General features: G+C 45.8%; 1 protein-coding gene across 1 annotated transcript; it reads left to right on the plus strand.

Moving 5' to 3' along the window:
• Window positions 1-12,337: 12,337 nt before the first annotated feature.
• On the plus strand, window positions 12,338-110,443 carry ZFAND3 (zinc finger AN1-type containing 3). Its single transcript, XM_069954289.1, has 6 exons — window positions 12,338-12,614; window positions 56,157-56,197; window positions 83,391-83,570; window positions 90,924-90,989; window positions 101,922-102,086; window positions 109,857-110,443. Exons 1-6 carry the CDS (start codon window positions 12,544-12,546, stop codon window positions 110,009-110,011), a joined length of 678 nt encoding a protein of 225 aa, XP_069810390.1. The 5' UTR covers window positions 12,338-12,543; the 3' UTR covers window positions 110,012-110,443.
• The last annotated feature ends 13,714 nt before the right edge of the window (window positions 110,444-124,157 follow it).

A 124,157-nucleotide genomic window follows, 5' to 3' on the forward strand; every position in this document is an offset into this window, starting at 1 on the left:
GGAGTACAGTCTTGCCGACTAGGTAGTGTGTTAAGAGCTACAAAAACCAGAGCAGCAGAGAGGAGGATGCCTTAAGAGTCTCAACCCAAGTAGTACTGTGCTCTGCCAGGATGTTGGAGGATAAGGTAGAAGAATACTTAGAAGAAGAGAATACTTGAGCCCGTGTATTGAACTTTGGGTCTTCACACCACCTAATGCCAACTAGATTTGGCTGAACCGTCCTAGAGGGTGACACAGGGCCCAGACCTTGTTACCTGGGGTGAGCGAAATGCTGAGGATTTCCTGCTGACAACCACTCTGCGAGAGTTCCTAGACTTATTGCAACTTGGCTCTGTCCACATCCGTTCCTAGCTTACTGCTGTCTGTGGATGCTGTCTTGCTCTGTAACTCTCCTAGTCCACGGAGTGGGTTGAGCTTGTCTCTGACTTATCCTCTCTTGAAAGAGGTTTAACACTGCATAGTGTAGTGTAATGTTACTGAGAAGAAAACTGTTAGCTGTGTCCTGTCTGACATCCTACCCATGCAGGGTTCTGACTAAGACTGATCTACTCTTCCTGTCTCCCATATGACTTCCTTCCTCAGCGTATCTAAAGTGCGCTGTGAGTGGGTGAAGAGTGCAAAAAGAAAAGGTAAAGAGAGAGATGATAGGAGAGAAGGAGAACAGATTCCCATGCATTCGCAGATCCATGTGACACACAAACAAACAATAACCCTTTACATACTTCAGCTGTGCAGCATCTGAATACACATATCTAATACAGCGACATCTAGTGGCGAAACTTTATCACTACTTTCATCATCACCTTTACACAATAAGTACAGGCTTTTTCAAAGGGTGTAACCAAAAGTAACACCCGTGGTAGGACACCACATACACACACCCTGTGCCGGTATTTTGAGCTCCTCTCTTCATAGATCTGGTAGGTGACTCCTACAATAACCATCAAACCTTCTGCTCCGGTGACCAGGACTCTAATGGTGCGATGAGCAGCTGTCACTTCTCTCGGGAGACATTATATTGCTGGTATAATAATGTGAGAATGTTGTCTCCAGTGTGTATAGAGCGGTGAGGATGATGAGCGTTACCTGCTGTCATCTCCACTCTCAGTCAAGAGTCCTGGAGCTGTCACACCTGAAGAGCATCAGATGGAGCGTGTCACACACACTCGTCCTCTTGTCTTTTCCGACTCCACTATGGGAGATGAGAGGCAATCTATAAGAAGGGGCTCTTCACCTGATTGGACTAATTACTTCTGGCGGTGGCAGGATCCCAAGTCGGTGCTAGTGCTCAGTAATCACGTTCTGGAAGGTTCCCAGATCCATCCTGTTTACCTGTAATAAGAACTGACAGATAGCGGAGATCCGAGAGAGCAAAGAGCGAGAACAACAGATCACAAAGTTTACTCAGCAAAGTCCTTACCTGACGACAGTGATCATCACCGTCCTGTACCCCAAGAATCAGCATGTCATTATCCTGTACCCCAAGTGTTATTATCCTGTACCCCAAATGCCAGTGTGTTATTATCCTCTACCCCAAGTGTCATTATCCTGTACCCCAAGTATCAGTGTGTCATTATACTGTACCCCAAGTGTTAATATCCTGTACCCCAAGTGTTATTATCCTGTACTCCAAGTGTCATTATACTGTACCCCAAGTGTCAGTATCCTGTACCCCAAGTGTCACTATCCTGTACCCCAAGTGTTATTATCCTGTACCCCAAGTATCATCGTGTCATTATCCTGCACCCCAATTATCATTATCCTGTACCCCAAATGCCAGTGTGTCATTATCCTGCACCCCAAGTGTTATTATCCTGTACCCCAAATGCCAGTGTGTCATTATCCTGTACCCCAAGTGTCAGTATTCTGTACCCCAAGTGTCATTATCCTGTACCCCAAGTGTTATTATCCTGTACCCCAAGTATCAGCGTGTCATTATCCTGCACCCCAAGTGTCATTATCCTGTACCCCAAGTGTTATTATCCTGTACCCCAAGTGTTATTATCCAGTACCCCAAGTGTCAGTGTCATTATCTTGTACCCCAAGTGTCATTATCCTGTACCCCAAGTGTCATTATCCTGTACCCCAAGTGTCAGTGTCACTATCCTGTACCCCAAGTGTCATTATCCTGTACCCCAAGTGTCAGTGTTGTTATCCTGAACCCCAAGTGTCATTATCCTGTACCCTAAGTTTCAGTGTCATTCTCCTGTACCCCAAGAGTCACTATCCTATACCCTAAGTGTCAGTGTGTCCTTATCCTGTACCCCAAGTGTCATTATCCTGTACACCAAGTGTCATTACCCTGTCCCCCGGGTCAGTGTATCATTATCCTGTACCCCAAGTGTCATTATCCTGTGCCCCAAGTGTCAGTGTCTCATTATCCTGTACCCCAAGTATCATTATCCTGTACCCCAAGTATCAGCATGGCATTATCCTGTACCCAAATGTCAGTGTGTCATTATCCTGTAACCCAAGTGTTATTATCCTGTGCCCCAAGTGTCATTTACTGTACCCCAAGTATCAGCATATCTTTATCCTGTACCCAAGTGTTATTATCCTGTACCCTAAGTGTCAGTGTGTCATTATCCTGTACCCAAAGTGTCAGTGTGTCATTACCCTGTACCCCAAGTATCAGTGTGTCATTACCCTGTACCCCAAGTGTCATTATCCTGTACCCCGGGTCAGTGTATCATTATCCTGTACCCCAAGTGTCATTATCCTGTACCCCAAGTGTCATCATCCTGTACCCCGTGTCAGCGTATCATTGTCCTGTACCCCGTGTCAGCGTATCATTGTCCTGTACCCCGTGTCAGCGTATCATTGTCCTGTACCCCGTGTCAGCGTATCATTGTCCTGTACCCCGTGTCAGCGTATCATTATCCTGTACCCCGTGTCAGCGTATCATTGTCCTGTACCCCGTGTCAGCGTATCATTATCCTGTACCCCGTGTCAGCGTATCATTATCCTGTACCCCGTGTCAGCGTATCATTATCCTGTACCCCGTGTCAGCGTATCATTATCCTGTACCCCGTGTCAGCGTATCATTGTCCTGTACCCCATGTCAGCGTATCATTGTCCTGTACCCCGTGTCAGCGTATTATTGTTCTGTATACCAAATGTCAGCGTATCATTGTCCTGTACCCCTAGTCAGCGTATCATTGTCCTGTACCCCGTGTCAGCGTATCATTGTCCTGTACCCCGTGTCAGCGTATCATTGTCCTGTACCCCGTGTCAGCGTATCATTATCCTGTACCCCATGTCAGCGTATCATTGTCCTGTACCCCGTGTCAGCGTATCATTGTCCTGTACCCCGTGTCAGCGTATCATTGTCCTGTACCCCTAGTCAGCGTATCATTGTCCTGTACCCCGTGTCAGCGTATCATTGTCCTGTACCCCGTGTCAGCGTATCATTGTCCTGTACCCCGTGTCAGCGTATCATTATCCTGTACCCCGTGTCAGCGTATCATTGTCCTGTACCCCGTGTCAGCGTATCATTATCCTGTACCCCGTGTCAGCGTATCATTGTCCTGTACCCCGTGTCAGCGTATCATTGTCCTGTACCCCGTGTCAGCGTATCATTGTCCTGTACCCCGTGTCAGCGTATCATTGTCCTGTACCCCGTGTCAGCGTATCATTGTCCTGTACCCCGTGTCAGCGTATCATTGTCCTGTATACCAAATGTCAGCGTATCATTGTCCTGTACCCCGTGTCAGCGTATCATTGTCCTGTATACCAAATGTCAGCGTATCATTGTCCTGTACCCCGTGTCAGCGTATCATTGTCCTGTACCCCGTGTCAGCGTATCATTGTCCTGTATACCAAATGTCAGCATGTCAATAGAAGAACATTCCTGATTCCCACATGTGGTCACCACAAAAGCGAACAGCACCCCCTTAATTGAGCTGCGCATGCTTATCCACGTTTCCATGGAGATGGTTTATATACAGGAAGATATATCATTAGAGAACATACGTTCTCTCATCCTCAGTACAATGTATGTCTTTATATCGGGTCACACAGGTGACATCCCATCAGGCCCGCACCTCCTCAGCGCTGTGTCTACATACAGACCAGAGTATAAACCTCTGATATAATCAGCTCCATTCTTCTCTGTTTCTTCTTCTTACCTTGAACTTACACAGAGTAATAGAATACATCCGCATAAGATCCTCTTCTGCTCTTGTCTTTCTATCTCTGAATACATGAAGGACTTTTCTCTGGTCCCGGCTCCAGCCTCCATTGGCTATAGTTCCATTATGATAGGGAACATCCAGCACCAAACCTGGACATTCGGCATCAGGATGCAGCAATGAGCGAGTAATGAAATATTAGAATTTTCGAATATCGAGTCGAGTAGACCCCGATACTTGACTATTCGATCGAATATTGAATCCCATTAAAGTCTATAGGAGAAAAATGCTTGAATCTTGGAACTCAAAATTCGACCACTTGGAGGTCACCAAGTCCACAATGACATTAGCAAATGATGCCAGCACCACTGGAATGCAACTGGGACAGCAGGGGAAGCATGCGTGGCTGCATCTAATGCAACAAAGTCGCAGTATTACACCACTATCACAGCCTCTCAACTATACACTCCAAATACAATATAACCTCTATGTAAAGAAAAATACATGGAAACCTTCTTTCCTCTACATTGCCATGGGCAGAAAGGCAAATTTTAAGAAAAAAAAAAAATGACCTATGTGCTGCTAGCCGGTTTAATATCAGTATTTCTTTAGATAAATATGTTCTTTCTATAGCTTTAGCCATAAAAATGGCTTTTGGGGGGTCTTTCCTGCCTAAAATCAATACTGACTCACTCTGCTACACACTGTCTCCCTCTCCAGCTCCAAGTCTCATCTGATAACGAATATAAGATCCACTATTCTATGACTGTCAAGGTCACATGGTTTAGCCAGCCAATGAATGCAGATGCTTTTCTATCACTTCCTGTGTGCCCCTAGTGTCTGTCCTACCCCCTGCATAGTTATTAATTTTAAAAAAAGCCAGGGTAGGTGGGAGGGGATTAAAATTTTAGGGCTGGGTTCACACTACGTATATTTCAGTCAGTATTGTGGTCCTCATATTGCAACCAAAACCAGGAGTGGATTGAAAACACAGAAAGGCTCTGTCCACACAGTGTTGAAATTGAGTGGATGGCCGCCATATAACAGTAAATAACGGCCATTATTTCAATATAACAGCCGTTGTTTTAAAATAACAGCAAATATTTGCCATTAAATGGCGGCCATCCACTCAATTTCAACATTGTGTGAACAGAGCCTTTCTGTGTTTTCAATTCACTCCTGGTTTTGTTTGCAATATGAGGACCACAATACTGACTGAAATATACGCAGTGTGAACACAGCCTTACTGGGGTTTTGATTGAATACTTGATCGAATTCGAGTATTTCGAATATTGTACTATTCGATACATACTCGATGGAGTAGTACTTGCTCACCTCTAATGGCGACATCTGAATTCTATAGTTGTAGAGACCCCCCCCCCCTTGTGTCCGCTACAAGGATACGTCTGTGCTGACTTCCTGTCATATCCTCGGAGGAGGGGCACATCACTCATCCATCTGCACTTTCATCATTTCTGTGAGGTTAATAAGCAGAGAGCTGGAGGCCGGCATGTACGGCCAAAAGGAAGAGGGATAGAGCAGATGTGTACGGCCGGCGGAGGGCAATAGCTGCTCCAGTCTCCCTGTACTACTTTAAGATCATTTGGAAAAATATCAAGTTTTTAGGAGAATTTAAAGAGAACTAAAATGTAGTTGCCCATATAGCAGGCGAGCAGCAGCCACATTGTGTTACACATATAGCGATGGCCATCTATCTGTCCAGATGAAGGCTATGTTCCCAAAATGTAAAAATAAGGGCAAATAATGGCCATTATTATAGGGGTACTCCACTTAAGAATCCCCACCCATAATCTATGTTTGTGTGCAACAGGTTTCTATTATAGGATTTTGGCCGTTTGTCTGCGGCACACCCTGACTCACACCCTAAAGCAGCAGAAAATCCTCACTTCCTGGTCCACTCTGTCTCCACTCTTCTGTCCTACCCCTCCTTTCTGAGACCAAAGTCACATGATCTCTGGCTGTTCTGTTGCCAGGCAATCTGTTACACCTGGCTAGCAGCAGGTTAGATTTGTCAGTCGTTAGTTTGTCTTTAACTACCGTACATGCCCCTGGATGATGTTACCCATTAGAACCAGTGCGTAACTACCAGGGTCGCAGTGGTCGCCGCTGCAACCCGGCCCGCCACAAGGAGGGCCCCAATCAACCACTCTTGTGACCACAAGCATTGTTTTGATTGCGGTCACAAGAAGCAGACTCTGTCTGTTCCCTGCTGATGTGCGACTACCGGGGATGTCCCGTCCTATCCCCAGCAGCGTGCGCATCAGAGAGCTCCCCATGCGCCTGTGACTTCCGGCACAGGGAGCGCACGTTAGAGATGTTCCCTGTGCCGGAAGTCACAGGCGCACAGGAAGCTCTATGATGCCCGCGCTGCCGGGGATAGGACGGGATGCCCCCGGCAGCCGCACATCAGCCGGGGACAGACGGAGGCTGAAGGAGAAGATCAACGGGAGAGCGCGTTGTTAGGTGAGTTGTGTTTTTTTTTTTTTTTTTTAATTTGCTTGAGGAAAGAGGGTGCCATCTATAGTAGGGGGAGTCATCTATAGGAGGGGGGGAGAGGGCCATCTATAGGAGGGAGGGGGAGAGGGGGTCATCTATAGCAGGGGGGGAGAGGGGGCCATCTATAGTAGGGAGGGGGAGAGGGAGTCATCTATAGCAGGGGGGGAGAGGGGGCCATCTATAGTAGGGGGGCATCTATAGAAGGGGGGGAGAGGGCCATCTATAGGAGGGAGGGGGAGAGGGGGTCATCTATAGCAGGGGGGGAGGGGGCCATCTAAAGGAGGGGAGAAAGGGGGCCATCTATAGGAGGGAAGGGGGAGAGGGGGCCATCTATAGGAGGGAAGGGGGGAGAGGGGGCCATCTATAGGAGGGAAGGGGGGAGAGGGGGTCATCTATAGGAGGGAAAGGGGGTCACCTATAGCAGGGGGGGAGAGGGCCATCTATAGGAGGGAAAGGGGGAGAGGGGGCTATCTATAGGAGGGGGGAGAGGGGGCCATCTATAAGTGGGGGAGAAGCGGGGGCCATCTATAAGGGGGGGAGAGCGGGCCATCTATAAGGGGGGAGGGGGCTATCTATAAGGGGGGGAGGGGGGCCATCTATAGGAGGGGGGAGAAGGGGGCCATCTATAAGGAGGGCAACATAGGGGGAGAGGGGGCCATCTATAAGAGGGACAACACAGTCGGCCATCTATAAGTGGGGATACACAGAGGGGGCATCTATAAGGAGGCTACATAGTGGGGGCATATACTATAAGGGGTAACACATACAATCAGCCTATCCACTAAATGAGGGCACAAAGGAGCCAATCCAGATGTGCAGTTTGTATAGAGATGAGGATAGTGAGTGAGGAGCCTAATATGTTAGTTTGGCAGATTCTGTGGATTCGTGGCTTGGAAAAGTTCTCATAATGGCCGAGGGCAGATGGAGAAGAAGATGAAAAAAGAAAAACTCTGATCAGAGAAGACGTCCCCAGTGAGTCACCTGATATAACTGCACTGTAATGTAGATGGTGTACAGAGCCTGTGAAGAGGTGCGTCTACCTCTATATGACTGTATGAGGTGATAGTGATCTGTGTACAGTGGATGTTATTCAGTAGCAGCGGTGGTATAAGTTAGTATGCGGTGGTATTAGTCAGTAGCAGCGGTGGTGTTAGTCAGTATGTGGTGGTGTTAGTCAGTAGCCGCGTTGGTGTTAGTCAGTATGTGACGGTGTTAGTATGTGGTTGTGTTAGTCAGTGTGTGTTGGTGTTATTCAGTAGCAGCGGTGGTGTTAGTGAGTATGTGGTGATATTAGTCAGTAGCAGTGGTGATGGTGTTAGTCAGTATGTGGTGGAATTATTTGGTTCAGGGAAGAAAAAGAGTGCTGCACCTCACACCTATGGCTGATACTAGTACTTCTCGGCTGCATAAAAAACATCAGAATTCTGTATGTGAATTGATCAAGCCACACTGCCCCATGTACCGCGTGCAGGTATCTGATACACATGGGTCCCTACACTAAGTCCACATTGTGCCGGTCAGCGACCACCACCCCTGCAGGCGTGCACAGTCAGGGAAGGGAGGCCATGGAACGGCCCTGCAACCCCCATGCCACAGGACCAGACCCAAAAACACCACACCAGAACCCGGCCAGCACCGCCGGCGGAGAAGGTCGCCCCCAAACAGCACAAGTCTGGATGAGGTATTGCGCTCACCATAGCTGCTGCAGACAGAATGGGAAAAGACAGGAGGGATTAAAACCATGTGCACTCAGGTGTCTTTTGCTAATTGCGGTCATGTGGGTCTCACCAGGAGGAGTGCAATACACGGAGAAAAGAGAGAAACAAAATGTGGCTCAGGGAAGAAACAGAGCGCTGCACCTCACACCTATGGCTGATACTAGTACCTCTCGGCTGCATAAAAAACATCAGAATTCTGTATGTGAATGGGCGGGTTCTGGTGTGGTGTTTTTGGGTCTGGTCCTGTGGCATGGGGGTCGCAGGGCCGTCCCATGGCCCCCGTTCCCTGGCTGTGCACGCCTGCGGGGTTGGTGGCCACTGACTGGCACGGTGTGGACTTAGTGTAGGGACCCATGTGTATCAGATACCTGCACGATGGTACATGGGGCAGTATGGCTTGATCGATTCATACACAAAATTCTGATGTGTTTTTTATTTAGCCTAGGGGCACTAGTGTCAGCCATAGGTGTGAGGTGCAGCACTCTGTTTCTTCCCTGAACCGCATGGTGGAATTATTTGTTACTTGTTATCTGGTACTGTGTTTTATTGGTCTCATTATACAGGATTTGATCAGTAACAATATGGTGGTGATGGTAGTGGTTGTGGTGTGGCGGTAATATTTTCTTCCTATATACTGGTAATATTGGTCTGAGTATACAGGATTTGGTCAGTAACAGTATGGCGGTAATATGTATGGTGATAATATTTCCTCTTCCTATATGCTGGGGTTATTGGTAATATTTGTCTTGGTGTGTGTGTCTTCTGTCTTCATTTTATATTTCTGGGACCCTGTGTGATCTGTACTGGACCCTGAAGACGCTCCCATCTACTACATAGAAAGTCATTTACAGCTTCCAGTAGCTCTTTCTGGCTGTTGTATGTAAGGACTTGCTTTATCCATATTAGTTAAATGCTTATTTTCCTTAAAATTTCCTTTTGTTTCTCTCATTTTTCGATGACATTTCCAATTTTTCATAGAGTTTGGGTCTCAACATACAATGGTCGTCCTGAAACCAATTAACATTGTATGTTGAGGGACCGCAGAGGTGAAGCTACTCCAGGATTTATTTTTCTCCTGAGCTGATGGGTAGAGGTTGTGACAGGGAGTAACCAGTGGGCATTGCTAGAACCCTCAGGGGCCCTGGATGTTTGGTCTAGTGTTCCACATCCCCAGGCAATTGAAACATTATATCATGTAGTGTCCTGTACTGATATAAAACATATATCTGATGTATTGGGGGGTGTAGTGATGATACATTGTATTATGTAGTGTCCTGTACTGATAAATAACATATAGGTGATGTATAAGGGGTGTACAGTGATGATACATTTTATCCTGTAGTGATATGATATATAATACATAGATACTGTATATGGGGTATATAGTGGTGGACACATTATTGTTATATAACAATATTATTAATATCGATATATAACATATATGATGTATAGGGGAAGTATTGTAATAATACATTTTATGATGTCGTGTCATGTACAGATGGGGGCTACGTTCACACTACGTAAGTTTCCGGCCGTAGCGCGTTCCGTGAATAAGCGGCCGGAAACTTACGTAGTTTGCTTACAATGGAAAGTATACGATCTACGGCTGCACAGCTCACACTACGTACGAACTTACGCCCGGATCGTATGCGGCGCCGTAAAAAATGAACCAGACCATTATTTCCGGACGGAAATGCCATAACTTACGCCCGTAGCGTAACATGCGGTCCCGTACGTAGTGGTGATTTCTTCATTTTGCCAGCTTTTTGTTCCAATCCAAAAGGTTCTGTGGGGTGTCCGGGGCTAGGCGAAGATTTCCAAGTAAAAGACCGCTGTTAGATCGCTACGAAGAGCGCTCGGGAAGCGTAAGTACGCTACGGGCGTAAGTTCTCGGTCCGTACGTATCCGGCCGCAACTTGCGTAAAGTCCCGGCCGGAGTTTCATACGTATATGTCCGGCCGCGGAAAATATGCGGCCGGACATATACGTAGTGTGAACCTAGCCTCAGGCTGGGTTCACACACAGTATATTTCAGTCAGTATTGTGGTCCTCATAGCAACCAAAACCAGGAGTGGATTTAAAACACAGAAAGGCTCTGTTCACACAATGTTGATATTGAGTGGATGGCCGCCATATAACGGTAAATAACTGCCATTATTTCAATACAACGGCCGTTGTTTTAAAATAACAGCAAATATTTGCCATTAAATGACGGCCATCCACTCAATTTCAACATTGTGTGATCATAGCCTTTCTGTGATTTTAATCCACTCCTGGTTTTGGTCGCCATGAGGACCACAATACTGACTGAAATGTACTGTGTGTGAACCCAGCCATATAATGGATATGGGATGTATAGGTGGTATATAATGATGATACATTATATCATGTAGTGTCCTGTACTGATATACGCTGTATAATACATAGGTAATGAATAGGGGGTATGTAGTGATGATAAATTGTATCATTCTGTATTGATATATAACATATATGATGTACTGTATAGGGGAAGTATAGTAATAATACATTGTATCATGTGGTGTCTTGTACTGATATATAACATATGTGATGTTTAGGGGATATATACAGCGGTGCCTTGGATTACGAGCATATTTCGTTCCGGGGCTGCGTTTGTAATCCAAATTCACTCTTAAACCAAAGCAATTTTTTCCATAAGAAATCATAGAAATGCAGACAATTGGTTCCACGCCCCAAAAATAATGATTTATTATTCTGAATAACATGTAAAACAGATGAAACAAACATTCAGAAACAGCAGAATATGTGATATTATAAGTTACTGTACAGTAATGGAGATGATGGGAAACATTAGGACTGACAGAGACTGCAGGGAGCATGAAGGAATGAGCAGGGCAGATGTGGGCACATACATGCAGCACTCTCTGTCAGGGGAGAGAGGGGTTACAGCTATGGAGAGATTACCTCCACAGTCCTGTCCTCTGATGTAAGCCCCAGCCTGAAGTGGAAGACTTCCTGGGTCAGAGTACAGTGCTGTAGACCCCGCTATGCAGACCATGTCTCTCCCCCACTCCCCCTCCCACCCAGTACAGGGAGCTCTTACACCAAAGCAATGCTCTTAAACCAAGTTACCACTTGTACTAATAATAATTTATATCATGTAGTGTTCTGTACTGATCTATAACTTATAGGTTATGTATATGGGTTTATAGTGATGATACCTTGTATCATGTAGTGTTCAGTACTGATATATAACATATAGGTGATGTATAGGGGGATGTATAGTGATGATATATTATATCACGTGGTGTCCTGTACTGATATGTAACCTATATGTGATGTATAGTGATGATACCTTGTATCATGTAGTGTCTTGTACTCATATAGTGGATGTATAGTGATGATATATTGTATGTAATGTAACCTATATGTGACGTATAGAGTGATGATACATTGTATCATGTTGTGTTCTCTGTATTTCCTCTTCTTTTTTGGCTTAGGTCCAACTTAAACCAAACAGCACCCTCTCCCGACTATACCAAGAGCTTCCATAGGGGGGTTCTGTGTATATCGCTATAAATATTATTATACTTTTGGATACAACTACTTAACATATATGATATTTTTATTTTTCTCACCTTTTGTCTCAGGTTTCTGCCTAGATCATTTACAACATGAACACTAGTTTTTAACAGAGCACCTAATGGTATCATCCTGCTCCCCCAGAAGCTGAGTGGTTTCATCCTTTTCCAGCTGATTTCAGGTCTGTGCCTCTTCGCCTGAACCAAGACTCCAGAGAGGAATGTACCATTAAGTAAAAAGGGGTGGTTAGACGTATGATGGATTTGTGAGAGGCGCTATCAAAGCAGATGAGCTAGAAATACGCATGGATTCTATAGATATAATTATGTATCGTATTATCATAGCTGCAGACCCGGTTCGTCGCAGACATCGTCGCCTTGTAGGTCGATATGGGGCGGTCACTCCCCCGTTTTGGAGTTGGTACGCTCCGCCTCCAGCTGACCGGCCTGGATCACGGTTTGGAGCCTCGGACTGGTCGCCCCGGAGTCGCCGTGTTCCCTCGGCCTGTACCGCGGCCTCATCCCGGGAGGGTCCCGACAGCTCGGGGGCAGCAGGGAGTGTGAGCGGCGCGGAGGCCTCGGCCCTGGTGTAGAGAGAACGGCCCCGGCCTGTCAGCCATGGGAGACACCGGCAGCGAGCGTAGCAAACCGCCCAGCCTCCCCCCGCGCTGCCCCTGCGGATTCTGGGGGTAAGAGAGCCGGGCCCCGCGCCCCGATACCGCGCTGCGGGCTGGGGGGGCCCCGGGGACAGCCGAGACCCCTGTGCCAACCCGGAGCTATGGAGAGCCCCATGGTGTACCAGCCCCCATACTGTGCCACCCTATCATATATACCCCTGTACTGTGCCACCCTATCATATATACCCCTGTACTGTACCACCCTGATCATATATACCCCTGTACTGTGCCACCCTGACAGTATATACCCCTGTACTGTGCCACCCTGACAGTATATACCCCTGTACTGTGCCACCCTGACAGTATATACCCCTGTACTGTGCCACCCTGACTGTATATACCCCTGTACTGTGCCACCCTGACTGTATATACCCCTGTACTGTGCCACCCTGACAGTATATACCCCCGTACTGTGCCACCCTGACAGTATATACCCCCGTACTGTGCCACCCTGACAGTATATACCCCTGTACTGTGCCACCCTGACAGTATATACCCCTGTACTGTGCCACCCTGACAGTATATACCCCTGTACTGTGCCACCCTGACAATATATACCCCTGTACTGTGCCACCCTATCATATATACCCCTGTACTGTGCCACCCTGACAGTATATACCCCTGTACTGTGCCACCCTGACAGTATATACCCCTGTACTGTGCCACCCTGACAGTATATACCCCTGTACTGTGCCACCCTGACTGTATATACCCCTGTACTGTGCCACCCTATCATATATACCCCTGTACTGTACCACCCTGATCATATATACCCCTGTACTGTGCCACCCTGACAGTATATACCCCTGTACTGTGCCACCCTGACAGTATATACCCCTGTACTGTGCCACCCTGACAGTATATACCCCCGTACTGTGCCATCCTGACAGTATATACCCCTGTACTGTGCCACCCTGACAGTATATACCCCTGTACTGTGCCACCCTGACAGTATATACCCCTGTACTGTGCCACCCTGATCATATATACCCTTGTACTGTGCCACCCTATCATATATACCCCTGTACTGTGCCACCCTATCATATATACCCCTGTACTGTGCCACCCTGACAGTATATACCCCTGTACTGTGCCACCCTATCATATATACCCCTGTACTGTGCCACCCTGACAGTATATACCCCTGTACTGTGCCACCCTATCATATATACCCCTGTACTGTGCCACCCTGTCAGTATATACCCCTGTACTGTGCCACCCTGACAGTATATACCCCTGTACTGTGCCACCCTGACAGTATATACCCCTGTACTGTGCCACCCTGACAGTATATACCCCTGTACTGTGCCACCCTGACAGTATATACCCCTGTACTGTGCCACCCTGACAGTATATACCCCCGTACTGTGCCACCCTGACAGTATATACCCCCGTACTGTGCCACCCTGACAGTATATACCCCTGTACTGTGCCACCCTGACAGTATATACCCCTGTACTGTGCCACCCTGACAGTATATACCCCTGTACTGTGCCACCCTATCATATATACCCCTGTACTGTGCCACCCTGACTCTACAGAGCCTCATACTGTGCCACCCAATCCTACATAGCATCATACTTTACCAACATTGCTCAATGCCAACCTAATAGTACATAGCCCCATACTCTGTTACCTTGACCCTACATAACACCATATTTTGCCACCCATGTCCTTCATACCCCCATACTGTGACAGCCTGATGCTACATGGCCCCGTTTAGTGCCACGTTTACCCTGCACGTCCATATACTGGTATCCAGTACACACAGGAGCTGTGCCCAGAAAACCTACCATAGCTCCACAGTCCTAAACCAACCAACAACCCCCAAATCTGATTGGTTGCTAGGGGCAACTGAGCCAGTCTCACTTTACACCATGTTTGATAAATCTCCCCCTATATTTTTTATTGCTGTGATGTATTACTATGTGTGATGTGATGTATGATGCTTTACTAGTGAGGCCCTGGCAGGCTGAGATGTAATAGTGCCCAGTCTGTGACCTCAGGCCTAGATCTATATTACATGCGGATCGGTGCCAAGTGGTGCTCGCCATATAGGTGCCCGCGACATACTGCAGTAAGATGTGGCTATGATAAGCCGATGCAGTGTCTGCCCCCAAGTGACAATGGCATGTACATCGGGACTGTGTGCTGCCCGCTGATGAGCCCAGGGGCCTTCCATCGTACCCAACCAGTATACATGGGGACTCGCTGCTGTACCCCACCGCTGTGCCACCACTGATCACTGCGGCATCATGTATATTTTCAGATAATGTAACATGATCATCTTTTTATCACTGGGCGCTGAATGTCAATGTAATGTGTGTGACCAGATCCTGTAATAGTAGTGAGTGCAGCTCTGGAGTATAATACAGGATATAACACCGAATCAGTAATGTATGTACACAGTAACCCCACCAGCAGAATAGTGAGTGCAGCTCTGGAGTATAATACAACATATGTAATGTGTGCACTGTCTAGAGTATATCTATATTTGTTGATTATTGATATGTGACACACGTGACCGGACATGTCGGTGGACTATGGAGTTCCTATAATATATATGTGTGTGTATGTATAATATATATATATATATATATATATATAATATATATATATATATATACACACACAGTGGTAACTTGGTTTAAGAGCGTTTTGGTTTAAGAGCTCTCAGTTTTTCAAAATTGTGACTTGGTTTAAGAGCATTGCTTTGGTTTAAGAGCTCCCTGTACTGGATGGGAATGCGAGTGGAGGAGGGGCATGGTCTGCATAGCGGGGTCTACAGCCCTGTACTCTGACCCAGGAAGTCTCACTCACCTTCCAAATCATAGCAGATCCACTTCAGGCTGGGGCTTACATCAGGGGACAGGACTGTGGAGGTAATCTCTCCATAGCTGTAACCCCTCTCTCCCCGGACAGAGAGCGCTGCATGTATGTGCCCACATCTGCCCTGCTCATTCCTTCATGCTCCCTGCAGTCTCTGTCCGCCCTTGTCTCCATTCCTGTACAGTAACTTATAATATCACATATTCTGCTGTTACTGAATGTTTGTTTCATTGGTTTTACATGTTGTTCAGAATAATAAATATTGTTTTTGGGGTGTGGAACCAATTGTCTGCATTTCTTTGATTTCTTATTGGAAAATTTGCTTTGGTTTAAGAGTGGATTTGGATTACAAGTACTGTACCGGAACGAACTATGCTCATAATTCAAGTCACCACTGTATATATATATCCTCAGATAGGATGGGAGAATGCAGTTTTGTGTATACAGCTTCTGTGCACACCAATGTGTCTCCTTCTGTTCTAGTTATTCTGGTTAGGAAAGGAAATGTGCCACCTCTGTTTGTTGTTACTGATTAGATACTGGAACATTTTTTTTGTAATCTGTTTTTAGATCTTAATGTAGTTTATAAAAATTGTATTTGTAGTACTGTACCTTATTTATGGGGGGCAGCCATCTTGCCTAAGCTGCTGATAACTGCATTTAGTGACTTGCTGGACGGCAAGCCTCATAGACATAGACCCAATAAACGCCTTTAGACGCTTCTTCTTATGGGACACATTTGTGAGCATGCTCTGTGACCATTTTACTAAGGTCGTTTAAAAGGGGTGGGAGGCTGAGTTGTGAGCAGCAGCTATCTACCTCTGTTATCTATATACAGTTGTCACCTTGCATTGTACTCCTGTCTGTGATGATAAGGAGGACACTGTTGGGAAGTGATCAGAGTAGAACAGGAAATTTCAGCTTCTCAGATACTTTCACATTACCTGATCTTTAGCTGTCCGCTGATCGGCGCTAAATAAACAAGCCTTTACGTGGCACAATTGATCACACATCTGGTGTCACTGGTTCGCCATTAACATTCATTAAAGGCCACATAGTTGTGCGGCCAATAACGTTAAAGGGTACCAATCAGCTCGATTGTGCTGATATGGTTCCCTGCAGCACAGTATAGCTCTACTATACAGCTACCAGCCGCGTCTGCAGCTTTACAGCAGGGGGAAAAGATGTTTTATCACGCCACACAAAGCCGGGAGATGGGTGGCAACTAGTCATCTGGGCCTCCTTTGACTAGTCACGGCTCTCTGCCTTTCAGCACGCTCTGCGGGAATGATTAACATGCAGAGAGACCCATTAGTGGCCTCTCAGTCTGTCTGTCAGTCATCCACTCACTCTGCGCTGACAGGCAGAAAGCCACGACTAGTCACAGACTGCTCCCTCCCCGAATGACTAGTTGCTGCCCCTCTCCTCTCGTGCAGCATAATAAAACATCTCTTGAGGTGCGTTTACACGTACAGGATCCGCAGCAGATTTGATGGCCCAGGTTTGATTTGCTTTGAATCTGCGCCATCAAATCTGCTGCGGATCCTGTACATGTGAACGCATCCTTAAAGCTACAGCTGCAGACTTCAGTGGAAATGCCTTAACACAAGGAAATGAGGCTGAGTATTGTGTGTGGGCTCCACGTGTCTGTATGACCTCCCTACAATGCCTGGGCATGCTCCTGATGAGGTGGCGGATGGTCTCCTAAAGGTCTGGGGAACAAGCGGCCAGTCCATAGCTTCAATGCCTTCATGTTGTAGGAGCTGCTGACACACTCCGGCCACGTGAGGTCTAGCATTGTCCTGCATTAGGAGGAGCCCAGGGCAAACCGCACCAGCATATGGTCTCACAAGGGGTCATCTCGGTACCTAATGGCAGTCAGACTACCTCTGGCAAGCACATAGAGGGCTGTGCGGCCCTCCAAAGAAATGCCACCCCACACCATTACTAACCCACTGCCGGAGGATGTTGCAGGCAGCAGAACTTTCTCCATTGTTGTCGCCAATGTTTAATCTGTCAATCTTGGTGTTCTTTGGCTCATGCCATTCGCCCTGCATGGTGGTAGGCTGGAAGCACTACAGCAACCTGTGGACGTTAGACCCTCATCCCTTCCATGGAGTCTGTTTCTGACAGTTTGGTCATTCTCCAGGACTCTGGCCCTTTTCCTTCTTGCACAACGGAGGAGATAGCTGTCCTGCTGCTGGCTTGTTGTCTCCACATCTCCTGGTATGTGCTCCATGCTCTGGACACTACGCTGACAGACACAGCACCTTCTTGGAACAGCTCCCATTGATGTGCCATCCTGGATGAGCTGCACTACCTGAGCCACTTGTATGGGTTGTAGACACCACCTCATGCTATTTCTAGGGATGAGAGCAAGGACAAAATGCAAAGTGACCAAGTGCTCCTTTATACGGGTTGTCTTCCGTATTGACGATCATGTGTATGAAGAGCTGGTCAGTGGAATGTATTGCCTATCATTTCTACCTTTTGTCTTTTTCATTTTCACAACAGCATGAGACTTTGATACTCTGCCAGGGCTCCTTCATAACCGGACAGAATGATTTCACTGTGTGATTGAGTTTAAAAAAAAAAAAAGCCAAAAATTCATACAAAATTATGGTTAACATATAAACCTGATTTATTCAATAGGTCATATCCTGATGTCAGCTGGAGGGTCAGACTATAGCTCTGTACACACATAGGGCTGTATACGAAGGTGGGAGGTCTTTCATTGTTCCTATGTGCATTCTATCCTTTATAGATATACTTTGATAACCGGTTTTTATGTGACAGTATGTGTAGCCTGTGTGGGTTCCCTTTTGGTGATATTTTGGCTTTCTTGAGCCCTATTTTTTTGCGTATCAGACAGACTTTCCTTCCCATTTGGTGCTGGTTTGAGTGTTCCCATAAATCGCTGTCCTATATTAGCCATGAAATGCGTTGTGTGTGCTACTGACATATCCTTAAAACCCAGAGATGCATATAAAATGTTGATAGAAATCGGAGCTGTCAGCTGTTACTGTGTCTGCATGCTCTTCATGTTCTCCTATGGACACGTTTCTGAACATTGTTTACCCTGTGAATTGCTTTTATGCAAAAGTTATGTTTGCTCTCCCACTGATCAGAATTACTGCACACAAGGGGGTGGGGGGTCTCTGCCTCATTTCACGTTGGTGGAGAAAAGGCTAAAGAAGATTTCTCTTTGACCTGACTGTGCGCTCTAACTTTTACTGCCTTCTGGCGGGTTCTTTTAGGGCCGTTTACACAGGCCGATTATTCAACAAAAATGGCTAAATTGTTTGAAATCAAGCGATAATATTCTGATGTAACGCGGCAATGGTCAAACTACGAATGAAATCTCAATCTTAGGGGGTTTTGCGCATCTTTTCAGCTCAAAATCATTGTTAACTGTTCTCAAATCTTTCAGTGTAAGAATTCATTGTTCACAGTATATGCCAATGGCTGTATCCCAGTTTTCTAGGCGTTCCTAGGCTGTATCCACCCGCTGCACGGAGGCGGCAGACAGCGGGAGTCAGATGCCGATAGTTCAGGTTCATACGAACCCGAACTTCGGGAAATCCGCTCATCTCTAGACCTGGCTCTTGAGCACACTTCATAGCACTGCCAGACCCACTGGTCTACAGGTACGTCATGGGTCTTTAAGTGACAGGCTACCATAATGTACCTGTATCTCATGGGTCCTTAGGGGGTTAAAGGGGTGCTCCAGCGAATTATTATTATTTTTTCCAATCAACTGGTGTCAGAAAGTTATATAGATTTGTAATTTACTTTTATTTAAAAATCTCTAGTCTTCAAGTACTTATCAGCTGTTGTATGTCCTGCAGGATAGTGGTGTATTCTTTTGAGGCTGCCACCTCTTTCTGTGACTAAACTGCCCTTAGAAAACCTCTGCTGCTCTGGACAGTTCCTGACATGGACAGAGGTGGCACCAGAGAACACTGTTCCATACCGGAAAGAATTCACCACTTCCGGCTAAAGTACTGGAAGACTGGAGATTTTTAATTAAAAGTAATTTAGGAATGTTTACAAATTTCTGATTTTAGTTAATTAAAAAAAAAAAAAAACTTTTCGCCAGAGTACCCATTTAACTTCTTGGAGAGGAAGTAGTATGATCTGGTATCGGTGACCAGAGATCCATCAGTAATGTCTGGAAAACTGGGTGTTGTAGGTAAATGGTGGCATCCACAAAGGAGGAAGTACAGTAGCTAAGCAGTTTTCAGCAGTAGAATGAATAGTTTCAGATTTTGACTAGTATAGGAGATCTGGGTTTATAAGACGTATAGCGGTCTTCTTCGGGGACACTCGTGTAGCAGTATTATTATTCTTCTGGGACATCCGTGTAGCAGTATTATAATTATAATGGGACATACGCGTAGCAGTATTAATCTTCTTCCGGGATATACATGTAGCAGTATTATTCTCCTTCTGGGACATACGTGTAGCAGTATTATTATATATATATTTTTTTTTTGGGACGTACGTTTAGCAGTATTATTATTCATCAGGGACATCCGTGTATAATCAGTATTATTCTTTAAGGACATCTGAGCAGCAGTATTATTCTTCTTCTGGGATATACGTGTAGCAGTATCCTTCTTCTTCTTCTGGGACGTACGTGTAGCAGTATTATTCTTCTGGGACGTACGTGTAGCAGAATTATTCTTCTGGGATGTACGTGTAGCAGTATTATTCTTCTGGGACATACGTGTAGCACATACGTGTAGCAGTATTATTCTTCTGGGACGTACGTGTAGCAGTATTATTATTATTCTTCTGGGACATACGTGTAGCAGTATTATTATTAGTATTCTGGGACATACGTGTAGCAGTATTATTATTCTGGGACATACGTGTAGCAGTATTATTCTTCTGGGATGTACAGTTTTATATGGATTGTTAATACGGTACAGGATGACCAGTTATACAGGGTGCAGGGATGCGGAGTTCCCGTAGCTTTAGCTCTCAGGCGCAGGGTAACGCAGGAAGTTTTAAATCCACTGCAAACAAGCGCAGAGAATTAGAATAAAGCCCAGCGGCACAGGAAGCGATTTCACAGATGTGAGGGATTGACGCCTCCTGAAATTATCCGACCTCCAGACTTTCAAGTGCACAGCGGCCGCGAGTTTAAGCTCCAATTATTTTTCTGAGAAAATGTGAAACGCAGAAAGCCTGATATCCTGCGAGATACCTGCTCTAATCATCGCGGACGGTAAATTACATCCACTCTAAATGGCGGCTTTATTATTCACATAACCGCGGGGGCACCGCCAGGGCCGCCGCTCTATACACCAGGCAGCCAGGACTCGTCTTTATGTCTTTATTTTAAGCGGGAGATGACGGTCACAAGCCACGCCGCGTCGATAATGTCTGATCTCTATGCCCCAAGTGTTGTACCTTGTGTCAGGCATTGATGAGATCTGTGTCAGTAGGAGGGTTGTCACAGTGTGCCAGCGAGGACACTCATCCGGACAGCCATGTTTATTTGGATCACCCATTCATTTTAACAGGTGCTATATCACGCTCTTTGCAGAACGGCCATATATATGAAGGTCTTAGCAGGCCTACCACTCACATCACACACATCACCTGCTGTTGGTCAGTTGTCTCATTTTATTGAAGAGATGTCCGTTCTAAATAAAACCTTTTAATCTATTTGCTGTGCTGCTTGGAGAGGGAATAAGGAGGAGCAACCCCTATATTCTCTTTATTCTCCCACGGCATCAACTTTCCTAAAGCTAATACAGAATAAGGGTGTTAATACACGTCCTGATGGGGGCCCGATAATAACTGCTAGATCGGCGCTCGTTTACTGGGCCTATTACACGGCCTGATAATTGTTTACCACGGGCTGCATGGACATCGTTACCGATATCCTTGCAGCCCTTGCTTTAGACAGCATTTATTACTTATCCATGGTCCTGGGCTCCTCTTGCGGTCCGCTTCTCACCGGGTCCCGCACGCTGTAGTTTCAGAGCGGCCTGTCTTTGCTGACAGGCCGCTCAGCCAATCACTGACCACGGCGGTCCCAGCCTGTGATTGGCTGAGCGGCAATCTGCTGGAAGTTATCCGCGCTGATTCCGTAGTGTGCACATACCCTAATAATAAGTGTTAGTCAATTCCACAGATTTCAGTGAGATTGGTGGTCCCTCTACTTTGCAGTGCATTCGCCCTGCTTTCTGCTTACAGTGGATGTTGGGGGCAGAGAAGGATCAGGCATGTTTGATTTCATCTGCCCTATCCTTATACTCAATAGGTCTGGAGAAGGGGACAGAGGAGTCTGGAGAAGGGAGCAGAGCAGCCCTGGGAAAGGGGTAGATGGGTCTGCAGCTGAAGGCAGAGGAGTTTAGGGCTATGGACATAGGAGTCTGGATGAGAGAACAGAGGAGTCTGGAGTTATAAAATAGATTAGTCTGGTAGCAGCACCCCCCTCATTCAGATCCCATGCAGACACGGCTAAACTAAGTGACAGAGTGGGATCGGCTGTCGGCCATGTTATCTCTACAGTCAGCTTTGGGGCATCGTAGTTTGGTGCCGTTTTACTTAACGTATATTGACCTGTCCTTGTATTATATAAAATTACCAGTAATAATAATAGCAAATAGTAATCCACCAATCTAAACTAGCTCTAAATATAATCACCATATTACTCTGAAAAAGCCTAAAATAGAACTTTATTATTCCTTTTTAAAAAGCAGAAAATGACACATCAAGAATACCCGCAATAAATAGAACCAAAAAATAATCCCTTTTCTTACCGTTGAGGGTAGAAAGCAGACAGACACACCATGGGGATGGATACAGGCCGAGCTCTCCTGGTTCCCAAGACATTGCTGGTATGTAACATTTGTAGGAAGAACCTTCATATTATGTGTGAGTGGCAGATATAGTTTTACATACTGTAGGGGAACACCATACACGTGTGTGGCACCATATGCTCCATTGACCCTAAGGTTTACCTATGTATGTTAATTTGCGGCACTTGGATGTATGTCCCTTCGGGATTGAAATGCGTATGGATTTGTAAAATGTTTTCGCAGCCACTGTTGCTTTCGTAGGGAAATACAGGGTATAGGTGACAGCTTGTAGGGCGGAAGCTTCGTCTGCAGGGAGAGCTATACAGAGGATAGTGTGGGGCTGTAATAGGGCACAGCAGCCTACATCTCGTATGTATACACTTCCCTTCTCTCTTGAGCTATAATATCATCCGCTGACACATTTTTTTGTGCAAATGTTGAATACCAGTGATGTCTTGGGACACGGGAGAGCTTGGCCTGCATCCATCCCTGTGGTTTATTTGTAATAGTAATACCTTATATATGGCAGCACATTCAGCTGCCGCCTGAACCGAGGCTACACAAAGCGATTCCAGTAGAGATGAGCGAACCGAGTTTGGGTTCGAGTCGATCCTTGGATAAAGCTCCAAGGTTGTCTGGAAAACATGGATACAGCCAATGACTATATCCATGTTTTCCACATAGCCTTAGGGCTTTATCCAACTTCAGCAGCCACTGCTAATCAAATGCCGAAAGTTCGGGTTCAGATGGACTCGAGCATGCTCCAGGTTTGCTCATCTCTAGATTTCAGCCAATTGATAGTGAATTCTGATTAGTTATACTGTTCCCTCTTCATGGTGATTTTCAGCACAGCTATAGGATTACTGTGTCCTCGGATGTAGCAGGGTTGGTCTTGAAGAGTTGCAGTAAACTTCTCAAAATGACGTCTGTGGATCGGTAACTTTGTTGCCCCTGGGCCGGTTCATACATACAGTATAAGGGCCAGTTCACGGAGCAAAAGTGGTGGAATATTAGCGCTGAAAATTCCACCCGTAAAATTGCTGCAGAGCCAATTTCCATTCCTCTCTGCAGTTCACACAGCGGAATTTCCGCAGCAGATCGGCTTTCCGCCAGAAGAATGGACATGTTTGTTGATCCGCTGGCAGAATCCTATAGAGATCAATGGGGCTTTGATTTTCCTCTGCAAGATTTTTCAGCGCCAAATTTCCTTGCGGATTCGGCACAGAATTGTCAAAACAAGACTTCTAAAAACGACTTTGCAAAACATTGTCTGTGTCTCCTTCCCACAATTCTGCACGAAAAAGTCTGCTTGCACTTTGCACAGAATACGTGAGAATTCCTTGCAGAATTACAAAAGTGCTGATTCGGGGGGAAGGACCCTTTCCTCGATGATTCTGCCGTTTTTGCTCCTTGTGAACTGGCTCTTGCAGTGGATTGAGACGAAAATGATTAGGTGTCCTTTGACTCTTGCTGGTTACGCCATCTTTGTAGACCACAGTCATGCTGTGTTGAGATCCGACCTATACAGTGTCTCTTTGATTAGCCGTGCACAAAACATTGTCTGTGTCTCCTTCCCACAATTCTGCACGAAAAAGTCTGCTTGCACTTTGCACAGAATATAGTCCTTCACATGTTTCAGTCCTCTGTGTGTCTTTCCTATAGCAATGAATGGTGGAAGCATCAATCTAGTGACATGCTTCATCGTAGATTTTCTGTATCAACACCAGTCTGCCCTGCAGTAAACATTCACGTCCTGGCGGACCAGACGTCTGTGGCGTGCGGCTTTTATGCTGAGATTCCTGATTGAATGGCTCACACGTTCCGCTCTGATCCCTTCCCGCGTGGTGATTTCTAGGCCATAGCGGGAATGTTATGGACTCATCTTATTTTACAGGGAGTATTGCGGCCCGGAGGGGGCGTTTTACATGTTACTGCTTTTTATCACCCTGCCATTTCCTAGTGATGGGTAATTATGCAAATATTACCTTATCCTTTACGAGAGCCACAAAGTGCGCTGCGTCCGTGAATCAAAGGAGCTTGGTGTAGAATGGGTTGTAGGCTTAATGTGGTGGAGACGGTGATCATGTGAGATGAGCCTAAAGTCCATTAACTGTCGGACATGTTTTCATCGAAGACCTTATACTGCAGAGATTCTCCTCCTTGTATGAATGGCAGCCACGGTCCTCCTTTCCTCTAGGACCTGTTCACACTGCAGTGTCAATGGGCTCATACTCTATATACTATAGACTGTGTGTAGAATATACAGGAAATAAACCTAAACCCTGACATAGATCACCAATGTGATGATACATGGAGGGTCCTGACGGAAGGTTCCACCTGAGACATTAATGGATCTCCATGTTACTGAGCGCTCCATCAATGGGGATGGGGATGGGTGGGATAAGTTAATGTTGCCATAGATGAAGCTTTTAAATCCATTCTCGTTGCAAAGGAAAAGAAAGCCATTAGTATAAATTGTTGGCGGCGTCCCGTCTCTGTAGTCACGTCTGAGAGGCATAAACACGTCTCTGCGGTATTTAGTTATTCATACGCTTGACCACCATAAAACTTTCCTGCAAATTAGCTGCTGCCTCTAACACGTCTGCGCCGGCGAGAAGATTGCTGCGTAAATCAAAGCGAGGGCGAATTAATTGCGGTGGAAATAGGAATCTTGGAGACGGATGGTGATGCGGAGCCGGGAGTATGCTGATCATAACCGCCATCGTAAAAGGGATTTATGTCCGGGAGGAGTAATCGGAGGAGACCACAGTCAGTCAGGACACCCTAGCGGAGGCGGGGAACTGGGGAACAGTGACTACGGACCACACAAGCAGAAATCAGGGGAGCCAGGTCAGCTGCCGGAGGTCACAACCCAAGGAACGGTGGAGGCCTCAATCCAGTACTCCCGAACCTGTGCCTTCCCGATTCATCTACTAGATGCGTGTGTGTGTGTGTGTGTGTGTGTGTGTGTATATGATGTGCGTGAGATGTGGATAGGTTTGTGTATGATGTGTGTCTATATGTATGACGTGTTGATGCACATATGATGTGTGTGAGATGTGGATGTGTGTATCATATGTGTCTCTATGTAGGACTTGTTTGTGCATGTATGATGTGTGTGTATGAATGATGTGTGTATGACATGTGTGCATGAATGTTGCATGTGTATGTAGGAATGATTTGTGTATGATGTGGATGTGAGTATATATGATGCGAATATGTGTAATGTGTGTATGATATGGATGATTGTGTATGTGTCAGGTACCAATGACTGTTTACATGATGGGCCTGGTCACCTGTCAGTATTAAGAAGGGTTGACCACATTGTGCACTTATATGAAACCTATATATAACAAACATAGACAAACTTATATGTGAAACGTGTGCGTGATGTTAACCATATTGTTGAATGCTTCTATACGTTTTTCCTGTAGTCTTTCCCTAGTAATCCCCGGCACAATGGATAAGAATAATCTTTATTTCTTCAGTTTAAAAAAAAAACAAACAGATGTACAAAATGTGCAGTAAGTGAGTGCATAAGAAACACCAACGCGTTTCAGACTTTAATAGCAGTCCAGGCCGGGCTTCTCCTTGTAAATAAAGTTGTAGAATTCAATTTCAATTTCCTGGAACTGCGCATGCCTGAACATATAAATCGATACGTTAGACATATAGACTTAAGGTATATGTGAGGTTATTCACGAAGGACGGGAAGGCGTGGAATACTACATTGTTGCATCTCACAAAAAGAAACGAGAATCCAGAGGGAGAAACTTCTGTACCACGTTTCACCAATGTCTGTGGGTATATGAGAGACATACCCATAGACATACACTGCATTTGGGCTCCACGTCCAGGATGTTACAGGTTCCTGACTGTCCTGGTATCCCAGCGGAGTTTTGGTCTCGTGCCGGATTACCGGATCATCAGGGAGCGGGCAGTAGATCCTTGGTCATAGAGAGAATAGAACAGGATTCTGCATTAATGGTAGCAGCTCCAGCAGCAGGCAGTGAAAGGGTTAAAGCTATAACCGGGCTGCACACCCGCTACCACCTTGTAGTCAACGATCTGTTTTATTAGGGATTGGTGTGTAACGCTGCGGCCGTTCTGTAATGATGGGATTTAATAGCGCTTTGCTGAGCATTCTCTATGCAGATGGGGACGGCCATATTTATGGGTTCACATCTGGCCTGCGTGTAGGGGGCAAGGTTGTGGCCGCTGCATTGGGTCTTACCTCCAGAGATGACAACTGCAATGTGATCAGGGCCGAATATTCTAAAATCTGCTAATTGTAATAGATCCGGCCCAGAAGGTGGCTGTGCGGCTAAGTCACATGACTGGATGAGGTCATCAAATAGGTCCAACCTGGTGTTTGGGTCCCTGGAGCAGAGCAACAGAAAATTCCCATAGAAAACCTCTCCTGCTCTGGACAGAGGTGGCAGCAGAGAGCACTATGTCTGGCGAGAATACACCACTTCCTGCAGGGCATACAGCAGCTGATAAGTACTGAAAGACTTGAGGTTTTTAAATAGAAGAAAATTACAAATCTATATAACGTTCTGACACCAGATAATTTGGAAACATATTTTTTTTTTCCCCCGGAGTGCCCCTTTAAAGGGAATCTGTCAGCACTTTTTCTGGTTCTGAGGTGCGGACATTGTGAGGAAGGTTTGCGTCTGCTAGTGTGTGTGTGTTACCTTCCTTTTTCCACTCGCTGCTGTACTTTGTCCCCAATCTGGTCCGTAACTTTCTGCACAAGTGTCAGAGGAGTAATGGTGCCGCATTCGCATCATCTGTTGCTGCGCATGCGCTGTTGATGGCAAGGGCGCCCTTGTTAGTTCGCGCATGCACCCTGGGTTTGTGCGACGTGCGTGCTCCTGCAGAGCAATTTGCGCATGGTCCGTAGTGCGTAGGAGCAGCGCAGGTGCACTGTGTGAAACAGCTGAGGGCATAGGCCACCAGCCCTCACTGCGCCTGGGCCACTACTATGTTACAGACAAGATTGGGGACACAGTACAGCAGCGAGCGGAAAAAGGAAGGTAACACACACACTAAGAGTAGTATTACACGGGCCGATGGGGGCCCGATATTAACTATAAACGAGCCCTTGCAGCCTTTGCTAAATTGGCATTCATTACCTATTCATGGTCCAGGGCCCCTCTTGTGGTCTGCTTCTCCCCTTAGCTGGCAGGCCGCTCAGCCAATCACTGGCCGTGGCGGTCCCGACCTGTCATTAGCTGAGCGACCTGCCAGCTAAGACAGGCCGCTCTGAAATTGCAGCGCGTGGAAGCCGGGGAGAATTACAGCGCAGGACAATTATAGGTCCAAACCTGTTGTGTTTATTACACGGAACGATAATTGGCCGGATGTGGCCGATTCAGCCGATTATCGTTCCGTGTAATAGTACCCTAACAGACACACCTTCCTCACAATGTCAGCACCTCAGAACCAGAAAAAGTAGTGACAGATTGCCTTTCAGGGACACTACATAGGAGTAGTCACCCTACTGCATCCCCTGGGGGCCACTGTCCTAAGGTGACCTGCATATAGTGCAGCCTGGGATCCACTCTCCCAGACCCTTGTCTAATGTAGATGTGTAACATGAGGGACCCCACCTACCATGTCTGTTGTATAATGCTGGGGTTCCATGTAAATACTGTCCTTGGTGAAATTATATATTATAGTATATTTAATAGAGGTGGATTTAAAGGGGTTATCCAGAGAAAATCTTCTTTTCTTTCAAATCAACTGGTTTTAAAAAGTTATGAAGATTTGTAAATTACTTCTACTTAAAAATCTCAAGTCTTTCTATACTTATCAGCTGCAGTATGCCCTGCAGGAAGTGGTGTATTCTTTCCAGTCTGACACAGTGCTCTCTGCTGCCACCTCTGTCCATGTCAGGAACTGTCCAGAGTAGCAGCAAATCTCCATAGAAAACGTTTCCTGCGTAGATATGTGCCAGTTTCGTGGTTGTGTAGTACCATTGCAAGATGGTTTTTATAGCAGATTCTATATGGGTGCTACATGTGAAGGTTTTATGTATAACAGAGAAGGCTGCTTGCCAATCTTTGTATGTTACCACAATTTTATATCTATTTAATATACCGAATGTTATTACTGTTTCTATATTCTTTGTTAACCCATATGTTAGCTTGTTGTACAAACATGTTAACTTTACTGTTGGCACTAAAGTCAGTGCTTATAGATTTTCTCTTTTCTAATATGGTCTTAAAAAACCTAATAAAAACATTGAACCAGAAAACGTTTCCTGCTCTGGACAGTTCCTGACATGGACAGAGGTGGCAGCAAAGAGCACTGTGTCAGGCTAAAAAGAATACACCACTTCCTGCAGGGCATACTGCAGCTCATAAGTACTGGAAGTCTTAAGGTTAAGTAGAAGTAAATTACAAATCTATACAACTTTCTAAAAGCAGTTGATTTGAAAAAAAAAAAGCATGTCTCCCCTGAAATACTCTGTGCTGCGAAGCACATCTTTATTCACTGTGTAACCTACCACAAGATCAGCACACTTTTCCCCTGAAATGCTCTGTGCTGCTGTTGTAGTTGAATGCCGCCCGGGGTTGTTGTCAGGCAGGATCAGGCATGAGTGACAGCCGGCAGCGCTCCTCACACGCCTCTCCCTTCTGGGCCGGTGAAGCGGTTCGCAGCATGCTAGGGGCCGCGCCGGCTCTATTGCTGACTTTTAGCAGCTGGTTAACTTTATTCTTCTGCGCTGATTTTTCAGCTTCACACTCCATTTATTGTCAAAAGCAACCAGGAATTACAAATAGCGTCCCAAAATATCCCGCCATCTGTCACCCTGGCGATGCATTATTAATGGCGCGCGTGGCACAAGCGTCGGGCATGCGCCTCACTGCTCCCGTACCGCACAGTGTATGCAGGATGTGTCATGACCTTGTGACAGCCGCTCCACCTCAGACCCCTCAAGCCAGCATTGCCCCTCTGTGCTGCCTGTGTGTATCCTGAACTTGTGACAGACCCTCTGTAGCCAGTATTGCCCCCCTGTGCTGCCTGTCTGTGTCCTTAACTTGTGAAGGACCCATGTAGCCAGCATTGCCCCCCCTCCCCCTGTGCTTACCTTTTGACGGACCCCTGTAGCCAGCATTGCCCCCCTGTCCTGACCTTGTGACAGACCCCTGTAGCCAGCATAACCCCTCTGTCCTGACCTTGTGATGGACCCCTGTAGCCAGCATGGCCCCCCTTGTGCTGACCTTGTGACAGACCCCTGGTAGCCAGCATTGCCCCCCTGTCCTGACCCTGTGAAGGACCTCTGTAGCCAGCATTATCCCCCTGTCCTGACCCTGTGATGGACCCCTGTAACCAGCTTTGCCCCCCCCCTTTCCTGACCTTGTGACGGACCCCTGTAGCCAGCATGGCCCCCCCTGTGCTGACCTTGTGACAGACCCCTGGTAGCCAGCAATGCCCCCCTGTCCTAACCCTGTGAAGGACCTCTGTAGCCAGCATTATCCCCCTGTCCTGACCCTGTGATGGACCCCTGTAACCAGCATTGCCCCCCCTTTCCTGACCTTGTGAAAGACCCCTGTAGCCAGCATTGCCCCCCCCTGTCCTGACCTTGTGACGGACCCCTGTAGCCAGCATTGCCCCCCCTGTCCTGACCTTGTGACGGACCCCTGTAACCAGCATTGCCCCCCCCCGTCCTGACCTTGTGACGTACCCCTGTAACCAGCATTGCCCCCCCGTCCTGACCTTGTGACGGACCCCTGTAGCCAGCATTGCCCCCCCCCTGTCCTGACCTTGTGATGGACCCCTGTAGCCAGCATTGCCCCCCTGTCCTGACCTTGTGACGGACCCCTGTAGCCAGCATTGCCCCCGTCCTGACCTTGTGACGGACCCCTGTAGCCAGCATTGCCCCCCCCCCCGTCCTGACCTTGTGATGGACCCCTGTAGCCAGCATTGCCCCCCCCCCCCCGTCCTGACCTTGTGATGGACCCCTGTAGCCAGCATTGCCCCCCCCCCCCCGTCCTGACCTTGTGATGGACCCCTGTAGCCAGCATTGCCCCCCTGTCCTGACCTTGTGATGGACCCCTGTAGCCAGCATTGCCCCCCCCGTCCTGACCTTGTGACGGACCCCTGTAGCCAGCATTGTCCCTCTTTGTCCACAATGTGCGGTGTGTACAACTCGTTGTGACACCACATTGATGGAGATGTAATTCCAGTTGGGGCAGCCCATAAGAAGGGGCGGGCCAGTGGTGCAGTAGTAGGCTCCAGTGCCGCACGATGGCCTCTGCTTTACGTTGCTCTTAATATTACCATTATCATCCTGCACAGTTTTACCATCTCTCATTTACAGGGCCGTAAAACCTCCGGCTGCTCCACTTGAGATGTGACGACGCATTCACTGCTGTTTATTCCTCAATACAATTCGTTTTACAGCCCCAATACAAAATAATTAAGTATCAGCGAGCGGTGAGTCGCGGTTACTCAGCACTGCGCCGCGGCCAGGGTCACTCGTCTGGAATATGTCAGCACTTTACTGCTGCTAGTATTTATAGACGAGTCATCGAGGTACAGAGAGTCACAGATTACATGATCTACTGATGGCTCACGTGAGGCGAAAAGGCTGTGCGCAGAACATAAACCCGCCAGACAACACACAGAGATGTACTGTAAGATGACAACACTCCAAGCAGCTGCCACTAATGTGAATGAACCACCACAAGTTGTGTCAGAATCTACAAGCAGTGTAGGGGTGGTATTATAGTAGTTATATTCTTGTATATAGGAGCAGTATTATAGTAGTTATATTCCTGTATATAGGAGCAGTATTATAGTATTTATATTCTTGTATATAGGAGCAGTATTATAGTAGTTATATCCTTGTATATAGGTAGCAGTATTATAGTAGTTATATTCTTGTATATAGGAGCAGTATTATAGTAGTTATATTCTTGTATATAGGGGCAGTATTATAGTAGTTATATTCTTGTATATAGGAGCAGTATTATAGTAGTTATATTCCTGTATATAGGAGCAGTATTATAGTAGTTATATTCTTGTATATAGGAGCAGTATTATAGTAGTTATATTCCTGTATATAGGGGGCAGTATTATAGTAGTTTATACTCTTGTATATTGGAGCAGTATTATAGTAGTTATATTCTTGTATATAGGAGCAGTATTATAGTAGTTACATTCTTGTATATAGGAGCAGTATTATAGTAGTTATACTCTTGTATATAGGAGCAGTATTATAGTAGTTATATTCCTGTATATAGCGGGCAGTATTATAGTAGTTATATACTTGTATATTGGAGCAGTATTATAGTAGTTATATTCTTGTATATAGGGGGCAGTATTATAGTAGTTATATTCTTGTATATAGGGGGCAGTATTATAGTAGTTATATTCTTGTATATAGGGGGCAGTAGTATAGTAGTTATATTCTTGTATATAGGGGGCACTATTATAGTTGTTACATTCTTGTATATAGGGGCAGTATTATAGTAGTTATATTCTTGTATATAGAAGCAGTATTATAGTAGTTATATACAGGGGCAGTATTATAGCAATTATAGTCTTGTACCTAGGGGGAATTATTATAGTAGTTATATATAGAAGTTAGGGCTGGGCGGTATACCGCAAAAATACCGATACCGTCACTGGCGTCGGTTAACCGACTTCAACTTAGCCAGGACGGTAATTGCGGTATTTTTGTATTTTTATGTCCCCGCACCCGTCCTCTCAGAGCCCCCCGCACACACGAGCGGCCCGGCACGAGCGCTGCACGTCATGTGCAGGAACGCCAGTATCGGAGCGGGAGCTGGAGGAGCAACAGGGCTCAGGTGACAATGCCGCCCGCCCCTGTCTGCTCCAAGCGACCCCCCCCCCCCCCCCCCCCCCGTGCGCGCACCTCTCCGCCCTCTCCTCCCGTCCGGTCAGAGGCCCCGTCCTGCCGCATCTGTCCCGTCCATGTGCCCACCACCCGGCGTCCCAGCACACTGAGGGGAGTACAGGTCAGCTGCTCCCAAGTGCTGCTCCTCCACCTTCAGCTCTGACATGGCCGCCTCCCTGCACACACAGGACAACGTGTGCAGCGCTCGCCGGCCGGGGGGGGGGGGGCGCTCGGACAGGACTGTGCTGGTCCCCCCTCCCGGACCAGTCTCGTCCACCCGGCCGGCGAGCGCTGCACACGTTGTCCTGTGTGTGCAGGGAGGCGGCCATGTCAGAGCTGAAGGTGGAGGAGCAGCACTTGGGAGCAGCTGACCTGTCCTCTCATCCCCTCAGTACCAGTACAGGAGTGTAACATAGGAGGAATAATGGGCTGCAGCAGGCAGGATAACTTATAGCTGTGTGTGGTATCCTGCCTGCTGCAGCACATCCATTCCTCCTATGTTACTCTCCTGTACTGTTACTGAGGGGACTACAGTCATACACTTCTATTCCCCCCCCCCCCCCGTATAGTCATACACCCCTGTCCTCCTCCCCATACAGTCATACACTTCTATTCCCCCCCCCCCCCCCGTATAGTCATACACCCCTGTCCTCCTCCCCATACAGTCATACACTTCTATTCCCCCCCCCCCCCCGTATAGTCATACACCCCTGTCCTCCTCCCCATACAGTCATACACCCCTGTCCTCCTCCCCATACAGTCATACACCCCTGTCCGCCCCCTATACAGTCATACACCCATGTCCGCCCCCCTGTATAGTCATACACCCCTGTCCTCCCCATACAGTCATACACCCCTGTCCGCCCCCCTATACAGTCATACACCCCTGTCCTCCCCATACAGTCATACACCCCTGTCCACCCCCCTATACAGTCATACACCCCTGTCCGCCCCCTATACAGTCATACACCCCTGTCCTCCCCATACAGTCATACACCCCTGTCCACCCCCCTATACAGTCATACACCCCTGTCCGCCCCCCCATACAGTCATACACCCCTGTCCACCCCCCCATACAGTCATACACCCCTGTCCACCCCCCTATACAGTCATACACCCCTGTCCACCCCCCCATACAGTCATACACCCCTGTCCGCCCCCCTATACAGTCATACACCCATGTCCGCCCCCCTGTATAGTCATACACCCCTGTCCTCCCCATACAGTCATACACCCATGTCCGCCCCCCTGTATAGTCATACACCCCTGTCCTCCCCATGCAGTCATACACCCCTGTCCACCCCCCTATACAGTCATACACCCCTGTCCGCCCCCCCATACAGTCATACACCCCTGTCCGCCCCCTATACAGTCATACACCCATGTCCGCCCCCCTGTATAGTCATACACCCCTGTCCTCCCCATACAGTCATACACCCCTGTCCGCCCCCTATACAGTCATACACCCCTGTCCTCCCCATACAGTCATACACCCCTGTCCACCCCCCTATACAGTCATACACCCATGTCGGCCCCCCTGTATAGTCATACACCCCTGTCTGCCCCCCTATACAGTCATACACCCATGTCCGCCCCCCTGTATAGTCATACACCCCTGTCCTCCCCATACAGTCATACACCCCTGTCCGCCCCCCTATACAGTCATACACCCATGTCCGCCCCCCTATACAGTCATACACCCATGTCCACCCCCCTGTATAGTCATACACCCCTGTCCACCCCCCTATACAGTCATACACCCCTGTCCGCCCCCCCATACAGTCATACACCCCTGTCCGCCCCCCTATACAGTCATACACCCATGTCCGCCCCCCTGTATAGTCATACACCCCTGTCCGCCCCCCTATACAGTCATACACCCCTGTCCGCCCCCCTATACAGTCATACACCCATGTCGGCCCCCCTGTTTAGTCATACACCCCTGTCCTCCCCATACAGTCATACACCCCTGTCCGCCCCCCTATACAGTCATACACCCCTGTCCTCCCCATACAGTCATACACCCCTGTCCGCCCCCCTATACAGTCATACACCCATGTCCACCCCCCTGTATAGTCATACACCCCTGTCCTCCCCATACAGTCATACACCCCTGTCCGCCCCCCTATACAGTCATGCACCCCTGTCCGCCCCCCTATACAGTCATACACCCATGTCCGCCCCCCTATACAGTCATACACCCATGTCCGCCCCCCTATACAGTCATACACCCCTGTCCTCCCCATACAGTCATGCACCCCTGTGTGCCCCCCCGTATAGTCATACACCCCTGTCCGCCCCCCCTGTATAGTCATACACCCCTGTCTGCCCCCCCCCGTATAGTCATGCACTTCTATCCCTATGTACCTCCTGTATAGTAATACATCCCAATCCATCCCCCCCCCCCATATAGTCATATGCACCTATCCCCCCTCCCCCCCCCATATAGTTATACACATGTATTCCTATATGACCCCCTGTGTATACACATCCTGTAGAGGCTGTATACCTGTATATACACATCCAGGTCTCTGCTGAGACCCCCTAATAATGACAAATAGTAATAATGATAATTGACTAACCATGGATTGCTGTTCAGTTCTTTTTTTACTTTTTCTAATCAAAATATCGCCAGTTTGACATGGAAAGTGGGTGTGGTTTGCAAAAAAGGGGCGTGTCATAATTATCGTTGAATTATCGTTACCGCGGCTACATGTGCGATAAACCGCGATATTGATTTAGGCCCATATCGCCCAGCCCTAATAGAAGTAGTATTATATGTTATATTTGGCTCCTGTAATCATTGGTTAGGGTGGAGCAGTGTTATTACGCACAGTCTCATCCTGTATATTCAGTTCGTCCCTCCTCAGCAGGTCGGCAGTGCCGGCCGCGGTCTCTTATTGATTGTACACAGAGACTGTAGTATCTTCTCTATTAGAAGTGACAATCTCATTTGAAGTTCTAGTGAAACTCTTTTCTGCTCCTTCTCTTTATTACAAAGACTTTTTCGGCGGTGAAGCTTTGTTTCCAGCAGAGAACTTTCTTTCTGTCCACAGTTTGAGCTGGGAGTGCAGAGTTGAGGAGCTGATCAGTGTCTTGCAGACGTCTCTCATTTATCCGATCAGAGTAAATTAGCGGCATTGTATGCAGTGACAGAACCCACCGCCGGCTCACAAGCTGCCAGCAATCTCCTCTTCACTCCGCTCTCCTCACCCTGATCACGTCTTACAATGCCGCTTTGGTTCCTTTGAAAGGGCGAACCTTCCGCCCACTCCTTCAGGGTCTCAGGCCTAGCTTGAAGTCCCGGCTGTCAGCGTAAAGTTGTGTTAAGAAGGAAGTGGGAAGTGTATGTGATGAATAGGACCGTAATAAAGAAAAAACATATTTACGAGATAAAACAAGATGAGAAGATGAATGCTGATGACGCAGCGGCGGAGACGTCTTAAAAGCTTCTCGGCGGTGTAAGCTGCAGCGGCAAATAGAATGTTCCTGACCCAGGGGCAGAAGAATACAGCGGCTGCCGTCTAGAGATTTACCAGTTATATCCCTGGTGTCTAGTGGGATTATAGGGAGTATGATCCTTGTATAATGGGATTACATGTATAATATCTGTCTAGTGAGTATAATACTAATACCTCCACTTATGTCTGATGGTAGGTAACACTGCTGTCTGGAGGAGCCAATAATAATGTCCCTGGTGTGCTGTGGTATCATTATCCTTTATACACCAGACATGATGGGGTTTCCGTTGTCTGCAGTCATATGGGATCGTAATAACAAAAAATTATAATAGAAATATTTTCCCTGGTATCTAGTGATAATAAAATAAATAAACAAATAAAAGTAATAGCCCCTGTATCATGCCCGGTGTCCAGTGCTTATAATGGTTGTACTCCTAGGGATGATATATATATATTTTTTTTATGCGACGCCAGGGATGATATCAGTAGTAGCTAGGGATAAATCCTCTAGAGACCAGGGACAATGCACCAGTAATAATATAACCACTAGACATCAGGGACAATGTTATCAATAGCATTTATTAATAACATCGTTCCTAGTGTCTAGTGGCTTAGGGCCCTATTACACGGGACTATTATTGTGTAAAAAATCGCTATATCATTCGAATTTAAACCATAATCGTTCTGTGTAATTGCAGGCAACGATTGGAAAATCGTTTGTGTGTCGTTGATCACTGATTTAGATCTGAACCTAAAATCCTTGTTAATTGTTCGCTGTAATTCCACATTCGCTCGCTGTAGTTCCGCGTTTTTTCACTAATCTTTCAGTGTATTTGCACATTGTTCATTGTTTTGCTGAGATCAGATGAAGTAAACGACCATAGTAACAATCGCAATAATGACCATCGTTCTATGTAATATGAACAATTTCAGGTTAAGGATAAACAATCTTGTTTGCGATCGTTAATCGTTAAAAATCGCTTAATCGTATAATAGGACCCTTAGTACCTACCACTGATAATGCTGTGTCTGTTGAATATATCAGTAGTAATATATCCATTAGATAAAACGAACAATGTTATCAGTATAATTTACTAATAATGTCGTCCCTGGTGTCTTGTGGTTTAGTAACTACGCTGTCCCTGGTGTCTATTGAATATATCAGTTGTAGTAATATCCCCACTAGGCAGCAACAACGTTATTAGGAAGAGTTACTAATAACGTTGCCCCTGGTGGATTAGCAACTACCACTGATAATACTGGTGTCCCTGGTGCCTTGGAGATATATATCTGCCACTGATAATACCGTCCCTGTTGTCAGGTGGAGATATAGATCTGCCACTGATAATACTGTCCCTGGTGTGTAGGGGAAATAAGTATTTGATACGCTGCTGATTTTGTACGTTTTCTTTACGACAAAGAATGGAGAGGTGTGTTATGTTTGTTAGGTAACTTAAAGGGGTAGTGCGGCGTTGAACTTTTTAGTATCACACATTACAAAGTTATACAACTTTGTAATGTGTGTTATTTAAGTGAATGGCCCCCTTCCCCGTGTTCCTCCCCACCCCAGAAGTGTTAGTGCATTATACTTCTGTGTTAGCTGTCGACCCCGGCCGCCATCTTGTGTCGACGACGTCATCTTCGGGAGGCCGGCTGAACCGCTCCAGCCATCCCTCATGCCGGCCCCCCTCTGTCGCGTCATCAACTTTGTAATGTGCGTTATTTAGTGAATAAAAGTTAAACGCCGCTCTACCCCTTTAACCTGTGTGAGACCGAGAGATCTGTGAGATAGAGCTATAAAAGAATGACCTGATGATGGATGAAATTACGGAAATGTCATTAAAGGGGGACAGTGCAGTTATGGGGGACTTCAACATGCCGGATGTGGATTGGAATATTACATGTAAAAGCAGCTTGTGAGGTCACCAACCAGAGGAGAGAACATTCTAGATTTAATATTTACTAATGGGGATCAGGTATTTGCTAAAGCCTCAAAAGAGTAAGAAATGGCAAAATCTGTTAAAGAAAGCAAATACTAATAGGGCAGACTAGATGGACCAAGTTGTCTTTTCCTACCGACAGTCTTCTATGTTTTTGTGTTCTCTTCTTCCCCATCCGGTGTCAGTGCTTTGTGCAAAGTTTATTTACAGCTGATGTTTACTAGGTTGAACTTGATGAACAAGTGTCAGCTCCAGCTCCATTAGAATCATAGAGGGCAGGGGTTTCCTCCCAATGGACGCGCCGGTCTATTCATGGCAAAAACAGAAAAGCAATGTATCGCTGGTACATTCTCTTTAACCATACTGTGTAACTATGTCTCTGGTCACTACTGACCCCATGAGAGCTTTGGTCAGATATGTATGAACAGGGCCTTACATGTGGTGCGATGGGATGGTGGGCTCCCAGTATCTCTTGACTGGTTTACTTTGCCTCATTTTAAACATTTCAGTCCAACTTTTTTTGCTTTTTTACATTTCCTGTATTGATGGAAACTGACTTTATTATTCTTTAATGCGTCTTTTACCTTTGTAGTGTTCAGTAATTACAATGAACCTATTAGTATTGTATTTTAATGGATTCTCTTCCTGCCCTTGTCCACTTTGTATTAATAGCAGAGTAGAGCGGATTATACGTTGCGGTCGGACCCTCTTTGTGTATGGGGATGGTTGGCCTCTGTCATTTGCGCCCCCCCACCACACCCCCATGTCGCTCCCTCTCATAATATTTTCTCCTACCCAAACTGTGCTGCAGATTCCATTTGGGTTTTTCTCATTGTAATTGTATCCGCTCAGCAGGGGGAGGGTTCTTGATTTGCTGATTTGCCGGGCGCTAAAAGCTTTGATTTTTGCTTGTTTTTCATTATGCATTTTTTTTTCCGAAAGCGGTTTTATGGATTTATTCCAGACGACCTCGGGGCCGGTTCAATGGTCTCTGCAGAGAGGCTGAATTATCGCTTTTACCTTTTAAGCTATTACCTGTAGCTGTGCGTCACCATTGTTCTGTTCTGCACTCTCAGCGGAGGTTGAAAAGAGTGCAGAACCGGAGTGCGGGCGGCCCAGTCAGAACCGCCATTATTGCAGGACTAAGGAAACGAGACATTTATGTAGCATCGAACTCTGTCATCATGGGGATAAGTGAATTTTCATAGCCTCTCACCTCATGTCCTCACTTTACAAACCTGTATAATGTTGAGCTGATCTCCTGCCCATGTTTACTCCTCAGTGTATCCACGTCTGATCCAGCCTGGTCAATTAGATATGTGATCCGGCCCGGTTCATCAGATATGTGATCCGGCCCGGTTCATCAGATATGTGATCCGGCCCGGTTCATCAGATATGTGATTCGGCCCGGTCTGGCCTGGTCCATCAGATATGTGATCCGGCCTCGTCCTCCAGACACCGAACCACAAGCACAACCACTGCGGTTGGTAAATGATGAGGGCAGAGCAGGACGCGTTGCGGGATGGGGCACCCCCATCCTTATGGCTTTACAGTTACCGTTGATTATCAATGTGAACAAAGAAACATGGTGGAGAACTCTTAAGAGAAGCTCATCCCACCATTGGAAAATTACCTGTTCTTTATATCAAGATCCTTATGAAAAGCTATTCTTTAAGCTTGCTGTTCCCCAGGAAGCTTATTGTCACAAGAGCGTGAGGTTACACTGAAAGAGAACACATCTGTTATAAAGCTGGAGGAATATAATCCATTAGTAATTATATGTGATATTAGATCACAGGTCATCTCCTCCCTCTCCCTGAACTGTGGCCTCTACACAGGTCCCAGAGCATGCCCACTACACTCTTCTATAGTAGAGAAAAGGTGATTTCTCACCTTCTCGATACAATCAGATACTTTTGGTTTTTCCTTATTCTGATGTCTGGACCAGTTTTGGGTGGCGGATGGTGTCCAGACGGACTCATAAAACACGGGAACAGAACTACTTAGCACAGAACAAAGTGCAAGGAACAGGAGTAGAACCTTTATCATCCCAACATATAAAAATAATTTGATGAGAGCAGAGAAACAGAAAGGTCACTTGATAAATCGTCAGCGGTAATGTCTCTAAAAATATAAGACTCTGAATTATTCTCCAGGACTTTATCACTCCGGGCATTGAAAATCAGCTGCAGAAAATGGAAAGTACATAAATTAGATTCTCTGCATGGCTGAATGGTGCAATAAAGTCCGGGACCATCCAGGAGACCCACAAAGTCAAATGTAAAGCACGTTAGCAATAACTTTATTCAGTGCATAAAAAGATCTCAGACCTAAGCTGACCTCTCTGCCAACCCCAGGAGGAAAGGGAGTGGTACAATTGTAATTACTCTGTTTTACATAGGGGGCAGTATTATAGTAGTTATGATGATATGAAGAAAAAGACTGTGCACTCAGCACTTGATGTAGCTACTAGAGTGCGCGCCCCAGTGCACCATCCATCCTCCCTTCCAAGCCATTCACCGCATATGAAGCAATAAAGTAGCTATAGCAAGTGGTGAGTGCACCGTTTTTTTCTTTATATCATTGTTCCATGGTCTGCCCTCACGGTAGCACCCCGCGTACGCTCGCACCTCCACCTGTCCTTCCTTCCCTGATGTTCATTGTGCCTTAATAAAGATTCCAGAAGATCGGTGAGTGCCCGGACCTTTGTCTTCATTGTTTACATTATAGTAGTTATATTCTTGCATACAGGGATCAGTATTATAGCAGTTATATTCCTGTATATAGGAGCAATATTATAGTAGTTATATTCTTGTATATAGGAGCAGTATTATAGTAGTTATATTCTTGTATATAGGAGCAGTATTATAGTAGTTATGGTTCAGGGAAGAAAAAGAGTGCTGCACCTCACACCTATGGCTGATACTAGTACCTCTCGGCTGCATAAAAAACATCAGAATTCTGTATGTGAATTGATCAAGCCACACTGCCCCATGTACCGCGTGCAGGTATCTGATACACATGGGTCCCTACACTAAGTCCACACTGTGCCAGTCAGCGACCACCACCCCCGCAGGCGTGCACAGTCAGGGAAGGGAGGCCATGTATATAGGAGCAGTATTATAGTAGTTATATTCTTGTATATAGGAGCAGTATTATAGTAGTTATAAATGTAAATGTAAAAGTCTGGTGGCCGGCACTACTGTTAACACAGCAACGTGGAGTGTATTGGACGGCAGATCACAAAGACCCGTGTACCGTGGTATAATCGGCTAGTGGAGGTGCTCAGCGCCAGGTAAAGAGTCCAACATGGGTAGCAATTAGAAAAATAGAGGGGGTCACTCACCACAAAGTTGCCGTGAATTCGCTTTATTGGTCTGGCTAGTGAACACTGCAGGGAAGGGGAAAGGTGGAAGAGCGGGTGCAATCAGACAAACGTTTTCACGCGGTCACGCGCTTCGTCAGGTCTGCCATGATAGTTATATTCTTGTATATAGGAACAGTATTATAGTAGTTATATTCTTGTATATAGGGAGCAGTATTATAGTAGTTATATTCTTGTATATAGGGGCAGTATTATAGTAGTTATACTGCTCTATATAGTAGCAGTATTATAGTAGTTATATTCCTGTATATAGGAGCAGTATTATAGCAGTTATATTCTTGTATATAGGAGCAGTATTATAGTAGTTATATTCTTGTATATTGGAGCAGTATTATAGTAGTTATGTGGCTCAGGGAAGAAACAGAGTGCTGCACATCACACCCATGGCTGATACTAGTGCCGCTTGGCTAAATAAAAAACACATCAGAATTTTGTGTATGAATTGATCAAGCCATACTGCCCCATGTACCTCGTGCCGGTATCTGATACACATGGGTCCCTACACTAAGTCCACACCGTGCCAGTCAGTGGCCACCAACCACTGTATATGTGTATCAGATACCGGCACGAGGTACATGGGGCAGTATGGCTTGATCAATTCATACACAAAATTCTGATGTGTTTTTTATTTAGCCAAGCGGCACTAGTATCAGCCATAGGTGTGAGGTGCAGCACTCTGTTTCTTCCCTGAGCCACATTTTGTTTCTCTCTTTTCTCCGTGTATTGCACTCCTCCTGGTGAGACCCACATGACCGCAATTAGCAGGAGACACCTGAGTGCACATGGTTTTAATCCCTCCTGTTTTTTTCCCATTCTGTTTGCTGCAGCTATGGTGAGCGCAATACCTTATCCAGACTTGTGCTGCTTGGGGGCGACCTTCTCCGCCGGCGGTGCTGGCCGGGTTCTGGTGTGGTGTTTTTGGGTCTGGTCCTGTGGCATGGGGGTCGCAGGGCCGTCCCATGGCCCCCGTTCCCTGGCTGTGCACGCCTGCGGGGTTGGTGGCCACTGACTGGCACGGTGTGGACTTAGTGTAGGGACCCATGTGTATCAGATACCGTCACGAGGTACATGGGGCAGTATGGCTTGATCAATTCATACACAAAATTCTGATGTGTTTTTTATTTAGCCAAGCGGCACTAGTATCAGCCATAGGTGTGAGGTGCAGCACTCTGTTTCTTCCCTGAGCCACATTATAGTAGTTATATTCCTGTATATAGGGAGCAGTATTATAGTAGTTATATTCCTGTATATAGGGGGCAGTATTATAGTAGTTATATTCTTGTATATAGGAGCAGTATTATAGTAGTTATATACTTGTATATAGAGAGCAGTATTATAGTAGTTATATTCTTGTATATAAAAGGCAGTATTATAGTAGTTATATACTTGTATATAGAGAGCAGTATTATAGTAGTTATATTCTTGTATATAGAAGGCAGTATTATAGTAGTTATATTCTTGTATATAGGAGCAGTATTATAGTAGTTATATTCCTGTATATAGGAGCAGTATTATAGTAGTTATATTCTTGTATATAGGAGCAGTATTATAGTAGTTATATTCCTGTATATAGGAGCAGTATTATAGTAGTTATATGCACAAGCCAAAAAGACAGAAATGGCTGCACATCGCACCCATGGCTGACCGGCACAGTGATGTTTTTTGGTTAGGGACTCATGTGTATCAGAAGACCTGCACGCTGTACATGAGGCAATATGGTTTGGCCAAATTATATACTAACTTCTGATGTTGGTTTTAAATGTAGCTGAATAAGCTTTCGTGTCAGCCATGGGTGCGATGTGCAGCCATTTCTGTCTTTTTGGCTTGTGCATATTATAGTAGTTATATTCTTGTATATAGGAGCAGTATTATAGTAGTTATATTCCTGTATATAGGAGCAGTTTTATAGTAGTTATATTCTTGTATATAGGAGCAGTATTATAGTAGTTATATTTCTGTATATAGGGGCAGTTTTATAGTAGTTATATTCTTGTATATAGGGGACATTATCTCTTAGTTGAATTATTACAGATTATATGACCTCTGATTTATAGATTTCATACACTGCGGTTTTCTTCACATTTTCCAATCTCATATTAGAAATTACTTTTAGAATCTCCTTTGGAGACATCAGCGCTCAGAGATTTCCTTCTATTGACTGTAGCATCTTATGGCCTCATTCACACAGCGGACTCCGCAGCCTTTCCACACAAACATATCGACAGGACCTTTTGTGAGCAGCTGAATGAGCGCAGACCCCGGTCCTTGGTCCAGCAGAGCTGCCCTGTCCCTCCCCGACGCTGCCTCCTATTGTTCAGTAAAGGTTAGCACTTCTCTGAATTCTGCCCGGTCTGTGTGTAAATGGGGGGGAAGCCTCTTGGGCTCTTTACTGAAGAATGCCTGAACAATATGGTGGCATTTAAAGCGTTTCTTTCTATACATAGAATATCTGACATTGATCTCCTTATAAGACAGGAGTTGCTGTGTAAAGTGGGAGATAAAGGCTTCCGAGAACCATGGCTTCATACATCCTGGTTACTTCACTGCTATTAAAGGGACACACCACCTTATTCTCTGATGTTATATACTTTATTCCTCTTTCCTTTGGAGAAGTGTTCCTATCCTTAGACCTTCAGCAATCAGTGCATGCTGGGAGTTGTGGTTCTTCCATAGTTTGGGGACCACTGTAAAGGAAGGTGCAGATAGTAAACTTCTAATGGTGTTTAGATGAGGAGAAAGTAGCAGACTCTCCATCCTGTGATCGTTGCTGGAGGACTGTATACTTCCTCCACCACCCGCCGTAGTCTTAGAATTGTACCCAGTCCCTTAAAAGTTTTCAATCGTGCAGTTTAAGTAATGTGTCTCGCCGTCCTTTGTTTACCTATCGACTGCGTTTTGTCCGGTAACGTACAGCCCCACAGGGGCCCATCCAGCATCCCGCCGCTTCATCTGCTTTGTAATTAGATTCTTTTATAGAGTCGTATAAATCAGGAGCTTGTAATCAGCAAGAAGCTATGACAGGCCGGGAAGTAAATATAAATGTATGGTCCCAGGCTGATCCCTTCTTAAAGGGGACGTTCTTCTCTTATACTGCACCCAAGCTCAGAAAGTGATATCTCTAAATCACTATATATAGTTGTTTCCAGGTGTCAACTACAGAATGTCACTCATAGTTTGAGATACCCCCTAAATGTTTGTTTTCTCCTTGTCTCAAAGTTGCTCTGGTTCATTGCAATATGGGTAATGTAATTGCGGTCTTTTTATAATGCCAGCTAGGGGTGCACCTTATATTACTGTACTACTGTGTCTGTACAAATATGACAGGGTCTTATATTATTTTTTTTGTCAGAAAAAAGGGCTAGGTCTTCTTTTCGGGATAGGTCTCAGTGTGAACGATGTTGTCATGTGACTATTACTACGGTTATTTTTGGAACTGGGCTTATATGTCAAGTCTTCTCCCCAAAAAAACTGCAAACTGAGAAATCTGGGGTCCAACATTTTTTTGAAAACAGCTGGGGAGGAGGTGGCTGAACATAACAGCTCCAGCGCTGGGGTCAAGTGTCCTCTACTCCTGTTCCCGAACCTTTGGCCGCTCCCTGGTCTGAGCAGGGACCCGAGATGTGATGGGTCAGGCCCCCTTGGCCAGTTAGTGGCTGAGGCGGAACCCCGTCTCGTCCCAGGTCCTCTCTCAGTCCAGGGAGTGTCCGGGAACCAGGAACTGGAGCGGAGTTCAGTGGATCCCATCTCTTGAGGTAAGGAGGTAAGTGCCTATTGTTATGTTAAGCATCCTTTTTTTTTTTTTTTTTAAATGTCGGACTTCTCCTTTAAGCTTCTCCTTTAAGCTAGGTCTTATTTTCAGGGTGGGTCTTATTTTCATTTCATATGTACAATAATGTATGGGACATCACTGAACATCTGTGACCTGTATTTCAATATCCTTTTTCTTATCTTTGCACCTCATTCTGGACAGGGAATTCAGGGCCTTCATTTTTGGCCAGGAAGGGGTCATAGAGGTCATGACCTAAAGGCCCCCTGAAATGTAAGGCGTGCTGGTCAAAGCCACTGATTTTGCTAGGACCTCATCATCATCTTATGTATATGGAGGCCTCCTGACTCCTCTGACAGGGGAAATAGGGCCTCATGAATTATTTCTGCTCAATTTCATTGTTCATAAGCTGCTTAAAGGGAGAGGAACAGAGGAGTCTGGAGGGAGGAGCAGTCTGTAGGATAGGAGAGAGGAGTAGGAGTCTGGAGGGAGGAGCGGTCTGTAGCATAGGATAGAGGAGTAGGAGTCTGGAGGAAGAAGCGGTCTGTGGCATAGGTGAGTAGGAGTCTGGAGGGATGAGCGGTCTGTAGGATACGGGAGTAGGAGTCTGTGGGGAGGAGCGGTCTGTAGGATAGTGGGGTAGGAGTCTGGAGGGTGGGATAGAGGAGACAAGTAAAGGGACTGTGCACTCTGGCAGAAGCTTACTACCCCAGTCTCCTTTCCAGATGCTCAAATGTTTAGCTGAGCCAACAGCTTATGTGTTTTGCTACATTAAAAAGAAATTGTCAGCTGTAGATCACGCTCAGAGCTAAAGGGTCAAGGAGGTTGTGTTGAGCCTCAGGATGCAGCCTCCATTTCCTCCACCCCTCCCTAACTTCATTGACATACAGAGCTCGTCTTCTATCACTTCAATTATTCAAAGTGGGGAGGGGTGGAAGGAGGCTGCATCCTGAGGCTCAACACAACCACCTTGACCTTTTACATCTGAGCGTGATCTAGAGCTCACAGTTTCCCTGTGTGTATGGCGATGCACTGACTTTTTGTCCAGCAACAGCTTACTCCTCTCTCCTTATTGAAATCTCATGCATATATAGGAAGGTCGGGAGGTCATATGGGTGACTCGTAAAATATAAATTAAACATGGTGGGATTGTGAGAGTATCCACTGTAATAAAGGTAATGTTAATAAAAAGTTTCAAAAGTTTCAAAAGTCTTCTAGACCTCTATATATTTAGAATCTTCATAATGGTAACAGCCCACACAAAACCAACAGCACACATTCCCACAATGTCTGTTCCATAAGGAGTTAATAAAGTTGTCTAATCCTTGGTGTGTCCGGATCTCTCCTCTTTGTCCTTCCTATTAAGCCCGGACGCCTCGCTCTCCGCTCTATTCCCATTGAGGAAATATAAAATTCTCCATCAAATTATTATAACACAGCTGGATGTTTTGTAATCAACGCGCAGGATATGCAAATGTCGCCGAGAGCGTCCACGGAGCGCTGACTGGAATATTAAGCTGCTGATTCGTGATGTGAAGGTCCCTCCTGGCCCTTTCCATGTCTCCATCCTGTTATTAGAATGGGGGGGGGGGCGACGTCCTTGTCAGACAGGAGAGCGTTGTAGAAAATGGGGCACTTCTAAGATGTTTTAAACTTGCACCCTGATTCCTGTAGCTGGGGCGCTCTTCCTGATGCCGCATCAACACCTTCATGTCCTCCGCTGTTCCTTCTGCCAGATTCCTCCTCTACTGTACCTTCCTCTGGACCTCTCCTCCGCTGTTCCTTCTGCCAGATTCCTCCTCTACTGTACCTTCCTCTGGACCCCTCCTCCACTGTCCTTTTTGCCAGATTCCTCTTCTGCTATCCTTTCCTCTTGACCTCTCAATCGCTGTACCTTCTGCCAGATTCCTCCTCTGCTGTACCTTCCTCTCGACCTCTCCTCCACTGTCCTTTCTGCCAGATTCATCTTCTGCTATCCTTTCCTCTGGACCTCTCCTCCGCTGTTCCTTCTGCCAGATTCTTCCTCTGCTGTCCCTTCCTCTTGATCTCTTGTCCGCTGTTCTTTCTTCCAAATTCCTCCTCTGCTGTTCCTTCTGCCAGATTCTTCCTCTCCTGTGCTGTCCTCTGGACCTTTCCTCCACTGTCTCTTCTGCCAGATTTCTCCTCTGCTGTCCCCTCCTCCAGACTGCTCGTCCACTGACCCTTCCTCCATACTTACGCTCCTCTGCTGTCTCTGCGGGGCTCCTCTGGCATTGGCCCTATCTCCTGTGAGAACATCTGATTGGCATGTTGACATAAAATGCCTTATTCTTTTTTTCTCATGACATGAGATGGTTAGTCAGTTCTGCCAAAATAAGTGGGTTTCTAATATATACTGGAACCTTAAACCCTGTATGAATCCTGACCGTGTGAGCATAGCCTTAGTGTAAACATAGGGTCACATTCAACTTTGTAATGGCTATAGCTGCCGTCTGCAGAGTTGTGTCACTTATTGCCTTGTGTGGTGTGACTGTCTGCTTCTTCTATCCATACACAGGTGGATTTCTTGTGTGGTGGCCCTATTTTGTGTTAGACTCTGCCAATGATGGGTCCTTTGGGCTCTTGTTACAGTAGTCCTGAGTGGCATTTGACCCACTTGGACTATCGGTACTGCCACCCACAGAAAGGGGAAGAATAGCCTAAGGTCTGTGGCTATTGTGTATAGGTGCTGGTGCTGAGAAAAGGATGACTGAGTCCCAGTGATAGAAAAATATAAAAGCTTTACTGTACAGTCTCTTTTATGGTACAATACACTTTGGCAGCAAATAGATAAATCTCCACACAGACTGTAGTGCTTGAGCTCGTTTTGCAGAGGAGATGCTTGGGGGAAGGAGAAGAGAAGAGTTAGTTGTAGCAGTGCTGGTGAAGTTGAAAATAGAGCAGAGCAGAAGAGAGGAGTTTGGGGAGGAATCCATTGTATCAATGTACTCTAACAAAACTTGTAGAGAATACTTTAGAGTGAGAAGTTTACTTGTACCTGTGTATAGACTTCAGTCTGACCACCTTCTGCCCTACAGTGTCGAGTGAATATTCCTCCTAGGATGATTCAAAGCCCCAGTCGTGGTTACCTGGGTGAAGCCAAATTCTCTGGGGCGTCTCAGTTACCAGCACTGCAAGATAGGACACGTAGACCTTCTGGTAGCTTTGTCCTATCCAGGCTAGTTTCTCTTTTTTATCAAGATACTGCCCTGCACTTTGTAGACTGGTTCTCGGTGTGGGCTAGAATGTTCCCAAACACTCCTCCCTTTGTAGTGTTTAGCCATGCGAAGTAGGAATAATGGAATAACTGGTTGTCTCTAGCTGCATCTGTATACACGTGTCTCTGACCAACTCACTAGCTAGACTAGACCAGACTGAACTTGTCCCGGAATAGGGTGCTGGCAAAAGCCAGGCCCCAGCTTGGCTACAGCAGGGACTGTCTTGTTAGTGTCTGTCCTCTCTGAGAATCTGGTCAAGACCGAGACTGAAGCTACACTTCCTTCCACCAAGTAAGAATTTCCTACAGGGCATGTGTTATGTACCCTGTGAGTGGTGGAAAGGAATATGTGCAAAAGAAAGAAGAAAGATGATAGGCTAAAAGTAGAGAGCATGTCCTATAGGTCAGCAAAAACACAGGGTGAGGGCGGGTTCACACTACGGAATTCTTGCAGATAAACTCAGCGGAATTCCGTCGGCTGTCCGCGCCCCTTTCTGCCGGCTCCATAGACACCATTCTATGGGCCGGCGTATTCCGCTATCCGCCGAAAGAAGTGACATGTCACTTCTTTCGGCGGATAGCGGAATATGCCAGCCCATAGAATGGTGTCTACGGAGCCGTCGGAAAGGCGCGCAGACAGCCAGTCGAATTCCTCAGTATGAACCCACCGTAACACACAAAACAGTAACCCATTCCTAACTTCAGCTGTGCAATACATACATGAAAAAATACTGACATCTAGTGGTGAAACCTTAGAGTGCACTTCATCACTACTTAACCTAGAGTAAGAAGCTTTTTGGAGAGGTGCAAAGGAGAAACCGGAAACACCTGTGGTGGGACACCACAGTTGTAATTTGTCTGTTTTAGATGCCGGCCACTTATATAAGAAGATACAAGTGTAGTTAATAAAAAAAACCTCTTCCCATCCAAACAATTATATCTTGACTTTCTGGCTTCTCGACGTGTTCTATGTGGCCTGCGGCGAGGCCCTGGGACCGGATAATCTTTCCGTTTTATTGTTTTTGCTTTTTTTTCCTTCCTCCTTATTGTTCTGTGTCTTTGATTGCCCACAAGAAAGGCCTTTTATTCTGAGCCGTTTTCAGCAGGAGGACTAATCCCTTGCACCAGAGCTCAGCTGTGACGCTGTACATGTGTCCTCTACATCTGAGAGCCAGACAGAGCAGTATCACCCTTCTGATCCCAACAAGTTTTCTGTGCCGGTGGGCTTAAAGTGCCCGTCTAGTGCCCTCAGTATACAGCTTCATTTCTGTATTATAAATAGCTCTGCAACCAGCTCTGACTCCTCACTGTTTCCACAGCCTGTGCTTGCTGTCAGTAAGACCTGTACATTTTTTTTTTTTTTTGCCTTTTACATCAAAATCCATGTGACTTCTGCCCCATTAAACTCTAAATCCAAATTTCTCCCAAGTGGATTTGTAAGTTTCTGTACAGAAATAGTGAAGTGTGGCTGGTAGATATGGATTCTTTGTGGAAATTGACTTGGGGAGGCAGGACGTAGACAGTCACCATTTCTGACTGACATTGGCAGATTTTACCCAAAAACAAATCCACTGTGTGCATTCCCTTTGTTTCAGTAACAAATGTTTCCAGTCCTGTGTGGACTCCAGACTGTTTAGTTTTATTTGTTACCGATATGAGTGTGAGAAGACCTAGGTGAAGTCTTCTCATACTCAGTCTAGGTATTTTTAAACTGTGCCTATCTTTGAAACAAACTTCTGTGCTGAAGTTCCATAGGGCTCCATTATAATTCTGTACATCGCTACATTAGCAGTGAGACGGAGATGAAAAGGCAGAGCTCGGGGGGCTGCTGTGCGCGTCTGCCCCTTTAATCTAAAGATCAGCAGGGTTCTTTGCACCCGGACCCCGACCGATACAAACCTATGACATGTCAGAAGTTTGTTTAATTGATAGGTACCCTTTAAAGGAAGTAAAACTACCGCCGACTTTTCTTCTCCAGTCTTCTCACCTTTTACCCCTTCTCTTTTCTCTCTTCCTTCTTCTCTTTCCTCTCCATCTCCTATTTTTCCTGTCCTCCTCCTGCTCTTATTTTTCTACCTCCTCCCCCTACTCTTTCTCCTCCTCCTCCTCTTTTCTCTCCTCCTCTTCTCCATGGTGTTCCCCCTACTCTTCCCTCCCCTCCTCCTTTCTCCTCTTATCCTCTTTCTGCTCATCCGGTTCCTTCTTCTATGATCCTCCCTCCTCCTCTCCCCACTCTTTCTTCTCCTCCTCCTTTTCTCTCCTCTTCCTACCCCCTCCTGTTCAGTCTCCTCCTTTTCCCCTGCCTCTTCTCTTTTTTCTCTCCCTCCTCTTCCCGCTCATCCTATTCTTAGGGCCATATTCCAACGGACGATTATCGTTCGCATAATTGTTAACAATCTCAAACGACCGCTATTGCGAAAGACCTGAAAACGTTCACTCATTTCCATGGAACAATAATCGTTACTTATGATCGTATTTGCGATAGTTTTTTCTTCGCTATTTCTTCGCTTTCTACTGCGAATGACTGAACGACGTCTTATTCATTGCGAACGTTTTGCGATAAAAATAGGTCCAGGTCTTATAAAGCGATCAACGATTTCTCGTTCGGTCGTTAATCGTTAACTGCATTTCAACCGAACGATTATCGATTTGGTTCGACCGATTTAACGATAATCTGAACGATAATCGTCCGGTGGAATAGGGCCCTTAGGCCTTATTCACACATTCTGTTTTTTACGGACGACACAGGCGTCGAAAGCCTTTAGTGGCTGCTTCATTTCAACGTGTGCATAGTCATAGTTTCCCCACACCCAGCGTCATGTTAGAAATTATGCTCTGCAGGGGTGGGGGATTTCACTACAGGCCTTTTACGTCCTTGTCATCCGTGAAACATGGGACTTGTGAATAAAGCCTTATTCTTATCCCTCCTTTTCCCCCTAAACTTTCTTCTCCTCCTCCTGTACAATCTCCTTCCTTTCCCTCTTCTTCTCCTTTCCCTATTCGTCGTCTCTTACAGGGGTCCCAAGAATCACTCAAACAGGAGACAATTTCATCTGTTTCCTTCAGTCCCATAGACTTTGTATCTGCCTGCTTCATTTACAATACTAAGAAGATCCAGTTCCAGTGATTGATGGGGGCCCCATGTATTGCATACATTGTATTTGCATTAGTTCATATGTATGGACAGCTGGGGCCGGTACTGACCGTTGTATGACCCATGAAACCGCTAGGTGTTAACTTACCCTAAGGCTTTGTTCACACCGTGTATTGTGCATCTTAATACAGGTTAAGACCTTTTATTCTGTGCCCCATTGTCTTTTCTCCCCGTGTAGCTGTGTTTGTGTCCCATTATCTTTGCTCCGCACATATCAATGTATGTGTCCCATTGCCTTTACTATACACGTAGAAGTATATGTGTCCCATTATCTTTACTCCGCACGTAGCAGCGTTTGTGTCCTATTGTCTTTGCTCCAAGCATAGCGGTGGTATGTCCCATTGTCTTTGTTCTGCATGTAGCAGTATATGTGTCCCTTTGTTTTTGCTCCGCACTTAATGGTGTATGTTTCCCAACATCTTTGCTCCGCACATAGCGGTGTATGTGTCCCATTGTCTTTGCTCCACATGTAGCAGTATATGGGTCCCATTGTCTTTGCCCCGCACGTAGCGGTGTATTTGTCCCATTGTCTTTGCCCCGCACGTAGCGGTGTATTTGTCCCATTGTCTTTGCTCCACATGTAGCAGTGTATGTGTCCCATTGTCTTTGCCCCGCACGTAGCAGTGTATGTGTCCCATTACCTTTTCTCCACAAGTAGCAGTGTATGTGTCCCATTGTCTTTGCTTCACGCATAGCGGTGTATGTGTCCCATTGTCTTTGCTCCATGCGTAGCGGTGTATGTGTCCCATTGTCTTTGCTCCGCACGTAGCAGTGTATGTGTCCCATTACCTTTTCTCCACAAGTAGCAGTGTATGTGTCCCATTGTCTTTGCTTCACGCATAGCGGTGTATGTGTCCCATTGTCTTTGCTCCATGCGTAGCGGTGTATGTGTCCCATTGTCTTTGCTCCGCACGTAGCAGTGTATGTGTCCCATTGTCTTTGCTCCATGCGTAGCGGTGTATGTGTCCCATTGTCTTTGCTCCGCACGTAGCAGTGTATGTGTCCCATTGTCTTTGCTCTGCATGTAGCGGTGTATGTGTCCCATTGTCTTTGCTCCACACGTAGCGGTGTATGTGTCCCATTGTCTTTGCTCCATGCGTAGCGGTGTATGTGTCCCATTGTCTTTGCTCCATGCGTAGCGGTGTATGTGTCCCATTGTCTTTGCTCCACACGTAGCGGTGTATATGTCCTATTGTCTTTGCTCCGCACGTAGCGATGTATATGTCCTATTGTCTTTGCTCCGCACGTAGCGGTGTATATGTCCTATTGTCTTTGCTCCGCACGTAGCGAGGTATGTGTCGTATCCACAGCGTTCAGGCTTCATCCTGGAAGGTGAATGCTCTCGCTTCAGCCGTGATTTAATCGTTTTATTGAATTAGTTGGTTTTCTGTAGTGTTTCTTCTAGAGAAGCGGCTTTGTGGTGGGTGATGTATTTGGGCTGACGCGATGATGGATCCGGCTGCTCATCCCCTCTGCCTTGGCGAACACTCTAAATATTTATAGTAATGTTTTGTATTCGGCGGCATGGTGCCAGGAGTGGAGCGGCAGCATAACGCGCCCATTTGGCTCAGTGTGATACTTGTTCCAAAAGATTTGACAAATTAAGCTTTTTATCATTATTTTTTTATTTCACTGTTTATTTAAAGCGCCGTCACTAAAGCCTCAAATAGCGGCGCGTGCAGCGGACTCTGCTCTGTCGTAATAATCAGGAGCGATGGGGAGTAGATCGGGCTCATCGGTTATTAACCATCGCTCCTCGCACGCCGTGTAATTGAGGCGCAGGAGGCTTATCTGAAACAGCGGTTTCCCTAATGTATTTTGGTTAATTTCATGTTTGGAGGAAGTTGAGATACGGCTGCTGATCGCGGTCATTGCTGACAGAACATGGGAACGTTCCTTAAAGTAGTAGCAGTTTGCTGATACTCCACATAGTTCTGAGGTGCGGCGCACATAGTCAACACTATCATAAGAGAAAAAAGTCCCAGCGCTCACGTCTGCCACAGTCGCATCAGGAGAACTGATAAATCACGAGCAGCAGATGCAAGTGCTGGGACTATCTGCTATAAAGTAGTACTGCCCCCCCCCCCCTTAGGGCCCTATTACATGGGACGATTATCGTGCGAAAAATTGTTATATCGTTTGAATTTAAGCTATAATCGTTCTGTGTAATTGCAGGCAACGATCAGAAAAATCATTCGTATGCTGTTGATCGTTAATTTAGACCTGAACCTAAAATTATTGTTAATCGTTCACTGTAATTCCACATTCGTTCGCTCAAGTTCTGCATTTTTTCACTAATCATTCAGTGTAATTGCACATTGTTCATTGTTTTGCTGGGATCAGAAGGAATAAATGATCATAGTAATGATCTTAACTAACGGCCATTGTTCTGTGTAATATGGTGAACGATTTCAGATAAACGATAAACAATCTCATTTGCGATCGTTTATCGTTAGTCGCTAATTGTTAAAAATCGCTCCGTGTAATAGGACCCTTACTCTGTGGGTTCTCTGCAGCATTTACAAGATTAGATGCTGCACAATCTTGATATAGTTTATCGGGGGGCAGTGTCACGTAGGCAGGGCTTAGCATTCGTTGAGCCCCCCCTCTCCCTACCTCAGTCTGCGACTTTTAGCCATGCTCCCCTTCTAATGAGGCGGGGAGAGGCGGTTCAACGGGCACTAAGCCCCGCCTATGTGACACTGTCCAATAATGATGAAAGCACAGAATGAAACAGTATCACTTCAAAGGGTTTTGTAGGCGCAGACGAAGAACACCATATTGTCAGCTGAAAAGGGGGGTAGCTTCTAAATGTAATGAAAGTGGTTGTGTAACAAGTACCTTGTTACCATTCTCGTCCTCTGTTTCCCCATCTCTGCTCCAATCAGCCAGTGTGGTGGGCGGCAAAATAGGTGTAATAGTTTTCTACAATGCTTGCTCCACTTTTTTTTAAAACAGAGAAAACCATTGGTTTACGGCAGAGAGCATGGAGTCAGCTGCGTACGTGTGACCACCTTCTAAAACATTGCTCCATTGGTGCACAATACTTTTTAAGAAGCTTATTGGATATGTGTCATTTGCAGAACTGGCTGCCCCTCTGATGTGTGTGAGGAGTTTGCAGGATGGGGGGAGGGGTCTGGACTCTGCAAGAGAGGTGAAGGAGTCTAAAGGAGGGACTAAGAGCAGGAGGAGCCCAGAGAAGAAAGCAGAGGAAGAGTTTGCAGGAGAGGGTTGGTGAGGAGGAGTCTGCAGGAGGGTTGGTTGGTTAGGAGGAGTCTGCAGAAGAGGGGACTGTGGAGGTAGAGACGAAGTCTACAGGAGAGGGCAAAGGAGGAAGAGTCTTCAGAAAGGGAGGTTGGTGAGGAAGAGTCTGCAGGAGGGGGGTTGGTAAGGAGGATTCTGCAGAAGAGGGGACTGGAGGAGGAGGAGTCTACAGGAGAGGGCAGAGGAGGAGTCTGCAAAAAGGGGGGTTGGGGAGGAGGAATATACAGAAGAGGGGGTTGGAGAGGAGGCGGAGAAATAGTCTGCAGAAGAGGGGGCTGTGGAGGAGCAGTCTGCAGGAGGCGGATTGGTGAGGGGGATTGGTGAGGAGGAGTCTGCAGGAGGGGGGTTGGTGAGGAGGAGTCTGCAGGAGGGGGGTTGGTGAGGAGGAGTCTGCAGGAGGGGGGTTGAGGAGGAGGAGTCTGCAGGAGAGGGGTTGAGGAGGAGGAGTCTGCAGGAGAGGGGTTGAGGAGGAGGAGTCTGCAGGAGGGAGGGTTGAGGAGGAGGAGTCTGCAGGAGGGGGGTTGAGGAGGAGGAGTCTGCGGGAGGGGGGTTGAGGAGGAGGAGTCTGCGGGAGGGGGGTTGAGAAGGAGTCTGCAGGAGGGGGGTTGGTGAGGAGGAGTCTGCAGGAGGGGGGTTGGTGAGGAGGAGTCTGCAGGAGGGGGGTTGGTGAGGAGGAGTCTGCAGGAGGGGGGTTGGTGAGGAGGAGTCTGCAGGAGGGGGGTTGGTGAGGAGGAGTCTGCAGGAGGGGGTTGAGGAGGAGGAGTCTGCAGGAGGGGGGTTGAGGAGGAGGAGTCTGCAGGAGGTGGGTTGAGCAGGAGGAGTCTGCAGGAGGTGGGTTGAGAAGGAGTGTGCAGGAGGGGGGTTGGTGAGGAGGAGTGTGCAGGAGGGGGGTTAGTGAGGAGGAGTGTGCAGGAGGCGGGTTAGTGAGGAGGAGTGTGCAGGAGGGGGGTTGGTGAGGAGGAGTGTGCAGGAGGGGGGTTGGTGAGAAGGAGTGTGCAGGAGGGGGGTTGGTGAGGAGGAGTGTGCAGGAGGGGGGTTGGTGAGGAGGAGTGTGCAGGAGGGGGGTTGGTGAGGAGGAGTGTGCAGGAGGGGGGTTGGTGAGGAGTCTGCAGGAGGGGGGTTGAGCAGGAGGAGTCTGCAGGAGGGGGGTTGAGCAGGAGGAGTCTGCAGGAGGGGGGTTGTGCAGGAGAGGGGTTGAGCAGGAGGAGTCTGCAGGAGGGGGGTTGAGAAGGAGTCTGCAGGAGGGGGGTTGGTGAGGAGGAGTGTGCAGGAGGGGGGTTGGTGAGGAGGAGTCTGCAGGAGGGGGGTTGGTGAGGAGGAGTGTGCAGGAGGGGGGTTGGTGAGGAGGAGTCTGCAGGAGGGGGGTTGGTGAGGAGGAGTGTGCAGGAGGGGGGTTGAGGAGGAGTAGTGAAGGAGAGAGCAGAGAAGGATGAGGTAGAGTCTTGGGGATCAAAGAGGAAAGAGGGGGAAGAAGTAGGAGTCTGGAGAATGGTGTAAGAGGAGGAATTATCTTGTGTGTGTGTGTGTGTGTGTGTGTGTGTGTGTGTGTGTAGGTGTGGGGGGGGGGGGTAGAGAATAAAGAGAGGGGAGCAGAGAGGTCTGTCAATAACTCACCCCCCTATCCCCATTCAGTACACCTGTGCACACAGTGATGTCGTCAGTATAATTTGCAGTGCCTGCTGGTTCTGTCTTACTAGGATACATTCAGTGTGACTGTAATGTGTAATTGACAAAAGCAATATTACCCACAATGCAGTGCAGCAGGTCTGTAGGATAAGACATGAGATTATACAGAGATTTAATTTAATTTTGTTTTCTTCTCTTCCAGGTCCAGTAAGACGATGAATCTGTGTTCAAAATGTTTCGCAGGTGAGTACCTGTGCCGTGTATGAGTGTACAGTGTGCAGTGTGTGTGTGTGTGTGTATATGTATGTATGTACAGTGTCCAGTGTGTGCGTATGTACAGTGTCCAGTGTGTGTGCAGTGTCCTCTGTGTGTTTGTCCACTATGTGTGTGCAGTGTGTATCCACTCCGTGAGTAGCTGTGTCCTGTGTGTGTGCGTGCACGCTCACAAGAGTATGGGCTGAAGGCAGCACTTACAGGAGTCTCTACAGTGATATACTGAGGAGTGTACAGGACTGTATACAGTGATATACTGAGGAGTGTACAGGACTGTATACAGTGATATACTGAGGAGTGTACAGGACTGTATACAGTGATATATGAGGAGTGTACAGGACTGTATACAGTGATATGAGGAGTGTACAGGACTGTATACAGTGATATATGAGGAGTGTACAAAACTGTATACAGTGATATGAGGAGTGTACAGGACTGTATACAGTGATATATATCTCTGTATACAGTCCTGTACACTCCTCATATATCACTGTATACAGTCCTGTACACTCCTCAGTATATCACTGTATACAGTCCTGTACACTCCTCAGTATATCACTGTATACAGTCCTGTACACTCCTCATATATCACTGTATACAGTCCTGTACACTCCTCAGTATATCTCTGTATACAGTCCTGTACACTCCTCATATATCACTATACAGTCCTGTACACTCCTCAGTATATCACTGTATATAGTCCTGTACACTCCTCAGTATATCACTGTATACAGTCCTGTACACTCCTCATATATCACTGTATACAGTCCTGTACACTCCTTATATATCTCTGTATACAGTCCTGTACACTCCTCAGTATATCACTGTATACAGTCCTGTACACTCATCATATATCACTGTATACAGTCCTGTACACTCCTCATATATCACTGTATACAGTCCTGTACACTCCTTATATATCTCTGTATACAGTCCTGTACACTCCTCAGTATATCACTGTATACAATCCTGTACACTCATCATATATCACTGTATACAGTCCTGTACACTCCTCATATATCTCTGTATACAGTCCTGTACACTCCTCAGTATGAGGAGTGTACAGGACTGTATACAGTGATATATGATGAGTGTACAGGACTGTATACAGAGATATATGATGAGTGTACAGGACTGTATACAGTGATATATGAGGAGTGTACAGGACTGTATACAGTGATATATGAGGAGTGTACAGGATTGTATACAGTGATATACTGAGGAGTGTACAGGACTGTATACAGTGATATACTGAGGAGTGTACAGGACTGTATACAGTGATATACTGAGGAGTCTACAGGACTGTATACAGTGATATACTGAGGAGTGTACAGGACTGTATACAGTGATATACTGAGGAGTGTACAGGACTGTATACAGTGATATGAGGAGTGTACAGGACTGTATACAGTGATATGAGGAGTGTACAGGACTGTATACAGTGATATGAGGAGTGTACAGGACTGTATACAGTGATATATGAGGAGTGTACAGGACTGTATACAGTGATATGAGGAGTGTACAGGACTGTATACAGTGATATATGAGGAGTGTACAAAACTGTATACAGTGATATGAGGAGTGTACAGGACTGTATACAGTGATATATATCTCTGTATACAGTCCTGTACACTCCTCATATATCACTGTATACAGTCCTGTACACTCCTCATATATCACTGTATACAGTCCTGTACACTCCTTATATATCTCTGTATACAGTCCTGTACACTCCTCAGTATATCACTGTATACAATCCTGTACACTCCTCATATATCTCTGTATACAGTCCTGTACACTCCTCAGTATGAGGAGTGTACAGTACTGTATACAGTGATATATGATGAGTGTACAGGACTGTATACAGAGATATATGATGAGTGTACAGGACTGTATACAGTGATATATGAGGAGTGTACAGGACTGTATACAGTGATATGAGGAGTGTACAGGATTGTATACAGTGATATACTGAGGAGTGTACAGGACTGTATGCAGTGATATACTGAGGAGTGTACAGGACTGTATACAGTGATATACTGAGGAGTGTACAGGACGGTATACAGTGATATACTGAGGAGTGTACAGGACTGTATACAGTGATATGAGGAGTGTACAGGACTGTATACAGTGATATCAGGAGTGTACAGGACTGTATACAGTGATATGAGGAGTGTACAGGACTGTATACAGTGATATGAGGAGTGTACAGGACTGTATACAGTGATATGAGGAGTGTACAGGACTGTATACAGTGATATATGAGGAGTGTACAAAACTGTATACAGTGATATGAGGAGTGTACAGGACTGTATACAGTGATATATATCTCTGTATACAGTCCTGTACACTCCTCATATATCACTGTATACAGTCCTGTACACGCCTCAGTATATCACTGTATACAGTCCTGTACACTCCTCAGTATATCACTGTATACAGTCCTGTACACTCCTCATATATCACTGTATACAGTCCTGTACACTCCTCAGTATATCTCTGTATACAGTCCTGTACACTCCTCATATATCACTGTATACAGTCCTGTACACTCCTCATATATCACTGTATACAGTCCTGTACACTCCTTATATATCTCTGTATACAGTCCTGTACACTCCTCAGTATATCACTGTATACAATCCTGTACACTCCTCATATATCACTGTATACAGTCCTGTACACTCCTCATATATCTCTGTATACAGTCCTGTACACTCCTCAGTATGAGGAGTGTACAGTACTGTATACAGTGATATATGATGAGTGTACAGGACTGTATACAGAGATATATGATGAGTGTACAGGACTGTATACAGTGATATATGAGGAGTGTACAGGACTGTATACAGTGATATGAGGAGTGTACAGGATTGTATACAGTGATATACTGAGGAGTGTACAGGACTGTATACAGTGATATACTGAGGAGTGTACAGGACTGTATACAGTGATATACTGAGGAGTGTACAGGACGGTATACAGTGATATACTGAGGAGTGTACAGGACTGTATACAGTGATATGAGGAGTGTACAGGACTGTATACAGTGATATGAGGAGTGTACAGGACTGTATACAGTGATATGAGGAGTGTACAGGACTGTATACAGTGATATGAGGAGTGTACAGGACTGTATACAGTGATATGAGGAGTGTACAGGACTGTATACAGTGATATGAGGAGTGTACAGGACTGTATACAGTGATATGAGGAGTGTACAGGACTGTATACAGTGATATATGAGGAGTGTACAAAACTGTATACAGTGATATGAGGAGTGTACAGGACTGTATACAGTGATATATATCTCTGTATACAGTCCTGTACACTCCTCATATATCACTGTATACAGTCCTGTACACGCCTCAGTATATCACTGTATACAGTCCTGTACACTCCTCAGTATATCACTGTATACAGTCCTGTACACTCCTCATATATCACTGTATACAGTCCTGTACACTCCTCAGTATATCTCTGTATACAGTCCTGTACACTCCTCATATATCACTGTATACAGTCCTGTACACTCCTTATATATCTCTGTATACAGTCCTGTACACTCCTCAGTATATCACCGTATACAATCCTGTACACTCCTCATATATCACTGTATACAGTCCTGTACACTCCTCATATATCTCTGTATACAGTCCTGTACACTCCTCAGTATGAGGAGTGTACAGTACTGTATACAGTGATATATGATGAGTGTACAGGACTGTATACAGAGATATATGAGGAGTGTACAGGATTGTATACAGTGATATACTGAGGAGTGTACAGGACTGTATACAGAGATATATAAGGAGTGTACAGGACTGTATACAGTGATATATGAGGAGTGTACAGGACTGTATACAGAGATATACTGAGGAGTGTACAGGACTGTATACAGTGATATATGAGGAGTGTACAGGACGGTATACAGTGATATACTGAGGAGTGTACAGGACTGTATACAGTGATATGAGGAGTGTACAGGACTGTATACAGTGATATGAGGAGTGTACAGGACTGTATACAGTGATATGAGGAGTGTACAGGACTGTATACAGTGATATGAGGAGTGTACAGGACTGTATACAGTGATATGAGGAGTGTACAGGACTGTATACAGTGATATGAGGAGTGTACAGGACTGTATACAGTGATATGAGGAGTGTACAGGACTGTATACAGAGATATACTGAGGAGTGTACAGAACTGTATACAGTTATATACTGAGGAGTGTTCAGGACTGTATACAGCGATATATGATGAGTGTACAGGACTGTATACAGCGATATACTGAGGAGTGTACAGGACTGTATACAGTGATATACTGAGGAGTGTACAGGACGGTATACAATGATATACTGAGGAGTGTACAGGACTCTATGTATACAGTGATATACTGTTGGGGGGGGGCAGTGATTGTAGAAATAAACCTCCGATGTTTTTCTGACCCCCTGTAAATCCTCGGTTACAGACTTGTGTTTAGGGTTAGTTAGTTCTATTGTGTCCGGCCGGCAGTATGTAGACATAAAGGAGAGGATTGTCTGCAGTGTACAGCAGCAGTCCCCCAGTGATTCCCTGTATTGACAGCAAGCACAGGTCTTGAAGATGTAGAGAGGTTGAAGCTTTATTTGTTTTGTGCGTCTCCTCCTCTTCCCCATACAGAAGGTGGCAGCGTCCGTTGTAGATGTCACCGAGCAGCATTGTTCTTCCTCTGGCTGACAGGCCGCCCAATTAAGCCGTGATTGTTATGGCTGTCACAATGTGTCAGGAGCTGATAGAGACGCGTGCAGCACAGAGATGTCAGCCTCCTGCTCAGAGACCTCCGCTCTGCACACAGCTTAATAGGACGACCGCCCACCGAGCACTCCCACTACATCCTCCTCACTGTGATACTCTAATAGACATCACACTCAGCATATCCTCACCTATCTAGCTACCCCCCCCCCCCCCATCTCACTATGTACACTGCCTGACGCTAGGCTAGAGTCACAAAGGTTCATGCACATCTTTTATTAGGTTACATTTTCTTATTAGCGGAATAGTGAGTACAGCTCTGGAGTATAATATGGTATGTAACGCATTATAAGTAATATATCTGCACAGTGACCCCAATCTGTATATAGTATGTTTCACTATACCCCATGTATATAATAAAGACAGTGATGATATAACAACGAGTGCAGCTCTGGAGTATAATACAGGATATAGTCAGGATCAGTACAGGATAAGTATTGTATGTACACAGTGACCCCACCAGCAGAATAGTGAGTGCAGCTCTGCAGTATAATACAGGATGTAACTCAGGATCAGTAATGTATGTACATGGTGACTCCACTAGCAGAATAGTGAGTGCTGCTCTGGAGTATAATATAGGATGTAACTCAGGATCAGTACAGGATAAGTAATGTATGTACACAGTGACCCCACCAGCAGAATAGTGAGTGCAGCTCTGGAGTATAATACAGGATGCAACTCAGGATCAGTAATGTAATTTTATGTACACAGTGACCCCACCAGCAGAATAGTGAGTGCAGCTCTGGAGTATAATACAGGATGCAACTCAGGATCAGTAATGTAATTTTATGTACACAGTGACCCCACCAGCAGAATAGTGAGTGCAGCTCTGGAGTATAATACAGGATGTTACTCAGGATCAGTAATGTAATGTATGTACACAGTGACTCCACCATCAGAATAGTGAGTGCAGCTCTGGAGTATAATATAGGATGTAACTCAGGATCAGTACAGGATCAGTAATGCAATGTATGTACACAGTGACCCCACCAGCAGAATAGTGAGTGCAGCTCTGGAGTATAATACGGGATGTAACTCAGGATCAGTACAGGATAAATAATGTAATGTATGTACACAGTGACCCCACCAGCAGAATAGTGAGTGCAGCTCTGGAGTATAATACAGGATGTAACTCAGGATCAGTAATGTATGTACACAGTGACCCCACCAGCAGAATAGTGAGTGCAGCTTTGGATTATAATACAGGATTTAACTCAGGATCAGTACAGGATAAGTAACGTAATGTATGTACACAGTGACCTCACCAGCAGAATAGTGAGTGCAGCTCTGGAGTATAATACAGGATGTAACTCAGGATCAGTACAGGATAAGTAATGTAATGTATGTACACAGTGACCTCACCAGCAGAATAGTGAGTGCAGCTCTGCAGTATAATATGGGATGTAACTCAGGATCAGTACAGGATAAGTAATGTAATGTATGTACACAGTGACCCCACCAGCAGAATAGTGAGTGCAGCTCTGGAGTATAATACGGGATGTAACTCAGGATCAGTACAGGATAAATAATGTAATGTATGTACACAGTGACACAACCAGCAGAATAGTGAGTGCAGCTCTGAAGCTTTTACAGTGTTCTACTTGGCAGTCTTGCAGCACAGTCTGGTAATTACGTAGATTCATTCAGTGTCGGCTGCTGGTGCTAAATTTCCACTTAATTCTCAGACGACGCTGAATGTTAATCACTGATATCTGAGAAGTTTATTTGTTTAGTTTTATCCGGAAATGAGATTCCTTCTAATGTTGTCCCCTGCTGGAAGAGAGTACACACTGTGATTGGCTGCAGTGCATTGTGGAGGATGTAGTGTTTCCATTTCACAATGCTCAGTGTGTTTTTTTTTATTGTTTTTTTTTAACAACTTTGATCATTCCAGCATCACATGATACGAGTTTGTAGGTTTTTCTGCCATTGAAGTGCTAATAAAATCCAAATGGCACCCAGCAGAATTACAAATGCAGCTCTTGGTGTGACTGGGGTGGAGGAATTGTGAATATAGCGCTCCATGTGATTGTAGCTCAGAGTATATTCACACCCAGCACACTTGTTGCAGAGTTTTCTGCCATTGTCTCTAGGGTCTGAGTGAGCTCAGTCAGAAGCAAGAGTTAAAGAATTGAAGAATCCCCAAAAAAATGTGTGTGCGGCTGTGCAGCTCTGGGGGTGAGTGGAGTATAGGAATAGTGAATGCAGCTCTAGGGTTGAATGGAGTATAATAATAGTGAATGGAGCTCCAGTGGTGAGTGAAGTATAGGACTAGTGTATGCAGCTCCAGGGGTGAGTGGAGTATAGGAATAGTGTATGCAGCTCTGGGGGGGGGGGGGGGTATAAGAATAGTGAATGCAGCTCTAGGGTTGAATGGAGTATAATAATAGTGAATGGAGCTTCAGTGGTGCATGGGGTATAGGACTGGTGTATGCAGCTCCAGGGGTGAGTGGAGTGTAAGAATAGTGAATGCAGCTCTAGAGGTGATTGGAGTGTAGTAATAGTGAATGCAGCTCTAGAGGTGATTGGAGTGTAGGAATAGTGAATGCAGCTCTAGGGGTGATTGGAGTGTAGTAATAGTGAATGCAGCTCTAGGGGTGAGTGGAGTGTAGGAATAGTGAATGCAGCTCTAGGGGTGATTGGTGTGTAGTAATAGTGAATGCAGCTCTAGAGGTGATTGGAGTGTAGGAATAGTGAATGCAGCTCTAGGGGTGATTGGAGTGTAGTAATAGTGAATGCAGCTCCAGGGGTGAGTGGAGTGTAGGAATAGTGAATGCAGCTCTAGGGGTGATTGGAGTGTAGTAATAGTGAATGCAGCTCCAGGGGTGAGTGGAGTGTAGGAATAGTGAATGCAGCTCTAGGGGTGATTGGAGTGTAGGAATAGTGAAAGCAGCTCTAGAGGTGATTGGAGTGTAGGATTATTGGATGCTGTTGTATAGGTGAGTGGGGTGTAGGCATACTGATTGCAGCTCTAGGAGTGAGTAGTATATAGGTATAGTGAGTGCAGCTCTGGAGGTTTATAAGACTTGCTGAGGCTCAGTGGATCTGTGTATTATGCAGCTGGGATATTCTCTGTGTATTAGAGGTGACTCTTGTGTTGGCTTCTGTTCACACTCTGTTGGGATGTGATTGCAGTGTTCTCCTTCCTGTTGCTTCTCCCCTCAGTTGTGCCCGGTTGTATGTTGGAGGTTGTGTCTCTTCCGCTTTATTTCTTGGCTCTGGCGGTCCTGACCTTTACTTTGCGCCTTTGGTGTTATTAGTGGATTGGTTTTGTGTTTGCTGGAGGCCGGAGCTGCGCTCAGGTAGCTCCAGGTTTCCTTTCCCTGCGGGCAGCACTCTATATTACAATCTAATTCCGTGTCCGTGTCGCGCACGCCTGAGCCCTTAATTTGTAGATTTCAATGCAGTTTGTTTGGTGGTGTTTTTTTCCCCCGTAATCCACGCTGAATGTAATGAGCTGTGTGCTTCGGGGACATGGCTTTGCTTCGCCAATTAGAACAAGTGGTTACTGAGAGAGTGTGTTTTAAATAAAACATGGCATCTGTGAGTGCCACCGCCGGCCCCTGGAGACCCGCCGAATCAGCCACTGTAACCCTTCCCACCCCGCACCACTCATCTCAACAGGGGGCAAGCTGCACCAGTCATGGAAATAATACAGATTGCCAGCCGCATCTACACAGATGTATAGTGTCCTGTACACCCGCCACATAGCGGCTAAGATGGGGTTATTTCTGTAGTAGTATATTATGTTCTTGTACATAGGGGGCAGTATTATAGTAGTTATATTCCTGTATATAGGGGCTGTATTATAGTAGTTATATTCTTGAATATAGTTGTATATAAACGTTATATTCTTGTTCATAGGGGGCAGCATTATAATATATTTTTGTATATAGGAGCAGTGTTATAGTAGTTATATTCTTGTACACAGGGAGCAGTATTATAGTAGTTATATTCTTGTATATAGAAGCAGTATTATAGTAGTTATATTCTTGTATATAGGAGCAGTATTATAGTAGTTATATTCTTGTATATAGGAGCAGTATTATAGTAGTTATATTCCTGTATATAGGAGCAGTATTATAGTAGTTAAATTCCTGTATATAGTAGTAGTATTATAGTAGTTATATTTCTGTATATAGGAGCAGTATTATAGCAGTTATATTCTTGTACATAGGGGGCAGTATTATAGTAGTTATATTCTTGTATATTGGGGCAGTATTAGGCTATGTTCACACCATGTAAAAGTATGGCCATTGTTGCCATCGGCAACAATGGCCGTACTTTGTACGGATGAACAATGCCTATTGTTCATTGGGATCCCGGACGGAGCATATACACATCGTATGCACTCCGGCCGGGATCCTGCACGGGGCAGCAAATAACTGACATATCAGTTTTCTGCGGCCTCAATTCAATGAATTGCGGCCGTAGGAAACCCTGTCAGTTCACACAACGCATCAGCGCACTCCCGCATCAGAACTCCCCATAGCACACAGAGAAGCGAGCGTCCGGAAGCCGCTCGCTTCTCTGTGTGCTATGGGGAGTTCTGATGCGGGCGTGCGCTGATGCGCCTGCATCAGAACCCTTCGGCCGAAATATCATCTGGCCGGTACTGAAGTACCGGCCGGGATGATCCAGACAGAGACCGGCGGGGTCACTGAACGGCCGGTCTCTATAGGTAGTGGGAACATAGCCTTATAGTAGTTATATTCTTGTATATAGGAGCAGTATTATAGTAGTTATATTCTTGTATATAGGAGCAGTATTATAGTAGTTATAGTGAATAAAATGAGAAAACAGAAGCGGGCACTCACCGGTGGTATGCGTCTTCAGATCGGTTTATTGAGGAATCACTTCAACATGCAGGGAGGGAGGTGTGTGGAGCAAATACGTCTTACGAGAAGACGTGTTTGCTCCACACACCTTCCTCCCTGCATGTTGAAGTGATTCCTCAATAAACCGATCTGAAGACGCATACCACCGGTGAGTGCCCGCTTCTGTTTTTTCATCCTCTTCACTATATGTTGTCTGCCATTAAGCGGAGCACCGCCAGGTTTTACTGTCTCATTGGGATTTAGCTGCCTCTGTATAGTCCTTGCTCCAGGTGTCGGAGATTATCTGGGTGGTGCCGTCCACCTTTTCCCCCGTAGATTATAGTAGTTATATTCTTGTATATAGGGAGCAGTATTATAGTAGTTGTATTCTTGTACAGTATATAGGAGCAGTATTATAGTAGTTATATTCTTGTATATTGGAGCAGTATTATAGTAGTTTTATTCTTGTATATTGGAGCAGTATTATAGTAGTTATATTCTTGTATATTGGAGCAGTATTATAGTAGTTATATACTTGTATATAGGAGCAGTATTATAGTAGTTTTATTCTTCTACATAGGGGGTGTTATTATAAGTGTTTTTCTCTGTTTTAATTCGTGTTAGATCTGAGGTCAGAGCAGTTGTTGGTTCCCTTCCCCCACTCCTTAAGACGTTTTATACAAAATACATTATTGAGGGAGGATAATAAGCAGAAGAGAAATCTTTGCTTATGTGACATGATGGATGGGGCCTAGTATCTCTATGTTGCGGTAGTTTTTTCTGTAATTCCTCCATCCTAGGACTCATCTGACATATTCGTATGTGACTTGTAGTGAACATTCCTGGTCGGCTATGTGGGGGATGTCCTTGGCTCCTCATAGGTTTATACGTGTCATCCTCGGTGACCACATTCACCCTATCTCCCTATCAGTATTTGCTCTGCGACTCTTTGTCCGTTCTCCCTGGACGCCGTCCGCCGCTCAGTATCATCAATATCCCGGTCTTCATTGTTTTTATGAATAACACAGGATGAGATTTAAATATTCCATGAATAGTAAGTAAGGTTTTGTGTCCTAGTAATAGAGCTCAGCCTCGTCCCGGGGGTCTGCGTTCTCATAGATTGGGAACAGCAGCCACCTGTGCACCATGGCACGATCCCACCGATCGCATGGTGTGGGGGGGATCCTCCTCACATCTTTTGCTCTTCTCTAATATAGAAGGCAATGCAGCCGTCTACCAGCCATTGCTTCCCTGTGGTCATAAATAGAATTCCAGTCCTACAGTGAAGACTGACACGATGCACCAGCTAAGAGAATAGAGAAAGATGCCTGATCATGCTGTCACGTTAGTCCTGGGTTTCCCCTTTATCTGGGCTGTTTATCCTGAGCTGTCTGGTTCATGCACAGCACCAAAACTGTAGTGAACATTTGGACATTTGTTTGTGCGACGGTTGTTCTACAAAGAACACGAGAAGTGACGGCGAACGCCCGGTAATGTGAACGTCCATTTTTGGAGCCTTGTCGTGTTCTCCCCGCGCTGTGTCGTCCTCCCAGAGCTCCTCGTAATGTTTATCGCCCGCAGACAAGATTGATAAGACGACTTCGGGCTCCTCTTTTTTCATCTCGCCGCTCGTCACCATGACTGATGACTGCAGGTGAAGACATTAAGTCGCGCTCTTAGGCCTCGCTCCCAGACGCAATTTTAATACAATCGATTTTTCATGAGAATCGGATTTTCTGTTACTTTACAACTTTGCTGACTCTTGAAGTAAACCTGGAAATGGTCCAGCAGTGATCACCGAGGAGCGTGCGAGTGCCGTGATGTCACTGGCCATGACCGCGCACATGTGGACGGTGAAACATCTCGTCCTACCGTCATGTCATCTGCCATAGGCTTCATCTCTGTAAAGTGTATGGGTTATCACACTGCAGAGTCCAGAGGCTTTAGCTTTGGCTGTCCAGGCATGATGGGAGTTGTAGTTTTGCCACAGCTGGAGAGCCAAGGTTCCCTACCCCTGGTATAGTCTTTAATATGTCTATACACTGCGCCAATTTTTATCCTATGGGGGAGATTTATCAAACATGGTGTAAAGTGAAACTGGCTCAGTTGCCCCTAGCAACCAATCAGATTCCACCTTTTATTTTCCAATGAGTCTGTGAGGAATGAAAGGTGGAATCTGATTGGTTGCTAGGGGCAACTGAGCCAGTTTCACTTTACACCATGTTTGATAAATCTCCCCCTATGTGTTTATATGAAAGCAGTCGTATATAGAACTGACACCTTGTAATATATTTATTAGAGGACAATGCCATCTACTCTCCTCTCCAGGATTTAAAGGGAATTCACATTGACAGATCTGCTTCAAATTTTTCATGTCTTACATTTCTCCAGATTGCACCATTTACACAGAAAATCTCTAAAATACGTGCAGGTTGTTTGGCCGATATATTTTAAGTCACATGTGATTTTACCCCAATCCTCCTCGGTCACCAAAAAAATGCGGATGGTGTAAAACAGTCAACCTGGAGGGAGGGGGATGCAGCTGCAGTTTTTCACCTTTTCTGTATATTTTAAACTGATGACTATTCTCTTTTTTATTTTTTTTAAATAGGATAAACCATCAATACTAATCATTGGGGGTCCGGCCCCTGTGTTTTTATGAACCTGCAGCCTTTTCATTTCCAGGCCCATTTCTGTACATTGGGAGGGGGCAAGGGGTCGTGCGGGGTCTTGCATTGATTTGGAGGACGATAGATAGATAGATAGATAATCAAAATAGTGAAGCAGCACTACTATAGTACTTGTTCAGTGGCAGCAGATTGCTCCAACCACGAGCTTGCATACATATCCAAGTCTGCAGCACTCTAATTGGTGTGGGGGAAAAAAACTTTCTCTTTTATTCCATCAAAAACACAGTTTAACAGAACAAATTGTAGGTACAGCAAACGAGATGTGACGTTTCGATAGCCTCACCCCATCTTTTTCAAGCATGAAATCGAAACATCGCATCTCGTTTGCCGCACCTACAATTTGTTCTGTTTTTTTTTTTTTTTTTTAATGGAATAAAAAGTTTTTTTCACGCACCAATTGAAGTGCTGCAGACTTTTTTTGGATAGATGGATAGAGAGATATACATATATAGAGAGAGCGATAGATAGGAGATAGATAGATAAATAGAGAGAGAGAGCGATGGATATATAGGAGATAGATAGGAGATAGATGGATAGATAGGAGATAGATGGATAGATAGGAGATAGATGGATAGATAGGAGATAGATGGATAGATAGGAGATAGATGGATAGATAGGAGATAGATGGATAGATAGGAGATAGATGGATAGATAGGAGATAGATGGATAGATAGGAGATAGATGGATAGATAGATAGGAGATGGATAGATAGGAAATAGATAGGAGATAGATGGATAGATAGATCGATCTGTGCCTGGTAGGAAATTAAAAGGCCACAGTGCTCAAGGGACCCTGGGTGAGGCACCTGTGCTGGGGGTCAGACTCTCAATGTAGTTAGGGATAGGTCAGCTATATAGCGGCTTCTGGTCGTCACATCTGACTCTCATAGCAGCACCTTCCAGCAGTGATGACCTTAGGCTATATAGTTGCTGGGCGGATATAGTTGCTGGGCTGGCTTCGGACCCTCTCTATCCATTTTTATGCTTCCCCAGCCTGATTAGCATCATCCCCCTCCGTCTGCCGTCACACGTCCTGTTAGCGGTAATATACGCCGGTATTGCGAATGAATTTGTCAAAAGCTCTATGGTTTCTTGATCTATGGGATAGCGTTAATTCTGCAGCGGTGATATTAAGCCATTCATCATCTCCCTTCAAATTAAGGCTGACATGCCATCACCACGTGCGTCTCCTGTTCGGATCCAGCGCCCCCCTTTTCCGATATATATTAATATTACTTTCTAGGATAAGCAAGGTTTGGTTGGCAGAAATGTATGTGTGTGTGTGGGGGGGGCAGTGTCGTCATAGTCGAGGACGGGCGCCACTCAAGGACAGTTGGGCATGTTTTTTTCCCGTTTTGAAGGAAGCATTTTAAGGGTTCGTCTTTTTATGAAAACTTTGCCATTTAGTCTACTGGGGATCGAGCTGGAGAATTTTAGCAATATAGAAATCTTACCTTGGTTCTGTGCTATGAACAATGTATGAACCATCCTATAGGAGTGAGTACAGGGGTCTCAGAGCCAACTGGGGGGGGCACATCTTGGAGGAGTCGGGCTGTACATTTATTGGTCTTTCGGAGGAGATAACATTTCAGTAGTTTATATTACGAGTTGTGTCCTTTTAGTGCCCCCTAATGTCCACAGGCAGCAGTGCAGGGAATTATCGTGTCAGCTTTTACAGAAGTTTCCTGAAAATGTCGCACAACATGTAATAAACACGACATGTCTTACTCCTCATATATACATCGGGCACTAAAAAATAGATTATATATACAGATATTCTGCTGGAGGGAAAAATCCCTGCCTTATAATGTGACACAGCATCCAAATAGAAAAGTTAATGCCTGTTTTAAGTTTAAAGCGACTCCTCCCCACTCTCTTCATCATTAGGAATGCTCCAGGCAGATTGCCTCCTATTCCCTACCTGTGTCAGCCCGGCACATGGGCTGGATCGTTAGGCCACCTGTGCAATGTTCAGCATGGAAAAAATGTTCCAGTAGCATTCCTAATGATGAAGAGGGTGGGGAGGAGGGACGGAGGGGTGGTGCAAAGTTAGGGCACAGATACTCCCCTTGGGCACGGGGCTGCAAGTTTAAAAGTTGTTTTTTAGGACAATAACTGCATCACCTGCCGAACGGACCCCAGGACAGATCTTAGATTAAAAGCAGCTATCTGAAAGTACAAGTAGTTTGGGGGGGGTCAGATTGTGGGTACAGAGACGCTTTAATTCATATTTTTGCTGTTAGTAAAAGGAATAATTGGCATTTTTATCTAGAAACCGATGAGAAGCATCAGCTCAGTGCAGGGTGTCAGCCTTAGATTCATTTGTATCCAGTTCAAGGAATCATCTGTAACTCATTGGCCCAGATTCATCAGTCTGTCAGACTCCCAAATGTGCCTTATTTTTGTCTGGGAGAGATGAAAACCAATCACAACTCGGCTTTCATTTTTCAAAATGTGCTGTGATTGGTTGCTGTCTGTCATTGTAGAAAAGTAAGAGGTCAGACAAGAGATCTGTGCAGACACATTGTCCGCAGCTGATATATATATATATACCTTATGGATTTACCCCCCTTCTACTCACCATGTCGAGCACATTTACTCATCTGTCCAAATGAGGAAACAACAGAGACCTGAGTAATGGGGGAAGGAGACAGTGGAGATCAAGAGGAGCAGGGGGAGTAGACACCGTAGACTGGAGGAGCTAGTGGGGGGAGAATACAGCAGAGAACCAAGGAGTGAGAAGAGGAAACATCAGGAACCGGAGGAACTATGGGAGGAGACAGCGGAGAGCCGAGGAGTAGGGAGAGGAAACACCAGAGACCCAATGAGCAGGAGGAGGAGACAGCAGAGACTGGAGGAGTGGGGAAGAAGGGAACACCAGAGAGCTGAGAAGCAGGGGGAGGAGACAGTAACGGGTGGGAACACGAGACCAGAGGAGAAGGGAGAGGAGACAGCGGAGACCTGGGAAGCGGCGGGAGGAAGAAACACCAGAGTAGAAAGGGTTGGGAGCACCAGAGACCTGAGAAGCTGGAAAAGGAAACACCAGAGATCCAAGAATTGGGAAGAGGAGACACCAGAGACCTGAAAATTTCCGTTGGGGCGGGGGGGGGGGGGGAGACCCAAGGGTAATGGACATTAGAGAGATTTGTGCAGGTGATATATTTACAGAGGATGTAAATGTAACAAACCCTCAGCTTGGAGAACTGATGGGTCCCTGGGTTCTCAGTTTTTACCTATGTTTCACGAGCAGCAAGTAGATACCTTCAGTCTGAGGATATGAGACACGGGTGGGGGGGTATCAATGCTTACACCATAAACTTGCATAAAAGAGTCTAAAACTTTTGTGCATTTTTTTTTTTTTTTTTTTTTAAATGTTCAATGGAAAATGTTCAAGTCATAAAGCTTCATGCTCCCATGATGATGACCTCTGTTCCCCCATCACCTTACTTAAGGCCATGATTTGATGCAGACCTGATGTGGAGAGATGATGGGATTGCGGCCATTTTCTGTCCATAGAGCCACATCCTTACATCCAGAATATGTATTGCCGGGAGGGACGGATTCTTCTCTTTCACGCTGGTTCCCTCCCCTTAGCGTCTGACTGTGAAATGGAGTGACACCGGCCATCTGCTATATGTTGTGCCAAACCCACTAATGGCTCAGAAAAAAAGTGAGAAATCGCACATTCTGCTTCCTCACATCTAAGTAGCTGCAGTGTTTGTGTGAAGCCGCTTCCCGGCCGCTGTAATTAATTATAGGAAAATTAGAGAAAGTGTAATAATTACATTGCACATCAGCGGCTCAGGGTCCTACAGTATGGAATTCACTTGTCTAATGTTCCCGGCACCATAAACAGAGCAGCGAGCGTGCCGCCTCCTCAGCCATCTTCACAGGTTGTCACTGAACATAAATAGTAGTAAATGCCTATTGTATCTAAATTTATCCATCAGTCCAGATGACTGTGTCCTGCACATTCACTTTTCTGTTAAACCGAGAAAACAACAGATCTCATGGGGAAGTAAGAACTAGAAACCCCAGGAGGGATGAATGAGGGAACACCAGAAACCTTCAGAGAATTGGACAAGCAATACTAAAGGTTCTAGGCACACGAACGGAAACACCTGAGATCTGAGGAGCAGGGAGAGAAACTGGAGAGACTAGGAGGGTAGAAATACCGGAATCCTGAGGAGCAAGGGGTGAAAACACCAAAGACCTGAGAATCAGGGGGAGAAAACATTGGAGGCTCAAGGAGGGCGGAAATACTGGAATCCTGAAGAGCAAGGGGTGGAAACACCAGAGACCTGAGGAGCAAAGAGGGTGGAAACAATGGAATCCTGAGAAGCAAGGGGCAGAAACAATGAAATCCTGAGAAGCAAGGAGCTGAAACACTGGAGACCTGAGGAGCAGGGGGTGGAAATCCAAGAGACCTACAAAAAATTGAGGGGGAAAAAACACCATAATCCCGAGGAGCAGGGGGTAGAATCCTGAGGAGCAGTGGGCAGAAACACAACTGGAGACCTGAGGTGCATAGGGCAGAAACACTAGAGACCTGAGGAGCAGGGGGTGGAAACACTAGAGACCCGAGGAGCAGGGGGCGGAAACACTGGTGACCCGAGGAGCAGGGGACGGAAACACTGGCGACCTGAGGAGCAAGGAGCGGAAACACTGGCGACCTGAGGAGCAAGGAGCGGAAACACTGGCGACCTGAGGAGCAAGGAGCGGAAACACTGGCGACCTGAGGAGCAGAGGACGGAAACACTGGCGACCTGAGGAGCAGAGGATGGAAACACTGGCGACCTGAGGAGCAGGGGGCGGAAACACTGGCGACCTGAGGAGTAGGGGGCGGAAACACTGGCGACCTGAGGAGCAAGGAGCGGAAACACTGGCGACCTGAGGAGCAGAGGACGGAAACACTGGCGACCTGAGGAGCAGAGGATGGAAACACTGGCGACCTGAGGAGCAGGGGGCGGAAACACTGGCGACCTGAGGAGCAGGGGGCGGAAACACTGGCGACCTGTGGGTGGGAGAAAATGCCAGAGACCTGAGGAGTGGGGAGGAGGAAACACCAGAGACTCAAGGAGTTGGGGGTGGGGGGGGAATGCCAGAGACCTGAAGAGTGTGTGTGTGTGTGTGATGGTGGTGGCGCCAGAGACCCGGGGATTGCGGGGAAGGGAATGTCAGGGTATAGGCAGTGGTGTAGCCGAACTGAGGCATGATGTCTTGTTCACAGCCTCATAATACACACCTCGGCTGCTGCAGAACCTCACGATACAGCATACAGCTGTAGTGCACATTATACAGTGGTAACATTTTAGTGTTTGTCTCTACATCTGCTGAGCTCTTGGCCTCCTCTCTTGGTCTTTTCCTCCCGGTTATTGGATTTCTCACCTTCTATTGCGCCGCGCTCTCGTAGCTGAAATGTTGGTCTGACTGGTAATGGCCGCAAAATCAATTCCTGAATATCTCCAGCATAAAACCTGTGATAGGCTTTAGCCCACAGTTCCCCGAACACATGAATAAACTTCCTAGAAGTACACGCCGCTTATCCAAACCGGAAAGTAGCAGAATGAAGTCCAAGCCGCAAGGAGAACGTAAGGGAAGATATAGAAAATCTATCGGCGTCATACGTAAGGGAAGATATAGATGTAGTGAATTTGCCAGAAATGTGATGTAATATCCCGGCTTACGTGACCTGTGTGCCATTTATAAAGCATCCTAGACACTTGTTTCCCTTGTCTGATGATGATTCTGGTGTAAAGTAATGTCATAAGTCATGTAAACTTGGACTAGACAGTTTAAGGGGGAGATTTATCCAACATGGTGTAAAGTGAAACTGGCTCAGTTGCCCCTAGCAACCAATCAGATTCCACCTTTCATTCCTCACAGACTCTTTGGAAAGTGAAAGGTGGAATCTGGTTGCTAGGGGCAACTGAGCCAGTTTCACTTTACACCATGTTTGATAAATCCCCCCTTTGTGTCCGAGGTTTTGATTGCTCAGGGTTGGGGTGTTCAGGCCCACACCAGTCTGTAAAACGAGGAGAGAAGAGCGTTCACTCCCCCCACTGTGGCCACACTGCGAGAGAAGGACATTGATAAAAAGTCTATGGTCCGTCCCCTGTGAGACGCACAGGGCGGGTGGAGAGGTGCTCAGCCATTCAAGGAATCCAGAACTTTTTACATGATGTTATATGTTGGAGAGGAAAGAAAATATAAAATCCTATAATGGAAAGATTTGCACCTTTTCTGTGTTTTTTGGACCCAGTCATTTAGTGGGATAAGTCACGAGTGTACGGAATGTAATCCACTTTATTTCTCCCCAAACTGCCTGATATCAGTTGTTTGAACACATCCCATAATAACTCCGAACACTAGTCCGCTCTGAGGATAAAATAACTGAGAATATCCAGCTCTCTGTGGCCATCTAGTGGGCAAACTGGGCTGTACAGCTAAGCCAGATGTGAAGTTCATTTATTTGTAAGTGAACTCTCTGATGTGCGACTTACATTACACAGATTATCTGAGAAATCGGGCTCGTATTGCTCCGCGTAATAAAGACAACCATCAGCCAAGGAATAAGCGAGCAACCATTTGCTTGTCGCCTGATCACTGTCTTTCAATATGTTCAAAAATAGCCACACATCTCTCTGTGTCTCTCTGTTTAATAGCTAATACACAACTAAGAGCTGATTAAAGAGGTACTCCAGCATCGGTATATAGTAAATTATAAAGCTGTTATAGCCTGTCAGTGATTGGCTGAGCTCACAGTGGCCATACCTAGAGAGACAGCAGAATGACACCAGGGGAGCATAGAGAGGTAAGCATAGTATCTTTCTTATTTTCTCTATAACAATTCCGGAGTGCTCCTTTAAAGCAAAGGCTGCATGAACATCGCTAAAGATGTCCGTGCAGCCCTGCCTGCATGATTATCTAGCTGTGTAATAGGCTTGTTAAGCAAGTGCCGATCGAATAGATTGACACTTACTTACTCTGTGGATCAAGCCGTGTAATCGAGCCCGTGTTGTCTGGGTTTGTGCACCCTGCAGGGTACAGATAATGTAGTAGATGGGACCTGCTGTCCTATGTAACACCACATAACACTCTGGGTACGAATCATGTTGTAGATGGGACATGCAGTCCTATGTAACACCACAGATATCACACAGTGCAAACTGTCTGAGTACAGATAATGTAGTAGATGTCACCTGCAGTCCTATGTAACACCACAGATGAAAAAAGTGATATCTCTGAGTACAGATAATGTAATAGATATGACCTGCAGTCCTATGTAACACCATAGATAACACACAGTGATAAGTACAGATAATGTAATAGATGTAGTGGTGTAACAGCAGAATAGTGAGTGCAGCTCCTGAGTCCTGATATAACGGTATGAGATAGATATAGTCAATAATGTACAATATATGAGGATAATATTGAGAGAGATCAGGACAGGAAGAAATATACGCATCGCCCGCACTAATACAGGATATTGTCAGCCTTCCCCTTTAAGAGGACACCTTCCCAGCAGTAGCTCTTTCGCTGTGGAGGATGCAGATGACATGTTTTCTACTCCGAGAAATAATAATGATGGCTTCAATTTCTGTACAAGTTACAATGCGCCCGATCGCTTCTGCTGCAATTTCTCTGTAACGAGAAGTCACAACATGCGGCGCGGTTTGTTCTCTAGAAGGTTTGATGCATTTGTGACAGTCGGAAAGATGTGGGAATTCCAGAGACTGAGAGTTCATGCACTGACTGTGTCTGCGCTCAGCGTACCGCGCTGCTGGTTTGGGTATGGTTAAAATTAAATGAAGTAGTACCTGTGGGTGCGTCATCCAGCGCCATTTATAGCATCCCAGACATTGTTACATCACGAGTATCTCCATATGGGGGCAAGGAAGTCACAATAGTTTTGAAACTTTAAATCCAGACCTAAGGGTCCTATTACACGGAGCGATTTTTAACGATTAACCATAAACTATCGCTAACGATTTATCGTTAACCTGAAATCGTTCCCCATATTACACAGAACGATGGTCGTTAGTTACTAAGATCGTTATTGCAATTGTTACTATGATCGTTTATTCCTTCTGATCCCAGCAAAACAATGAACAATGTGCAATTAGGATGCGTTTACACAGACAGATTTATCTGACAGATTTTTAAAGCCAAAGCCAGGAATGGATTTGAAAAGAGGATAGATCCCAGTCTTTCCTTTATGACCTGATCCCTGTTTATAGTCTGTTCCTGGTTTTGGCTTCAAAGATCTGTCAGATAAATCTGCCTGTGTAAACACACCATTACACTGAACGGTTAGTGAATAAATGCGGAACTTGAGCGAGCGAATATGGAATTACAGCGAACGATAATTTTAGGTTCAGATCTAAACACCTGACACAGGAGTGTCGTTTATATTCGAATGATATAACGATTTTTCGCACAATAATCGGCCCATGTAATAGGGCCCTAAGGGTACTATTACATGAAGCGATTTTTCGACAATTAACGATAAACTCAAACGACTGCTATGGCGAACGACCTGAAATCGTTCACCGAATTACACGAAACTATGATCAGTACTTATGATCGTTATTGCGTTCTTCCTGTCGTCGCCGCTACTGGGAACAACCGAACAAAGTCTTATTACATGCGAACAATTTGCAAACTATCAACGATAAAAATAGGTCCAAATTCTATTTAACGACCAACGATTTCTCGTTGGTCGTTTAATCGTCTGCCATTACACTAAATGATTGTTTAAATCCGAATGATTTAACGATTTTTTCGAACGATAATCATTCCGTGTAATACCACCCTAAGTCTCCCTCCTCGCACACTACACATTCTGCACCAACACTACAGGCAACACTGTGCAAATCACCAGCCTTAAAGGACAGCGGGCAGGGGAACATAATAAGCAACACCTACTTACCTCTCTCTGTACCCACGAGTTGCTGTGTCAGAAAGTCCGGGACCCCCGCCGGAAGGCATTTCCCCCCGAGTTATGATGACATCAGGAGGGGCGATGGATGGCCAATCAGTGACTACAGCGGTGTCTGGCCCCAATCACTGCCTGGCTGAGCGAGGCATCCACTAACGTGTGAAGTAGAAGGGCTGAAAGCTGGAGTGGGACGTGGTGCATTACGAACTTGGGGAGTGGTAAATATTCTTTATTATGTTCCCTCCACCCCTTGCCCGAACTGAATTTTTGTTGTCCCGCCTGACTTCTCCTTTAAAGAAATTTCTAGTCGTCTCTTAACAAAGTTTAAAGTGAATCTGTCAGCTGCAATTCATGTTCCAAACTGCTGACACTGATAGGGTATGTGCACACTGAGGAAAACACGCAGAAGACTTGTGGCGGATTCTGCCGCTCATCCCCGCTTCACTCTCCGCCTGTGCCATAGACTCAATTCTATGCACAGGTGGATTCCACCGTCCACCCAAAGAATGGACGGGTTCAGTCTTCTAGGGACGGTGGAATCTGCCTGACCGTAGAATGGAGTCTATGGCACAGACGGAGAGCGCGGAGATGAATGGCAGAATCCGCCGCAAGTCCTCTGTGTATTTTCCTTAGTGTGCGCGTACCCTTAGACAGCTTTTTAGGACAGGAGGCCAGCACTGGAACTGTATTCATCTTACACATGACTGTCTACACTGTAACAAACCCATTAAACACTATATTACAAAGATATAGAACGTCTTATGTCTGTTTTACATTATATATAGCGCCACATTTGTCTGCTGGTTGTGTGTGGTACTGCATTTCACCTCCATTCACTTAAATACAGCTGAGCTGCAATACCAGACATAAGCTGTGGATCAATGTGGCACTGTCAGGTCATGCTGGGCATTGTAGTTTTTAAACAGCTGGAGAGCCAAAGATTGGGGAACACTGCTGTTGATTTTATTTAGTGACCAGAAGCATGTGATGCCATCTGCTGTCAGATTCGTATTGGCCTGACCCTGTTCTAACTAGGGTCTCATATAGGACCCCTCAGTGTATAGCACTGACCTTGCTCTGACCAGGGTCTCATATAGGACCCCTAGTGTAGAGTACTGACCCTGCTGTGACTGAGGTGTCCAATCTGACCCCCAGTGTATAGCACCGATGCTTATGTGATTGTGACCTCCTATCGGACCCCCAGTGTATAGCACTGACCCTGCTTTGACTGGAATCTTATATCAGACCCCCAGTGTATAGCACTAACCCTGCTGTGACAGGGGTCTCATATCGGACCCCCAGTGTATACCACCAATGATTATGTGATTGCGGCCTCCTATCGGACCCCTAGTGTATAGCACTAACCCTGCTGTGACCGGGGTCTCATATCTGAACCCCAGTGTATAGCACCGATACTTATGTGACTGAGGTGTCCATTGGGACCCCCAGTGTATAGCACTGACCCTGCTTTGACTGGAATCTTATATCAGACCCCCAGTGTATAGCACTAACCCTGCTGTGACAGGGGTCTCATATCGGACCCCCAGTGTATACCACCAATGATTATGTGATTGCGGCCTCCTATCGGACCCCTAGTGTATAGCACTAACCCTGCTGTGACCGGGGTCTCATATCTGAACCCCAGTGTATAGCACCGATACTTATGTGACTGAGGTGTCCATTGGGACCCCCAGTGTATAGCACTGACCCTGCTTTGACTGGGATCTCATATCTTGCCCCCAGTGTATAGCACTGACCCTACAGGGCCCCGGTCACTCAGCTGCGGTCTAGCTCCAGGTATGACGATTATCTGCTGTTTATGGAGTCTGAGTGGCCCTATGGGGGGCATTGGCCTATGTGAGGTCCCTGCAGACCCCCATCTAGAGCAGAGCCCCCGCTCATTCACCTGTATAAGCAGCAGATGAATGGCTGCGCCTCCCCCGTCTCTCCGGAGTTCTCTTCCTCGTCTTTTGAAGGGATTTATACTAATAGAGCCGCTCGCCGTCTCCCAGGAAGGGATTTTAGGATAAATGAAAGGACGACGTTTTGTTTCCCAGTATAAGGTCTTTCGAGAGGAAGCCCACTGGGAGCGGATTTACATAGGAACAAAGGAGATTTGGAGCTGGCAAAGCTGTGATCGCCCCCTGCAGGTCTGTAGGCACTGCTTCTACCAGCCTGGTGGATAGCTGGGTGTTACGGGCAGGGGATGCTGCTGTGTGTATGACCCCCCCAGAGTGGAGCGATGCGGCTGCTGGATTAATCTCTAAAGCAGTATACATGATCTTAACTGATCAGGTTTCCAAAGAAGTTCTGCAGCAGTGTAGTAATACACACCACATTGGGTGCGAAGGCCCCATGATCAGTAGGGGGGTTCCCACTCTGAAGGGGGGTCGCTGCAGTTTACACTATACAGTCTCTAGTTTTGAAGGAGAAGCTTTCTATGTTCCTTCCTCCTCTTCAAAAAGAGGTTATGCAGCAGCAGTGGTAAATGATATTGAATTGTCACCCCCAGACTAAGGGCCCTATTCCATGGGACGATCGTTAAATTGTTCAAATCTAAACGATAATCGTTCGGTTGAATAGGTTTAATAAGACCTGGACCTATTTTTATTGTTGCTCGTTCGCAAATTGTTCGCATTGAATAAGATGTCGTTCGGTCATTCGCAGTAGTGATGAACGCAATAGCGACAACAAGACGACCGCCAGAACGATCATAAGTAATGATTATCGTTCCATGTAAATGAATGAACGATTTCAGGTCTTTCGCAATAGCGTTCGTTTGGATCGTTTATCGTTAACTTTTATGCGAACGATAATCGTCCCATGGAATAGGGCCCTTAATGTGCAGGTGCTGAGCCGGCAGCTGGAGGGTCACAGATAGGGGGACGCAGATCTGGTTGCAAAAGGATTCACTGACAGCAGGCAGGTGATGATCTCAGCCAAAGTGTGTCAGGGCATGCTGGGAGTTGTAGTTGTGCAACATTTTCTTTGTACTGATACACTAGTTACATCACAGGATACTGTTGTTAAAGTACACCTATCAGTGTCCCCCAGCCAAGGGGGGTCTCTAGCTGTCACTAAACTGCAGCCCTCACCATCCCCGGACAGCTCTACAACACTCTATACTGTTGTATGGATCCCTAGTGACTCCTTATAATATACTTTAGGAGCATCTGTTACTTCTCCCGTGGCCATGGCGTGGCTCCTGCGCTGACCTATGACCCCTCATGGATTGCTCTTTGCTGTAGCTATAATGTTTCCTAGTCCAGACTAATGCAAAGCCTGAGAACACTACATCCTTTACAATGCAGTACAGCGCAGCTCCCTCAGAAACCTCTCCTATGCTATAAAACATGGCCTTCAGCCCTGCCCCCTGTATGTGTACGCCATATATTCTACACCCACCATCAGTTTCTTATGACAAATTGATGTATTTTACATCTCGGACGCAGATGTCGCCATTTTTGTGCCCATTAGACGACACTATTTATACCTCAGAATTTAGCATATTTATGTAAAGCTGAGTGAAGAAACGCGTCTCGGCTCTGCCGTACACCCCCCCAGTCGGCCTCAAAAAAATTTATCAGCTCTGACCTTTTGGGTTCACAAATATAGGTCAGTTTCTCTTTCCGTGCCGCACGGCTGACATTTTGATTCATGAGCGTATGGAAATTATCTTCTTACGAATTGTTCTGCTCGTCCTCGCTCAGCGCCCGGCGGAAAATGAACGATGTTCCCTGATAGATTGAGACTAGAAGTTGTTATGGTCCTGGACCCTCATCGGTTCTATAAGATGGTCTCACTGTCCTGGACGCAAACATCGGATAATGATGAACTAGTCTCCATACACTGTGTGCGATCACTGGTATTACTATGCTTAAAGGGGATCTCCTCTCCATTCACTGTGTGCAATCACTGTTATTGCTATGCTTAAAGGGGATTTTCACTCCATTCACTGTGTGCCATCACTGATATTACGATCCTTAAAGGGGATCTCCACTCAATTCACTGTATACAATCACGGTTATTACTTTGCTTAAAGGAGATCTCCACTCCATTCACTGTATATAATCACTGTTATTACTGTGCTTAAAGGGAATCTCCTCTCCATCCACTGTGTGCAAACACTGTTATTACTGTGCTTAAAGGGGATCTCCACTCCATACACTGTGTGCAATCACGGTTATTACTATGGTTAAAGGGGATCTCCACTCCATTCACTGTGTGCTATCACTGTTATAACTTTACTTAAAGGGGTTATCTAGCGCTACAAAAACATGGCCACTTTCCCCCTACTGTTGTCTCCAGTTTGGGTGGGGTTTTGAAACTCAGTTCCATTGAAGTAAATGGAACTTAATTGCAAACCGCACCTGAACTGGAGACAACAGTAGGGGGAAAAGTGGCCATGTTTTTGTAGCGCTGGATAACTCCTTTAAAGGGGATCTCCATTCCATTCACTGTGTAATTACCTAAACTACAAGGTCATTCCACCTTAACTGTACAGGCAGCCCATCTTAACTGTAAGAACAGCCCACCTTAAAGTAATACTGTAACCCCCCATCCCCTTACTCTCTCTCTTAATTTCCTTGGTGGACACCTAGGGGGAGCTTTATGGTATTTGGGCCCCATCTCTCCTCTGGGCAGAGGAGGCCTGATTGCAGAGAAGCCCCGCCTAGGTGACACTGTCCTTTAATGAAATGAAGCAATTTTAGAGCAGAAACAAGTCAAAGACAACTTTTATACAGATGTATATCAAATGTGCAGCATCTAAGCTTGTGGATTGTGCGGAGAAACGCACATAGAGTAAGTATCACTTTAATTGTAAGGACAGCCTACCTTAGCTACATGGACCACCCAGGGGAAGGTTTGACTTTAAATCCACCTTCACAATCCTTTGTATATCGCCATCTATCTGTCCCCTGCCTCTTGCTGACCTGCTAAATGTAAAGCTGCACAACTTTTGGATCTGACTACACACAAATGTTTGTAGTCTGTTACCATGGAGATGCAAGGAGGCTCTGTATTCAAAGCTGCATAGTATTTTAGTATTACATGCATTAGCACAATAAACATTAGTTGCGAAGCTGGAGCCCCCCTTTAAGCCTTTACAGTATACTAGAAAAGGGGACCTAGCGTGCAGGGAAGGAAGAGACTGTAGTAAGGTAGATGTCATGTGTCAGGTAGGATATTACACGTAAATGGTTTCCAGCCACACTGATTTCTACAAACCCTATTGAGATGAATTGAATGGTTATAATAATGTATGCCGCAAATCTGCCAGGTGTGAATACGCCTTCCTGGCCTGGAGCAGTTCCTGCCGCTTTACTACTTAGCCCCGATAACATCCCGTGTTCCCGCAGATTCCGCCGCTCCTTGCAGGGCGCTCGCTCCTCTGTCTCGCCGGTCTCCATGACTGCTCTTCCAGCACAATTAAAAGGAGTCAATTATCGCTAAGTGCGTTTCCTGGTGAGCCGCGAACGACGCGCTTCGCACCTTCCCTGATAATTGCACAGACTCTGAACGGCGATAACCTGATAACTAATGCATCTCCCTCCGAATAGACACACAACCCATCCTCTCTGCTGAGGATAATGAGACTTGTAGTCTCGACCCCTTCTCCCCCCCCCCCCCCCCCCCCCCCAATCCTTCATGGTGAGCGAGAGCAGCTGGTTCTTATGACAGTCAGAGAAAGCGACTGTGCACCCCCTGCTGATTCAGGGTTCAGCATTATTAGCCAATATTAGCCAGTGATGTGCAGAAACTGGAGAGTAGTCATGACAGCTTAGGGGAGACATTGGGGTCTGTCGGAGGTGAAAGCCGTGCCATATAACCCTCATTATGTTTTGTGGCCATGCTTGTTGATGGTTTCTCTGTAACAATTCTGATTCTTGTTTGTTTTTTTTTCTTTTTATTATTAAGATTTTCAAAAGAAGCAGCCAGACGAAGACTCCGCCCCCAGCACAAGCAGCAGCCAATCAGATCTATTCCCCAGCGAGATAAACAGCGACAACGGAAATACCTCTATACCCACGGCCAGCAGTAGTCCCGGCCAGCCGCTCTCGACAGACCTGAATGTAGCCTCCCCCAGTGAAGACGAATGTAAGGACCCTGTATTGTATGCACTGCTGATTGTTACATGTCCTGGGAAGCTGCACAGTCACATCCAGAGCTGCGATCACACTTCTGCTTATACCTTCCAGTATCTGCTGTCCTGACAGATGTCTCCCACAATACATGGCTCTACAGCACTTCATTGCTCATCTTGCATTATGTAGGGGATGGACTAGCAAGAGATGGCAGAATTGTGATTGCAGCTTTTGAGGTGACCGGGTTTAGGAACAATCCTCCCACAATACATTGCAGCAGAATGCATTGCTATATATCACTTGTGCAGTAAAGTATACAGACATTGTACTAGTAAGGCAACCACAAAGAGATGCCAGGTACTGTATCCTGTGTGAATGCAGCTTTGGATGGGACTGGAGGTTCAGCAGTCAGTTGGTTGTGGCGTACTTCACCAGTGTGGAGTTGCATGGTGACCCGCCGGTTGAGCAGTGTGGTCGGTAACTATTAATGGAGGAGGCTGGTCTGGCCCCCCGTGTGGCTTCCCGTGGTTTGTGACAGCAGGGGATGCAGCAAAATTATTCACAGGATAATTATGTAACAGATGGATAATGAAATAGGCACCCGATTCATCCTGCCGAGAACGTCCCTCTAAGGATCCGCATCCCGCCGCTCTGTTTCATCTCCTTTCCACCATTGATGTTCCATGTGCTAGGTGTATACCTGTCAGGAGGTATACATGTACAGTTATTGCTTACATCTAGTGGTGGATCTGTGCAATATCACAATGCCAGCCTAATACAAGGATCCATGTAACAGTACCAGCCGCATGCCAGTGGCCCAGTATGCATGAATGGTGGCCAAGAATAGAATGCCAGGATGACAGTAAGAACTGACACGAGTGATAGGGGGATATAACTGTGGTTATATATGTCATTTAAGCGGGTGGTAATTTAGGTGACAACCACATCTGCAGTGTAATACTGATTGTCACCTCACGTGTATCACCCATGTAGATAACCCAGAAACGAGACCTCACACAGGAGGCACTGTCTGATTCCAGGAACACGCTTTATAAATCACAGACGTGAAAAGCGTTTGCATCCTGTCTAATCTACCGCAATGGCGTCCACCAGGGGATTGTCCCGTCTCTGAATAGCTATATTAATATCCTGGGACCCTCACGGCGCCATAAAGGTATTAAGGATACGGAGAATCGGAGAGGGACCTTGTGTTCCCCCGAGGATGGGGACAGATATGTATTTTCTCAGAGAGACATAAATCCTGGAAGAAATCAGAACGAAAGCAGAAGGGACTGAGGAAGCATGAGATGTGGGGAGCTGCGCTATATTCAGCTGATGAAAATGCAGCCGGTGGGAGGGAGAGACGCATCTAATGTGTAAAAGGTAGATCATTAACATGCCGCCATGATGATGTTGATAATAGCAGAAATCTGACAACCTGTTTGGGAAGGGGCAATGCATCAGTGATGAGGCCCCGGCGCCCAGAGCCCAGAATTAATGAGCTACTGTTATGTAAATGTCATGTTAATTAAGAGGAGTCTGAGAGAGCAATAAATCTGCGAAAAAAGAACTATTTGCGAGCGTCCTCACCTGATACAGCGCGCACCGAGGATCCAGGACGGCCAGTGCTTCCCAGCCCGACCAGTGACACATCCATTTTTCTTAAGTGATCTCATTAGTGGAAGAAACAGACGCCAGGAGATGCCAAGTGCCCACTATGAGCCGACTTCAGTCACAGGTCCTGCAAGGACAGGGAGCAGCAGGGACTGGACCTTCTATCGCTAATACACAGCAACAAGAAACGTCAGCCAATCCTACTGCAACATATTAAGCTGTGACCTGAAAAAAGTAGTCCACAGTTTCTATTATTCTAATGTGGCCTCTTTGTACAAGAATATAACTAGTATAATACTGCCTCCTATATATAAGAATATAACTAGTATAATACTGCTCCTATATACAAGAATATAACTACTATAATACTGCTTCCTAAGTACAGGAATATAACTGCTATAATACTGCTCCTATATACAAGAATATAACTACTATTATACTGCTCCCTATGTACAGGAATATAACTACTATAATACTGCTCCTATATACAAGAATATAACTACTATAATACTGCTCCCTATGTACAGGAATATAACTACTATAATACTGCTCCTATATACAAGAATATAACTACTATAATACTGCTCCTATATACAAGAATATAACTACTTTAATACTGTCCCATATATACAAGAATATAACTACTATAATACTGCTCCTATATACAAGAATATAACTACTATAATACTGCCCCCTATATACAGGAATATAACTACTATAATACTGCTCCTATATACAAGAATATAACTACTATAATACTGCCCTATATACAGGAATATAACTACTATAATACTGCTCCTATATACAAGAATATAACTACTATAATACTGCTCCTATATACAAGAATATAACTACTATAATACTGCTATATACAAGAATATAACTACTTTAATACTGCTCCTATATACAAGAATATAACTACTATAATACTGCTACCTATATACAGGGATATAACTACTATAATACTACTCCTATATACAAGAATATAACTACTATAATGGAGCTGTGTAGAGTACAGTTGGCACTGCCGCAGAAGCACTGGAGACTTACATTGGATTGGACATGTGGTAGCCTGCGGTGATGGTGCTCCCAGTAGTAGTGAAAGAATGCATATACAGTGGTGCAAATAGAAGACAACGGGGCACTCGCCAAATCTTCAGGCAGGACAGCTTACAGGAATACATATGAATGTCCGGAATCATGTGACTGTCTCTGTTACAGGGTGATTCAGACTGTTTTAACTATTATAGTATAGTAATTTTGTAGTTTTTGTTATATTTTTACACCACGAGTTAAAGGGGCTATCCAGGCTTAGAAAAACATGGCCACTTTCTTTTAGAAACAGCACCTCTCCAGTCATCAGTTTGGGAGTGGGTTTGGCACCCCTGTTCCATAGAAATGAATAGAGCTGATTGTAATACCTCACAAAACCTGAGGATAGTGGTGGCGCTGTGTGCAAGAAAGTAGCCGTGTTTTTTCTAATCCTGGATAACCCCTTTAATGTCTCTGTTTCTTGTCGCTGGCAGAGGATTTGTGTCAGTATTTTTGCCTGATGTGATGACATTTCGTGGAACTTTTGCTCTCTTTATAACCATTACACGCTCTCTTTGGTTCGCTCTCACGGTCACCGCCTCAGCGTTGTTTGTGGTGTTGATTTTGCTTTTCGCCAACAAACATCGGGAGAGGCAGGAGTATAAGATCACTAGATCACTTCAATCTCATGCAGGCACTGAAGAAGTCTGTGTTGACTGAAATTGGAGGGGTCTGTCTCATGCCAGCACTGAAGTGGTCTGTCTTGTGGCCAACAGTAAAGGGGTCTGCCTCATTCCAGTGCTAGAGGGATCCATCATGCACCTGTAATCAAAGTGTTAGTGTTGTGCCCACACTAAAATGGTCATTTTTGTTTCCACTTAAAATTTCTGCCACATTTAAGGGGTCTCATGCTGCCACCTAAGGAGTCCATCCCATGCCATCACTAAACCGGTCTATCATGCCTCAGTATTGAAGGGGTATCTCTTATGCTGGCCCTGAAATGGTCCATCATGCACCAGTAATGAAGGGGTCTGGCTTATGCCGACACTGAAAGGGTCCATAATGCACCAGTAATGAAGGGTTCTGGCGCAGGCCGGGACTAAAATGATCCATCATGCACCAGTAATGAAGGGGTCTAAATCATGCCGGGACTGAAAGAGTCCATCGTGCACCAGTAATGAAGGGGTCTGGCTCATGCCAGCACTTAAGGGGTCCGTCATGCATCGGCGTTGTTAAACAGCGGCTTTAATTTGTCTCCCTGTTTGAAATGCCATCCAATTATCAAAGCTGCAACACAGAAGCAGTTACCGGGGCGATCCATTTATCTTAACCCATCTGCAGTAAAGAAAAAAAAGATAGGCGCTTCACGGTTACGCAGTGAATACTTTGAATTGGCCTGTTGGCTTAACAAGATCTCCTGAGAGCGTCTACGTGACGAGGGAGCGATGGACGAGCTGGATGTAGGCCAGCATTGATTTGCAGACCGGCTTAAAAATACTGTTTGGGGGGGGAGAGAAATCCAACCAACAAAAACTGCCCGGATCCCTGGAGGACTGAGCGTCTGTAGAGTTTTTATTCTGTAAGCTTTTATCACTGTTCTATCTTGCGAAATTCTCCATCCCAACACATTCCACCCGCGAAGAGTTGATGAACCTTTCATCTCTTCGTCAATGGATGGTAATAAACAGATCGCTCTGACTATATCATTTGTAGCGCGACGCACATTACAAGTGACAGGTTGTTATTTGTGAAGCGGACGTCTTACTTAGAAGAGACTTTCCGGTGATCTATGGACCATCGCAGTGTCGGGATGGAAGGAGATATTGGCACGCTAATGCAAAATGGGTGACAAAAACAGGTGGTAAATCACAAGAAAGCTTCTGCAATGGTGTCCTGGCCACAGACTGGTGACGTGGCGGCTGTGAAGATCAGACATCTGTAGGGCAGTCCTCTGTGTGACTGTCTGGGGCCAGGGGAGTCTTACTGATCATCACTTATGTGGTTTACAGCCAAAAGTGAGGCTGCAACAGCGAACGGTGCACTACATGGTGCAATAGTGTCATAGTTGTGGGACCCCTGTAGATCCGGGACCCGGGTACTGTCTACTGACTTCGGAAGTAAAGCTGCCCATGGTCCTGCAACAATGTGGTGATCCTCACTTACTACTCAGAGGATGGAGCTGTCCCTGCAACTCTGTCAGATCTAGTACTTCCTACTATGTCATCATACAAGTGGCCCATTGTCCTGTCAAATTTAATGATTTCTACTATCTGATCATACAAGCAGCACTGTCCATGGTCCTGTGCTTTCTATACTTTCTACTACTGGATCCTCTAAGTGGCGCTGTCCATGGTCCTGTATGACATCCAGCACTGTCTAATGTTTGATCATTCAAGTCGAGCTGTCCATGGTCCTGTTCCAACATAACTCTGTCAAAGACCATGGAGCTGTCCATGGTCCTCTGCCAGATTCAGTCCTCTTTCTTTTGTTTCATTAAATGTCCCTATACAGTTGTAGTACTCTACTCAGGCTGATTGGGGACATGGGGATGTCCATGGGTGGGAGGGAGCCATGAGATTGCTGTACACTTTCGGTACCGGTAGAAGAAATGTCAATTTGGATACAACCATTCCTCTTGCCCTCACCATACACCTATACATCCAGCCAAGGGTGCATCCTCTTGTCCTCACCATACACCTATACATCCAGCCAAGCGTGCATGTATTTTCAATGGGGAGAGGGAAAAAAGCTGTCTCCAGAGTGCTCTGGTTCCCCTCCAGACTCTTTGGGTCCTTCCTGCAGGCTCCTTGGATCCTCGTTCCAGATTCCTTTTGGTCTCCCATCCAGACTCCTTCTGTCCCCCCTTCTCCAGACTCCATCACCACCACCACTCCCCAGACTCCTATAGTCCTGCTTCTCCAGACTCCACCACCACCACCACCCCCAGAATCCTATGGTCCCGCTTCTCCAGACTCCTTTACCACCACCCCCCAGACTCCTTGGGTCCCCTCCTCCTCCAATATCCTTCGATGCCTCCCCTTTTCTCTTCCAATATAGACATACATATAGCTTCACATACAGATGCAGACTGTTATGCAGGAGACAATATGGCTGATGTGAAGTAGCTACTTCCTTCCCCACTAATAACACACACTGGATTCCTATAGGACTGGCCCTGGACACTATATTGTTGTGATATATATTTAGTTCAGTGATTCACATTGGCGACACTATTCCCAGCACTGCTACACGGAAAAGCAGCTTCTCCGTAGAGGAACACCATCAAATCCTCCATTAATTGTTTTCCCCGATCGCGGTGTGGCCCCATTAGTTAAAGCATAAAGCTGTTGCCAGACTGAAGTGATAGAGAGATCCAGGTAAGTTCATCTTTAGGGAAGTAATTCTCCCGATGTGAGCATTAATGATGAAGAGCGTCAGCACACCCCCCCCCCCCTTCCCGCCAGGAATAGACCGCGCTCCCCCCTCCTGCTGCTTCATTAGGCAATTTGCATTACAAATCTGGCATTTCTCTCATTCTAGGAACATTGGAGACCCGATAATCCTCCAGATTATTTAGCGTCCGGCTCCGCTCCGGCGAGTCGCTTCACTGCTGCCTTCACTTTCTTGTACTTTTGATTTCTCAGTTGCTTTCGGATACATTTACAGCGCATGAAATGAGGGAAGCGCTGAACTTCACGGGCGATTCTCCGCTCTCTTTATAGATCTCTACTTAGAGAGAGGTTATTACGTACAAGGCGACTGTCACGACCTCAGCCGCTTCATTATATGTAAATGAGGTTTTTTTTATTTTCTCCTAAAGACCTGAGCAAAGCTGCAGTGTAAGGCATGGGGACAGGACGGTGTCCTGGGGGTCTCAGACAGTCAATGTATTACAGGCGAAACTAAGATGAAACTAAGCAGGGGTAGGGAACCTTGGTTCTCCAGCTGTTTTAAAACTCCCATCATGCCTGGACAGCTAAAGCTAAAAGCTACAGCTTTGGCTGTCTAGGCATGATGGAATTTGTAGTTTTGCAACGGCTGGAAAGCCAAGGTTACCTACCCATGCAATAGAGTAAGGCCAGGTTTACACTATGTATGAGACTGGCCATTCTGTGACCTGGCTGTCTCACAGAACGGCTGTGTCAGTGAAGTTTATCCCGGCCGTGACTGCAGTACTGCCCGGGATAAACATTTTTTGGTGAATTGGTATGCTGGCGCATCCGTGTGCGGCCGCATCCCAATTCACCATAGCACACAATGGAAACTGCGGCCGCACTCTCTTGTGTGAACTGGCATTTTTGTTTGGCTGCTATTCAATGAATAGCGGCCGCACAAAACTGACATGTCAGTTTTTCATGCGGCCGCTGGGAATCCTGGCCAGAGTGTATACTATGTGTATACACTCCGGCCGGGATCCCATTGATTGCAGCACAATGTAAATTATCAATTAATCACGGCCGTGGTTGCAATTTGCTACAACGGCCGTGATTAATTGATAATTTACGTTGTGTGAAAATAGCCTAATGCTGCAGTATAAAGCATTGAGTAGGGGTGGATTTCAGACTACCTCAGCCTCCAATATAAAATTGCAGCGAAGCTGCAGACACTCCCACCACCCTGAGCATTGCTGCTCCCCTCTGGTAGAGATGTGTCTGAGCACAATGTGAATGTCGGCTGCCGCCATTTCCTCCACTGATGGTTGTTTTCTCTTTTCTTCCAGGTGGGCCCTGCACAGATACAGCCCACGTATCTCTACTCACACCAAACAAAAGATCCTATGAATCAGGTAAGGGCCCCGACTCCAGGGGCGGAGGGGGGTGAGGGGGAGTACATTTCCTGAACACAGGTTTTGGCTCAGAGCTGAATGCGCTGTTTACAAGAATCTTGAGGATTGTCGCCGGGGACCGAGTCCTGCATTATATATAACAGCGCTGTCACGTTCACGGGCCTCTTCCCAAACACAACATTACTGCTAAAGTGGATTCTGGGTCCCCAGGCAGAGCGAGAATTGGAACAAGTACAGACAGAGAGGCAGTGCGAAATGTGACAGATCCCGGCAACTATCCATGTATCTGTGTGTGATGGGAAATGGCAGAGCTTGTGTATAAGCTAGACTGCTTACCTGCAGTCCCATGCAAAACTGCATCTAGGTAGCTCTCTGAGTACATATAATGTAGATGTTACCTGCAGTCCTATGTAACACCACAGATAACACAATGATAACTCTGTGTACAGATAATGTAGTAGGTGTTACCTGCAGTCCTATGTAACAGCCCAGATAACACAGTGATAACTCCTTGAGTATAGATAATGTAGTAGATGTCACCTGCAGTCCTATGTAACACCACAGAAAACACAGTGATAACTCTGAGTACAGATAATGTAGATGTTACATGCAGTCATATGTAACACAAGAGCTAAAACAGTGATAACTCTGAATACAGATAGTAGATGTGACCTGCAGTCCTATGTAACACCACAGCTAACACAGTGATATCTCTGAGTACATTTAATGTAGTAGATGTGACCTGCAGTCCTATGTAACACCACAGATAACACAGTGATAACTCGAGTATAGGTAAGGTCCAGAGGATTTAGCAGGATTGTCAAACCACATTGAGGGGTTAAACCCTCGGCACTATGTTCAGCAGGATGATGATTGTGATAAAAGTTATTGCTCCATAGACGTCCAGCGGAGCGGAGCGGGCAGCAGCTGAAGCATGGAGGCTTTAATACCATCCTCAGCAGTTGTTAGTAGGGTAGTGCCAGGGGAGGGGGCTTGTGCTGATCTCGCTGGGGCGCACACATGACAGCACTCTCAGATAAGGTGATCTATGCTGATGAGATTTTGGAGCCTCATCTCGCTGTATTATCCTCCTCATCCTGCACCATTCATTCAAGCCGACAGGTTCTTCTTCCTGCCAGGAAACCGTGTGTGATCCCATAGAGATACGTCTGCATAACACCGGCAAAAGAAACACTGATAGCAAGAAGTATACAGGAGCCCCGGCAACACTGCCTGCAGGGAACGGGGCGACACATCTGCTGGGACCCTGACAGCTATAATGATCCTATATGGCTGAATCCTGAAGCTTTACATATACAAGCAGATCTTAGGTTATATGTGACGTCTATGGGCTAGTATAAAGATGAGGTCGGCTATATCCTGTGTTCACTGAGCCCTAAAGAAGAGGGCCAGTACTGTGACTGCTGGCTATATCCTGTGTGCACTGAGCCTTTATAGGCTGGCATAAAGAAGAGGCCCAAGAGTGTGACTGGGTTACCTGGTTGGCGTCCCTGTGGCAAGTCTTTCGAAAATTTTTATTTAAGTATTGTATTGCCACCCAAAAGTTATACAAATAACCAAAATACCCTTATTACGAGTGATGCTTAGCTTATAAAGTGCTTTTTTCCCTGCAATTACTACTGCATCAAGGCTTCACTTCCTGGATAACATGGTGAGGTCACTTCCTGGATAAAATGGTGAGGTCACTTCCTGGATAAAATGGTGAGATCACTTCCTGGATAAAATGGTGACGTCACTTCCTGGATAACATGGTTCTGTCACTTCCTGGATAAAATGGTGATGTCACGACCCGACTCCCAGAGCTTGTGTGGGCTGTGGCTGCTGGAGAGGATGATAGCAGGGGGACACTGAGGGACACAAGGCACTGGAGGGACACTGAGCATCCCCCTGCCATCATCCTCTCCAGCAGCCACAGCCCGCACAGCTCTGGGAGTCGGGTCGTGAAATCACCATGTTATCCAGGAAGTGACATCACCATGTTATGCAGGAAGTGACATCACCATGTTATCCAGGAAGTTAAGCCTTGATGCAGTAGTAAGTGCAGGGAAAAAAGCACTTTATAAGCATTTTCCGTAATAAGTGTATATTGGTGAGTTATAACACTTGTGGGGGAAATACAATACTTTAATAAAAAAAAAAAATTGCTGGACTTCTCCTTTAAGTGAGATTGAAAATGCAAAAGATATGATGAGGTCAGTCTGTGGGTGCATAGGGCACAAACACTGGATATAAGGCTTCTTTTTAGTTGCACTAATGCTGTATTTACTGTATGTTGGTATTTATATGTGTGTATATTGTATTGATCATCTGCCCTGACACGGCTCTGTGGAGACTGCACCATATACTATAATGTATCCTATAGCAGTTCTATAAAGTCATGTACATCCTATACTGATCAGACAATGAGGTGGTTGCTGATCCAGTTACTCAGATCCTGTGCTCTCTGCAGCCTCTGCGTTATGTGGAACTTCAGTAAATTGCTCTCTATATCCGTGTCTATAGAGTGGGACTGATCCTTTCTTCAATACGTCTCTGTATTAGAGCGACACCACCTCTCACACTGAAGAAACCCTCAGTCAGGGCCTCCTGTAACAGAGAGAAGAGGGAATTTATTCACACAATGCAGGTTCTGCCGCTTTCTGATAGTCTCTGGATGGCTTCATATAAGATTTGTACTCGTCATATCTTCCTAATGAAGTCAATAAAGTTGGGAGGGGCAGGGTTTGTAACACAATGTAGATGCCAAATCTTTGTGATGGATAGGGTCGTGGCTATTATTCTCACCCTTCACTTGGATTATACCGAGGGTTACGGATGCTCTGAACTTTCATTGACTCCTGTTAGTCTATAAATGATCTTCCGCTTTCGAGCCGTCACATTGAGCCGAGACACTGGGGAAATCCTGTGGCTCTGACCTCCGAGAAGAGTCTGATCCCCGGGGAGAATATCACTAATTACTTGCAAATCATCTTCCCACTTGTGAGGCTGGGAGATCTGTAACCAGCTGGGAGGTACAAGACGGAGGCATCTGAGGTCTGAGCAGCTGAGCACTTCAAGACAGGAGGGATCTGCAGACTTGTTAGAGAGGCCGAGACCTCGGCACCGTGGGGAACCGCCGGATTAATGCACTCTCTGGATTTAGCCAGAGGGCGATGGATCTGAGAGAGATTGATGTAATTACTAACCTGTTACACAGCACCGCTTATCCCCCCTCCCCTATACTAATACAATGCATCTATGGAGATTATCCTTTATAAGGAACATCATGTTCAGAATGGTCAACAGTTCTGGTCCTCATCCTTGTCTTGCTAATATGTATGGCTAAATGCCTATATACAGCTTCTCCCAGGGTTCTTACCCAGCCTTCCCAGTCCCCCTGAGTTGTTACATATACAGTACTGTGACTATCTTGCTACAAACAATAGTAAAGTGTGGAGATAAATTCCACCAGGCCGGGCCTATTATATACCACCGATACCCAGATTAGGCTGGACCACAGTCGGGGTCTTGGGCTGCCTCAGTATTACATCTTCACTCGGTGTATAATCTCCATACTCTTTCATCTCTGTAACACGCTGGATTGTGATCGTACCAATGTCTAGAAAATAAAACACCATAGAAATCCATTTACCATCCACAATATCAAACGGTAAAACTTCCTGTGAACACAAAGACTCGGGAGCCAAGTGTGAAATAAAACTCAGCAGATACTGCAGCTGAATATAAACAACCCACAACCCACTCTCTCTGACTGCGAGGGAGTCCTCATCAAAGGGACTGCAAGAGTGGGACTTGGTGATACAAAGTGCCTTATGTAAAGAGCAGCAGTGACATCACTGAGCATACCGCCTATCCATCATTAGAGATCAGCAGTGACATCACTGAGAATACAGCCTATCCATCACTAGTGAGCAGCGGTGACATCACTGAGAATACAGCCTATCCATCACTAGAGAGCAGCGGTGACATCACTGAGAATACAGCCTATCCATCACTAGAGAGCAGCGGTGACATCACTGAGAATACAGCCAATCCATCACTACAGATCAGCGGTGACATCACTGAGAATACAGCCTATATATCACTAGAGATCAGCGGTGACATCATTGAGAATACAGCCTATCCATCACTAGAGATCAGCAGTGAAATCACTAAGAATACAGCCTATCCAGTCGCTAGAGATCAGCAGTGACATTACTGAGAATACAGAGATCAGCGGTGACATCACTGAGAATACAGCCTATCCATCACTACAGATCAGCGGTGACATCACTGAGAATACAGCCTATCCATCACTAGAGATCAGCGGTGACATCACTAAGAATACAGCCTATCCATCACTAGAGATCAGCAGTGACATCACTGAGAATACAGCCTATCCATCACTAGAGAGCAGCAGTGACATCACTGAGAATACAGCCTATCCATCACTAGAGATCAGCAGTGACATCACTGAGAATACAGCCTATCCATCACTAGAGAGCAGCAGTGACATCACTGAGAATACAGCCTATCCATCACTAGAGAGCAGCAGTGACATCACTGAGAATACAGCCTATCCAGTCACTAGAGAGCAGCACCCTCTTTATTTTTCTGTCCATTTACTGAGTGCTCTGAACAATTGCCCTTTAATAGTCTCTGTTGTTGATGATGAGAAGGTCACCGTGACATAAATTAGTTGAGGTGCGAGCGATCGGTGAACTCTTGTTATTTAAGTGTCCCTAAGCTGCTGTCTAATCAGCCGGACTGATGAATGTGACCTAACGCCATGGTTTTAATGAAGTAATTTCCCTGCGTCCTGCCTAGACCAGTCACTGCCCCTCCATATAGCACGCAGTATATAGTCTATACCCCTCCCACAGCCGCACAGTTGATTGTCATTTCAATCACCTGAACAAATTATTAGCACATAAATAATCCGCTTGAAAACGAAGCGCTGATATAAAAAGTCTCCCATTGATCGTCTGCCAGAGGTGTTTAATGAATCTCAAATTCGTGAACATTAAAGTTCCCAATAAACGGCGGCAGAGAGAAGACGTAATTGTGGGGGCGAAGTCGCATCGATTACTTCAGCCAATAGCCGTGTGAGACTTTTATTGTTACATAATTGTATCGCTCCGTCTTCTCATTACGCCATAGGTCGCTGCCCCCTGACTAAACCTGCCTGAAGCTTTACCTTTTAGTGCTGCAGATATCTTCAGTGTGGTCGGAACAGAAGAAAGACTTAGGATGTGTTCTCATGATGCAATATTAATGAAGAGACATTGCAGAAACGGTCTACTGCGATATGGACTGTGTAAACGGGATATGCTGCCGGCAATGAGGCCACCCAAGCATCAATTATTGGCCTATCTGATGGGCGCCATTTGCAAGTACATCATTGATAGTTGCTTGTATAAGGCTGCCATCTGCCTGTCTAGTGTACTACAGAATTACAAGTGTTCATCGGTAGCACGTAGTATTGAAATTCAGTTCTTGCAGTCACCTCTATCTTTTTTTTTTTTCCCCCCATCTCCCCATTCGTAAGTTCTCCGCATGTTTATTGGTTGGGTCCCTGAAGTTCCATGATATTTATCAGATGGACATGAGGTGGCAGAACTGATATTCACCTATAGCATTCAACCCTTACTGGGCCCAAACTATCGCTCCCAATACTCTGAAAGCCCTAAAGCCCCTATTACACATAGCGATGTGGAGAGCAAGCGAGCACCGACCACTGCTGGTGCTTTTACACGCGCCACCAGCAAGTGAGGAGCAGCGAATAAGAGCCGAGGGGCTGCCCAGGTGGTCATCGTCTGGGCAGCCCATAGGAGACAACGGCGGTCTGCGGCAGCAGATTGTTGGCATGTTCAACCTGTTGAAAGACAACAATGCACGATGTTGGCTGACCATTGTCTTCTATTACACAAAACGGCTATTGTCCGTAAAGGCTAATATCGGCCAGATACGACCAATAATCACTGTGTAATAGGGCCTTAAGACTTACAATCTTTCCCTAGACCTTTTACCGAACTTTCACCTTTCATTATACAAACTAATCTCTTTGTCTCTGCAATGTCCTTATAGAAACCCTGCTCTCCCTTTCGGACACAAGAAAGCGGCTCTAGGACCATGGGAATCGAGGCTGAGCAAAACTTTAATCACTGAGACTTGCCACAACACAAAGGGGGACATTTATGAAATGTCCGCCCGAGGCTTACACCAGGGAGAGGGTGCAGATTTGCCCCTTCTTCCTGGCGTGCGCCTGCCGTATGCCCCACTTGCCTGATGGGCGGGCTGGGGGAACTTGGGGTGTGTGACAAGGTGGGGAGGAGGCGTGGCTCATTTTCATGATTTACTATTGCTCGCAGGCGTAAATCATGATCCAAATCTACATCTGCTGGAAGCAGGTGTAGATTTAGTACGCCGGGTGCAGGTTCGGACACCCCGCCGGAGTTTCTAAGAGGCGTGCGTCTCTTAGTGAATCCTGCCGGGGAAAGGGGGCGGGGCCTATTATAAGACCGACGTACTTGTATGCCGGTCTTCATAAATCCCCCCTCCAAAATGAGCAAAACGGCAACAACTTCCAAGTACCGACACCAGGAATACACAAATAACCACCAAGAAACACCTAAAGGACTTGGAACAAACACTTGGACCAAAGAACTAGAAAGATACAATAATTGCTGGGCATTCAGAGTTATAATCCACACAGGACTGCACAAGCCAGGGATATTTAAAGGAGAAGTCCAGTGAATATTTTTATTAAAGTATTGTATTTCACCCCAAAAGTTATACAAATCCCTAATATACACTTATAATGGGAAATGCTTATAAAGTGTTTTTTTTTTTGCTGCATTTACTACTACAGTGTCCGCACAGCTCTGGGAGTAGGGGTGTTATCCAGGAAGTGACATCACCATGTTATCCAGGAAGTGACATCACCATGTTATCCAGGAAGTGACATCACCATGTTATCCAGGAAGTGACATCACCATGTTATCCAGGAAGTGACATCACCATGTTATCCAGGAAGTGACATCACCATGTTATCCAGGAAGTGACATCACCATGTTATCCAGGAAGTGACATCACCATGTTATCCAGGAAATGACATCACCATAATATCCAGGAAGTGACATCACCATGTTATCCAGGAAGAGAAGCCTTAATGCAGTAGTCCTGTAAGTGCAGGGAAAAAAGCACTTTATAAGCATTTCCTGTAATAAGTGTATATTGGTGATTTGTATAACTTTTGGGGGGCAATACAATACTTTAATAAAAATTTTTGCTAGACTTCTCCTTTAAAGGGAGGCTAACGTGTAACCAATCCAGGCCTGACAGTCGGGATTAGCTGATCCAGAGCAATGGATCAGCTGTGAGACAGTTGAACAACAATAGACCAGACAAGTAATAGACAGGAGAGGGTTAATCTGCCGCTCCCGATTGTGTGGTGACCCCGGTGCTCCTGTATTAATAGAATTTTCTGGTATTTTCTTTGGTCTTCGGGGGGGCCTTTGTCTCAGATGACACAGATTTTCTCAGATTTCTTGTTCAGCATTCCTGACCTGTTCCTGCACACGAGACGCTGATCCCACTGGGGAGAGAGAGAACATGCAGGTGCAAGGACAGAAAAAACTCAGCGGGTGAAGCGGAGGAGACGGGAATAAAGCCATGAATTAGTGATGAGACGAGTCACCGGCCAGGCACAGAACAATGCACGTCCCGTCCTCGTTCCATCCACGAGATGGAGATAGATATCCCCATCCCTTCTTCTCCTCTGTGCAGTATCGATCGGGGCAGTCACCGCGCCGCCATCACATTCTCTGGTTATTTCATCATTCTACATCACCCTCGGTGCTCGCCGGTGTCTGTCACAATGTGCAGAGATTTTATCCGAACCTGGATTTTATTTGCATGTTCCCTGTAACCTCCTGATACTTGTCTCCTAATCGAGGATATTTAGGATGCATGTAGTCAGCTTGTCCGCATAATCCGCCTATACAGTATCCACAATCTGTAAGATCAGTCTCTTTCGATGCTCGGAGATGGATGAAGCCACATTGTATTTTTAGGGAAGGACATAATGAGATTCACAGTGAGGTTGGCAACTCTTGACTCCTCTTAGACGCATCTCAGCGCTTCCTGTTCAGACATCTCATCCCAGTAATGAGTCTGTGCTGAATACAGATCTTGTCATTTGTCAGGTAGTGGTAACTTTCACCTGACTACAGACTACCCTGCACTGTGGACAAGAGGCGCTCAGGGTTCTCATTGTTCTCCCCGGGATGTTTTGTATTACAAGGTCAAGGCCAGAGTCTCCCTTAAGGATGATGGGGTTTAAACATTTGTCTGACCGTGATATAGAATGGAGTTAGGGGGGGACGGACGGACAACTTTTTGTAATTTTTAAAGTTATCCAAACTTCTGTATCCTCATTGTAGAAAAGTAACTGCCACCTATTGACCATAAAATCATAGTTCCTAGATCCACATCAAACAAAGTCCATCTTGTCTGCCAATTCCATATAAATCCAACAGAAAATTGTGATAATGCTCCATTCGACATTGCATGGACTGAGGTATAAGGAAGCATTGCCTCTAGTGGAGGATGTCCCTGATCATACAGCTGAACACCGAGGCTCTTTGAAGTGTGCTTCGCTCCATGCCGATCCTTTCCAGGTGCTGGGAAAAGATGCATCCCGTCCTGGGAATTTTCTCCCAGTTTCCCAGGACGGGATCTATCTTTTTTCCAGCACCTGGGAAGGAGCGTCGCAGAGCACACTTCAAGGCGCCGCAGCCCGATGAGCCTGACTAAACTCTGCCAAGCTACAGAAGAGAGGACTGACAACAATCCAAGGTGAAGCTTTGCAATGGCTCATACTTCACAATATCAATATATCTGATACTGAAGTCATAATAAATTGTGCTCCGGCCCCCCAGACGCCATCAGCGCAGACCCTAGGTGACAGGCACCGCCATCTTTCAGAGCAGCTGGAGCGATCTTATGATTTACAAATCTGAAATAAAAACAGTATTAACACCTCTGGCGCCCGCAGACTCCGTAACCAGTTGCATCTTCATACGAAGCGCCACTCTGCTTGATCATAAGAGGAATAGCCTTGGAGCCGGAGGCGTGGGCGTAGCAGCGCGGTGGCACACTTGGGCTTCGGGGGCCGTACATTTACATTTATATTTTTCCTTAGACACACAGGAGTGTGCGGTGTATTACAGTCTCCCGACTCTTTCATCCTCTCCGCAGACGGCGCACCACACTGGGCTTTGTTCTCGGCGAACACTCGTAGACAGCAGAACCTTGGTTGGATGTACAGTCATCTTATTACCGACATAATAGAGAGGCAGTAAATACAATGTAGAGTCCTGATCAGAGGAGGATAGGCTGGGATGTAATATGGGTCATGTCTGTACTGGTTGTGGAGGAGCCAGCCTCAACCATCGACCTCTTTTATATACATTCCCTGTCCTTCTTGTACTTTCCGGATCTTTCTTCACATACTATCCGACTCTTCCTTCATATACTTTCTGGCTCTTCCTTCATATACTTTCTGACTCTTCCTTCATATACTTTCTGGCTCTTCTTTCATATACTATCCTGCTCTTCATATACTATCCAGCTCTTCCTGTCATATACTATCCGGCTCTTCCTTGATATACTATCCGGCTCTTCCTTCATATACTATCTGGCTCTTCCTTCATATACTATCCTGCTCTTCCTTGATATACTATCCGGCTCTTCCTTCATGTACTATCCGGCTCTTCCTTCATGTACTATCTGGCTCTTCCTTCATATACTATCCGGCACTTCCTTAGAGAACGCTGGATGTCAGCAAATATGGCCACAGCTAGAGCTCTCCTGATCTGCAGTGATGCCTCGCCAGCATCTTTGTATCTGCCATTCAGGGCTCTAGGAAAGCCCAGAGACCTCTGCTGACAAATTCATAGACCAGATCTAGGTCTCCCCTATACACAGTGACAGATCTGCAGCTCCTCATGTAGATTATATTGCATGTGTGCACAATCCCTTATGTCACTGCTGGGGCAGGTTATAGCTATCACTGGGCCCTCACAGGTTGCTGGGGCCACTGCATTCAAGTGCACTAAACTATCCAGCACCAGGGATTGGGGGACACTAAATTATCCAGCACCTGGGGGGACTAAGCTGTTCAGCACCAAGGACTGGGGGGGGGGGGGACTATCCAACACCAGGAACTGAAGGGAACGCTATACTATCCAGCACCAGGGACTGGGGGACACTGAATTATCCAACACCAGGGTCAGGGGGGGGACTAAGCTATTCAGCACCAGGGACTGAAGGGAATACTAAACTATCCAGCACCAGGGTCTGGATGGGGGGGGGCACCAAACTATCCAGCACCAGGGACTGGTGGGGGTACTAAAACTATCCAGCACCGGGGTCTGGGGGGGGGGGCACTGAAACTATCCAGCACCAGGGTCTGGGGGGGACTGAACTATTCAGCACCAGGGCCTAGGGGGACGGTCACTGAACTATCCAGCACCGGGGTCTGGGGGGACACTGAAATATCCAGCACCAAGGTCTGGGTGGGGGGCAGGGGGGCACTAAACTATTCAGCACCAGGGACTTTGCAGGCACTAAACTATCTAGTGCCAGGATATGGGGGGCACTAAACTGTCGAGCACCAAGAACTGGAATTGAATGAGGTTATGCCTACATATGAACCCCAGAACCTTGTAAACATCATTAGATGGGTCCCTACAGTGTATAATACCTCTGTATGTTCCTGGGCTCTGTTACATTGTATTAGTCCCGATAACATTGGATCTATCAGTAATACATTGCATCTGTCTGTGTAACACTGTATCAGTCTCTATAACGTTACAGGTTTCTCCCTCTCTTCCATTAGTCACTGACATGATGATGTTTCTCTTCCAGATTCCCAGTCAGAGGACGATGCTTCCCCTATAAAACGGCCTCGACTACTAGACAGCGGGGATGGACCCGACAGTAACCGCCCCAAACAGAAGAGTCGACGCCGCTGCTTCCGCTGCCAAATAAAACTGGAGTTGGTACAACAGGAGTTGGGGTCTTGTCGCTGTGGTGAGTGGATTCATGACATAATAGATGTGTTATAAAGAACGGTCAGGCAAAGAGCCGACATCAACCCATAGTTGTCTTTCAGAAAGTTTAAGAATCCTCAGCTGCTGGCAGCGCACCCTCAATGTATCGGTGATGAACGTCCAACAGCTGATGACAGTGTAAAAAAAAATAATAAAGATTATACTTACCTGTCCATGAGTGCAGCTCTAGATGTGGCAGGAGAATAGGAAGTGAGTGCAGCTTTAGATCTGTCTTGTACTTAGTGCTATAGGAAAATACAATGTGGCATGAAATATTAGGCATATAGAGCCTCCCCACACCCCGGCCCCTGTTTTTGGGTCACTTCTTCGCTCTGCTTTTTATTCTGCTTTTAGCTCATAAATTACCATAAAACATTCATCAAAATGATTTTCCCCGAAGCTGAAATTTATTTAAATGAGATGAAATTTGTATCATTAACTTGCTTATAACAGTGGTCCTGAGAGTCAGGGGCCCTAGGAGTCCCTGCAGCTCCCCCGACATTCCAGTTGTCTCCAGTAGGTGGCAGATCTCCGTGGCGACCTCTATTGTTACCTGAATTTTTAGCTGGGACGACTCTGAACGACTCTAAACATGGGGAACACTACCATAGAATATACATTCTGTCGGTATGATGGGAGTTGTAGTTCTGCAACAGTTGGTTAGGGATTCCTACTCATAGTGGATGCAGTGGTGCTGAGTAACCCTTAAAGTAATTGTCCATTCTTGGTTTAACCATATAATGAAAATGGTGTGACTTTCTAATATAATTCCTAAGAAGTGAGTGCAGCTTCAGATGTGACTGGAGTATAAGAAGTGAGTGCAGCTTCAGATGTGACTGGAGTATAAGAAGTGAGTGCAGCTTTAGATGTGACTGGAGTATAAGAAGTGAGTGCAGCTTTAGATGTGACTGGAGTATAAGAAGTGAGTGCAGCTTTAGATGTGACTGGAGTATAAGAAGTGAGTGCAGCTTTAGATGTGACTGGAGTATAAGAAGTGAGTGCAACTTTAGATGTGACTGGAGTATAAGAAGTGAGTGCAGCTTTAGATGTGACTGGAGTATAAGAAGTGAGTGCAGCTTTAGATGTGACTGGAGTATAAGAAGTGAGTGCAGCCTTAGATGTGACTGGAGTATAAGGAGTGCATGCAGCTTTAGATGTGACTAGGAGTATAAGAAGTAAGTTTAGCTTAAGATGTGACTGGAATATAAGAAGTGTGTTCAGCTTAAGTTGTTACTGGAGGATAAGGAGTGTGTGCAGCTTTAGATGTGACTGGAGGATAAGGAGTGCATGCAGCTTTAGATGTGACTAGGAGTATAAGGAGTGTGTGCAGCTTTAGATGTGACTGGAGGATAAGAAGTCAATGCAGCTTTAGATGTAACTGGAGACCTTCAGCTAGGTCAGGATGTGCTTTATGCACACGCAGCTGGGGAGATGAGCATTGTATGTATACCGGGGCACGTGTTGACTCTCCGGTTCTAGATACCATGATGCAGGGCCCTTGTGTTACACCTTGAATATAGCCCGAGGGGCCACAGAGGCGGCAGAAGTGGTTCTGCCCCATTACAGGTTATTAAGCTCTAGCAGGAAATCACATCTCATAAATAATGCTTAAGAGGCTTAGCTTTATAAAGGGAACGTGTTGTGAATTGCGCTCAGCCCCTCTGTACCCCCAGAGCCCGCAGCAGCCAGAACAGAAGATGTCACTTTCATTACATTTTAATGAGGTGCCAATTAACGCCAAAGTGAGCGCTCGGGAGAGACTGAGCCACCGCACCCCCTCCCCCCAATCCCTATAAAACCACCAGCCCCCCCCCCCCACCACACACACTCTCCTTATACCACCACCCCGACTCCTTATACCACCATCCCTCCCAATCCTTACATCCCCCCCCCCCCCCCCCACTCCTTACACCTCTCTGGGTTTTGTGCTCTGTCGTCCATGAATCTTTGCCCTGGAGCCCACAATGGGAATATGGCCAAGTGGTGGTGGGGTGGGGGGAGAAAATTAATAAAATTACAATCTCCTCCGCTGCGCATGCAGACAAATTCCGCACGGCTTTGATCTTCAAAAGAGCAATTTGTAGGATGAGTTGTGGCAGCCGCGCCCAGCCGACTGAGGAGGTGACAGGAATCGCTGATAGTTTAGGATCATTTCCCCACCATTAACCTCATCAGTGCTGAGTATCCGCCATGTACTTTGACACGTCTAGTGATGCATCAATGAGGACAGTCTGCAGTCTGTACTATACCGTACTGGCAGCCTGTACTCTGTGAATTGGGTGCTGAGTCTCCAGGGCTGCAGCTTTAATGATGTCAGGGCAAACTACCCTGAGGCCATTGTTGATATTCAGACTTATTAGAAAACATTGTTTGATTTCCTCTAGAAACAGCGCCCTTCTGGTTTACTGGTTGATGCTGGTATTGCAGCACAGCCGTATCCACTTGAATGCATAGTCTATAGATAAGAGAGGCTTTTTGTGGAAGTACTGGTTCGCTATCAGTGACCCGTGTCTTTATCCTCCCTCCTGTATGTTATTATTGCCGCTAGGCCCTTATTCCGGCGCAGTCTCGGTTACAGTATTACTTTTCCTATTCCTACTGGAAGGTGACTTTAGATGGAGCAGCCGCCCACGAGCCGGGCACCTAAGAAGTTGCTGAAATTGGAATTGCAGAGGAAAATAAGACCAGCAGAGTTAAAAGGCGGTTTGTATGTAAAATCCGTGCAGAGTACGTGTAATATTACCGCTGCCTGCCTGCCGGGAGCACGCGACCGACGTGACTGAACTGAGAACTGCTCCACCTGTACTGCTGCGGGAGAGTGCAAGACTGACGAGATTGAACTGAGAACCACTCCACCTGTACTGCTGCGGGAGAGTGCAAGACTGACGAGATTGAACTGAGAACCACTCCTCCTGTACTGCTGCCTGCCTCCTGGGGGAAAGCACATGACCAATGAGACTTAACTAAGATCTGCTCCACCTGTACTGCTGCCTGCCTCCTGGAGGAGAGCACATGGTGACATGACTGAACTAAGATCTGCTCCACCTGTACTGCTGCCTGCCTCCTGGAGAAGAGCACATGACCAATGAGACTGAACTAAGATCTGCTCCACCTGTACTGCTGCCTGCCTCCTGGAGGAGAGCACATGGTGACATGACTGATCTAAGATCTGCTCCACCTGTACTGCTGCCTGCCTCCTGGAGGAGAGTAGAGCACATGGTGACATGACTGAACTAAACCTGTACTCCTGCCTGTCTGGAGGAGAACATACGACCAATGTAAAGAACTGCTCCACCTGTACTGCTGCCTGCCTCCTGGAGAAAAGCACACAACCCACTTATTGAACTAAGATCTACTCCACCTGTACTGCCTGCTTCCTAAAGGAAAGCACTTGACCAACATGATTGAACTAAGAACTGCTGGACCTGCACTGCTGCCTGCCTCTAGCTGTGCTGCCTTCTGCCCAGGTGGTGCTATAAAACACTATAAGCTGCACAAAACAGCCCATACAGACCACCAGACACTGCACACACCCTCATACTAAGCTCTTAGCACTGTCTATTACACAGGACATTATATAATGTAACCCCGGGCAGTGCACACACCCTCATACTAAGCTCTTAGCACTGTCTATTACACAGGACATTATATAATGTAACCCCGGGCAGTGCACACACCTGGTATACTAAACTCTTAGCACTGCCTATTACACAGGACATTATATAATGTAATTCTGGGCAGTGCACACACCTGGCATACTAAGCTCTTACCACTGTTCATTATACAGGACATTATATAATGTAACCCCGGGCAGTGCACACACCTGGCATACTAAACTCTTAGCACTGTCCATTATACAGGACATTATATAATGTAATTCTGGGCAGTGCACACACCTGGCATACTAAGCTCTTACCACTGTTCATTATACAGGACATTATATAATGTAACCCCGGGCAGTGCACACACCTGGCATACTAAACTCTTAGCACTGTCCATTACACAGGACATAATATAATGTAACCCTGGGCAGTGCACACACCTGGCATACTAAGCTCTTACCACTGTTCATTATACAGGACATTATATAATGTAATTCTGGGCAGTGCACACACCTGGCATACTAAACTCTTAGCACTGTCTATTACACAGGACATTATATAATGTAACCCCGGGCAGTGCACACTCCCTCATACTAAGCTCTTAGCACTGTCTATTACACAGGACATTATATAATGTAACCCTGGGCAGTGCACACACCCTCATACTAAGCTCTTAGCACTGTCTATTACACAGGACATTATATAATGTAACCCCGGGCAGTGCACACACCTGGTATACTAAACTCTTAGCACTGCCTATTACACAGGACATTATATAATGTAACCCTGGGCAGTGCACACACCCTCATACTAAGCTCTTAGCACTGTCTATTACACAGGACATTATATAATGTAACCCCGGGCAGTGCACACACCTGGTATACTAAGCTCTTAGCACTGTCTATTACACAGGACATTATATAATGTAACCCTGGGCAGTGCACACACCCTCATACTAAGCTCTTAGCACTGTCTATTACACAGGACATTATATAATGTAACCCTGGGCAGTGCACACACCTGGCATACTAAGCTCTTAGCACTGTCTATTACACAGGACATTATATAATGTAACCCTGGGCAGTGCACACACCCTCATACTAAGCTCTTAGCACTGTCTATTACACAGGACATTATATAATGTAACCCTGGGCAGTGCACACAGTGCTTCTTGCATCTTATCACTTCCCCTTCCTTAGTCCACATGGACACATCACTAGGGTGACGTTATACATCTCTATAGGGATCACCGGTTCACATTCATTGACTCCTCTGGTAGCTGCCAGTGATGTTTCTCTTCTGCCTCCCACTATACTGCTGGCTTAGCACTGGCTAGTAGGGAGCCCCCTTGACCTAACAGGAAGGAGTCAGTAGGAGGTAGAGGTCACCGTTCTCATAATTTATCATTGGCCATTCATGATCATTGGCTGCAAGCAATAACAATATGGCGGCCTGGGAGCGGGGACTGGTCATGTGCATTCTCCTGTTAGGGTAGATTCCTCATTGCTTCTTCCGTGCACCCCTGAGGAACTGGATCTATGTGTTCTCCCCTCACGCATCGGTCATGTGATTCCTTCTGTATGCAGAACACTAACCCGCCACCGCTGTTAACATTCTGACATTCCTGGTGCGGGAACGGCGTGTGTTATAATGTGTCCCTGCATTTCATTACCAGGTGTGGGGAAACTCATTTTGAAAAACAAGTCAGAAATTGGAAACCGGCGAAACCTTGTAAATCCGAGAAGCTGCGAAATTGTCTTTACCCAGAGCTGCAATCAGTGGTGGCCGGCGGCAAATAGAACCGGGAGCCGAGCCTTCCCATACATGATGATGATGTGTTCACAACATCGTATCTACATATAAGCGACATACATCTACATAAAACATTCATGCATCTTCATATACGCTGCATACATAATATAAGCTGCATACATAATATAAGCCACATACATCTACATATAAGCCACATACTCCTGATGTGTCCACATTATATCATCACTGATAGAATATAATGGCATGTAATCAGACATATGAGACACACATCCTACAACAGGAACAGCTGTTACTGCTGACAACCAGCCTGTATATCGTGTCTGATAGGTAGTCACAGCCCCGCCCCCTGTAAATAATGTCTGAGAGGTAGTTACAGCCCCGCCCCCTGTCTGACATCACTGATCTAATATAATGACATGCAATCAGACATGAGACATACATCCTACAACAGGAGCAGCTATTACTGCTGACAACCAGCCTGTATATCATGTCTGATAGGTAGTCACAGCCCCGCCCCCTGTATATCATGTCTGAGAGGTAGTCACAGCCCCGCCCCCCGTATATCATGTCTGAGAGGGAGTCACAGCCCCGCCCCCTGTCTGACATCGCTGATAGAATGTAATAGAATTATAACATTAAGATTAAACATGAGATGTGGAGTGGATTGTGATGTGCGGCAGTAAAGTTTTAGTTTCTCTGTTTTTTGGCTCTCTATTTTGCAGTGTTAGCTCCAGTCAGGTGCATTTTGCAGCCAGTTTTCTATGTGATTCAATCAGTTAAGCCTTGGGCCCCAGTCCTGGGTGCGCTCCAGCTGGCCTGGATATCTGAAGGTAGCGGATGCAGCAACACTACAAGACGAGCCAAGCCAAACACGGTCACTCTCACCCAGTCTGCAATGTAGAGAACACCATGTGGGATCCCTGAGTCTGGAGGGTGATGGCTGAAACATATACTGGGGGAGGAGGGGTTCTGCAGCCGCTTCTCTATGGATCAGAGCATTTATACAGTGCAGGTGGCTGTATTTAAAGGGCCCTTCCCTACATAACTATATAATTCATTGGTAGTTCTGTATCCTGTGACAACTGATATGGTGGTTGGCTCACAGGAGCAGGAGGTTCTGCCACGTCTGTCCCAATGAGCCAAGAACCATTGGATGAAAAGTCTGTAATTTTTTTTTTTTCCGACCCATAGAATTTGTGAGACATGATTTTTGTTTGCCGTGCAAAAATCGGGCTGCACCATCTATGAGATGAGAGTTGCATGAGATGAATAGCAAGACGCGGCTTACAATACATGTTTCGAGTCACTAATTCTGATGGAGAATGGAGAACATTAGGTCAGCTCTAATACTGCAGCGGAAGGAAACCTCTGCCATGTTTAGTCTTTGTCGTTGTGCTCCCGATAGAAATCATTGGTGCTATGGTTACCTTTGGGGTCAGGGTGATCCTATAAATTCAATTGTGTGATGCAACATCCATGTGTTTCAAGTCCTGCTAATTCTGGACGGTCTCTCCATCAGGATATGTGGTCAGACTTTCCCTCCTACCAGCGGCATTTTACTACTACAGGGGTAGGAAACCTTGGCTCTCCAGCTGTTGCTAAACTACAACTCCCATCATGCCTGGACAGCCAAAGCTTTAGCTTTCCAGGCATGATGGGAGTTGTAGATTTGCAACAGCTGGAGAGCCAAGGTTCCCCACCTCTGTGCTACTAGTTAAGCAGTTCATATATATTGTCATACAGAGGTGGTGAGGGATTTCCTGGCCATATAGCGTTACTAGATTATGTGGAGGTTGAGAAGTGTCCACCTTTGTGTTATACGGTCCTATCATCCGCATATATCACGTCACGCTCTCCCCCCGTTTATTTGGCAGCCGCTCCTCCGTATGTTTTTTTTTCCCTGGCAGTTCAGTCTCATAAAATTGAAATATGTAAATGCTGTTTTCTTTACTGTGACTCGGATGAGGTTTTGTTAACCATTTCCCAGTGTTTCCACATTAATTTTTTTTTGTCTGACTTTGAATTGCTGTTTTTGTGCTGAGTTTTCTGGGGGTATATTAAAAAACTTCTCGGCACTCACCAGTCAACTTTGCATGTAGTATTTATCACATCTTCAAAGATGAGAAACAAATGGTACAGAACGCGTTGATAAAGGCGTAAGTAGAAGCGCGTTCTTTACTATTTGTTTCTCATCTTTGCAAATGCAATAAATACTACAAGCAAAGTTGATTGGTGAGTGCCGAGAAGTTTGTTAATATTGTTTACGTGGGACTTGTTCCTATCTACATGTACCACAGCGGATTACCGGAGTGCCAAACTGAACTCTGTTTGCTCGAGTTTTCTGGGCGTGACAGATCTCTTCTCATCTTTTCCAGGTTACGTGTTCTGTATGTTACACCGTCTCCCAGAGCAGCACGATTGCACGTTTGACCACATGGGCCGCGGACGCGAAGAGGCCATTCTGAAAATGGTGAAGCTAGACCGCAAAGTGGGCAGGTCCTGCCAGCGTATCGGCGAGGGCTGTTCCTGAGTGCCACCACGTCCTACAACCAAATGCTGTTTCTATTAGTTCACTAATGTTAGCCTTATTTAGGACAATGTCAAGCAGGCTCTCACTACTGAGCAAGTCACAGACTACAGCCAATCAGGTTCCTTCTTTTTTTTGTTTGTTTTCCAAGAACCGCGCAGGTACTTTATCTAGACGAAGTTGGTAGTGGCCGGACGGTGGCTGTCGTCCATGGTGAAAGCTCCAGGAACTTATTTAATCTTTATAATTGTGTTCATTTATTATTATTTTTTTCCCGTTCCACTGATTTAAGTAATAATAATAATAATTGTTTTGTCTTTCTCTTCCAATCCCGTTCTCCGGTCGGACCATCTCGCCATCATTCTCCTCACTCACTGTTTTGATGTTCGCCCATAGTACCCACCAATTATAAATAAAAGTTGGGTTCATGCTGAACGTCCATTGTCGCGTCGCTAGTGAAGGTCCCGGTGGTCACTCGTGTCCTGTGTCTGAGTGTTATTATATTAACAGCATCAGGGATTTTACTGGGTGGGGGGTGTCGCCCCTCCCCCAGGCAGGTTATCAGGTTTGTTACTCATCAACCTCGATATACGTTACAGACTGTCAGCAGTTCTCATCATCTCCGTACTCACAGATAGTTTTGGGGTCATGGATACTTACCTCATCCTGTACCCTTAACGTAAGCTACCACCAGAATGACGTAGATTTACCTGATTGGCTTTTGTTTGCTATTTGTCAAGTGACGGTCTTTCTGGTCGAATAAGGCTAATCCACAGCACACTAGCCATGGCTGGAGCCTACAGACCTGCTTTCTGTAGTTATATATATAAATAAGTATAAACTTGGGGTTGGGGTGAGGGAGGGTTAAAGGAAATATTTTGTAGCAAATGGAATTCAGTAACAATGTTGAGGAACAACCACAAATACTTCTGATTTTTGTAAATCTCACCTCCAAAGTGTTAGCTTGTAAAGAGAAAATAAAGGGCTAATAAGCCTTGATTCTATGCAGCCAGAGGGAAGGGAGATCCGCATGGGCGGGCTCAGAAAAACCTTGCCTTTGAGAAAGATACAAGAGATGAGGGAGAAACCCGAGGAATGCAGATGCCAAGGTAGACATGTGTAGAGTTTTCTCAGGCCTTTTGTCCAGGTCTAAAACTTTAAGGTGCACACATGACTCCTCAAGGTCACTTTGTTCTAAAGGCTCAGATGAACACAATTCATATTCTCAAGGGTTGGTTAGAAAAAGCTCCACTCCAATTAGAGATTGTGGGGCAAATCGTAAGAGTTGGAATGCCATGTTGGAGATTCGTGGAGCTTCTCAGGCCATAGTTGAGGTCTAAGACCTTAAAGAACTATATAGCATGCTCACATACCTCTTTAAGGTCGCTTGCAGGCCCAACTGCCAGATCTTCAAGGGAAGTTGTAAGAAAACCTAACCCGTAAGATTGGGGGTAAACCCAAACAAAGGCAAAGGTAGAAATGCCAGGTTGAACGTGTGTGGGGTTTCTTGGGCTTTAGGTAAAGTCTAAGAATTTTAAGAACTATATAGCATGCTCACATGCCTTCTTAAAGGACAAGTGCCATGAAAAACTTTTTTCCCAGTAATTTAAGCACATTACAAATTTATATAACTCTGTAATGTGCTTCAATCACCTATCTGCCTCCCTTCCCTGTCTTTTCCCCCCTCCACCCCCCACCAGGAAGTGTAAGAAACTCACACAGACCTGATTACTGTCGTCACCGTCACCAGGCAGCTCCTTCTTGTGAGGATGAGTCATCAGCAGGAGGGCTGCTCCAGGTCCTGTTACAGCAGCCCCCCCTCCCCAGTCCAAGTGATGGCTTGCAGTTGTTCAGCCAATGGGAGCTGAGCAAGCTGAGTCACCTGACAAGGCAGGGGAGGGGGGAGGCTAGTGTAACAGGAGAAGGAGCTGAGAGAAGAGCTTGGTGACGGTGACGACAGTCATTAGGTCTGTGTGAGTTAGGACACTTCCTGGTGGGGGGTGGAGGGGGGAAAAGACAGGGAAGGGAGGCAGATAGGTGATTGAAGCATATTACACAGTTATATAACTTTGTAATGTGCTTCAATTACTGGGAAAAAGTTTTTCATGGCACTTGTCCTTTAAGGTCAGTTCTTTGAGGGTAATTCCAATGAACTGTGCCCTCACAAAGAAAGTGGAAAGTATTAGGGGGAAACACAATCAAATGCATGGGAGGTAATGCCTGGTTAGATGTGTGTAGGGTTTCTCAGGCCTTCACTGAGGTCTAAGCACTTAAAGTACTATATAGCATACTCACATGCCTTCTTAAGGTTAGATCTTCAAGGGCAATTCCAATAAACCAGGCCCTTGCTTTAGGGGAAACCCAAGAAACTACTAGGTTGGACGTGTGTAGGTTTCCTTAGGCCTTAGTTCAGGTCTAAGACCTTTTATAGAACTGTATATCTTGCTCTTTTGTCTATTTGACAACACTTCTGTTTTTAAAGGCTCAGATGAACTTTCTCCAGATCCTTGACTGTTTCTCACCAAGTTCCTCATTAACTATATCAGCACTTTGAACCAATAGAAATTCAGTTTTAACCTTTGTATTCGCATCACCTTGATAGTAATAGCTGATGACTGTTTGGTAGCCCGCCCACCCACAATGTCCACCCCATAAGATCACATCCGTTGGCTCTAATGCACTTAATGGAGGCTCAGTTGTCCAGGGACCCTGGGGGTTAATCTAACCTTACGCTATGAGAGGACAAACTGGAGCAGGGGGCATCTGGTGATATGTCCTGCAGTTCATGGCGCCCTTCCTGTGACCGCTCACATATATATATGCAGACCCTGTAGATGAAGCCCACCCATCACCCCTAGCTGTGTGTTGTTGCAAACAAGATTTCTAGCCTCTTGTATTTTTCAGGAACCGAACTTCTTTCAACAGTGACGGAAGATCCATGGATCTTCTGTGATGGGTTCATCTTGCAAAAGACCACTATTTCCCACCTCACTCACCACCCGATGATGCAATAGAGATTTCTCATCTTCACTGTTCATGTGTTTTGATTTTTTTTTTGGGGGGGTGGGTTATTTTTTGGGTGTCTCCCAACAACCATCAGCCCTGTTCCTCCTAACCAAGAAGATAAAGGTCCTTTGTCGTTTCACCATCACCATGATTCTGGGCACAAGATTAGTTTGATGACGGAGATGACGCTACCATGAACATTGTATTCGGGACAGTTTGCATCACAGCGGTAGTTCACTGGGTTGTTCCTTTGCAGTATCTGTTCTGTGAAGTTTGTTAAATGTAAGGAAAAGTTTAATTTCTTGTATCTAAAAAAAAAAAAAAAAAGGAAAAAAAATCTTATTTAACCATTTTTTGTGTTCTAGATTTACTTAACACATGTAGCCTAGAACTGTTTTAGTTTAACATTGTACAAAAAAAGATATAACAAAAAAAAATTCTGGTAACTTTATTCTTTTTCTTCCCTTCCTGCTGAAAGAAAAAAAAATTAAACTGTTGAAATGGATAAAAAAAAAGATATTTTGGCCTCATTCATGTTTCTGTTCTGAGCATCTTTTTTATTACATTGAAGTTTGTCTTTCAGATCCAGCCTTTAGTGTAAAGCAGAGCGAACTGAGCATTACCCTACTTATGTGGCGCGATGGTTTGTGTGCACACCAGGGGTAATAAGGGGGAAAATATCAAAGGAATACAATATATCAGTAATCCCTACTGTGTATAAGACTCCGGAGCAGACAGGTGGTCATTGCCCCTTTTGATAGCCAAGTTGTATCAGCAGAAAAGACTTTTGTATTCCTAGCGGTATCAGGACTGGACTCCGCTGGTTCGTAAAGGGTTGTCTTCACTACTTGTTAAAGGGCTGTCTTCTCCACTGCTTGTTAAAGGGTTGTCTTATCCTCCTTTGCTTGGTAAAGGGCTGTCTTCTCCACTGCTTGTTAAAGGGTTGTCTTATCCTCCTTTGCTTGGTAAAGGGCTGTCTTCTCCACTGCTTGTTAAAGGGTTGTCTTCTCCTCCTTTGCTTGGTAAAGGGTTGTCTTCTCCACTGCTTGGTAAAGGGTTGTCTTCTCCACTGCTTGGTAAAGGGTTGTCTTTAGGGATGGTCCGAACCCGCAGAGGTTCGGGTTCGGCTGAATCCGAACGCTCGGCATCGGATTCCTGCTGTCTGCCCGCTCCGTGCACCGGGCGGATACATCAGGAGGACCGCCTGGAAAACTGGGATACAGCCTATGGCTATGGCTGTATCCCAGTTTTCCAGGCGTTCCTCCCGCTGGATCCGCCCGCTGCACGGAGAGGGCAGACAGCGGGAATTTATTGCGGATGGTTCGGGTTCGTATGAACCCCGTCCAAACGAGGTTCGGACCATCCCTAGTTCTCTTCTCCACTGCTTTGTAAAGGGTTGTCTTCTCCTCCACTGCTTGGTAAAGGGTTGTCTTCTCCTCCACTGCTTGGTAAAGGGTTGTCTTCTCCTCCACTGCTTGGTAAAGGCGCTTTCACCCAATCTGAGATGAATCCATCCCTGCAGATCACATACACCCATTCATGCAAATTGTCTCCTCTGGGGAGAATGCGATCTTCCAACAAGACAATGCAACATGTGACATGGCCAGAAATGTTAGACATTAGTTAGAAGAGCATGACCACAACTTCCCAGTACTACCCTGACTCCTAATTCCACAGACTCCATCGGTGGTGGGACCCACCTGGGTGATGGTAGTGGCTCCTCTATAGATCTCCCAGATGTGGGATGCAGTCAGCACAACTCCAGATACCTGTGACATCTAGCAGGACCTTGTGCAGTCGCTCTGCACCTGTCTAGCTGCTGTCCGCGCTGCACACTCCGGGTACTCTGGATATTTGCTGCTGGTCACAATAATGGGCAGGTAAACATACCAATAGTCTCCAATCTGCAGCTGTTTATCCGGTGTAGAAGTGGGCCAGATGGGTGGGATAGTGAGATACACTGTCACCTCTACTCTGTTAGATGCATTTGTATAAACTATAGTACCGTGTAGTTTATACTATATGCATGGAGCCGCTTAAACCTCCTCCCTCCCCCATCTTGGGGTTGTGATGGCGGGTTGACTGGTTAGAGCCCCCTCCTGTGACAATACATCATGTTCTGTCCTCTGCTGGATGATCTGGGCAGGAGGAAGTCTCGTTTGTGTTGTCCCAGACACAATCCATTCTGCTAATTTGCAGCTTCTTTTCACTCGGGATTTTGCTTCAATAATCCACAACGTTCACCGACCTAAAGGGACAAAAGAAGAATCAAGCAGAACATATTCATTGCTGTAAGACTCCAACCGAGGCCAAAAATGCTGATCCAGAAATCACCCAGTGCTAATGATCTCCACAGACAAACTACCTGCAGCCACCATGTCGTATACAGCGGGAACAGGGCTGCACGGAAAATGAAATTCCCCTGATGTAAACTGCATCCTGGAGCCACGCTGAACTAAGAGGATGGGAAGATAACTGCAAACACTGTATTATATAGACACCGCCAAAACAAGGGACCACTTAAATGATTACACCCCTTGCGTCCATGGGATTCCTAATGTATTTATAAATCACTTTTTTATTATTATTTAAAATCACTCCTTGCCTCAAAGAAACAGCTCTACAATCTTGGCCACTAGGTGTCTCTCTCCCCTGTAATCTGCTGTCCACTGCCTGTTACTAGGGGAAACCTGTCTCTAGTAACAGATCAGGACAAAACACTGGAAGTGCGTGTAGGGCTAACCATGTGCTGCGTCCAGAAAAAAGGGACCAAAAGAAAACTTGGGTTGTTTACCTGCAAGCTGAGCGTGTCTGCCTGCTCAAGATAGTTGTTCATGTTTTATTTTCCCTTAGCAAATATTTGGGTTACATTTTGCAATACAGTTTTTTCATGTAGGGAGCAGTATTATAGTAGTTATATTCTTGTATATAGAAGCAGTATTATAGTAGTTATATTCTTGTATATAGGAGCAGTATTATAGTAGTTATATTCTTGTATATAGGAGCAGTATTATAGTAGTCATATCCCTGTATATAGGGGCAGTATTATAGTAGTTATATTCTTGTATATAGGAGCAGTATTCTAGTAGTTATATTCTTGTATATAGGGAGCAGTATTATAGTAGGTATATTCTTGTATATAGGAGCAGTATTATAGTAGTTATATTCCTGTATATAGGAGCAGTATTATAGTAGTTATATTCTTGTATATAGGAGTATTATAGTAGTTATATTCCTGTATATAGGAGCAGTATTATAGTAGTTATATTCTTGTAGATTGGGGCAGTATTATAGTAGTTATATTCTTGTATATAGGGAGCAGTATTATAGTAGTTATATTCCTGTATATAGGAGCAGTATTATAGTAGTTATATTCTTGTATATAGGAGGAGTATTATAGTAGTTATATTCCTGTATATAGGAGCAGTATTGTAGTAGTTATATTCTTGTATATAGTCGCAGTATTATAGTAGTTATATTCTTGTACACAAGGGGCAGTATTATAGTAGTTATATTCTTGTATATAGGAGGCAGTATTATAGTAGTTATATTCTTGTATATAGGAGCAGTATTATAGTAGTTATATTCTTGTATATAGGAGCAGTATTATAGTAGTTATATTATTGTATATAGGAGCAGTATTATAGTAGTTATATTCTTGTATATAGAAGCAGTATTATAGTAGTTATATTCCTGTATATAGAAGCAGTATTATAGTAGTTATATTCCTGTATATAGGAGCAGTATTATAGTAGTTATATTCTTGTATATAGGAGCAGTATTATAGTAGTTATATTCTTGTATATAGGAGCAGTATTATAGTAGTTATATTCTTGTATATAGGAGCAGTATTATAGTAGTTATATTCTTGTATATAGAAGGCAGTATTATAGTAGTTATATTCATGTATATAGGGGGCAGTATTATAGTAGTTATATTCTTGTATATAGAAGCAGTATTATAGTAGTTATATTCATGTATATAGGGGGCAGTATTATAGTAGTTATATTCCTGTATATAGGGGGCAGTATTATAGTAGTTGTATATAGGGGGCAGTATTATAGTAGTTGTATATAGGGGGCAGTATTATAGTAGTTATATTTAGGGGGCAGTATTATAGTAGTTATATTCTTGTATATAGGAGCAGTATTATAGTAGTTATATTCTTGTACACAAGGGGCAGTATTATAGTAGATAAACAGTAGTTATATGTCCAGAGGGGGAGTAGTACTTTGATATGGATCTGATTAGCACAGGCTCTTGCGCTGTCTGCCTGGAGTGGCTAGGTTGTATTGATGTGCCGCTATACGCTGGATCGGGGAGCGGTATCTTATTATAAATCTCTTGCTCAGCAGAGAATCTGCACTAAATCTGCAGAAAGTATTTCCACCAGAAGACATAGCAGATGAATGCGTCTTTCTCCAGTAATTACTCCTCCTGTCGCGCCGCTCATTTAACACTTGCTGCATTCATTTTCTGCATTCTTATTTCATCTCATAGTGAGGCAACAAATCAACTCCGAGCCATTGTCACCGATTATCTAAAATATTGGGTTTAGGGATTTTCTTGTAATTAGTTTTTAAGGGGAAAAACAGAAAACTGATTGATGGATTTATTTATGCAATATGAAATCAGCGCTGACTGTCTGGAATATCAATGTTTATCTGAACTTGTCATTTCATAGCACTCCCCTCCCCCGCACTATCATGGATTTATCTAAATTGAGCCAAATCTATGTGTGTTTTCACTTTGCAGAGCTGCAGGCTCATCGATCCAGGCAGCGATCACTTTGAACTAAGCCAGATTATTAAAAATGCATCAGTTCCCAAAGAGATGCAGTGTAACTACAGACAATCAATGCGCATTTAATCAGGCGGGGGTCAGGAGCCCCATCCAGCTTTTTATTCTCAAACTGATGGGGATGAGGCCGGGGGGGATATGATAGGGAGGCCTAATGGATAAAAGGATAAAGATTAGCAGGGCTGTCACAGAGAACATGGCTGCTTTCTTATATAGACAGCACCACACCTGTTGCAGGTTGTGTCTGGTATTACAGCTTAGACATTAAATTTAATGAAGTAGAGCTGTAATATCACATATCATGTCTGAGAGGTAGTCACAGCCCTGCCTCGCGTATGACATCACTTACAGTATATACTATAATAAAATGAGACTCACACATTGTATACTACTGGAAACAGCTAGTCACCTATTAGGTCTTATTCACACATCCCATAAAATTGTCTGTGGTCGCAATTTTAGGGCCCATTAAATCCTATGTGTGCATTCATGCCATCCGTGCTGCGATCCTTGCCGCAAAAAAATTGGACAGGTCATAGTGCAGATTGCAGCACGGATGCCTCTCTCTGCTCCTGTCACTACTCCGGTCTCTCCCCGCTCCCTGTCACCTGCTCCCATCTCCCCTGCTCCCATCTCACCCATTCCCATTTCCACCGCTCCTGTCACTGGGCCCCATCTCACCCGCTCCCAACACCAGCTCCCATTTCCCCGCTCCTGTTATCTGCCCTCATCTCCCCGCTCCTGTCACCTGCTCCCATCTCCCCACTCACGTCTCCCCCGGTACTGTCAGCGCTCCTGTCTCTCCCCACTCCTGTCACCTGCTCCCATCTCCCCCACTCTTGTCACCGGCCCCCATCTCCCTGCTCCTGTCACCCGATCCCGTCTCCCCCAGTCCTGTCACCTGTCCTCATCTCCCCGCTCCTGTCACCTGCTCCCTTCTCCCCAGTCCTGTCAGCGCACCTGTCTCTCTCTCCCCGCTCCTGTCACCTGCTCCCGTCTCCCCAGTCCTGTCAGCGCTCCTGTCTCTCCCCACTCCTGTCACCTGCTCCCATCTCCTCCGCTCTTGTCACTGCTCCCATCTCCCCTGCTCCTGTCTCGCACTGCTCCCGTCTCTCCACTTCTGCCAGCCCCACACTCTGCCCGTGGACAACATCAGCGCCCCCCAACCCAGCGCATCCACACCAATGCAATCAACAGATGTCCAGATATCCATTGTTTTTCACAGAGCAAATAAAATCATTCCTTTATAAGTACCTTTGAGTCTTTATAAGTACCTTATCCCTTTTCTCTTGTTCTCGATGGAGTCTCTGACACTCCGTTTCCCCCCCCCCCCCTTGTTACCAGAGGACAGGACATATATTTGTCCATGTAATGTGACATCCAGCTGCTTTATAGCACCATCAAACCATTGTGGGAAATTCCTTTAGACATAGGATCCTGTTACCTTCACCCTGGGTCCTGTGTTTTTTTTTATTATTTTCCAATGAGTGTCATAATCATAAAAGTTGAAAATATCAATATCTGTGCGACTCCCTGCCCAGGCTGAGGTTTAACCAAATGGGTACCCAGGTGCATCTCGGAGCTTTCATTTCGTCAGCTGTAAACTCATTTGCCAGAGCTTCTCTTCTGTCTTTTGAGCTTCCTCAGGTTATTAAAAACCAATCTGTGCTCCCAAATGGATGGATTGTAACTTGGCTAATCAATACATTTTTTATCAAAGCGGGGACCAGGGCTGCAAGCGCTATTTTATGTAGACACCAATATCACTGCTCAAATGACAATTATGTTACACTCGGCACCATGATGCATTGCTGCATCTCACTCCATGATGGGAGATCTTATCATTGCAGCTCAAAGTCAAGGACGCCCTTAAAAACATCATGTTAGAGTAATGGATGAGAATGTATAACACAGGCTCTAAATTCCCGTGTGATTAGATTATACTATGAGTCTTCTCCATCCTTGAGGAGGGTTTATTGGGGAGGAAACCACTTAGGTCCTTAGAGGAAGTTTAAGTACTTGGCTATGGCGTTGGTACTGTATATCATTGGTTCAGTATTGAGGTGTGTGTGTGTGTGTGTGTGTGTGTAAACTCCTGTTAATATGTCATCTTCTTTGTTATGGGTTATAATTAGAAGGATCACCTCTCAATAGAAGCTATCGACAAAATATCCTATGAAAAGCTGCATATGTCTCCGCCATCTTCGAGAAGGGTCCATTAGGTACAAATGATCGAACATCGGAAAATCTTACGTTTTATAGAACTCGAACCTTGTTGAACTTTCCGCATTTGATTCCTGATAACTTCCCGCTCTATGGAGGAGACAGCCCGGGTACTGCCTGGAATTCCAGGATTCAGTTCATTATCTAGGCTGAATCCCAGAATTCCAGGTGGTAACCGGGCTGTCTCCTCCTTTCCCACCGACTGGGAAGGCATCAGGAATCAAATGCAGAAGGTTTGACAAGGGAATTGTAGTTTTGCAACAGCTGGAGGGCTGAAGGTTCCCTATCCCTGGTCTATCAACTGAAGGACCACTTCTGAACAGTAGATGTATGTTACTTTGTATAGACTTGTATTTAGCATACAGTAGAAGATAACACCTTTTCTCCATCTTCAACAAGTTACCACTGGACAGGAAACCTCTTGGATACATAGAGGATGTTGGCCAAAAGTCTTCATGATAAACTCAGCATTGATTATGATAGATCCTTAATGTAAATTTGCATTTAGTGGGCATTGACCAAAGGCCACCTCTGCTATAGCTGTGGCAAGCTATGAAGAGAATGACCATCTTTGCACAAGAGGTATTATTGGCCAAGGATTCTATAAATAGTTTCATATTGGTTGTGCCAATTCTGTATTAGGGTGCATTCACACGTACAGGATCCACAGCAGATTTGATAGCCCAGATTTGAGTTGCTTTGAATCTGCAACTTCAAATCTGCGCCATCAAATCTGCTGCAGATCCTGTACGTGTCAACACACCCTTAAAGTGCTGGTCCATGTATAGTGTACAGTATCGGTTACTATGAGAAGAGAGCATTGGGAAGACATGCTTAGTACCATAAATGTTGGACCATGTGCAGTGCGCAGTTCAGGCTACCACATCTTTTCCATTTTTATTTTATTTTTATTTTTTTTGGTCAAGGGACAACCATTGAACAGGGAACCACGTAGATCCATAGAGGAACATGGACAACATCTCAATAATGTTTATGACTTGCCCTTTAACCAGAGGTCTAGACTTATTCCATACGTTTGTACTGAGGACAACAACCAGCTATGGGCTCTGCAACATCCTTTATTTGAGAAGGGATGGACTGGCACTAGAAATTAGCGAATATCGAGCATGCTCAAGTTTGTCCGAACCTGAGCATTCAGCATGTGATTAGCGGTGGCTGCTGAAGTTGGATAAAGCCCTAAGGCTAGGTGGAAAACATGGATATAGTCATTGGCTGTATCCACGTTTTCCAGACACCCTTAGGGCTTTATCCAACTTCAGCAGCCCCCGCTAATCAAATGCTAAACGTTCAGGTTCAGATTAACTCGAGCATTCTCGATATTCGCTCATTTCTAACCGGCACCAAACAGTAAGAAAGTTTTGACCAAAAATCACATAAGAGGTTCCATAGTAGTCTCTAAAGGTCCATATTGTATAGGACGGGTACCACATCATCTTCATCTTATTTCCAATAAGTGACAACCATTAATTATTAAACCACTCAGAGCCGCAGAGGATATTGGCTAAGAACCTAACAATGGTCATGGCACATCATATCATGGAGATCACTAACCCCAGCAGATGTCACACACACACATGGATTTCACTCCTGGAGCTTAGAACATAGTACTGTGAAGTACCAGGTGTAACATACAAGGGGATCTGAATAGAGAAACTCTGACAATAGAGCAGATGTCACATGGATTGCGGCAAAGCTCTATGTGGAAACTGCTCCCAGACCCAATGTTTCTGTTATTTCAAGTCAAACACTAAATTGGGTTGTGTAGAAAATACAACAGCTGTGGCCAGATTTGGTACATCCAGTTCATGGATGAAACCTCCCAGAATGTACAACACTAAAACTATAGAGATTGCAAGCTAATATAAACCAACTAGGTACTCTACATTTTAAAGGGAACCTGTCACCAAGAAAAGGCTGTCAAATCTATCACCATCATGTTATAGAGCAAGAAGAACTGAGCAGATTGATATATAACTTTTTGGGAAAATATTCAGTATAACTTGTAACATTAAAATCACTGATCATTCTGTGTTAAAGGGACAGTGTCACATTTTTGAAAATTTTTTAATGAAAAGTACTAAGTATAAATGAGTCTGTTGGATGTTTTTTTTTTTTTTTTATGTAGTGTTTCAGTATTTTTTTCTAAAATGTATTGCTGCACAGGGGGCTGCCATGTTTATAGTGTCTGTGTGTGACGTCATTTCACGACACACACACAGACACTATACGGCACCTCCACATCATTGAAGTGAACCGACGGAGTCCGTCTGGTTCACTTCACTGGAGGCTCCGTCACTGTGTACTGCGCATGTGCATAGACATGCGCAGTACACAGCTACAGTACATGGGGCGGGTGGCGGCGCCATTTTCTTGAGGTCCCAGCCCGAGAATCGGGGAGGAGAGAGAGACCGCACAGTGATTGTACAGGAGAACTGTGTGCAGCTCTCTCTCCACCCCCGCCCCCTCTCCCCCCCGCCCCCCGCCGGAGGGGGAGAAATTGAATAAACTTTTGCTTTGGGTGCCGGGACATTGCTATCACCCAGCAATGTCCCGGCACCAGTCACCGCAGCTCTCTCCTTCTTTCCCCCAGCAGCAGCTCAGCAGCGTTCTGTGGGGGAACAGGTTTAGAGATGCTGCGGGGGGAAGATGGAGAGAGTAAGGCTGATGGCAGGGGGAGCAGGGCACAGCAGCGTCTGCTGCATGCTGTCCCCCCTGCGGCTGCCGGACCCGAGAAAAATCCTATGCAGACCTGAGAGGGATCCGGGCAGCTGTCAGTGAACCGGGCCGGCGAGGACTGGTGGTGCGCGGGGATCCCCCGCTCCGGGCTGTGACAGGAGTGGAATGCAGCCTGGGAGATGGGGCAGCCCCGGCGTCCACCGCCCGCCGCCGCCGCCGCTGTTTCCACCTGGTGGCCCTGGACGCCGGGGCTGCCCCATCTCCCAGGCTGCATTCCACTCCTGTCACAGCCCGGAGCGGGGGATCCCCGCGCACCACCAGTCCTCGCCGGCCCGGTTCACTGACAGCTGCCCGGATCCCTCTCAGGTCTGCATAGGATTTTTCTGCCCCATTAGACCCCCGATGCTAAATCCGGCCCTATCACCTCCTCTGTCACCCCCATCATCCCCTCACCTCCTCTGTCACCCCCATCATCCCCTCACCTCCTCTGTCACCCCCATCATCCCCTCACCTCCTCTGTCACCCCCATCATCCCCTCACCTCCTCTGTCACCCCCATCATACCCTCACCTCCTCTGTCACCCCCATAATCCCCTCACCTCCTCTGTCACCCCCATCATCCCCTCACCTCCTCTGTCACCCCCATCATCCCCTCACCTCCTCTGTCACCCCCATCATCCCCTCACCTCCTCTGTCACCCCCATCATCCCCTCACCTCCTCTGTCACCCCCATCATCCCCTCACCTCCTCTGTCACCCCCATCATCCTCTCCTCTGTCACCCCCATCATCCCCCTCCTATATCACCCCCATCATCCTCTCTATCACCCCCATCATCCCCTCACCTCCTGTCACCCCATCATCCCCTCTTATGTCACTCCCATCATCCCCTCCTCTGTCACTCCAATCATCCCCTCACCTCCTCTGTCACCCCCATCATCCCCCTCCTCTGTCACCTCCATCATCCCCCTCCTCTGTCACCTCCATCATCCCCCTCCTCTGTCACCTCCATCATCCCCCTCCTCTGTCACCTCCATCATCCCCCTCCTCTGTCACCTCCATCATCCCCCTCCTCTGTCACCTCCATCATCCCCCTCCTCTGTCACTCCCATCATCCCCTCACCTCCTCTGTCACCCCCATCATCCCCTCACCTCCTCTATCACCCCCATCATTCCCTCACCTCCTCTGTCACCGCCATCATCCTCTGTATCACCCCCATCATCCCCTCACCTCCTCTATCACCCCCATCATCCCCTCACCTCCTCTGTCACCCCATCATCCCCTCTTATGTCACTCCCATCATCCCCTCCTCTGTCACTCCCATCATCCCCTCACCTCCTCTATCACCCCCATAATCCCCTCACCTCCTCTATCACCCCCATAATCCCCTCACCTCCTCTGTCACCTCCATCATCCCCTCACCTC

This window comes from Dendropsophus ebraccatus, chromosome 15 (genome assembly GCF_027789765.1).
Source record: "Dendropsophus ebraccatus isolate aDenEbr1 chromosome 15, aDenEbr1.pat, whole genome shotgun sequence".
In the NCBI taxonomy this organism is placed as follows: Eukaryota; Metazoa; Chordata; class Amphibia; order Anura; family Hylidae; genus Dendropsophus; species Dendropsophus ebraccatus.

Coding starts and splice junctions, on each gene's coding strand:
- ZFAND3 (XM_069954289.1), top strand. CDS start 12,544: ATGGGAGACACCGGCAGCGAGCGTAGCAAACCGCCCAGCCTCCCCCCG. Junction 12,615..56,156: donor TGCCCCTGCGGATTCTGGGG/GTAAGAGAGCCG, acceptor CTTCTCTTCCAG/GTCCAGTAAGACGATGAATC. Junction 102,087..109,856: donor GTTGGGGTCTTGTCGCTGTG/GTGAGTGGATTC, acceptor CATCTTTTCCAG/GTTACGTGTTCTGTATGTTA.